Genomic DNA, 102,718 nt, shown 5'->3' with positions numbered 1-102,718 from the left:
TATTAAAGTTCTTTGGTGGTAAAATATTTGGAAATCAAATAGTTTTGTGGGAATGCAAAAAAAAAAATTACTGTGATAAATGTTATTACTCTGAGATATTCGTTAACTCCTGATGAATAATTTAAGTTTTAAGTGAAAATACAAATGTACATTTCTTAATTACTTATGAGTTCTCAAAGATGATAAAAATACAATTATAACTCGCTTAAAAATGAAAATAGTCTAAAGCTATTCAACAAGATACAAAGATGTTAAATCACACTAAGCAATCAAGACCACAAACAATAATATCAGTGAAAGAAGTTGTGCTCTTCACTTTTAATTGAATACAGTTAACCCTTTGTCTGTCTGCTCAACCAAGCAGCTGAGACGTGTTCACCACAGGATATCATTATTTTGTATGGGAAAATATGAATTCCTTATTTTTTCAACTTTGGCTCAGTGAAGTGTCAGCTGAAGGAGTCTGACGTTTTTTTTTCTGTCTAAATTCTATTTCCATGAGTGACAGTTAAAAGGTTCAGATTTTTTTAAAACTTAAATAAATGTCCAAGGAACACAGAGGAAACTGTCTAGGATGTGGGAGTAAGCAGCTTGCTCTATATTTAAAGCAATATTTTACTTTGCCCAGGAGAAACAGCCCCAACACATTGCACCCCACATTTTTCCTAGGTGCATGTCCACATACTATAGTTGCCCATGGTGATGTTTCTGTGCTCACCCCCCAACATGAAGACAAAATGCAAGGAAAAAATAATTGTAATGGGTGTTTATTTATCAGTGACATTATATAATGTGTTGTTGTATGCCTTTTGTATTTAAGAAATTTAATTGGAGCTCTGGGGAAACTCATCAGGTGTATAACAGTCACAATGATCAATACACATTGGTCTTTCTGGAATTGTTTATACAGCCCAGGGTTTCTGAAGTTGATGTGCACTGTTGATGTGCAACAAAGAGCATTTTATGGTTTTCTTACTAGGTCTGTATTTTAGTAATTTTTGTCTCACAAAACCGCTCATTTACTTCTTCAATCATTGGAATTGGTATTTCTGCATGTACAAAACATACAGTACATTTAGAATGAACAAGAGAAGATTACACATTGAATGGAATTCATGACTGTGAACATTAAGGTGGTGACATACCATTCAAACCCTTGGTTTTAAATCATTGTATGAAAACTGTACAAATGAGTGTCTGTTCTGTCTAGTTACAAATTACAAACCAAATACTCAGTACAGAGACTTCATCTACCCACAAAACAGAATGCTGCTATCACATAGACTCTTTAGCTTCTAGTTTTTGCAGGCAGCTTGATTTTATTCAGGCCCAAGTTTTAGAAAAAAAATCCCATAAACCTTTATATTATAGGCTAATATATGATCGCTAAATAAATCTTTTTTTTTACAGTTTGATGACTTTTCATATACCCTTTTAATTATTCCCCTAGAAACCAGAAATTTGAAATTGTTAAGACGTTCCTTGTGTGTACTGTATATAACTGATCCTACTGAAGGAAGAGAGAAAATTGTAAAAACAAATACACACAGTGTAGCCTCAGCTATAATCCCACATCGCTATCCACACACCAGATCTTCAGAGTTCCTAAAGCCAGACACTAAAGCTGATGGGAAGCAAATATTTAACTTTTTAAAGATTTTGCATTTGCCAGGTATAGACAAGATTAACAAAAAGAAAGAGATTTCAATTTAACAGTGTAAACTATGGGTGTACAAAGAGTAAAAAAGAACATTTGTCTTTGTACAAATTCTTAAAAACAAACAAAATCTTAAAACATCTGCTTAATGTGTAATGAATATCCATTACATTTTGTTAGATTGGTATTCATGCATCTAATTAATATTTTAATCTACAGTTGGGATATTTTGCAGAAACATTACTCACATTTATGATAGAATGCTAACAGAGATGCAATTAACAAGTAAATTAATGTCACAATCACATTTAAGGACTTGTAGATGTTAATTCAAGTTAACTAGGGAGCAGCTGGTCTCAGTAGAACAAAGATTTCATTAGAACATACAATGGAAATGAAATTTAAATATGGCTTTTTGCCTCCTTCCATTATTTTCTAGTAGAACATAGTGCAGAACAAAGTGTCACTGGATACTAGGGTCACTAGATACATTTCACAACCCACGCAAATTTTAAAGTACTATAATGAAACATTGGTTACGTTGAGTAAAACGCAAGGTACAGTATATATTACATACAGTATTTGACCACAAGTAAACAAACACATATTCTCCCTTCTAACGTTTTCCTTTATGAAAAAAGAAGAATATGATCACAAGAGATGGAAATATGGTTGTTACACTACTGTATGTCGCTTTATGTTGATGCCAAATACGGTTTTTAAGAAAATAGCTTATTCTGCTCCTTTATTCTTATTTATGTTGTAAATAATAATTTATATTTAGTTTATTTCACTAAATGCCTATATACGCGTTTCTATTCATACATACGTATGTAAGATTAATGAAAGTATACAGGCTTTCATGGACAAAATGCTCTATGATTGATTTCTTTTTAACTTAGTCACACAGAACAGTTTGCTCCAGGACACTCATTGCTCAGACATCAAAATGGAAGAAGTCTTTTGCCCATAACACTGCGGGTCAACAGATACCGCTAAAGTATGGAAAAAAATTGTATCGTTCTTAACAAACGCACCATACACAGATATGAATGGAAACCACTTGGTGCTGTTGTACAAACTTTTTGAAAATCTCGTCACTTTCCCAGCGTTGCGGAGTTTTCGTACAGGCTCAGTGGTGACTTGCGCCCCGCCCCTTTCCTCCGGGAATGCTGGGATGTTTACATTACTGGCACTGAGCAGGAATGGGGAGCAGCTGAGGCACAATCCCTCAACACAAATCACACTTTTCAACTAACTTTAGAAGTTCAGACGGTAAAATTTTAAATCCGAATGGTAGGCTGCCACGCAGAAGCGGCCCACGAACTCAACTGCAGACCTTGAAAAAAGTAATCGAAAAGGCAACCGCCATCAGAAGTCCCAGCAGTGAAAACACACCACTTCCTGGTAAGAAACCCCAAGAAACTGTAAATACGCTTCGCATGCTTGGCTTCTAAAATGTTTTCTAAGTGGCCTTTCAGTTTTCTGTGGCGGAAGAAAGTTCATTCCGTGCTAAAACGTCGATAAAGTGAAATACTATCCTTCCTTTTCACTCTGGATCACGTTTTCTTAATATCTAAAAGTTCATTTTTAGTTCACTGTCATGGATTCCCCACTGTAACTAAGAGAAACAGACCTACAGCTACCGTGGTTGACTTACAGACTAAACTAACTTTATAAATGAAGTCCCACCATTCGGTCTGCTGGGCTTTCGCAACGTTTTAAAAGTGCGAATCTTTATCTAGCCACATGTACACTCTTTTGCTCACACTGTGCTATTAACAACGATGGTATTTATAGGCCGTATAGATATAAGAGGTGGTGGATATTGTGGACAGCACAGTACGTTTGTCTGTGACTGTGAAAGTCAGTATTGACGCTCTATTTAACAATATATACACACATAGAACAAAACAATGATTCAAGCCTTTAAGAGAACAGTCTTGAACAGGTTCGACAATAGGGCCATCCCACCATGATTTCAGGATGACTCATGCATATATCAGCCTAATTAATTTTTTCTCCTATATTGATATAACTAGAGCCTTATTACTTTTTTTTCTCAACTGAATTTATTTTGTTTGAATTTATAAACTGTAGCTCTTGTACATGTATGAGAAAGCCACATGGAAGCAAGGCTTTTCCAACATTGCAAGAAAATAAATCTTGATTCTCCCGTGCTACATGAATAACATAAAATAAATAATAAAATAAAAAAGGAAATAAAATGTGCATAGTTAAAGCTGTGTGGGGCAGACATATGTCAGTCTTTCACCAATGGGAACAAAAACCATTTTGAGACAGTTCCTGCTATAAACATCTCTTGCACCAATGGGAACAAAAATCATTTTGTGACTGTTCCTGCCATAAAGGTCTTTTTCACTGATGGGAACAAAAATCATTTTGTGACTGTTTCTGCTATAAAGATCTCTGGGGAAATGTGTAACATTGCACATCGGTGTAGCTTATAAAATTGACATAAACTAGTGATAGTAGCCTTATTGACAGACGCTTGAGAGAGACAGCGTGGAGTGCGAGCAGTTGTACATTCTCAGTGAATCAGGTCATGTGTGACCCAGTTAAACAGCAGATTGTAGGAGAAACCCCCCCCCCCTTTCTTTCTGCCTTCTTCATACTTGGCCTTTGAACCAATGATTTAAAGCTTCACTGCCCGAGGTCATACACTGAAACATATGTTAGCACAAGACAGTTTTATGTTTTTAAGCGTTTTCAGTTGATCACGTCAGGTAATATCCATAAAACCTTGTGCGAATTCATGTTGTCTTCAGGAGAGTTGCAGTTGCAATGTGAAGCGATGGAGAGCAAAACTTGCTACTGACAAGAAGAAGAGGCCTCTCAGCCCGTACAGCCCATTTGCTAGTTAGCAACGAATTGGTCCATGGATCACCCCCCAGCCCTTTCTTGAAAGAAGCTTCAACAAATTTGATTCTCCTGATTCCCAACTGATTGGGTAGTTTGTTCCATACCCCCACAGTGCTTTGCGTAAAAAAGTGCCTCCTGTTTTCTTGTTTCAAATGCATTTCCATGTGTTTTCCACTTGTGTCCTCTGCTTTGTGGTAAAGGTTCCAAGTGTAAAACTACTAAAATGGTATTCAGAAATGTCAGCAATGGAACACTTAGGTTGTAAGTCAGCTGTTGTAACCATAATGTTTACAGTACTTTAAGAAATTATTCTTTGCAGTATAGACTTTAGTAAAGGTCTGATTTTTATGGGGGTAGCAGGCACCTTTTTTCAGCAGGTTTTGTCACTATTAAAAGCATAAACAAATATGTTTTCCTTTTTTTGTGCCCTCAGATTTTGAATAGGTGCAGTGGTACAGCATTAGTCTGGGAGAGACCGAGACACACACTAATGGTCTGTCTAATGCTGACCATCTCTTTCACTTGCATATTATTTCGTGTTGGTCTTAAAATCGACATAACGTACTAAGTGTTAAACCCCAGCTCTGAGGGTGTCTGGCCATCGCTAATTGCTCTGCTCATCCTGTGCGGTGCTATTACTGATGGTCCTCTCATGTTAGTTCCTAGCCATGATGAGCTATTTGCACCCAGTAGCCTGCATTTCAACCAGCAGCCTGTTAAGGGTCTGTGTCCCATGGGAAGCAGGGTGACCCACATTGTAGATCTCTCTGCTGCATTTTCTGTGACTAGGGTAGTCGAAAAGAGTAACGCAAAACAAGATGAAAATAACTCAGCCTGTTGATACCCTTTATCGTGGATCTGTGCCTTTAAGAACAATATAAAGCAGATATAAATAGATAATACTTTATTTAACAAGATACTGTAAGTCAGTTGACTAAATTGTCTTTTTCTGTACATTGATGATCTGGTGAAGAGGCTTGCACTTAGGTTCTCCAGAGAATATTTCGAATTGAATATGTTTGATTAAAAAACCTATTTAAAATAAAGTTCCGGGCAAGAGAGATGTTTGCTTTTCATTGGTAGCAAAGGTTGTTAGGCGCAGACCACTTCAACCACAGCTTGCAAAGTGGTCTGGTTGGAGGCCCCTGGACTGGGCTAGAAAAAGAATTTGCAACATTCTTTATTTTACAGAAATAAGTGGTTGACCAGTCAGATTTTATTCTCTGCTTTCTGACATTCTAAGAGTTATTGCTCAATCTTGAGCAATGTTTTTTTGTAATTGTTACCTGGCATCTCCAGCCATTATTGTTTGAGCAGTTATGTATTTTTTTAAAATGTCCTGTGTGTTCAAGCAATTGTTCTTCTAAAATACTTTCAATAACTACACTATTCTGTTAACTTCTTCAAAGCATTATTGCTCCATGGTAGTGTAAAGATCTCATACAAAGACAAGTCTAAACTTGTAAATGCAGAACAGTAGCACTGTATGATGCCCAAAAGCCTATTCACTGTCTCTTTTCTTTGGAATTATGGTAACGTGACAGAAATGTGATATTCAGTGAATATCAGCCAAAAGTTAATTCCTAGCATATTTGAGTGGCCCGTGTTGCAAGTCTCAAAAATCAACTGTCATCTAAAATGATTTTGTAGATAGCTGATGTGGGAATCAGAGGATATATGTCAGCAATTGTTTTGTAGACAGCCCTTGGCAACATGTCAGATTTTTTAGTTTTAAATGTGCTGTACTATAGGCTCTCTGCTTTTGCACAGATCTTTTGCTGTGTGATGTGTGTTGACCTCAAAATGTTTTGTACTTTATAAACCATACACAAGTAAACATTTTAGACAGATGACGATTTGTACCTGTTTGGAGGCTTGGAAGTGTCATTTATCTCTGACAATGTTACAATTCATTATAGTTGCATTTTCATTGTGCTTATATTAATATTCTGATAATGCATTACTGGGAGATTTACTGACATGCTAAACTATATTTCTTCGTTTACGAGATCAGCATAACACATTTTACAACAGCAGTGGTATGCAAATATGACCCTTAATTATTTTGATTTCTTATTATTCATTATCTTTGGAAGGTTTTTTAATTAACACTCAGTTTTTTGTAAGAAAGCACAATGTGATTAGAATAAGAGAATGTAGGAAGAGCAGTAAAACAGATGTGAAGATGTAAAGGTTTGCTACATATCAGTATACAGGTATGTAATGTTTTTCAGCTGTAAAGGTGGGTAGAAACGGGACTCTTAGAAATCTGGATCATTTCTATGAACATGTCTAAAATACATTAGTAAACTGCTACTTTACTGTCCCAGTGTGAAATTTAAGTCCTTCACTTTTGTCTTTTGTGGTTTGTTCTATCATCTCACTGTTGATGGTGTGACGGATTTCACACTGGGCTGAAATTGTCCGCTTCTAAAGAGAATTTAAAGGTTTTAACAAAAAACTTCCTATACAGGAAATACTTTACCTCAGAGACAGAGTTAGATTAAGAACTACGTTCAAATGAGTAATTTCCTGGTATCGTAGTTATTGAAATAAACACCTTGATTTTCACCCTTCACAAAACATAAAAGGCATTGTTTCTTTTTTCACGCATACTTACCTCTGCTCAGATACACTCTTATTAGGCAGCATGGAGAGCACTGTCGGGGGGTCAAAACCATACCTAAAGCCCCAGGTAAAGTTTAGTGGATGCTTGTATGTTAATATGTAAATTTCTAAGTTAAACCTGAATAGCATTTAAGGACTTCCAAAAGTGCCAAGCAAAATTAAATCTCAAATCTCGATACAGAAGTGAAATTTTATAAATGTTTTGGGTGTGGAATGGAAAACTATTGAGTGTACTGATGACTGCATCACAAAAAAAGTGCAGTAATACAAATTATATACATCAGCCCAGTGGTTGTTGGTGCACTGTTGCACTTGTTTATCATAGTTTTGTATATTGATAGCACTCAGTCATACTTTGCTATATGTTTTGGTCAAATTCAGGTCCTTGCCCAGTCTTCGACTGCTAGAATATCACTATGCATTTCTGGTCTAACCTACATTTTCTGCATCCTCTGTAGAATCCAGGTTAATCTCCACAGAAGGTTGGCTCATTTACTTTGTGCCGTTTTATTTTTGTTTCTCTTGTATTAATATGATTTCATTGTTAGCTTATGGCTTGTGTAATCATGCAGTATATTTGGACAGTTTCCATATAAATCAGAATGTAAATAACTTGCAGTGATTGATGGTACTTCATGGTGAATGTTGCTTAACCTCAAACCATCGTGGAAACACTTGGGAACAAACATGCCTCTGCTCCTTTTGCAGAGAAATTAAGGAATTTCCATGGAATTTCTCATCTACTGTTACAGTTTAGCTTGGGACCAAAAATATTACTTCACGCTTGTTCTGCAGGGTCAGTGCCAGTGGTCAAAATATGGTGTTGTGGGTGCATGTAAACTGCTTTTGGTTGTGTTTTGTTCTCTGTTTCAGGAACTTTAGTTTGTTCATACAGAGAAAAGAAGCCTCTTTGGTAATGGCATTTGAAAGTTTTTTGTGAAGCAGAAAGGGGTGTTGGTGTTTTTTTCCCCACTTAAGACTATGCCGATACGAATTTTGCTCTTCTCTACTGATTTTTTTTGCGTTCTTAATTATGAACTGTTTAGGTTTGTGTTCTTGCAATTTGGGAAATTGTACAAGGCTCCCATCTTCAGTCTGAACATGAGTTGTCATATTTGATCCAAGCAATGCTTTTTACTTGGCTTAGAGATTGTATTTAGCCCTTTTTTGCATTAACTTTGTCTTCATATAATTAGGTAAGGCCAAGCATAGTGAGAAGATGAGCTTGGCTATAATTAGGATGAAAAGAATAAAACACAATGACACTAAAAGACAGAATATAAGTGAAGAGCAGTGGGAAAGCCAGTTTTTTCATTACACCTCCAGCTTCTAATGGCTCTTTAACAGCACTATACTGATACAAATCATCACTTGAGGTGTACCCTTTTTGTTATTTATCTAATGTTACCTAGGATCTAAGTAGGTTGGTATCTTTTGAAATAAGTATAAATGTTTGAAATCCAGCATGCTCTTGGATATGTGTGAGCATTTAAAAAGGAAAGGTTATTATCTTGTATTTCTTCTTTTTGTAGGAAGAAATAGTTCTCATCCTTGAAGTTTGGAAAGAAAGAAAGCCTCTCCTTGAATATAATTTTGTTTTCTCTAGACATGTACGGGAGTCCCTTGAGATTAGAAACACAACAGCATGAAGTTGCCATAAAATGAAACCAAAGCGAAATTAATTTCCACCCTGTAAAACTGTGAGACTTTCTAAAGTATAAGCTGTTGGTGTTTATTTGTTCCCACAATGCATCGGATGAGTTTGAAAGTTTTACAGGACTTGAATGGCGAAATAAGAGAGCGATTGCTTTTGAAGTTTTTATTTTTTTGAAAAAAAAAGGTTAGAATGCAGTTGTTTGTAACATTTTCAAACCTCTTGCAGTCGCGTTAATGGCAGTTTCAGTCCGTTTGGCCTGTGGCCTGGCTGTGCTTGATGTGAACCACAAGAATCTTCTGGCATGGATGTCCCAGTTGGAGGCCCTTGGTATTCTTAATCACTGGGAAACAAACAGGCTGTTGGAAGCTGCAGGAAGCACCATGTTTTTTCAGAAGTCATGCCAAGTTGGACTCTGAGACCTTTGCCAGTGTGGTTGTGGGCAGTGTATAAAAATACTTTACAGATGTCGAAAGCTGGGCTGGGAAGCCAGCAGGATATTTTGTTGTTCTTTAAGGTTTTGACAAGGTTTGGTTTAGGTTTTCAGCGAGCAAGAGCAGGAAGACGCACGGGTGCCGAGCATCCTGGCATGCACGCCGGGTTAGGAGCCAGCTTCATTGACAGTTTAACAGTGAATATTTTACAACATGTGCTGTCCTGGAATGCTGCACATTGTAAACAGGGTGAGTACCGTAAACCCTATTTACTGCGTTTGTAAGCCTTGTAAAACTTGAATCTTAAAGCTGTGGACTAGGAAATGGTGGAATACGTGATGTCTATATCTCTATAAAAACACAGATGAAAGGGGGCCGTCTCCTTGGACAAGGATTGTAAGTCACATTAATCCCTTCTGGGACAATCTCTGTCTCCATGTCTTCTTGACATCCTGTAGATTGAAATGCCACTATTTACACATTGAAGGATCAAGAAAAACAGACATTCTAAATATACTAATAGTAACAACAGTGTTGTTATATTTTTAATTCTTCTGTCCAAGGTGGTATGATATTTTAATTTTGAAAAGGTATAGAAACCGATGGATGACTATGATGATAATTACTCATTTGCAAATATTTTCTTTTAGGATTTAAATTGTCAAGCGTGATCTAATGAATAGAGGTGAATCGAACATACTGAATTTGGAAATATGTAATCCTTCACATAACTGACCTTTCTGAACTCCAGTTGCATATCAAATGGCATGATGAGGAGTAAAAACAGCTCAAGTGGTGAAATTGGATTTCCAGTATTGGGAAAAAATATTGATTTGCTTCCTTGAACATTAGCTACCTTTATGTTTTGCTGATTTTTGCAGGAATGGGAGGAATCCTTTTGAAGTTTTCAGTCTGTGCCTATTTTTTCAGCCGTGTGTTTCGCCTCTGTTGTATTTTGTAAGTAAAGACCTAAACAATTTGTCATGGAGACAAACACTAATACCATTAACGTGTGTCCTAATTGTAGAGTGACACCTTGACTTTCGGTTTATGACGGTCGAGTTTGTTTGAAAGCTTTGTGTTCTGTGAATTTGAGTTGTAACAAGGGATTATAGGAGATATGACTCATGGCTGTGCTACTGAGTGCTGTGTGACCTTGAAGACACACCTACTTCTGCAGTGTCCAGCATTGGTATATCAGCTCTTTTGTTTTTGTGGGAAGTTTGGAATCTCAATAAAAAAAAAAGTTTGACTTGTTTGTTATAAACCAAACTTCTTGGGGTCATTTATTGTTTCTGTTTGGAATTTACACCAAGCAAATTAAATCACAATGTAACAATGTTGGGTTTTAGTTTTTGATTCCCACCTGCACCTTGTTCAGTTATTCTACATAATGCCAAATGTGCATTTCCCCAGAGCCTATTGTTTTAGCATCCTTAGTTTCAAATGATGATCTCTTTTGAGGTTTTGAAAGTGCATCACTAATGATTTCTTGGTTCAATAAACCCAAGGTTTTAATTTTCCTTTCAGTAAAGAGGATCATAGAAGTTCCATAGCTTATATGGCATCCTTTAAATTTAACATGAATTTGTGTTAAATTTATTAACCCTTTGAATACTGTATATAGTGATTAAAAGTGGTCTCTGGGAGCAGCAGTGTGGCGCACTGGCTTGGGTTCTGCACTCATACCTGGAAGGCTGTTGGTTGAAATCTCTGGTGACACACTGCTGTTGTTCACTTGAGCAAAGTACTTTACTCCAGTTGTTCCAGTAAGATAGCCAGCTGAATAAAGCATGAGCCAAATAAATTAGAAAGTGTGGCCCAAAAGTAAAGGAATACCATAATAATTTTTGCTTTTAGAAAGCTGCTTATTCCTGGTAAGGAAAGTCTAGGCACTATTGCAGGGTACATGGCCACATTGGGACCATTTAGATGAAACTGTTTAGTAGGAGGTGAGAAGATACCGGAACACCTGGAAAATGTGGCCCTAGACATGAGGAGAGCATGAAACCTCCACACAGAACGTGCCCTAGGCCTGAACTCCATCCAAGATCCAAGACCTGTAAAGTTAAAAAATATTATTATTGTTGACCAGAGACAAATGACATCTCAATACACAATATATAAGTGCGTTTGAAAATTATTTTGTATTATTATTTATGCAACAATGATTTCTAAACAATTGCAGTGTGAAAAATAAAAGCTGTACCTTAAGCATTGTAAACCTTTCTCTGCCCTGTTCCATATAAGTAGCTGTCCGTGAGACTGAATGTTTATTTTTGTGATAGGATGTGGAATATTTTTTAAAACAGTTTTGAAGCTAATTCCCTTAAGTCATGAAGGGGATAGATGGTCAATGCTATCTGATGATTATCGGCTATTTAGTCAAGTTAAGAGGAAGATAGTAAAGCATTATCTTTGAAATATCAAATTTCCAAATAAGATTTCTTTGGAATGTTTGTCATAAACTAGGAAAAGTAAAGATGTATCAGTTTCCACTAGTGTCCTCCGTGATCACCGCAGTTTAAACTGAACTAATTTCCATCAGTTTAAATGAGAATACTTTGTATTCCAGTTCAGAAAATGTGCAGATATAAGCATTAAAGTCTCTTAGAAAAATGTAAATGGACATTTTTGCCTTCACTGAGATTTTTAATGGGAGCTGGGTATGGTGTGCACTTGTGATAATTTATTGTACTATTATAAATCAGTGAGATGTTGAAGTAGGATCCTCAGACAGATTTTAAATGGGCTTCAGATTAAAAAAATGTGCCGTTTTGCAGACAGAAAAACGCACACTGTTAATTTGACTTCTGCAATCATGTTTGGTTCTTGAATTGCTGTTCCTCCGAGTTGATGAATTGTGTATCAACTACCATAGAAAGTTATTTTTATACAGAAAGGCTGCCTACTGAGGTAATCAAAATCAGATGATTTGGAAAACTCAATGGAACGAGGTGGATTGGATAGACTTCATGGTCTTTTTTTATGACATAACCTTTGTTATTGCTTTCATTTCTTTGTTGAAGGGGATCAAAAATCAGAAAAGTGTATGTCAGCAAAACATTCTCGAGATTTAGTAAAACCAAATCTGAACCAGCAGTTTGAAGTCATTGGCAAATGTTCTGGGGCTGTTTGTTGCAGTTCACTCCAAAATTGTTTTTCCAGTATTGTCCTGAGTGTGAGAAAAGTGCCATTGTGTTGGCCTTCAAACATATAGAAATAAGTAACCTTACCCAGATGTGTTGTCTTTTTCAGTTGTGATCAAAGCTGATGGAACAAACTAGCGGTCATTGGCATTACCAACAAACTGTATCTTCATTAGGTGGGAGGTAAATAATGTGTGACTGTAAGGAAGCAGGCCAGTGTGGCTGAGCTTCTGTCTAGACCTGTGGTTCTCAAACTGTGGTATGCGGCGCGCCCCCAGGTGGTATGGTGATGATGACCTTGGATATTTGTTGTGTGCACTGAAAAATTGGGACGGGTTTTCATATTTTCTGTTAGAATAAAACGAGTCAAATACGCAGCCTACATACTACGATGCAGCGTGCGCTAATACTTGAGAGGACTCAAGAGCTACTATATAATTCTATACCAGTGTATAGGAATGTGTGCTATGAACGTAAGTGGCCAATTGTATTTAAAAAAAGTTATCTCCAGCAAATAGGGAGGTTGGAGAATGTGCGTGGTTTTGGAACACTGGCAGTCTTGTGAGCACAGGAAAGCGTGATAGATAACAGAAAAATATTTAAGGACTGTTCTAGGTTAATTTCAGAAAAATACACCGAGCGTCTCTGTGTTTCGCTCCCATGAGCGTGAAATAAAAACTTCTTTTAACTTCTGAGACGGACTCCTGAAACAGGGAAAAATGCAAGCTTGCGGATTGCTTAAGCAGGTAAGCCCCACACTATTTGTGAAGAACTTTGTTTACCGTTGGCAAAAGAGCTGATGCGTATTATGTGTGGAGAAAAAGCTGCTAAACAGCTCGACCTGCTGCCCCCTTTGAAAGACACAGTCACTCATAGAATTATTGATATGGCAGATGATGTCAAAAGTACGCTGATAGAGTGCGTTAAGATGAGCAAATGCTTTTCACTGCAATTAAATGAGTCTGTAGATGCCGTTGATTTGGCCAATTTGCTCGTTTACGTTAGGAGTTTGAGGCCATGTCCCTTGAGGACTTTCTGTTCTGTAAGCCGCTACCAACAAGAACTAAAGGAGAGCACATATTTCAGCTTCTGAATGAATTTATCGAAGAGAATGGCATCGTCTGGGTAAAATGCGTTTGTACAGACTGTGCTAGAGCGATGACAAGCCGACACAGCGGTGTAGTTGCACGAATTAGAGAGGTTGCTCCAGATATGAACTGCAGCATCCACTGTGAGGCCTTGGCAGTCAAGAAAATGCCTGTCGATTTAAAATCTATTCGACTCTGTTGTGAATTGTATCAAGGCTCGACCAATAAATTCACATCTAAACAGGCTCACCCCTCTCACTGAAATGGTAAGTGCTTTTTTATTGTTTATTTTTAATTGTTGTTGTTCCTGTTGTCATTCTGTAAAGTGCTTTGAGAATCCACCTTTAAAGGTGCTATATTAAATAAAGTTTATTATGATATTTATTATATGTGTGAGTGTGTATGTCCGTGCGCTCATGTTGGTCATTGAGATTTTCTGGTTTTCCTATGAGAAGATGACTTGTAGGTGGTACTTGGATGCTTTGGTTTGATCAGGGGTGGTACTTGGTCCAAAAAGTTTGAGAACCACTGGTCTAGAACTTTGGTTACAACTGCATCCTGTTTGAACTGTAGGACACTGATGGGTGGGACTTTGAGATGGATGCTTTGGTTTAAAAAGAGATGTAACTGAAATAGTGTAGTAGAAAGCAAATCTAAAAATGAACAGCAATGCTAAAATGGCTAATTCTGTTTTGTATCATGGTATGAAATTGTACTAGGTGACATAGTTATTGTGAAAACTTCATTTTCCTTGCATGAAAGAAAACCACGTAGGTTGCGTACTGTATATACAGTGAATCTTCCGTTTTGAAATCTGGTGTAACTACATTCTTGTAAAACATGGAAACTTCAATGCTTTTCTTTTACTTCTAGGGTAGCTGCCAGTATGTTGAAAGCTTATTTTTTCACCTTGATTGCTCCATTCAGCTTAGACAAAGGCAACTCTTGCTTCATTTACTCTGTTTAAGATAATGGGATCATGGGTGTAATGTAGACTGGCTAATTTTAAGCATGTCCGGTCCTATACAGGGTAGGTGTGATTTGTTGTAGCAACTAAAAGTTGTCACTGCTTTGGAAAAAAGATCATTCTGTCCTTTCTTACAGAATGCTTCCTCTGTCTTGAGATGGTTTCTTTTATGCTTTATCGTTTAACCAATCAACCATTTTATACAAGAGATTCAAATTCAAAACATTTACCATATTGTATGTTGCTAGGGTGTTTGCGCCTCCTTAAAAAGAACTGTATTAATTTTAATACATGCTGAAATGATACAGTGATGTGTGGTTGTGAAGTGTTCCATTTTTATCGAATCTTGAAATGACAAAGTTTCCTTTTCTTGAGTTTCCTGCTTCATCTGAACTGTAGCGTTCTGATTCTTTCCAAGAAACCGAGCAGCTCTGCATGCTTGGAAGATATCATGACAGCACTGTGCAGCAGCTTCACAGTGCACTCCAGTGTACTCAATTTATTCTGCCACTTGATGTCTGCAATGGATAACAAATGCTATAATCCGTCAGCACAGTTAAAGCCCTTTCTTACAGCAGACCACTCAAACTATCACCCAACCAAAACAGCAAAAATGATTTATAGATACAGCTTCTCTTACCATGTACTTAATTCCTTGAAAACAGCAATACCAACAAAAAGTTGTTTACCAAGAAATTATGTGAGGGGGAGAATGTATTCTATTGCAGTATATATTTTATGATATAAATATGACCATATATAGTAATGGATGTGTTACTGTGTTTAACTGTAGCTCTACCTTAAATAAATTCATATGATATTTAAAAAAGCACTGAATAAATCTTCTAATGTTTGTTTAACACAGTGTGTGCCTAAATACATTTTTTTTTATTCTTCTTACATTGACTCAAATAGAATGTCTGTTGACACTTTTTAAATTGACCTTATTCCTCATTCAAAGAAGAATTTTCAGTTGAAAGACAGTGCTGTATATAATGGCCGTTATAAAATTACAGGCGATCGTGAAGGTTTTTTAATGGGTTTGTGATTCTGGTGATTTTCATTGCACAGGTATGTTTCCATGAATTCTGTTCTGTTAATCAAAATTGGACATTGCGTTATAAAAAAGTGACAGCGCTTGTTATGATGAGAATTCAAAGGAGGTTTGTGTCTTACTTGGATACCTACTTGGGGGAAAAAAAAGCCTTATGTATTTTAAATACTATTATGCAAGATGGTCTACTTCAAGATTAATCAACTGGTTTTGTTCGTGTTTTCACTGTAAAGCACCTGTAGAATTAACAGCAGCAAAACAAAGGCTTCTAACCTACATACTGTGGAGAAAAAAAGTGCAGAAGCTCTTTAAATGTTGCGCACTACAGATAATTTGATGGCCTTTTAACAGTGTGCCAAGTCTTCTAAGCAGACTCTTCTCAAAAGAGGAGATATGAAAAATAAAGTGACAGCTGCATGCACTTGAGTATTTGCTAAATAGTAGACATTTGTGTGGGATGCTTCAGTGAGAACGAAATAAGAACTGCAGCATAAGAGCAGGACACGTAAAAGAAGGGTACATTTACACCGTCCTTCTCAGATTCTAGCCAGCCTTTCAGATTAAGATAAGGGAAATTTATGAGGGATGCTCAAGAGGGGTTTAATATGTCCAGCTGAATGGTGTTGATTTGAAAAAAAAAAGTCTATTTGAAACACTAAGAGCAGATGCACGAAAGTAGCTCTTAAGATCAGGTACAGTACATTTTGTGAAGCTGAAAGTAATCATGTTGGCTTTGCAAGTTGCTAGGGTTTTCAAAGTATAAAAAACATTAAGAGACACGGAGGAAAAATGAGGCTCTAAAGAGGCACTTTCTATTTGGGTGTTTGATCTGGAATATGGATCACGGTCTGAGGCTCCTTGTAGTCTAGAACTATTTTTTTTTCCCATAAAATGCTAAAAATCTCTGCAAAATGCACTGGTTGAAACATTATTTATCTATCCTATGTATAGATGTTTCTCTGCAATCAAATCTGTTGAAAATGAATACACGACTTAATTCAACTATGTTTAAGCAAAAGCAGACCTGTTTCGTTTTGCTCTGTGATTGGGACATAATTTTAAGGAGTTGAGTTCCTGCTGAAGATTTTTACATCCCAGGAGCCAAATTCTGTTTTAGAGTTTTATGGCAGCATTTCCCATTTTATGTGGGTCCAAACTATTTTCTTCTCTGGTTTTTAATCAATCGGTTTGAGGTTAGTTTTAAAATGACTTTAAGGGTAGATGTCCTGAACAAACAGATGTTTTGTGTTCACTTTGTGACTGTAGCCTTTGTGCAAAGGAGTAAATAAAATTATTGGTAATTTCCAGAGTCATGAAAGAGGGGTAAGATGGTGTATTGGAGTTCTGAAAAGCTGAATTGAAGACTAAAGTGAATAAGTGAATTGTGTTATATTTTGCTGCAAATGTTTTGCTATACCTGTATTATTTTAAAGAAAGCAAGGAACGATATTTTGTCAGAAGTAAAATGTAGAGTTGTGGGGGTACACAATGGAATTTCCCAAAGTTAGCAATATTTTATGAAACCGCACAAAGATCTTTAATTCTTTTTTAGTTTATCTCAAACTTCTATTCAAGTTCAATTGAAATTCCTTTGTGGTTTCAGGGGCACATCAAAATACAGCAAAAGACTAATGATTTTCATCATAAACTGGAAATTTCCAAATGTGTGCTCCCTGTCCTCATTAGTATTTTGCAATTCAAAGATGAAGACGTTGAAATGATCAGATAGTTTTCTGTCTTTCATTTAAACTCAAAGATTGCTCAGTTTCTTGTAATCATGGACATGCAGCTATATTGTATATGGAAGCTCAAAGATGCTTTTGATTTGTGGAGTCTCATACCAAAGCCTGAATAGAGTTTTATTTTTACAACAAAATTAAAAGTTGTTGCATCTGTAGCCATGTTCAAGTATGCTTTACAGCTTATTTTCCAGAAATGATGATAATGTTTTCCAAATTGTCTTAAGAAAAGCAGGTATTAGATTAGTTCATTGTGAATAACCTTCTTAGATTCCAACTTTTCCCCCTTATTTATAAAATGAATAATGTAACACAGAAGAAACTGGAATTGAAGTAAAGTTAAAGCAGTCTCCTCATTTGGCCTCCTTGGAGACCCAGGCAGGGAGTTACATGGATTTGGACCATCGGTTAATTAGTGGCATGTTGTGTTAATGAATATTGCTCTAGGTGAGCGTTTTGTGGGTTGAATGACTGTTGGCTACTGTGAAAGTGGGATTTAACTACAGCTTTGCCTTGATGCAGTTACAGTCTGCACTTATAGAGCACCAAAGGCCAGTAAGAATATAATATCCATCTAAAATTTAAGATGAACTGACAAGTTTACGTAATTTTCAGAAAACCACTAATTAGTGGAGTATTGAGTAGTCTGATGTAATTTCTGACTGCTAAGGCACAAAGACATTGGATCACCAAGAAAAAAACCTCGGGGAATCACAGTACGTAAGAAATGTTTTCTGATTTAGAAGACGTGAATGGGTTATCTTCCCCCTCCAACTGACTGTACTTGTCAAGCTCAGCACTTGGCTCTGTATCGCAGCCTCACCTGTACAGCTGATTTCTATTTTAGGCTATTGATATTTCCTGCAGAATGAACAGAACAGAAGCTCATTGCTGCACAAAATAAAACCGCAGTGTGGCCTACTTGCGGGATACTGCGTGTACCAACTCAGAGTAAGTGTAAATAGCATTAATATATTAATATATTACATCTTCACTTTCACAGTACAGTACATAAGCTGGGTGCAGTAATTATTAATATAAACCATTGGTGACACCTCAGCAAAGAATTACTGCCAGCCTTCACCATTTTATTTGTGAGTAATTTGTGCCTATGAATAGTGCTGGATTCAGTAGGTGCTCCATCCTAAGAGCAGGCTACTTTATGGCCTAGGCAGCTTCAGGGGAAAGTACTAACTACATCTGTTTGAGGCCCAGCATCTATTCGCTTTCTGGGAACAATCTCATTGTAAAATGCAGTCAAGCTTTTTATTTTAAAAAAATTGTACTCGAGTTGAGTTTTAAGATCGTATGGTTTTTGGTGTGCTATACATGGAAGCATACACTAAGATTGTTCTTTCTCTGTTATTTTGCACACTATCAGTGATGAATTCTAGCATTCTTAATGCATTCTTAATTGATTCTATTAATGAGGGTGTAAAGAAACTTGAGTTTGAGTAGATGCAAATCAAACGCCCTGGAGTTATTCTGACACTGAGCTAGGTCAAGAAGCTGATGTTGCCAGCATTAATATTAAATGGTTGAAAATTAAGTGTAAATAAGTGTTAGTGAGGGCTTTCACCCCATGATACTGTGATCAGATACTATGTTGAGACTCTGAGATGTCTGTTTGAACAGATCTTTCAGACGTATGACTAGATTAGTGTTGATGCTCTTGTAGGAAACGCTTCTCAGAAACAAGACACTGCTGTTTGGTACATTTAGTTCAATATTTTTTAAATCCCATTATCTACTTGACTGCTGTAGCTAAATGTGGCTTTAGTCTCTTTTTGAAGTGGATTTGCTGATTCAAGGTAATACATTTGTCTTGACCCTTGTTGTCTCTGTAACTCATGAAAATCACGAAGAAGCCAAAATTTCCCTAGGAGTGTAAAGGGAGTCTGTTCCATACCGCATTTGTATCTCTAAACAGTTAATTTGTTCATTGTGTCTTTTGCAAGGTGTTCGTATTTGAAATGTGTGTTTAAGAAACATTTTAAATTTTAGGAAAACTCCGGATGTCTAATATACCCAGAGAGTGGTTACACTTTTTCAGGAAGCATGTTGGTCTTGTTGTCAGAGTATGTTCACAGGAGGAAGTAATTAGGGGAAAAAAAATAATTTAATGTCACTCCAGATCTTGTAGTTTCAATAGAAAATTTAGTTTAATTAGTGATATTAACCTTTAGTAAAATAATAAGTAGGATTGTTTTGCCATGGTGACAGCTCATAAGTGTCAACCACATTTCTGCTCTGTGGATTTTAATTAGCTTGGGAAATAGGCTACATTCTGTATGGGCAGTGCAGCTGAGACAGACAGCTGAGATTCATTTATAGAAGAACTATAAGTATGTAGTACTTTCTTGGATTGAGCTGGAATTTCTTATTCTTCAGAATGACATGGAGTACTGTATGGTTTAGTAGTCAATGCAGTATCACTGTGACAGCACGGATATAGCAACTGACAAGAGTCATTAAAATTCAGATGCCTGCATATGATATGTTGCTAGATGCAGAAAATGCATCATGCATTATGGTTTTTGTCATGATTTATTTAAATTTCACAATTTAGTTTCATTACCACTAGTAAAATATTATACACACAGATCTGGAGGTTCTGCTTTGATTTTTAAAATGAAGAGTCTGTGTTTTCATTCTGTATCACAAATTCTGTCGAACACATTTTTTCTTTAATTTACTTTAATCAAAATACTCATCATTGTACAACAAAAGCTTTGGCACCGGTGATACAGTCCACCAGATCAGTTTAGTCAGACAGTGCCCCATTAACACAATGGAAATCATTCAGGATCACGGTCAAAGTAATATAACACTGCTTTTCTGCTACCTACAGTCTTACTTTAGGTAGTGACACTGGACCCATATGTAAGTAGTTGATCTAACACATCGGTGAAATCCATATATGTCTGTAGAACAGCAGTAAGTAAAAGATATGATAATCATTTTCAGTGTTTAATTTTATTTGTGACTATTCAGACACGTAGCCATGAACATTTGCGGTTCATATAAATCTTTTGTTTAATTTTATTTTAACAGAGGTGAAAAGGACTCAACTCCTGTCACCATGGATGCACAACCACAAGGCCAGCAGGCTGCGGTTCCTCTATTTCAGCCACAGGTACAATGACAAGCTGGAAAAATGTAAAAAAAAAAAGTCCTTGGTACTAATAAAATGCCAAGCTTTACATTTTTCAGTCATGGGGACTATATGAGTTGGGACTAAAATTAGGATTGTGTTTTGATTCACTGCATTTTGGCTGATTTGATATTTCCCCATTCTCCTATTACCCCCACCTACACCTTCTCTGTTTCTCACCTTTCTGTGCAGTTGTGCAGTTTTTCACCTGGCTTATCCACTCATGCTTTGACATTTACTTTGTCTCTCTACCACTGGGACTATGTCTGCAGGCACAACTTAACTCTTCAACACTCTTCATCTTGGGAGATGTATACACTATACTGTGCACTGCCATCTCATTATATACCAATGGCAGGTGGATTCACAGTGGAAAGCTATATATATATTTATATATATATTCTCTGACTTTTTTTTCCAGGTGCAGAGCAAAAGGTGATAATTGGATTCACCTGACAGTATTGCTGTTCTTGTTGTTGTGGTGATCTAATATTCTCTGTTTAGATTCTGTTCACCTACAGTGCTTGGGAGGGAAAAAAAAACTCGCAGTGATGCCACTGTCAAATGTCAGACGAATTTGGGATTCACAGATATATTTTTGCTTTTGTCAAGTAATCTATTCAGAATTTATTCTTTGAGCGCCTTTCTTCACAGAGTAGCAGATTATCCTGAAGTATGCTTCTGTTATAATGGATTTAACAGCAGTGGATGTGAGCATGCCACACTGAACCTTGTCTATCTGAAAATACACATCTATTTCTGTTTGGTTTTCTTGGTTATATTTAACTTGGTTAAGATGCCAGTTAAGCATCTATTTAAGAGCGTTATGGTGAAGCTAAATGGGGAGGTTGTAATATCTTAAAAGTGTATATACTAAGAAGAATATTGAGTAATAAATAATTCAATCTAAGGTTACATCAGTTTTGTGATTTTTATGACTGGAGCTCTGTGTATCACACTGGTCTTGCTACATTGCAGTAAGGAGAATGCAATTACATTGCTATGCATTAGTTCCTTTTTTTAAAACTCTTTGTTGTTTACTGAGGGGAGAAAAAAGTAAATATTTCACGAAGGGGCTGTGTTAAAATACAGTATCATCACAGACCTCGCTACAAGAGGAGATCTTGGATCGATATGGAATTGTTTCTATGGATCGAGACTTTTGCAGCCTGGCCCCCTGCTGTGGTTCTGCGGTTCAATAAAATCCGTTCTGTTATGTGTGAATCTTGTCACTGCTGCATGTTCATAGCAGACAGCAACATCCAGATAAAGATTTTTTGCAGAGCAAGTTGACGAAATTAACTTTAAAAAAAATAATCCATATCTTTTGAAGACCAGTACATTGATTTGAATAATTTCATAAAAGACACCTGCTTGGTCTACATCATATCAAACACAACAATTTTAAATTATACATACCAGAAATTTTAAATAATCGAAAAGTTTTACGTGTCTTATTTGGAGACTTTGTTTTTTTCAGTTTAAATTAATTTTTTCATATTTGTATGTCATTTTAAAATGGAATTTGATTGTTTATTAGGAAGAGTACACAGTACAATTCTTAATCTTTAGGTTCTTTGTAAGACTCTTAAAAGCAATGTAATGATTAAGTGAGATTTTCATAATATTCGTTATTTTATTCTTTTAGATTCTCCTTTATTATTATTAAAATTATTTTAATTGATAATTAGATGGCCTTGTGCAGGGAAACTTACAATATAGAATATTCAAATACTGTAGAAAAAAAATACAGAACCAGCCGGCACTAATTCAGCAGTTTAATTCATGAAGTATACTACATATTGCACGTTTTGAATTGCCTCCTTTTCACTGTATTAAAACATACTCATTTTATTGCTTGCAAATAAGTGCATCTGTGCAAAACATGCAGACTGTAGAAAAAGAATTCAGATGTCAAAGACCACTAAAACAATGATTATACGGTAATTCATATTGTAGTATAAGGTATCAAGACAGCTGGCTTTTAAACAGCTGAGTGTACAGAAGAAATTTAATCTGACTGAATCATTGAGGAAATTTACAGTCCAATGGAATGGCTCTAATTTCTGTTTCAGCAGTTATGGTTTGGTAAACACGTTAGAGAACTGAAAATTGAACTGTTAAATTCTTGTATACTGTTTTATCTTAAGCATTCAAAGGCAAGAGTGGAACTGAAGGGCATTCTATACAAATACAGCTTGTGTAGTACATATATGTTATGTAATTTTAAGCATTACAATTTCTGGTAATAAAGATCCCACTGATTTCTTTGAGGTGAGGATTCCTTTAGTATGCATGAGGGGAAGCATTTTTAAGGACAAGAAAAAATATCTCTGAAAGTAACACTTCTTTATTGTATGGGCATTGTTGTATATATTTTTCTGCCATCGTTTGCTTTCTACAGTCCTGCATTCTGTAATCTTGAAATTTTCACCTCATATTTTTGCAATTTTTAAATACAACCAGTATTGCATGGTAGAGGAAAAGACGTGTTTTATGCGTGCTGATGAGGAAGGTAGAGACATGCTGTTATGACCCTTGGCTTTGTTCTTCAAACGCAATTGAAGTTTTCAACAGAAAATAAAATGCAAATCTGTATTTACTGTATGTGGAAGTACGCATATCTTGTTTGTTTAGTGGGTAAAAGATTAAAGAACATGTGATGAGCAGAAGTAAGCAATAGGCTGTTTGAAATCTGTAATACTCGTTTTACAGTGTTGAAAAATGTTTTACAATTCTTTTTTTTATCCTCAACCGCCCTACCATATGCAGTCATCAGTGCATTTCAATCGAGTGCTACCAATTGAAGCAAAACAGGTGAAGAGTGTCCCCTTAATACTTTAAAGGCTTGCAGTGTGACAAGTGTAACACGCAGCTGTCCGTACAGTTATATTAAAAGGACCAACGAACAATATGGAATGATTTCTTTTTAAGCAAGACTGAAAATTTTATTGTGAATTGTTGATTTGCATGCTAGTCATGCTGGAAAAAATGTCAGTTATTATTAGAACTCACAGAGCTTAATTCCTTTTTAGTTTTTAAGTTTCACTTAAAAAAAACATTATAGGTCTATGTCAAATGCCTTTTAAAAGTTTCCTCTGTGGGATATGGAAAATTATGCATCCTATATAGGCCTTAATATTTCTGATTTCATAACTGTATATGCGCAGCTCAGATGAACCTTGAATAAAGGAAAAGTGTAACATTTTAATGTTAATCTCTTGCTATTATTACCTTAAGTATAATGATTTTAAAATAGTTTGTGATACAGCCCCTTCATTGTTAAATGTAATAAAGGATTACTGTGGAAGATTAATGATAATAAGTTGCAGGTTTAGTATATATGAAAAGAGAATTATTTCTGTTTTAGTTAACAAAAAGTTAAAGTAGGTCTACAGTCTACCAGGTATTATAGGTACCATTTATAAAAACCTATGAAGACTTGGAACAGATGCAAGTTTTGATCAATTTGCCAAGTTCCGAAGGCCCTCAGGGCTCATGAGCCTTCAGGTTTTTGGTGAAGATGATCTCATAATTCAGTTCAACCAATTTGCCTTCTGCACTGTTCAGAATGAATCTGAGATGTTGCGTGCATTCAGAACAATTTTGGGCTGACCTATAAAACCAGCTGTGTTTAGACTGTCCGGCACCAGTCCTGGCCATCGCTGTGCCACTGAAGCTGAATTCCACATACAACCACTGTTTCCATTCGACATCATTTATTTTTTTTCAGTGTGCAATATCGGAGCACCAGCACATACTGCTCTTTGTCGGCTTTTCCTTCCGTGCCACTGGCAGTGTTGTGCTATCATATCGCACCTAATCCTCCATGCTGTAGTCAGTGTCTTTCCCTCTTGCCTCTTGTCTCTGTCATCATGCCCATGGTACTTGTATTTCCATTTATGGTCCTGTCACCGGTGGCTCGCCAGTCCTTCTGTGCATCTCTTTGCCTGACATGCTGTCCCTTCAAGTCATTCCCAGCATGCTTTGCATAAAATGAATTGCAACAAAAACAACAAACAGAAGCCGTTACATTTTAGAAGTGGGGATAAGACCCGGTCAGAAAGACGTGAACCATAACTTTTTGGCATTTCTTTCCATCACTGCATTGCTCACTTATTCCCCTTGGTTTGTAATATTTTCACAGATGGTTTTTTTACACTTAGAAACTGAAAAGAAAAGCTTGCTCAGAGGGAAACTATTTTAAACCTGCGATTTTGTTATTTCCTTTCCGCACCACACCTGTTTTCTCTTGGTAGTTGGTTTTGTTTTTAGGTCCTGCGGAGCAAAACGTGGGTAGTGTTTTCCACAAGCTGCAGTCTGTACAAATTGTGATGCTGGAGAGTGACCCAGTGGTAGTTTGGGATGTGCAGCAATGCTGCTCCTCACGTCGGCTCCCCGCTCGAAATTGTATGACAAGACAAAGCAGCGGATGAGACAAGCTGTCACTCAGCCATGCTGCCCTTTGAAGGGAGGCCATGGGGCGAAAAGGTGCCGCAAATGGGCTGTGAAGTTTACATACACTGCCCACTGTTAAACAGATTACCTCTAATGAAGTGTCTAATGCTCAGGCCACATCAGCCTAATCCTTGCTGGCAGCTCGTCCCTCGGCTGCCAAAAAAACCACCACCCTCTGGCCTTCTCTCGCCACTGAGGCCGCCAAGCGCAGGGAGGTGCCCGGCGTTAATAAAGCAAGACAGTGTGCGATCTGACATGCAAATGTAGGTCATTGCATATGTAAATGTGTGATTACAAACCTGCATGCCAGAACACATTAGTGAGACTTTGCTCTCAGCATGCGGTTGTCACACTGCTTTAGAGGCTCATGCTAACATTTGTCAACTTACCATGCAGTGAGTGAAAGTAATTCCCGGTCTTAATCCCAGAAACTGTATTTCTGTCCATTGCTGATCCACATACATCTTCCTGCTCCTGGTTCTCTATGAAATCCACTCTGCTAATTGGATAACACAGTTCTTGGGTTCATCATTTTTATCAGCTGTCAAGTTAAAAACAGAGAAATGCTTAAATTGGCTCCCCCCACCCCCACCACCCCACATCCCCTACCATCCCCGTTGAAAACTTAAATTATATTTATTGGCTACTGCCAATGATAACACTGTAGTCGTATGGTACACTGCAGGATTTAATTTGCATAAGGCTCACTGTCAATGTCTCTTGCTGACGCGGTGTGCCTCACTGTGCAATTTTCCTGATTTCTGGGGCTCTGTCATCTGAGAAAAAAAAAGTCAATAAAGCCAATTCATATCCCACATTTAAGCCAACTGATATCTTGAAACGGATCCTGAATTCTGTGCTGCAGTTTAGGACGGTTTTTTTATTATTATTATGGTAGTAAAAAAGACATGGATTTATGTATTGGAGAAGCAAGTGTAATGGTAGATGCTACTACTGTTCCCCCAGGACTTGTTTTCATGCTGCCTTAGTTTAGCCCTGAATATAATGGAACTGAATGGATCTAATGCTGTACTTGTGCTTTACAAGGACTTTTAAGAAAAGTTTTTTTTTCTGCCTTCAAGGTTATCCTATGGCGTTCTTGGCACTGTCACTTATGACATGTGGCTTTCTGATATCTGTCACCTTTTGTTTTCACGGTTTTATACAATTAAAGTTTACAAAAAAATCCTCTAAAGGTCAAAGTTTTGTTGTTTTTCAGATTATATCCAAAGGGCTAATTCTGAATATTGCTTAGCTTTTAATTTTAGATCTCGAGTGCCAGAGTGCCACACGATTCCTTTTGAAAGCACTCTGGGGGGTTTGTTACTAACTGGTCTAACATAAGTCACTTCAAAGATAGAGATGTCATGCTGTTTTGATATGCTGCAGCAGACAATAGAAATGAAAATGATACTAATATTATTGTATTTATGCACTGCTCATCATTTTTAATGCTCTCCCCTTTATATTTTGCTTGCCTTTTCACTTAATAGTATACTTAATTCACATTCTCTTAGTTCATATTCAAGAATTTGGTTCTAGTCTAGACTGAAAATGAGGCGAAAGGTTTTTTTCTTAAAACATGATGTAAATGTGGTGGTGAAAATGTTGAACGCGGTGCTAATGATTTTAGAAGTATTACCGATCAATATGTGGCGGATACACAAAATGTCTGATGGACGCTGTGCGATTTGTTTCTTACAGAACTCTTGCTTTGTTTTTGTTTTTTTTCCCCCATACAGAAGCCTTTGCAGCCAGATATGGGGCACAATTCACTAGCAAATTTTCAGATTGAGAAGAAGATCGGACGAGGACAGTTCAGCGAGGTTTATCGAGCAAGATATTTGCTAGACAATACATCAGTAGCTCTGAAAAAAGTGCAGGTAAGAGAAACTAAAAATGACTACTGTGTTGTTTTTCTGTAATTCCAATTGTATTAAATACAGTCATTCTGCGTAATACTAGGCAAAATGTAAGCGATACACTTCTAACAAGTCCCAAGTGCTCAGAGTGCAAATTAGTCATCAATTATGAATGTTTTTTCCTTTTCATTCTCCTGCTGTTCCGACATTGGTCTTTAAATTGAGGGTAACACAGTGTTTAGAAAAAATAAAATTGATGAAGACAACTTAAATTGGTTTAATTACTTTTCATTTTGCTTTATATTATCCACAATGTTTTGTTTTAAATATTCCCCCCCTCCTTACATTCTGCAATCTTGTTTCATTCATACTGTATATAGCATGGTATATTGCACTGCCTCTTTTGATGCTGTACAGCAACCATAAAAAAAAAACATTCAGTTTGGTTGCATTTGCAGTGTTGTCCGGGCAAGACAGAAGACTATAATATAACCTACAGCTTTTTCTACAAATCAAGCTAGAAGCCAACAAACAAGGAATTAAAACTACTGAGTGTAATCCTTACAGTATAAATACAGAATTTTTTAAAATGGCGAGTACAGATTCTAACCTAAGGGAATGTGGGAGTCATGACAATCTGCCGTATATGTACATAAACGCGTGCAGTATAACTGGAAAAGATTCTAAAAATATAATTTCATGTCGTTAGGCTTTTGTAGCTGGCGTTCGTACATGTGAAAAAGCTGAGAATACGCAAGGAAAAGAAATTGCTTTCAAATGACCATGCAATAAATGTCTTTAGATTTAATGTGAAATGTGTTAAAGTAATATACCACATGTGTGCTGGAAAGGATTAATGGAACAAATAAGTTAGATAAAAGACAGCCTTTCCATACATTATAAATGCATATGATGATGTGTAAAAAACTGCTGTAACTGCTGAGCTAGTCTTTGCTCCCGATTACTTTAGCTCAAGTCACACTATGTGGAAAGTGTAAGAGTGCTTGTTCTCTGTAGTTTCAGTATGATTCAGTGTTAGTGAGTGGATGTATTCTACGTGTGCATTGCACGATAACCTTACAAGGATGCTGTTTTCTTCCGTTATGAAAGGAAAAGACAAAAATATTCCTGTGAAACGTACATCATCCGTCAATACCTACATCCAATTTAAATCAGAATTATTTTTTCACAAGGTAAAAAAAACCCCATAATTCGTAACAGGAACCTAGTTAAGGTCAGCTGATACTATCTTATGATTTCATGAATATAAGGCCTTAAATAGTAAACTTACATTTGGCTGGTTAAATATTTTATTTTTTTTCTAATTTAACTATATACACAAAAATCGAGTTAAAATTGTTTATAGAGATGTTAAACAGGTCCATTTAGTTCCATTTAAATTTTGGATCACTAAAGGCTTGTAATTAATAATAGGTTGTTTTCCAGATTTTACAAATCCTTTATGATGTTAACTGTGACTTGATAATTGAGTCTCCCTCCAGAAGAAAATGCAAAATGTAATAGAAGGCCAATTACTATTTTTATTTTGCAGTGAGGAAGCTGTAATAGGCAGCTTGTTTGCCGCGCAGAATAAAACATTGAAAACGCTGCAGTCCCCGTACTGAATTTGAAGCATTGAATTTCTCGCATCTTAGATACCAGCATTCTTTTCCCTTGTAATGCATTCCTTTCTTTTTGAAAGATATTGGGATTCGTGGTAAGAATAAATAATAATCTAGTTTCCCATGGATTTGTAAACCACCGATGTATAAAAAAAATAATTGGCAACCAAAAGATTAAAATGCATAGTTACTGCTGCCTCCTTTAGCCATGCGGTGTGTACTATTTGCAACATAATCCTTTATTCAGTGCTCTAAGGGCCTGATGCTGTCATCGCTGGGGGTTCATTACTGTTAATGATGGCCCTGACATGAAGAAACTGTTTCCAGGTATACTCCACTAATGACATGCAGATAACAAGCATTTAACTATGCTAGGAGGTTTCCAACAATTTGAAGGCATTCCGTCTTTGACTGCAAGTTACAGTATGGATTTCATTATGCCATCTTAAAAAAAAAACTACACCCTGACATACAAAAGGCATTGACACTGCAGACATGGAATTGTTTAAATAAGCCACATCTAATACACACACCTCAGTCAACACAAGTGCAGTTCATCTGTGTCTATATGTGCAAAGTCAGATGTCCATAGTTTTATCATGCAAATCTGCATGTTAGAAAAAATTGACATTTTTAGTAGACCTAAGGCATATTAAGATCTAGAAATTGGCAATCACACAAAATGTTATTGTGTGATTTTTTTGCCAGTTAATTGTGCTTTTCCCTTAACTGCAGCTGTAAGTGGGTAACGCCACAATCCCAGTAATATTCTTACTTACTAGTTATAGTCTAGTGACCAAAATGCTTATTTTCTACTTACTGTGAATTATCATTCACGTGACCTTGTGTGTCAGGTTTATAAAAGATACCATGCTTGCCTCCAGGTATTAGTGTTTTAAGAAGGAGAGAGTAGAAGTAGAGAATCTGTAGTAAGTATACTTTTCATTTTGACATATAAGACTAGTATTAGTATATGCCAGTATTATGATTACTGAAAGTAACCATACTTTTGTGATCTGTAATACAAATGACCAACTCATATGATCTCCAATCGAAATGACACATGTACATTTTAAAATAAGAATAATCCAGAAATGTTCAATATTGAATTTTATCCTTCTTAATCATAATAATTTAAAATAAAATGGCTGTGATTATTATAGAATACATATCTGTCTGTTCTGTAGGACAGAGTTGTCTTTATTCAACAACTGAGTAAAATAAATGCACGACCATATTTACACAATCATTTTTGAAAATTGTAGGATGCAAATGCTAGTTGAAATGAGCGCTATTATTGATCAGTGTCATCTGTAAGCTGTGCTTGAGGGATCAAAGAGGCAAAACATTCAAGAGCCAAGGTGGTAAGTGAAAAGAGGCGTACCTTGTTTTGTAATTACGCATTTGTTTTAGTACTTTTAACGGAGAAACAGAAATAGCCAAAGGCAAGTTTAAAGAAATGCCACATGACAAAAAAAACATAAACACCAAAAACATAAAACGCCAAGAATTCCTTAATCAAGTCTCTGTGGGTACGTCCTCATGCAAGCAGGTGTGGAATCTTGGCTGGGCCTTCATATACAACTGGTTCCACTACCAGTACTACCAGATACACTTTGTCACAGAGCGTTTGCTCATTTCCAGCAACACATGCAGTTAAAACACTATATTCAGGTTATTAGTATCAGTGGTGTCTATTCAGACATGTCATTTCTTGAAACAAATAAAACTCAGTTTTCAAAATGTGTCATCTGTCTATGAATATAGTTCTGTTTAATGTTCTCAAACTATGCTGTTGTGAAATTCTACCTCATTCAGTTGACAGCAACATTCTTTATTAACACTGTTGTAATGAAAATAAATAAAAGCATACGAATTATGATTTCCTGTATGGCATTTAGCTTTTAATATTTTATTTTTTTTATTTTTTTAAAACTAACACTAACCTAGCAGGTGTGGAAACTTTGTCAATTGTCCTTCCCTTCCAAGATGGCTGCTAACATTGCAAACATTTATGATGTTTTTAAGGTTAAGGACAAGATGAAGTAATATTAAATGTGCCATTAAAAAGGAAAAAGCAGTTAAATTGGAGAAATAATGAATTTTCCTCTGAGGTCTTTTCTCTGAACCCCTTGGGAAACTGAACCTGTTAAAATAAAAAAAACAATGTAATTAACATCCATTTAGTTTTTTTTTTCTTTAGTCAGGCCTGATAGGATTAGTAAAAACACTGAATTATGATTATTTTTCTATAAAGAGGCAATTTCTTTTACATTCTAGTTCCTAATTATACCAATTCTGTGATATGAATGTGTACCTACACAGTCTAAAAATACAGTAGATACTATTAGACTATAGGAGAGCAAACTGCACACATAGGTTTATCTATTCTGTTTGAACACACACATACTGCACATGTGTGTGTTCACATATCCAGTATGTGAACACAATGTCTAATGTGTATAACAACAAAATTAAATTCCACAGGCAACATTAAGTAATGTGGTTGTTTTAAGTGTTCAGAATACATAGTTATATTTATGTTAATCTTACTATTAATGAGTATGTGTTTTTCTCATGTGTAAAATAATGTTGGCAGAACTGTAGTTACACTATACATCAGAATGTTACTGACATAAAAAAAGAAAACAGTATTGTAAACAGTAAAGCTTTAAAGAATTACCTTGAACTGCTTATTAACGTTCACTTCATTTAGTTTTTGCTCTTTTCTTAATGTGAAAGTACTTGCAAAAAGCAGCTATACACGCTGTGAATGACGTCTTCATTAAATGGCAGGGTGAGAAACTGCGCAATGAAAAATATATTTTTTAAAAAAGGATTTCAGCTCCAGGTTGAGTAAGATTAATTTGGAATATTATAAAGTAAAGGAGATGAAAACAAGCAGATGTGCTACCCTGTATAAATGCAGACCTTATCCAGGTGTGTATTGTCGTGCCTGTGTCTTTGTATGGCAATGCTTCTTATACGCCCGAGTATCCTGAAATGCCATAACACCACTTTCCTTTTGATCTTTTGATAGATATTCGACTTGATGGATGCCAAAGCTCGGCAAGATTGCATCAAAGAAATAGATCTCCTTAAGGTAAAAAACTAGAGGAGAGAAAAAGCGGCATCGTGTGTTGTATTATGTTTTCTAAAGGTGCCTCAGCAGAGACCTAATACTAGAGAAAAACAATTGATCTGTACCAGACATACAGTTTCTTGTGAGGCGAGTGCAGATCACTGGCTTCTATGTGTCATTCCTTGAGGCTGAGATTGACTCTTTTTTTAATGCCAAAAACTATAGTTTTTATCTGTCTCAGTAATATTTAGAAGGGGAGCACTGAGCATTGTAATGGAAATTTAGCAGACTCCCTTATGTATCTCTTCATGTTCTTTTTTCTTTTCTTTTTTTTTTTAAATCCAGCATTTTCATTTATCAAACCCCTGTAAGCAGGCTCACACAGGCATGCATACTAACTAATAAATTAATGACAAGCCCAATAAAGCAAAGGTTTCCATGATCAGAGGCTTCTTTTGAACCGTCCTGGTTAGGTGTTCTTAAATACAAAAATACCCATTTTATTGGCATGTTAATTACTCTGACCCAGATCACTGTCCATTTGTTCCTCAACACTTGATCGCTTTTGCGTGCAGCAGATAAAATTAGCTTTGAACTGTCACCGAGAGTTCTTGTCTGAGGGTGCTAATTAATTGGTCAGAGTTGCTTTTCATGCTACGTGGTGTACAGGTTTTTTGGTTGTGTGGGCCAGTGTCAAGGTGAGGAGTCAAATGCACTTGTTAAATCTATGTGAATGCCTTGTCACACTCCTTAGCAACACTTGACCGTTTAGTGTTTGGCGTGTCCCATGTTATTTCGGCAACTTTGTTTTTTGCTAGCAAAGGCTTCTAGCTGACTGGTAATTGGTCACCGCACCAGTCTTCTTCACACAATTGACAAGTTGTTGTGTGAAACGATAGGAAGTGTGTGCTACATCATCAGGCAAGACAAAAACCCAAATCAAAATAATAAGACCAACTAGCAAGATAACTTCAAATTGTGGTCCATGAGCCACTTCGTATTTTCATCTGGCTAGCAGTGTATAGTGTTGTGCTTTCTGTTTGCTCACATTGGTTTGCTGTGTGGCATGCCCTACCCAAAAGAACTTCAAATGTTCTGGGAGCAAATGCTAAGCATTTTTATGATGTTTCAATATTTAATGTGCTGGAAAATGTTACTCAAATTAAGCTGTTCGAAGCTGCAAACATTTTGTTTTCAGTTCTCGCAATGCTTTTTCTTTGAAGGAAAATATCTTATCTCACCTTGAGGCCCACCTTAGAAATTGGTGTCATTAAATATATTTCACTGAAAGAAAGTCCCATTATAGGTAAAAGCAGTGTACTTGAATCTACAGCTGTTAGTTCTGTTTTCAGTATTAAGAGAGTGTTATATAAGGGTTTGTTTTCACAGACATTTGTCACAGTGGCTTTCTTGCTGTGTAACCCTCAATAGTAGTGAAATATGTGGCTCACAACTTCCATTACCACTGGATCCCAAAATGGGGTCAGCGTATAGAGGGCCTTTAATTAAAGTAAATTGTTTATTTTGGGAAGCTTCTGCCTTCATTTTTAAGTGCCTCAGTGAAGGATAAAACGAAATGGTGAAGAAATACTTTTGACACGTTGCAATCATAATCCCAAAGTATATTTAATAAATTCATTGGAGTATAATATATGCATTCCATTCCTTTTCATATCAGTTTTGAGCATGAACATTTTTTTAATAATGCTTCCTACATGTCATGCCTGATGTAAAGTCTTGGCTTTTGCTTCCTGGCTTATGACATCTGACACTGAGTTTTTTTTTCCTCTGGTTTGTTTTCTATCGATGTCTGTTTTTTCTGTGTACTATGCTGTAAGTTGCAAATCACTGACCAGCCAACAGGAAAAAAAAAAACAAACAAACTAAGCCATAATGTACAACTGCCCTATTTACATTCGGCGATGGTTGTTTCTTGAAATGTCACTCATATCTGTTGTATAAAGTGTTAAAGCTCTCTTATTGGAGGTTTTATTTTTGAACAGCATTTGACATTTCCATCATATTCATCAACGTGGAAATTGCATTAAAGGTCTCTGTGCGTTGTAGCTAACCAACAGACATGCCAACGTTTTTGCAAATTACATTTATTAAGAAAGAATTTCTAATTTTGGTCTTTAAGGAACTTATCTTGCTGGAAGGTTGTTTTTTTTTGGCCAAAACCATATGCTATTCAAGCTCTTTTTGGGGGAAAAAAATAAACTGTCATAGTTTATATATATGCTTTGGCAGTTATTTTTCCACTCTTCACTTTTTGAAGGTTCTTCAGACCAACCAAGTCTGACATGTTAAATATTTAAACAGTCAGTGATACTTCCTCTATTGTTATTTGCAGCAATTGAACCATCCAAATGTAATTAAATATTATGCATCATTCATTGAAGACAATGAGCTAAATATAGTCCTGGAACTCGCAGATGCCGGAGACCTTTCACGAATGATAAAGGTAGGCAGCCCAGTTTTCTGTATTTGTAGTACAGTTTCTCACAGTGGGGGGAAGGATTCTTTTTATGTTTATTGGAAGTGAAATGAGTACTTTTCCAGGTATGCTGTGGTAATTTTTTAATTCCAAACAGAGATGTTATCGTGTACTCTAAGGCAAGTTGCAGACGCAGAGTGGAGGACGTTATTTTAATTGCCCTCATTGAGGTTTTGCTACTTTTGAAAATGTAACTTGTGAATGAGTGACTTCATCTTTTTTTAAAAAAAGAATTTGTGTAATTCATGTTACTTTAAACCAAACAAGTTTAATATACCATGTCTTCACCAGAGAAACCTGAGTGTAATAGACATGATTTGTGATAACTACAGTAATACAGTACTGTGAACATTACTCCTTGTCCATTCCTGACTGGGGGATGGGATTATTCACTGGGCCACCAGTGGGACTACAGTGATGTCAAACAAATTGAGCTCAATGGGCCAAATGTTCTCATCAATGGCCTTTCTGGGGAAAAAAAAACCAACCAAAAAACAATGTTAAAATTCTTTGGATAGGAAATGCACAGCTTCATTTAGTTGTACTCTTTTGGTTATTATTCTTAAGACATCCTTAAAGATCAGACTTCACATCGAAAAAGTAATGTGCTGTAAAAACTTTGTACATATGACCTTATAAAGTAAAATATTGCCAGTACAATTCTTCAGAAGTGATTACTTAGTCATTTATATCTGAGTATTGATTAAGAAAAGAAGAATAATCTGAAAGGGATTCTACCAATATAGACTTTTGAGAAATCATTTTTTTAAGCCCAATAGGTGTGTAGTATATCATAGCACAGTAGACAAAAGAGAATTCCTGACCTCTGACAAATATTAATCTGCCCTCCTGGGTGGACAAGTTACACTAAAGAGCTTAGGTGAACCTCACTTTTTTTTCCTTCTTAAATCTCAGAATCGTAAAGGTACAAATTAGGCTTTAGCTTTGCACTATAAAATTTATATGAGGCATATACTGTACCATATGTGAAGCGGCAGTGTTAATGCATGAATTTAAAATTTTTATTCTTTTTGATTTATGACCATTCCAGAATTCAAATTAAATCAAATGGTCCTTCATTTGCATGCACTTACAGAATATTGCATGTGCTGTGTTTGTTTTTAAATGCATAGAGGGCCGATATGCACCCCATTGACATCAAACAACCCTCTGATATGCAAATAGAGTGTTGGGAAGAATAGATCCACAGGCTTTGTTTGGATGCGGGCCAAGGTTCTTGTGCTGAATATTACATTCAGGATCGGTTGAATTATTTGCATGAAAGCGGGTTAAAATAAGAAAAGTAAAAAGAAACACAATGGAGTAATCAAGCGCAGTGAAATACTTACAGGTTGATTCCATTATCTACCAGTGCCTATATATCATTTTGTATAGACTAATAACTGTCAATAGAAAATGTAAATTAATTTAAGTACCTTAATCTTCTATGTATGATATATAATAGAATAATTTTATAAATAGGCAGGTAGTGCAACATAAGAAATCTAAGAAAATATTGTATCTGATCAAGATATTATGTATTGCATGATTTGAAATGATAGCTTATAATTAATTATAATTAAGACCCATTACCTGATGTTGTATATCCTTATCAAATATATTGCTGTCTCAGTTCTCTCAGTTTCTACAATGTGTCAAATTAATATCGGGCATTTTCTGGTTTGTAGGAATTGTTTAAGATACTGTCATTAGACTGTTTCAGTTTAGTAACAAAAAACATTTAAAAAATCAATTCAGCTTGTGCTGCTTATTTTTAAAATGTTCCTTTAAAACATGCCATTCATTTAATTTTTCCTGTTTTCCTCCAGTAGTAGCAATAGTAGAGCAATAAAGTTGTTATAGGGTGTACAGTATAGTATATTGTAATGTTACCCTTGACCATCAAAACCTGCTTGGACAAGGGCGTCTAGAGCAATATTGGCGCATGCACCATTCAGGGTTCAGTTTTGACCTAAGTCTTTTAAAAACAGACATGCTGTCTGTCTGGAAGATGAAAACAACAAAAGCATCCTCTAAAAGTGTAATAATAATTTTTACAATGAGGAAATATCTTTCTACACAATGAATTAATCCGCCATCTTATGCCAAAATGACTGTAGTTAACGCATAATTTGGACGCTTTTCTGGGGTGGGGGGTCCTGTGGAAGGGTGTAATGAGACACAGAGATAGACCCATCTGTGGTATGGATAATTGACATAATACAGTGAGATCATTTTTCTATAAACTCCATTATTTTGCATTCTTTTCACATTAGATTATATTATAGCATCCTGCTGAGTAAGTTCTGTTTTAGTGAAGCTTAAGTGGCCTCCTTTTTTTTTCTTTGAAGAGGCAAGAAAATATGCCAGACCCGAAAAGAATATTTTGCTACAACTAGACACAGTGGAAAAGTTTGAGAGTGTGGGTTATTTTATGCACCAAGGAGTTACACACCAGATGTGAGCATTTGAAAATAACCACAAAAATGGATTTTCAGAGAATTCATGTGCTTTCCATTGCAGCGTGTTCAAAATGAGAAGGTTTTTTAATAAAGGTCATGGAGTGAAAGTTCTGCCTTAAATTAAAGAAAAGAGACATTTTGGTGTTGGGGAGACAATTAAAAGATGTTTGCTTAGTACACAAGCAATAGCGGATTTTGGCTAAGTAATACAGCACTTATCATTAAACTTTACTGACGAGTGTACTGCAGATGAAAGTCTTGACAAGTTATTGGAATATGAAGTGGGAGTAAATAAGCTATAAGTATTTTTTATTAAAAAATTGCATTAAAAGTTATATTTTTGGTCATTTTTTGTACCTCTTGTTTTTGTTTTGAGCACTTGACATGCTGTCTTACATCTTAAAGCCTTCTGCTTCCTGTTAAAAAAGTAATATATTTTTCATATGCTATTAGCAGAGGTGCAGTGTAACTAATTAATAAAAATGTTGTCATAATGCCGTTTTTTTTTTACTTTGTTCTGTTGACACCTTAAGCTTTCACTATTTTCTTTCTTACAGCATTTCAAGAAACAGAAGAGGTTAATTCCAGAGAGGACAGTCTGGAAGTATTTTGTTCAACTTTGCAGTGCCTTGGAACACATGCATTCTCGGCGTGTCATGCACAGAGGTATTTCAGTCAAAGAAATATGCTGAAAAAACATTAAGACCTTAGGATACACTGTTTACATGTCGTGAAGTATACATCTCTTTCCTAGACCTCTAATATATATATAATACTAATAGCATTGTGAAGTTTTCTGGTACTGTTCTCCAAGTAATAGTTTACCAATAGTATATTTGCCTGTGGTGGTTTTGCAGTTGTCATAGGGGGCATGATTGTATCAATTTTAAAAAACACAGTGGGGCAAGTAAACAAATCATTTTGTTTTTAGTTCAATAATTTCCCCTAAACTGCTTGCACCAAGAATTGATTGAAATGTTTACATTTTTTTGCTGAGGTAGCAACCTTTAAATCCTTAGTTCTTGGGCAAGTCCATTTACAGCTGAGTCCACTGAGTTGAGCTAAAATTAAAAATTAATATTCTCTTCAGCAGCTGAGAAAAAAAGACTTGTTGCAGACTTGCAATTAATAAGCTGCAAACAAGTGGTAGGCTATAGTGAATATGAAATTAACTAATTGCTTGTTTGTTGCATTTTTTACATAACATTTTTAGTTCACTTCACTGATAAAAAAACTGAAACTTGGAACAGTATAGTCAAATGTATGAGCAACAGATAATTCTGAACAAAATGATATGCGCTTGTAAAACTCTTCATCTTATATATTTAAGTGTTATATATTTATCCTAATTAAATGATGACTCTGAAAGTACTTCAGAATCCAGGTAACAAATTAGATTGGATTTTTCATATATTTCAATATTCATAACATTTAAAAAAAATGAAATTTTCATCCCTTGCGTAAATTCATGTATATACAGTGTTAGGAGCTTTCAAACTTTATTTTAATAGCTGGAGCTTCTAAATCCACTGAAACTGTAAGCTCCCTTCTGCTTATTTCATCATCTGTCATGAGCTTTACCATTCCACCAGGTATAGACTGGGGCGCTTGGTGATCTTGTCACAGATGTCTTGTGTGACATTTGTGAGCTTCCAGAAAACCAGTCCGTGCCTTTCAGAGTGCTTGTCCTTTCCATGAGAATCCAGCTGTGCCAGCTATGGCTTCTGACTCTTGGAAAGAGATCATTTTAATTTACAATCAGGAATGTGGGACCCTACGTATTATTAATTGTGAAAGTCGGCATAGATCATTTTTATCAGAATCACTTTATGTCGTCTTGTGTTCAACAGCTGTAGAAAAATAAAACACTTTAACAAGGCGTGAAATATCAGCCCAGAAGCTACGTTTCTAAACGTCATGTTGCATTCCCAGCCAAGGTTATATGAAAATGTCCACTAACTGTATGGGATAATTTTTTTTTTTCCATGCAACTCCACCTTGACTCATCCAAGTACTAATCAAATTGTATTAAAGAAACTGTGCTTCTGGGTATATTTACCTCCTGAGATGTTAAACAGAAATAACAAAGGATGGGTGTCTCATTCAATGTGGCAATGTTATTTATTCCCCCAGTGTTCAATTCATGAGCCTCTGATGGTGAATGACTTCATTGGTCACTATTACTGGTCATTCAAACATGTCACAGGCTTGAAGAGTGAAATTCAGTATTTGAAATGGTGTAGAAGTAGCGTAACTGCCACATTGAATTTGAAGTCCTGTTTGGAAGAACAGCATGTGATGACAAAGTTGTAGTAAAGTAAGATTTTTCTCTAGTTTTTGGAATTAATCTTCCACCATGCCGTTAAAAAAATAAAGCTCACGTTTGTTTAATTTTAGTTTTAACAAAAGTAAAACTAGTATGTAAGGCTTTCATTATCTGTCATGTCACAAAGGGCTGATGGCTTCTTTTAAAATTGTATGCGGAATCTTTAAAATTTGTTGCTTTCACGTGGCAAATGCAATGATTTAACAGCTTATTTACACACAAAACAATGTGGTGTGCTTAATGCAGAAACACATGCTTCCAATCATAGAACCTCCAGTTTATTGCTAGAAGCGGGTGTCTATCACTTCCCCTCATAAGTTCGGTTCTTACATCCAGCAGATGTTCACACGTCTTATCGTGAAACAAATGGTCTCGAAAGTCCATTTTTTAGCTCTGTCAATATTAAGCAGCAGTACTTAACAGTGTATTATTTAAAGTGCATAATTTAGCCTTTGCTGTTGGCTTTGTCTTCTTTGTTTCTGGCTAGTTGTGTACTGTAACGGGCAAATATGGTGTTCAGTTTGCATACTCAATCATGCTTTTTTTTCTTCATTCTTTATAGATATAAAACCAGCTAATGTGTTCATTACTGCCACTGGGGTAGTAAAATTAGGAGACCTGGGACTTGGTAGGTTCTTCAGCTCCAAGACTACAGCAGCACATTCTTTAGGTAAGGAAGCATTTTAAAATGTTGCACGGAGTAGACGGATGATTTAATTACAAAAGCTGGATGTGTTTCATTATATCACTCAGACTAAAAACATGTGTGTTATAAAAACCTCCTGCAGCCCTAGGCAAACCTTACAAACCAGTGCTGGGTATATCCATTTCATTGAGCAGTTAAGGCTTTCCTGTTGCCTTGACCTCTGACCTATTCACAGATGATGTCTGGATGTAACAAGCCTGGCCTTGCTACTGCTGTACAATTTTGATTGCACAAGAGTGCAATAAAGCACCATGCAGACGATGATGAATGGCTACAAGCAGATCTCTTGCTGGGCTGACCTGTTGATCCTTCAAGGAATAAGAAACTGTTATGACATATGTTGATTTAGTTTTATACATTTAAAATATCTGATGGGTAATAAATATGGGATGGCATTGATATAATTATTCAATAAGTTTGATGAAACAATAAATGGGACATTGTGTCAAATTCTATAACTGTTTATATTTCAGATAACCTGTTGTTTAAAAAGAATTTAAGATTTTTACAGTTTGTTAACAACCTATTTTAGTTGCTTTATGACTGTGTGTATTAGAAAAAATTCACTTTGTGGGTTCCATTTATCTTACGGCCATCTCATCACGAAGTTTCTATCATTTCAAATGTGTTGTTTTTGTATAAAATGTGTAGAATTCACAAAAGTTCAAGATCTTGAAAGTTCTTACAAGTTCATGTATAGTGTATAGCATCTCCACACAATCTTTTCTTTTAAAAGCAAACTTTTGCCAATCTCGACATAAAATGAAATGTATTATTTAGTTAGTGTTCAAGTAAAATTTGGGTCCATTTTAATAGAACTTGTATGCAATTTCTTTGCCTTTGTTTACTGTACAATATCAAGAAACCAGTCTGACCTTTGTTTTTTAGCTCGCATGTGTGGAGAACATTTTATAAATTATGTAGATGTCTCTGTTTTTCACATATCATTTCCCTGTTTTCTATATGGGGAGAGTTAAACATTTGCAGATAACATAATATAGTCTTATTTGTGTCACTTTGTATTATCTTTTTCCAGGTGGACAACCTTTGCCTTTCGATAATTGAAAAGGCTGTTTGTTTTTAATTGTGGTCAGATCTCTGGGACAGTGTTTTTTTTGTCGTGTTAAAAAGATTAACTCCTGTTAATCTTGCAGAACATCATCCGATAAAAAAGAAACTAATTTGCTGGTGCAATAAAACTAGAGAACATAGCCCCCTCTTCTGGTAACCTTGGTAAATTTTTGTGCTCTGTTCCAAAAATGCATTTGTGTGATGCATAATGATTCAAAGCTCGGTAGTAGCTCATGAAGTCATTTTAATAGACTTGCTCGATTAATTTGCCTTTTAAAATGATTTGCCCCACAGTAACTGATCTGAGGTGGATGAACTTTTCATTTTCTTAAAGGACAACCTCTTTGTTAATTTATTACAAAAATGTATTATAGTGCCAGGTTCAAAAGATCGTGTGCATTTTAAAAATCATTTAGGCTACCGTGAATTCCAAACAAACTCTGCGTTTGAATTGTAGTGGTTTGAGTTTTGGCTTATAAATAAAATGTTACTGCTATTGTTAATATATAATATAATTAATATTTTAATGTATTGAAGATTTTTTTAATTGGTTTCTTAATTTGCCTATATGAGCTTTGGCTTTGACTTGCATCTCACCCCAAAAATATTAGATGTTATTAGCTTTGCAGATCCATACCTAACAAAATATTTTCTATTCTTTATTTATAGAAACCCTTTTAGTCGCTCTTTAATGTTCTAATCGCACCCCAGTCTCCACTCATATACACTTTATTAATACAAAACGCAGGCTGAATGGCCTTAAAAATGACTTTTAATCAGTTACATGCATCTTCCCTTTGTTGCTTTTGCCCTTCTTGAACAGTAATTTGATCAAAGGTAAATGTTTTAACGTGCACAAACACATTTGGCTGAAATGGAACATCTAATTTTTGTGTGTGTTTTTGTTTAAGATCCGATGGCTCTTATTGTAAGATGCAGTCTGTGCTAAGCTTTGCTGTGCAGGGGTATGAAATTCATGAGTTTCTACATGGCAGGTTAAATTCACCCAGGGGCATAGAGACCCTGTATCTGCCTTTCCCTTTGGGCGAGTAGACTAAAGCCTCTCTCTGCAGGGGGGCTGACAGTTTTAGCTGTAATGAGACAAACCTCCACTGTAGAACACTAGGGTGTGTAGTGTATGGGGGTCCAGGAAGCTGTGCTATGTGCCTGTCAATTCTCTGCTTTAGAAGCTGAGTCTTACCCTTTTAACTCTCTCTTTCAGTATCTCAGCCGCCTGCAGATACAAACTAAAAAATCTTACTTATCTTAGCATTTTGAGCCAGGGGCTTCTTCCCCTTTAAATTAAGGGAGGAGAAAAAAGGAACAAAAGAGAGCCGTTAGAAAAAAATATATTCGTGAAAAAGAAATGATTAAAAACAGAGTTGAAATCATTGGTAATCCAGGATCTATACATTTACATTTAACAACAGAAATTAGAAAAAAACCTACTAATTACCTTAAAGTATTATCACCGCACACATATTCCAGAGTTAGAATGCCATTGTGTTTGATTATCTTTTATTACTTTAATTGATGGTAGCTCCTTTCTTGGTCATAATAAGCGCTTAAAAGATGCTTTTTATTGATTGCAGTAATTTTGGTTTAGAAACAAATCCCACATCATCTACCAAGCCGAATTCATTGTATCACTTTTTTCATTAAATTAAAACTCTCCACAGAGTCATCGCTGTGACGCGTTGCTCTCATTTCCAGAAAATACATCATTGTCGTTATTAGTAATAAGAAGAATCAATCCCAACATGTATTTCAATTATTGGCATGAATAAATAATGTTTTAATTAGGTATGCATATAGAATGTGACTAGCTTCAGCTTTTTATACAATTATTTGCATAAAGAAAGAGTATTCTTTTTAATCATGTAATAATGAATGTTAAGGGACTTTGTTCAAGCAGTACCAGGAGACACTTAAATTTGCAAAAACTTTGCATAATGACCAATTTGAATAATGCTCTTCAACTTAATATGGTGTCGATGAGCAATTTTTTTTCTGTTAGATTATAGATAATATTTTAGCATTTAAAAAAAAACTTGTTTTCATTGGAAACAAGTGTTAGAGAAGAATTAAAAATATTGTACACATTTTTAGGTGCTTCATTGCAGTCATTAAAAGAAGCAGTTTGGTGATACTTGATAATTCCTTCAAACTCAATTCAGGAGCTGTAAATTGATTCTCTGTGTATTCTTTATCATAAGAGGTGTGAAGGGTTAATGTTGAATAATTCTGTTTCTCTGAACAATGGTGTTTATTTTTCTGTGCTGTGCTTTATATCTTAGTGTTGTTTGTCTTTGAATTTCTTTCACTTGATGGCCACGTGAGATTTTAGTCAGTATTGAATTTAAGGTGTTGTACAAGGGCTAAACTTTATAAACTGCAAGCGTTTATCTGTATTTTTCCTATCATCAATCTTTCACAGTCTTGTCCACCCCCCCTAATGTATCTGAAGGCTTCTTTTAGCTGCTGATAGGAATTTCTTTGCTTTCAGTAAACTAGGAACCTTCAAACTTCAGTGTTTTACCTGCCCCCTGTGGATTTCCTACAGCGGCCTGCCTGTACCTTCACCTCACTGCCAGTTATGTGTGTTTCAGTCTTTTTGTAATGAAATGGGTGTATCTTTAACTCAAGTCTCATCCTAAATGTTTTCCTATTTTAAAACCCAACACATTACAGATGTAAGGGATATTCTTAAGTGCCTTCCTTTTTCTCCTTTACTGATCCGGATGTTTTTTTCATTTGTAGAATTCTGTTTTGTATCAAGCATTATGTATTATAAAAAAAACCTGTCATTGGTAGATAATATTCTTTGTTTATATTTACTGTGGTATGTGTGTGTTTGTTGATTTGAAAAATGCCAAAGTGGTTGGTTATACTGTACCTTTCACAAAGAGTTAAATAAGTTAATTATTGATAGATTCTCTTCAAAAATATCTGTATTTCTGGCATTTCCCTTCCCAGTTCTTTTGTACATAGCATCAGAACTATGTTTTTATTTTATTAATGGCAACTACAAGCCATTAAATTGAGTTCAACTCTAAAAGTAACATTTTAGCCAAATGCTGTTCAGTTTGTGGTACAGGACTATGAGTGTTCAATCACAGTATTAAGAGTGCAATGCTCAATTGATTTAAAAAAGACAACACAGCAACAAATTACAGATCTCATAACATTTGTTCCACATATTAGGACTGAAAAAGTCAAGGCAAATGGTAAACATGCTTTAAACCTGTGGTTGGTTGTTTTGTGCATATCTAAATTTCTGTTTTCTAAATATTTTAACTCTGGTTGAAGCATGAAAATGTAAAAATGAAAATAAGGTCCAATCTAGGAAGCCCATTGCACCTTCTGGTGGTAGAAAGCTGCTACTGCATGCGCACCTGGATGCTGCACATTGTAACCTTCTGATTACCTTCATTAACCTTCTGATCTGAGCATCTCATCCAGCCAGTTGAAAGAAGCCAAATTTTATAAAATGACTGCATAGCATGTTCCTGCCTGGATTAACCTAGAAGAGTGGAAGTGATTTTCCCTCATACAAATGAGGATATTACAGAAATCAATAAAAATAAAAATCTGCCTTTTAAGGCATTATAATAAAAGTGCAAAGAAGTGCCAGAATGTGCCCTGATCTTGAATGACTAATAATTGATCATTTCTGTTTGTTGTGGAAATGTATCATGACCACATGATCTCAGAAAGCTTTCACATAGCAAAGGGTTTGATTATTTTTTAAAGCTAGATTGCTGATCTCAACTTTCCATTTCTTTCCATGGGATATCTGTGCATTTTCAGTGACTTATTTCACAGCATCTTAAAGTTTATTTTGGTTAACTACTTCCACAGTTTCTCAACATACTGCAGATGGAAATTTCTGAAGAAATTATGGCTGTGTTCTATCCCAATTTTCTTGGTTTAGCATGCTTGAGTATGGAATAGTAAGTACTACACATCTTAAGATCCTTGAAGGTGCCTGTTTTTAAATTCAGAGTTTTAAATTCATTTTTGGTTTCAATTTCAGGCATATAATAAGTACATAAAATGGCTTTCTGAACTATGAGTTCAATAACCTGACTTCTGTTTTTCCTTTTTTGTTTCAGTGGGTACCCCTTATTACATGTCTCCAGAGAGGATACATGAAAATGGATATAACTTCAAATCTGACATATGGTCACTAGGCTGCTTGCTCTATGAGGTAAACTAAAATACCACCAACTCAGATGTATGGAGGCTTGTACATTTTCTAAGATGCAGCGCTTCCCATAGAATGTTTTGGTATTTATCATTTAATTAAAGTATCACTTTTTCATGAGGTAAGCAATGTAAAGAGGAAACCTGTAGTATATTTGACTTTTGCAAGAAAATTAAATTGACATTTACATATGTTTCAGATAACAAATACAGTTTTGCTAAGAAATTATATACTGCGACTCCAGTTCTTTCTTTAGAAAATACATAGACAGTGTTTTAAAATTGTACAGAAAAGTAAAACCAGAAGCTGCAGAAAGGAAGAACTATGTTTTTCTTTTCCCCTCAACTATAGCTAGAAATACATTTGAAACTTTACTTGGCAAAGGTCAGTTGGCTCTTACGATTGTCTGTTTATCTCCATTTTGGCAAAGTATCTGCTTACTCCAATAGAGGATTGATGAAGCTGGTGTGTTTCGCTGGTAAACTTTGCATTTATTTAGTAAGCTAATGTTGCTAGTCTTTAAGTGTACGGTATCCTACAGATGTATTCATATTTCCAATGGAATAGGTACAAAAATCATTCTATAACTGAAACATGCATCGATTGGTTAATGTGTCCTGCTGAAACAATTCAAAGTGTGTTATATTGCAGTCTTGATTATTGCATGGAGCAAAGTCTTATCTGTTCAAAGTAATTTAAGTTCAAAAAGCATGAGTGAGTTTGATTGAGGTTTGGAGATTTAGATGACCAGTCAGGAACATTTGGTGTGCAATTTACCATTTCTGTGTTGATTTGGATGTATACTTTGGATCATAGTCATACGGGAATGTCCATTGTCTAGAATCTTGACCCTCCCTCCCCCGACCTGGAGATAATTCACAACCGGCATAAGTATTTTCTCAAAATCAACTTTGCCTTTTTTATGTCATTAATGACATTACATTGATGAGCAAGCCCCAGAACTCCTATTTTAGTTCCATCTGACCATATAACATTATTCCAATTGTCATTCAAATGTGACAAATTGCAGTTCAGATTTTATGGTTCTTCCACATAAGAGGCTTTTTCTATGCAGTACTGAATGTTGTTAAATTTCAGTTTTGGACACTTTGTATCCTGAAGGTACCAGGCTAACTTAGAAGTCCCCAACTGCTGCCACTTGTATCCTCTTCTTGGTGGAGTTGACTATACTATGAGTCTTAAGTTTCTTATTCCTGAACAATACAGTGTAAAGTAGTAGATTCTGCTTTTTGTGGATTCTTTTGTAACCATCCCTCAACTTCTGGTGGTCAATAACCATTTGCGTTTGGTGCAATGCTTGATGGTGCATGTTACTACTAAAGGTTTACCACCTTTTATACCCCAGTAAAACCTATATATGAGGCCTCGATCTAGTTCTGAAAGAGCAGAAGGCTATTGTAGAGTTGTTTAAACTGCATTTTATTTCAAATCATATGTAGTGTAAATGTCACTCTTATGTTTTCTGTAATTCAGTTACAAGACAAATGTCTTTGTGCTTTGCACGGGTATTACGATTACAGTATAACATTTTTAGATTTGCTTCAAGCAAGACACATGATCCACTCCCAATCTATTATGGTTTTTTTCTTCCTGTTTCATCAGGGTTATGAAAAAAACCCTGAAGGGTATTGTATATAGTTTCAATCTGGACTGCCAATCCAAGATAGATGACCCTTTAATTTAAGGCTATTCTTTTTCAGAAATACACACATGGAATGTAGTAATTGTTTATTTTTTATTTCTTGTCGTTCATATGTCTTGTAGTCAGGTGATTGAGAGTCACTGCAGTATGTAGAATGAGGTATCGTAAAAATCAAAGCACTAGCAGTGAAAAGCTAAGAAGGTAAAATTAGTAAAAATCAAATAGGCCTATAACACAAACCCAAAAATAATGTTAATACTTGATGTTGCACTTGAATTCTTCATCATTTTTTGTAATTACAACTCCCAGGGTTCCTCAGACTGAGAACAGTAATTCAGATTTACTGTTATACAGGGACTTCTCATTACTTATTGGTTTCTTATAATGTAATAATCTTGCATTGTGCTTTCTTAAAAGTTAACAGAGGTTAGACAAGTAAATGAACACAAATGGAGTTCTGGAATTTACCACAAACTGCACTGTTGTGGCAGTAGACCTGTTTTAACCTGAGAGAATCGGCTCTTGCCACAACACATGACTTGAAAGAAAATAACTACCAACTCATGTGAGATAGGGTTACAAACACATACAGCTCTTTTGTAGTTACAGTTGTATGCAAAACTTTGGGCACCCCTGGCCAAATTACATGTTTTGTTGATTTTGTAAGTGAAAAGAAATTAACACAACCTCTGCAGTGACTTAAACTTGACATATTTCTGCGAATTGAAATGCACGGTTACTATTTATGTGCTGAATTTAAAAGATTGAAAAAAAATAAAACGGTAAATGTGGCATGTGCAAAAGTTTGGGCATCCTATCAGTCAGTACTTAGTAACACCCCCTTTGGCAGAAATCACAGCCTCCAAATGTTTCTTGTAGCCAGCTAACAGTGTTTCTATTCTTGCTTTAGGAATTTTTTTCCCATTCTTTCTTTGCAGAATGCTTCTAGTTCTGAAATATTCTTAGGTCGTCTTGCATGCACTGCGTGTTTGAGATCTACCCACAGATTTTCAATAATATTCAAGTCTGGGGACTGTAAAGGCCATTCCAAAACCTTAATCTTTCGTTTCTTGAAGTAGTTCATGGTTGGTTTTGAGGTATGTTTTGGATCATTGTCTTGTTGTAATATCCAACCTCTTTCCAGCTTCAGTTTCTTCACTGACTGTGGGACATTAGCTTCCAGGATTTGTTGATAGTTGAATCCATTCTTCCCTCTACCCACACAATATTTCCTGTGCCACTGGCTGCCACACAACCCCAAAGCATAATAGTTCCACCCCCATGCTTAACAGTTGGCAAGGTATTATTTTCTTCAAATGCTTCTCCTTTTTTTCTCCAAACGTACCTTTGGTGATGGTAGCCAAAGAGTTCAATTTTTAATTCATCAGACCACAGCACGTGGTTCCAAAATGCCTCTAGCTTATCTAAGTGTTGTGATGCATACTTCAGACGTTGACTTTTGTGATGAGATCGCAGGTAAGGTTTCCTTCTGATGACTCTTCCATGCAGATCATGTTTGTGCATGTTTGACCGGCACCACTACTCCTGTGCCAGCAAAACCTTCCTGCAGGTCCTTTGCAGTGATTCCTGACCAGTCTACAAGCAGTTCTATTGGAGATTTTTCTTGGTTTTCCAGATCTTGTCTTGACTTCAAGAGTTCCCCTTCACTTCCATTTCTTAATGATATTTCGGACAGTGGAAATTGTAAGCAAGAAGCGTTTAGATATCTTTTTATAGCCTTCCCCTGCTTTTTAAGAGTCAATTATCTTTATTTTCTAATCCTCAGTCTACTGCTTAAAGGAGCCCATGTTTGTTAAGTGTAAGCTCAACACCTTGAGAGGTTCAAAGAGTCAGAGTTTTGTGAAGCTCTGGAATTGTCATCACCCGACAATTAGATTCAGGCCTAACGAGTCAATTAAGTTCTGAGACCGTACAAAAAAATAACACTAGTGGATCAACTGGAAGGGTGCCCAAACTCTTGCACATGCCACATTTACTGTTTTATTTTTTTCAATCTGTTAAATTTAGCAAATACATAGTAACTGTGCATTCATATTTGCAGAAACATGTCAAGTTTAAGTTTGTTCGCTGCAGAGGTTGCAATAACTTCTTTTCACTTGGAAAATCAACAAAACATGTAATTTGGCCAGGGGTGCCCAAACATTTGCATAAAGCTGTATGCTAGTTCACATGTATTTTTGAACTGAAATACACCATACACAGTCCACTTATACAATTAAGACTATTAATATGTATAGAGAATTATATCAACTTAATTGTTGATCAGTTTGTTTCCATGGGCGTATTTTATATTTTTCTAATTTACATATGGAATGTTTTCATTTACTTTGCCATGTCTTAATTGTGTGGAGGTCAGTTTTGCAAACGGTAACAAATGACATTTTTTCAGAATGACCCAAATAAAGGCCTAACTGTTTCATATTTCTAGCTAAGAAATATTGAAATGTATTTACTATTTCCTGCAATTGTAAATACAATTATTGTATAATTGTATAGTCATAATTATATCAATGTAATTATTGTCTTTAGTCATCATAAAGTGGTGTAATGCAGTTGTAATTGATTGTTTAAAAAATTACTTATTGCAGTAAAATGCCTAGTTTAAAAGGAAGAACTTCATTTAGCTTATAATTTATACATTCTTATGACAAGATTGATGCCTCTCCATTAAACTAAATTGCCTTGTGCAAACACAGCATCTTTTAGCTCACAACAGAAGTCTAAACATTTCAAAATATCCCTTCCAGCCTCCAGCCGGTATAATGTTCTGATAGTACACAGTACCTGGTTAGTTGGTTTTCTGTTAAATTGTGTTGTTGCTGTAAAATGTCTTTCTTTTGTTCTGCACAGGAATCCTGTTATTCTTTTATGTCTGTGTTGTTAACACTTTATCTAAACAACATGGAAGAAGATGGAACCATGTTTTCATACAGTGTCATAATCAGCAGTAATTGATGTTCATGGGTAAATGCTATATTACTTAGAAGCTGGCCTACTACAGTAAAGGGTTGAGGGAAACCCAAGTGCTTGAAGTTTAAACTCGGGTAATCCGTTGGCTTTAAACAACTTTTGAACCCTTAATAATCAAAATAATAAAATAAAGTACAGCAGGCTCTAAGGCAATAGGTTACTTATTCCGAGTCACTGATTTCTCGGGCGCTAATGGTTTCACTTTCCTTTCTCCCAGTTATATGCTACTAATAGGGTGCCTGATTAGTGATGTGGGGATTAGTGGGGGGGGGGGGGGAGTAAGCCACAAGTTAGAATAGGACCACATGATGTGGTTCCGTAAAGTTTAGCCATTATGTAGATAGCACTGTGTCAAATCATGTTTTGGATTTCACCCTTACAGTTTAAATGCTCCAGTCGGTTTACTATAGCTGTATTTGCTGTCGACATACCAGCCTGCTCTCTGTTTAGCTTAGTGTATCATTAGGCTTTCTATCATTTTAATGTCCTTTTTGTCAAGTAAGTTGAAGTAACATTTAATTTCAATGAGCACAGTTTCTGAATGCTTGTGTAAAACGAAACAAACCTTTTGAAGCCAAACAAATTTTGAATTCTCTAGTTTTGAATACATCTTCTATTAAATGTGACATGATTTTCCAAGGAGAGCCTCCCAATTTGCATTTTCACAAGAGAACACTGGAATGTATTACTGTAGGTAAGCAGATAGGCCTTTCTGAACTCATGCACAAAGGAATTTTCATCCCAGAAGTTTCGGTGTTGGTTTTATAATCCCAAGAAAAAGGTCATAATAAGCTAAACAGATGGTACTCAGCGTGATGTACGATTCACAAGAACTGTTTTCATGGCTTACTGTCTATAATATATATTAAAGACAGACAGTAGGCAAATTGATACATTTGCATTTATTTGGATTACGTGTCCTTTGAAGTCACTTTAAACTGTCTTAATAGTACTTGTTGAAATAGCTTGAGAGGAGTATCCTGGTACAACAGCTGTCTGTCAGACTGCTTCGGATTTATATGTACATAAACCATAAAATCCTGCTTACTTTTTTTACCCTAACATGAATCTATCTTCTCGTTATTTTTTTTACAATTAAAACTAAAATTGTTAGCTCTCTGTTTACAGCCACGTGTTTTGAATGCTGGTTTTCGTTGGAGATTTCATTGAAATCTGCGTGTTTGTTTAATTAGGAACCTAATTTAAAAGGGCTGGGGCTAGGAGTGCCTTTAAATGACCTGTTCAGATTGTGTGTTCTTTGTTTTACCATGTGTTTAATGTATTCCACTGACATTTGCCTCTAAAACACAGAAGTGATCAGAGAGATAGCTGCACCCCTCACAAATAATTTCAGTGTGCAGAATTGCATACTTAATCTGCATGCTCTGAGATTTTTATCTTTTAATCTGAATTCCTTAGTAGTTGTTAACCAATCAGTTGTTTAAATGAGGATGTGCAAGTAAAGGGATAACCTTGTTTTGTATATTCAAATGCTCAATGTATATTTGTAATTTAATTGCAGTATCTTCCAACAGTGATTCAGCAACAGCACTTTTCCGACCTGCATTTGCACGTTTGCTTTGCCAAATCCGATTCTCGTGTTCACAGTTGGGGCTCCTGATTTCAAAAAGTCTTCATTATTTTACAGAACAGATGCTAAACCAGAAGTACAATGGACTTGAAAGTTAGGAATGCTCCAGTATCTGAAAATGTGTCTGTTGTTTTTTTTAAAGACAAATGCTTCAGAGTTAGGAAAACAATTGGAGATGTTGAAAAACAGATCTCTGTTAATGCCTTATGACAATTTCAAATGTGAAAATAGTTGAGATGGAAGTGGTTATAGGTTCTTAGGAATTTCTTGCATTACGTAACATGGACCTCATAAAATCCCACCCCAGACAGTATGTATCTGCATTTCAGAACCATGACATGTATTAAGGAATATTAAAATATATTAATTTCAAGATGCTGTATAGGCAGGTGACAAGACATCTTAAACCCACTCTGCTTACCTGCTCTCCTCTTTCAGAGCAGATGCATTAAGTATTATGTTCTTAATTTCCATTGCTAGCTATGCTACTCTAGTCTGAGGTTTTATGATATTTTTTGAAGAATGAGTTACTCACATTTTCAAGGATAAATCTGATGCAGCTATCAATTAAAAACTGCTGCATTCATTTAAGCTATATTGTTATTTACAATACTGATACTGATATTGACTATCCATTGAAATGAAGAGGAAAGCTTTATAAATGTAGTTTTCATTAAAAAATGCCTTGGATTTTATAGTTCTGAAAGGCTTTGTGAAAGTTTATTATGAGAGAAAATATCTGCTTCTGGAATAAGGTGCTGTTCTGCGGTTAGATGTGTCATTATTGTGGAAATGTCTTTGGAATGTGGCTTATTAAAGAAACTATGTAATGGTAAAAAGTTGGGCATGTAACGTTGGTAAAATTCGATCCCATCAGAATTCATCTCTTGGTGGTTGATATCCTTTTGTTTGATTGTCTTGCCTTGCAGTTACAGCAGCCTTGCGAGTTTGCACTTTGTAGCATATAAGTAATTCAATTGTTCTTTTACACAAGTTGGTCTCTTTTTGTCAGTGGATATCCTCAAACGAAATCTTAAGTCTCGGAAATCACATGTATTTTTAATTACATCTTGCTGCACTTTGGGGGGGACGTTTCCTTGATAAATACATCATGAAAGCATAACATGAAGGCGTACAGGATAAAATAATGATGTTTTTTTTGCATTGTAAGTATTTGATTTTCCTTGCACTCTTTTGTGACCTTCACTCACTTGAGAGGCAAAAAAAAAAGCTTTAATTGGCATGTGAGGAAAGAACTAAAAAGGATCAATATTAATTAAGCTAATGGCAGAATAATTTCTCCTACACAGGACCTTTACATAGGGAAAGAAGATTTTACACATTTGCTTTGTTGTTCAGAGCAGCAGTTGCCTCCTCACGAGGTTGTAGGTTGGTAGGGTACAGTAAAGAAGAGAGTGTGCCACCACCAGCCCTGCAGACAGACAGCAGGCTCTTGTACCTCAAACAGCCCAGGAATACTAATCAGGAGGAGTCAGGCCCCGGAGGTCAGGGAGCAAGTCAATCATTTCAGCGATCGTCTCAGTGTGGAGGATCAAATTAGCCTGAAAAATTCAGCGGCTGGGAGTAGAGGGCGAGCAGCTGTCAGGGGCAGGAGCGAGATGCACTAATGAACCAGATGAATAGTGCAAAAACTCGAAAATAAAAACAGGACAGTTGACATTTTTCATCTGTCAAAGCAGAAGATGCATGAAAATACAATAGTCCTTGTTTAACCCTTTGTTGGATATGTTCAGCATCTTATCTGAAATCATTTGCCAACCCCCACCCAGCATCTCTGCACACACTCACAGAGACACACACCTTATGTAAACAGAGCTTTCCATTTCAGTACAGTTTACTTAGGAGTATATCTATTTTTTTCTCCAAAATAACAGTATGCAAGTCATCTTCCAGATGTTAAAAACAAAGCCGCAAAGTGCAAAGCAGTGGGTATACTTTATGGAAATCAGTGCATTTTACGTTTTTTAACAAGGGTGGTGAAATCTCTAGAAATGACCAATTCCATCTCGATTTCTGCCAAACTTTCCCAGTGAGCCTGCAGAGGAACTGTAATAAAAAAAAACCTGTATGCTGTCAAGTAAAAATGCCTTTAATTAGTTGTTGCACTTATTACTGTCATCCAAAGGCACATTGAAATAGTTTTTTAGGACTATAAAAATAGTTGAAATTTGCTAATGTGACAATCCAGATACATAACACATAATTGCATTAAGAGGCCACAATTTTTTTTCAATTTTTTTGGTTCCTTTGGTGTGTCAATGAAGTTATGAAAAAAAAAACCTGGTCATACCGGACCCACGCAAGACTTGGTAGAAACAAGAAAAAAACATTTCAGATTTGTTTTTCACCATGTTTCTCCGTTTGCTATCCCTATATTTCCAAAACACTAAACAGTATTTTAGTTCAGTGTTTGAGAAACTTTGAATGGCAGTAATATAGTTGTCTAGATATGCTATGCCTTTCCTTACAATTTACCAGTCGGTACAAACATGCATAATTTGGGCATTTTATAAATGAAAAGATTGCATATCTGTAAAATGGAAACATTTCTAGTGGCAACAAACACCCCAATTAACCTTACACCCGAAGAAGGCTCCACAGCTTAAACGTTGTTTCCTTTCTTCTCTTTTCAGCATGGAATAAACCTTTACTTGTTCCATTGCACCTTAATTAACTGTATTTAAAATAGCATTTTTGAATTAAATGGTGGGTAGGTAACCTTGGTCTTAATATGGAGACTGAATTTTTAATTTAATTCAGAAATTGTGTTTTATACCATGTGTACCCATTGGAATATACAGAAATGAAGGAACAGTTTTGTGGATTTTGGTTTTGCCAAATGAGGGCTGTCTGTACAAAATGTAAATTCCATCAATGTCTTTCCTTTCAGCTCTGCCAGGCTTAAGGCTTGTGTTGGTGGAGTAAGAGTTAACAGTGCATTTTCACCAGACAGATGAGAGCCATTTTCAGCCTGTCCTGTCCCTGTTGAAGCTCAGCGAGTAGCGCACGATGGGCTAGCGTGTTTCACATACGCTCTGCCTGTCTGGGGATTGTACACATTGTCCTTTCAAAATCAGAATTATTAGCACATGTAGAAAAGGGTGAGTGACTCTGGGGCAGTGGTGCTCTCCATGCAGTGTTCACATTGATGCGCTTGAGGGATTCAGTAGCTCTTAGACATAATTCCTGCGATGCGGCTGTTGCCGAGCCTAACATCAATACATCTCTAAAGTGAAGAGCCCACAGCTCTTTAAAAATGTTTTGAAGGCATTTCCTTTCTAGGTGAGTTTAGAGTATGCACAAATATTTGAAGGTGTGCCACCATAGGTTTCATAATGTGTTACAACACTTCTCAAGATCACTATCCTGATTCTCAACTGGTTTTTCCAAGGAGGATATTTCCAACTTTGTTTTACTTGGTATTGTGCCACGTTTAATAATTAATGTGCCAAATAAGATTTTTTTTTAAAACAGGTGCTCCGATAACTGCATTGGGTCTGCATTGCTTTTTATTAATACCTCAAATATATGTTTTGAATCTCCTGGATGGGTAACATCTATAATGTTTCCTGTCCTTTTTTGTTTGATCAGCAGAAGACTGTACAGTTCTAATAAGCATCTCTGGCAGATGCATACAGCTAATTAGGTTCCACGTAATATATTGTCCCCAAGAAGCACACTGTAAAGCTGCAATTAAAATAATGCATTTTTAGAATAAAGTTTGAGCCGAGCGGTACCTACACGTTTTAATGATGTTACTGAGCACCTTTTCCAGCTCTCCTTGTGTTGTGTGCAATGCATAGGTTCATCTACTGGGTGCTGCATCGCACAGTAGATTTATTGAGATAGTGGAATATTCCTTATCGGCGATTTGTGAAACTTTCAGCGAGAAATACCTTATTAAGAAATGGTTCATTTTAAAATGAAATGCCACAGATGAAGAGCAAGCACAACATATGGACTCGCGGGTGAGAAGAAAAAGGGGGCTAATGAAATACATTTTTAAGACAAGAGAAAGCACCTGATGATATTGACATAGTTTTTATAGGAGTAAAATCTAGCTGTGCTTCTGTTGTCTTTAACACTCACAAATGAAAAGGCAAGGTATAATATTTAAGATACAGCCAGGCCACCAAAGGTTTTGGATTAAGGTTGTCAAGAGAGACCATGAAAAAGTTTTTTTTTTCCTGAACACCCTTCTGTATATGATGTAACCAACAAAAATGACCTATCTAATCAAATATGCTTTAGTTTTATTCAGCACCTTGATTAATTTTAATTCTCATGGAAATTAGGGCAAATCTTAATACCAAAATAGATAAATCCTGAGGGCTGCAACTGAGTAAGAATAATGGGAACAAGAGGGGTTGTTCTAACAGTAGGGCGTAAGCATAAGGACTTATTTTACAACCAGAAAGCCTGCCAAAGTTCACCTTTGAGTATTTAAATTTGAAATATGGGTGTCTGAACTGGAAATATTACGTAGAAACAAAAAAGTATCATCAGAATATAGTTAAATATGATTGGAAAACTTGCAAAACCAGGCGATTAATGCTTCTAAAAAATACAAGCTGCTACTTTTAACTCCTGCACAGTTATATTATAACTACTATAACTTGAATATAACTCACCAGGTTCATCTGAAGCTACAGCTTGTTTAGGAGTTAGCTGAGGCACTTTCGGTGGGATTAAGAGTACTTTGAACTCTGCTAGCTTCAGAATGGTTGTGATGTGAATAAAAGTCATACATTATTATTGTCCTCCTTAGTTTCTAAAGAAGCTAATTTGGTTTTAGGCTTAGTATGTGCATACTTTTAGGGTGTTTAGCATGTTGGTAATAAAGCTGCAGTTGGTAGACCAACAATTCAAAACAACTGGACCTTCAATCCAAATTTATGACCAGACAAGATTTAAACTGGCTTATCTCATTCAACTACTCTCTCATCCTAGCTAGAGTATCTAGACTAGACTAGAGGATATCTTACATTGTCTGCTGATGATGGTCCCCAGAGTGGCACAGACAGCTTTAACATCAGAAAAAAGATTAGTCTTCATAGAGTCCCTGAGGCTGCCCACAATAAACCCCCCCCGTGCGTGGAGTTGTGCATCAGAGTGCCATTTTAGTTCCCCTGATGACTGTTTGCAGGAAAGAGTGATATCTGCAGTAATGGTCTGTGAGGTAAGAAGCTGTTACCTGGCTTTGTTAACCTTAGTGTTTAGGGTGCTCAGCTTTATTTTTGATGAACCACATTTCCTGAGGCTTGCATAACACAGTGTAGCTGTAAAAAACTGCCTTACACTCAATTATAACTTAATTTTAAAAAGCCAGTGGAAAGGTTTTGCTCCAACAAATAACTGTGTATCTTGGCCCCTTTATAACACCGTCACTGGGTAGTGACAGTTTCAATGTTTGTCACTGACTGGCTGAAAAATCGAAAGGAAATTCTTATTGATTATTCCTTATGACTATTTTGAGATATACAGTATATATTCCTCACCCCTAAGAAGAGCATTTAAAAGGCATCACATAATGAGTTCTTCTGCAACCTAGTTACATTAATGTTACCAGTACAAATATATACCTCAGTATATATATCATATAATCAGTAATTAAAATATTGTGATATGTACAGTATTTTTTGCTGTATAGTTTTCAGGCTTAGTTTTCTACTTTTACTATTCCATATATACTCACTTTGTGCCTTTGGAGTGACTTTGGAGAGTTTCAGTCTAATAGGCAGTTTTCCAAGAGGTATTACACGGTTTAAATTTGTGTATCTTCCTTCTTTTAGCATCTTAGAATTGCAAAAATGTCCTGTTTTGTTCCGATTAAGTCTTTTACATTTTTAGGGCACAATTTGCTGAAGCTGTCATTTATTTTACTTTTCAGTCTGCAATGAGGATAAACTTTTCTTGAAAAGTTTCAGTTCGGTTTTCTAAGTTTTACAATGTTTGATTCTTTTACTTAATATAGCAGAATGTGGCTTATAGGGCTTTTTTCTTTTTTGACTTTCTGATGTTTGTTTTTTTTAATGAAGTTTAAAGATTTTTTGTTTTACCTTTGAAGTTTTGGAAAACATTTCTCGGCTGCAGTTGAAAGCAGTCTGATGGTGCGTATTATGCTAGTTTAAGCTGGCTGAAGAACCTAATTTTATTGTGCATTTCATATTAATTAATGGAATTCTTGCTACAGTATTTTATATTCTGTCTGAAAATAACTTACTCATTTTTGTAATTCAGCATGGCAAAACATGTCTAGTAAGTGAACTGTGTTTCTCAATCTTGAAAGAAAATGTTTGGGTGAAGTCAGAGCATGTATGGGTGAAACCTGGGGTGTTTTCAAATGTTTTTAATGCTTTCATCTTGATGCAAAGAACAGTTTTGTGCTGTAGAGTTTAGTTTTGGTTCTAAGCTGTAAACTGCTAAGCGATAAAAACGCCTTGTTTATCAGCAGTAAAACTATACTGGTTAGACCTTGTGGTGTTTGCATCTTTAACAAAGTAGTGGCTGATTTCATTTACTGTGCAACTGTACACATACTGTACCATACGCATATTGCTGGATATCTGTTTAACCTAAAGTGTGGTAAGGTTTCAGCTGAGCATTGCACTTTAATATGTTAAACTTTACATGTAATTGTAAAAACAAATTGAAAAGTTAAATTCACTATTGAAAGAGTCTTTTGATTTCACTGTTCTGATTGTTTTTCTAAAGTTTTTATTTTAAACGTGCATCTTGACCATAAAACACAAACTGCTTTTCTACAGCTGACATTCTGCAGAATGGGTTGAGAATTATTATGGTGCCAGTGATACTGTATACTAACAATGACACCACAGCCTTTCTGCATTGGTTATAATGAAGATCAGATATCGCACAAGTAATTACAAGAGTGCATGGTAGTAGCTGTGGGTGAAACTGCAGTCGCAAAGTGACTTGCTCATTAAAATCTCATGGATTTCTTTTCTGTTAAGATAGGCAGTGACTGCTTGTGTAGGAGAACAGATATTTAGTACAAAGGTGAACTGAGTAGATAAAGTGTACTGTCAGCACCCTGATTTCAAAGGCTGTGAATTCTTGAAACCATTTATACAGTATATCCTGAGAAAATGAGTTTCATGAGTTGGGGGTAGGGTTCAAGAATGGAACAAACCACAAACATGAAAAACACAAAATATCTTAAATGTGTCTCAGACGTATTGCAGTAATAGAAATGTATAAGGGAAGCTTGGTCATAGTAGAATTAAACATAGTGAATGTCCCTGTTTGTTTTATTTTGAAGATAGCTTAATCAGATACAGGTGACTTGTTCTTCCAAAACTGTTCTCTCGTGAGTTTACATACTTGATTTGACAAACGTTTTTTAGAGTTACATTATCTTCCCATTTTTGATGTGCATAAAATATAAACTCATCTTCATATCCAATCATAATATTGCTCTTTCAATCACTCCTAAAATCTGTACTTGGCAATTGATATCTCTAACAACCTGGCTTTGTAAATAAATTCACAATTTGTGATTGATCAGACCATCAAATAACTTCAGCTGGTTGATTAAAAACTAGCAAATTGCAAAGATGTTGTGTGAAAGGAGAACATCTGGAATGAAATTGACACCAAGGTTAATTCTTTCCTCTGTAAATACATGTTTCAGTATCTTTATCTTAATTGGTTCATAAGACTGGTTGAGCTTTCCTTTGCATCCCAATGCTTTGACGCATTTGGTGTGAAAGCAACTTGATGCATGAACAAACATCAGCGTCCACACTTCTATGTGATGAATTTGATGTGAAAAGACCTTAACACTTGTACCAGGGAGTGTGATTTTTATTCCAATCTTAGTCCACACATTACAAACTTTTCTCCAAACAGATTTTTCCCAGTGTGCTTTTTGAGTATCTTTCATTATATATTTCTTCTATTTCTAGCCTTTCCTGATTTAATATGAAATTTAATTGATGGGGCCAATTTAGGAGTCAATTTAGGAGTAAATCACTTGTGCTGCTTTTTGGCAGTTCTTTTTGGAATATAAAGCACCAAACGGTGTGAGAGGAACTGTTTGAGTTGTTGCCTACTCAGAATCACTTGTTAAATGTTTGGTTTGTGAGAGAACACCTTTCTCTGCTTTAACAATCCTTAGAAAAAAGTCTAAAAAATGCATTGTAATAGCCAGGTAAATCTTGCCAACAGAAAATTATTCACAATTTAATTTGATTGCTTGAAACTACCTTTTATGTGCCTTGTTATTCTGCAAAACCTGCAAGTAAGATAAGTCATCAGGGAGATCAGGGAGAGAGCTGCTAGCTGGAGAAATAACAAATTAATTGACAAACAGTAGACTGTTGCGCTGCAACATGGATAAGATCACATTCCCTTTTCTCAGACATAACATTTGACAGAACAGTTACCTATGGCAAATCTTAGAAAGATTCTGATTTTGCATTTCTGTGTAGCATACTTTGTGTATGAACAGATCTGATATTGTCTTGATGTTGTTGTATCCTGTTATTGCTTTCAATTATTAATTCTTTTACAGTAGAGTCCCGATTATCCAACCTAAACAGGATGCAAAAATAGTATGTTGGATAATCGTGAATGTTGGATAATGCAGAAACTGAGTAGAAAAATCATAGATTAATGGAAGTACAGTATAAGTATGAAATCTGGTTTATTAATCTACTGTCATACTAAAATAATAGAGTATAGAACTATTGTTAGTTATTATTTTAAAAAATGAGTGATTGGAATACATTTGCCCCATATGTGCTTCTCTTCCTTGCGGCACGGTCTCGCTAGCATCTTAGTAACATGACATCAGTAGCAGTTGCCTCCTCTTGTTGATCAACGTAAACTAGTGCCGCTTCGAGAGCCTTGACCCCTTCGCTGTGACTGATTCTGATTGAAAGAACTACTTTCTTTCACGCACGCATACAGTATATAGCATGTTGAGTGGCTATGTAGGATAAAACGGAATGTCGGATAATTGAAGTAGTCGTGGCCGAGTGGTTAAGGCGATGGACTAGAAATCCATTGGGGTCTCCTCGCGCAGGTTTGTATCCTGCCAACTATGACATATGTTTCTGGCGGTGCAGTGGCTCTGTGGCTGGATCTGCGCCTGTGGCTGGAAGGTTGCCGGTTTGTATCCCGCGGCCGGCAGAGGAATCCTACTCCGTTGGGCCCCTGAGCAAGGCCCTTAACCCCAACTGCTCCAGGGGCGCCATATAAATGGCTGACCCTGCGCTCTGACCCCAAGCTTCTCTCCCTGTCTGTGTGTCTCACGGAGAGCAAGTTGGGGTATGTGAAAAGACAAATTCCTAATACAAGAAATTGTATATGGCCAATAAAGTGATGTTATCTTGAAGGTTGGATAATCGAGACTCTATTGTATTTTGGTTGAAGTCTTTCCTGTTGTGATTCATATCCGTTTTGTTTTTCAGATGGCTGCCCTGCAGAGCCCTTTTTACGGAGACAAGATGAATCTCTACTCTCTCTGCAAAAAGATTGAACAGTGCGATTATCCACCCCTCCCTTCCGATCACTACTCAGAAGAGGTACCATCTTTTCTTACTTGAAGGCCACAAGTTGAAAAGTCTCCACACTTCTCTAAGTTGAAGTCAAACAAAACGAGCCTGTTCCATCTTCTGAAGCACTTGTAAACATTATGGATTTATCATTCTTTAAAATTGAAATTGTAAACCGGGTATTGTTTGAAACAAATTGTATTTTGAGGTATTAATGGCCAATTAGGATAAACTAGCCAGTATCCCAAATGCTATTAACTTTTGAGTTTGTACAATGTGCTAAGTACCTCCAAGAGATAGTTCTATATATCAAGCTAATTTAGAAGACTTACAAGGTATTGTCAGCAGAATGGGCGGATTTTGCCAGGGTCCTTGACCCTCAGTGTTTCAAAATAGCATTTTGGTTTTTATTTGAATATATTAGAATGTAAGAAAGGATACAAACGAGAGGATACCATTTGACCTACATCGTTTTTTTGGCTGTTGGCTGTTGTTGTAGCTTAGAGATTTGAGGATCTTATCAAGCTTTTTCTTGAAAGAAGCCAAGGAATCTGCTTCTACAACTAGACTGGTAGCTTTTTGTCTCTCTCAGTCCTTTGTGTACAGACTGCACTTACTTTTTCAAGTGCACTTCCCTGTAGTTTTCACTTTTTTCATAGTTCTTGATTTTGAAGAAGTCCATTGGGTTGACCTTTTCAGATGCATCTGAAGATGTTGAATAATTGAATCCTAATCTCATAGAGTTCTCTGTTCAGTTCTCAAGATTCAGTTCTTTTATTCTTTTAGTACATGAACTGTATATATGTAACTGGTTGTTTTTCAGTGACTGATTCCAGAGCAGCAATCCATTTCCATAATGTGGTAACCAAAATTGTGCATGCTATTCTAAATAAGGAGTTATTTATGCATTGTACACATTTTAACATAATCCCTTGATTAAAATTCTATACTTTTAACTATTTTAGCTAGTATTTTTTACTTTTTAATTGCTTTCCCACATCGTGTAGAATATTTTAAATAATGTCAACATAAACACCTGAATCCTTTTCATAAGTTACTTATTCAAGCTCAGTTTCCCATCTTGCATCTTTAGTTTTTTTACTACCTGCATTCTGAGTCTCCATTAAATGTCATCTGCCAGATGTTTTCCTAGTTATCCACATGAATAAAAAGATTGAATTTCCTTTGCAGCTTCTGCAGTGTTTGCTAATGATGATATTGTCTGTGATTTTGACTAGTTTCATAACTATAGCAGAATTAAGATCTCTGATAGAAATTAGAAAGTATTGCAGATCCCTGTGGTACTCGCTTCACCCAAATTTGCATTCACCACCCATTTGTAATCTGATTTCTATCCATTAAAGAGTTCTCAGTATACATTCGTGCATTACCCTGAATCTCTACTGCCTGCAAATTAAGTTAGTCTTTGATGGGGAACTTAATCAGAAGCCTTCTAACTATCTAAATACTGTATTATATGCTGTATTTGTATCTTTGGTTGTTTAAAGAACTCCAGGCGTGACCTACCTTTTCTAAATTAATGTGAAATTATTATCTTAAATCTTTTATTTATGTTAGTTTTTCCACATTAGAACACTTGGGTAACTTGAACTTGAAAATTGAATGGAAAAAATTGAATCAGCCACTTAATTTTATCATTTTGTTTCTCATGGCCTCTGAGAGACCATACTTCAATGATTACGACTTTTGCTGTTGTAGTATTGGGGAAAAAAACATATTCCAGGCACCATTGCATTGTGCTCTATCTCTGTCCTGGCATTTATAATATCCTTATTGTACCTTTGCTTGCAGTTTATAGTATTCTTTTTCTTTAACTGCATAATATAAATAAAAGTGTTCATACTGGTACTATTTCAGGTTAATGAATGCTAATGTCCTCCTTCACCTAATGCAGTATACTTTTAAATGATACATGCTTGGTGTGGATATCATACATGTAAATCTGCCCTCCCCCTTCCCTCTCCAAAACAAAAACAATTTCATTCATACTTTTGTAAGTTGTATTCATTATTTCTCTATTTGACATTTTAAATTCTTCCCAGGACCACACTGTTTAGTATTATTATTATTAAAATAAAATACACATTTTTTTTTTTAGTATTCAATCTGATGTTTCCATACATTGCATGTTATCATACATCCCTTTCATAGTGTGCATTTGAGATGCTCGAAGTCACATTTGGGTCAGTTTGTCTCTTAATGTCTGAATTTTTCTTAGGCGCTACAGCTGTGTGCCCCTCTGCCTTCAAAACAGATGTAGACAAACAGAATTTAAAGATAATTTTAATGTATTAGCTTGTCAGAAAACATTCTTTAAAAGCTCCCACTAAAGTATTTACTAGATCTGTATGCATTCTGAATTGACTATGCCTACCACAAATACATTCACACACATATGGCAAAGGTTAAGATCTGTAACTTTCTGGGCAATTTTTTCTATTTTAATCCATTGAGGGCAGATAATGACTCTGATTCAATGGCCATAGCAATGTCAACCAACATGTACTGACAATAAAATGATTCTTAAAGACATTTAAGACATTCTTAAAGTATGCTTTGTGTGGCTTTCATGTTTACCACACACAATGTTTCTGTTATTGTGGATTAGTTACTCCACCTGTAGGAATAAAAATAAAACAGACCTGTAGTTTAATCTTGAAAAGGGTTTTAAAATTTGAGAGTTAAATGTTGGCGTGCAATAGTTCAGAAATATTGTAACTATATAGTTCCTGTAAAAAATGACCTGGGTAACAAAAAAACGGTACACTGAAACAGTTTTCTGTAGAGCCAAAGGGAAACGATTCAGTTTATTTGCTGTGCCATGTACTGGCCATTGTTAACTTCAGCTTTCTTCTTCTGTGCCAGATGAGGTTTTCTGTGGATCGCTTCCATTGCAGGGGCCTGCAAGTACTGTCGGGGTGTAAACAATGATTCAGAAAGATGGCAAAAAAATGTCAGTTGCCGTTCTTTGTTGTGTCATTTACACATCTCCCCCTCCCTCACACTTTTTTCTCTGCCATGAAGCACATGAATATTTCACATATCTGCATCTTCATCCCCTATTCTTCTTGACTAATTTTCAGACTGTCTGAATTTGCATTTCACATGCTAGCTGATTAGGAGATGCCGAGTGCAGCAGAGAAGCCTCAGCAGGCGGTTGCCATGGTGACCTTGCGCAGGATTTTAATGATGATGCCACTAGTAGTTCGTTGAAGTCAGCCTGCCTGCAGGCTTGCACCACTCAGATTCCTGCTGCATTTAAGTGTGAATTTTGGGGGTTGTGGGGAAACGGGAAGACGGGGTGGATGCAGAGAGAGAGAGAGAGAGGCAGGTGCAGATCTGCTTGTCTATGGGGCAGATCAGGAGTTACAAGCCAGATTTACGGCCCACAATTTTGTAAAGTTAGTGAATCACACTCCTAACTTGACTTTTTTACGCACCAGCTCAAAAATGAAACAGTAAATGTGGATGTTTTGTATTGTCAATGCGACGATGTGCTGTTTAAATTCTGAAATATAATTTTTTGTAACCTGGTTAAAAAGAACGTTATAACCTTTTTATGCATGTGTGTGTCTGGTGAACTTGTGGTTCTCTAGTAAAAAAAAAAATCACTTGCCTCATTTTGTCATCTTTTTTTTGTCTTTCAGCTGAGAAAGTTAGTAGATATGTGTATCAACCCCGATCCGGAGAAGCGACCTGATATAACCTACGTGTACGACATAGCAAAACGGATGCAGGCAATTACACTCGGCAGCTAAGTCATTCATCAAGAATGAAGAAAAAAGCAGAAAAGTTGATATTTTTCCGCATCCGACCTACTCCCCAAAGCGAGAACTGATGGAGACGTACCAAGTCCTTCAAATATATATTATCTCATTTCCATTGAGTACAACATTACTTTAATGAAGGCTGTAGAGGATAAGCAACCGGTGTTGCTCTTAGGCAGTTTTTCCTTTCAACCATTCAGACATTACTTAAATCGATCATAAGATCATTGAGAATATACATTTATTAGAGTTTGAATACCACACTTTTAATTTTCATAACCAGATTACCATACAGCCTGCATGTACTGACTTACTCATGTAAAGGATCTTAAATTCCTGTGCAGGTATGGAAAAGCTTTTTTATGTCTATTTATTGCTGAGTTTTTTTTTGTTCGTTTGACTTGTCGAGATCATCAGTTTTATTTAAATACCCTAATGAGAAATGCAAAGTCTACCTACCTTAGAGAAATCTGCAATAGCTGTGATTTAGTATTACACTGTCTACTTTTTAAAAAATAAATCTGGATCCTGATGTGGTGTGAAGCTACTTTTATCTGGTACTGCATTAATTCAATGGCGATGTTCTGCCAGTTAATATTTTTTTAAAACATGTTTTTCATTGGATCTTTGATCTGACCTGCTATCGATGAAGTCATCTGTACATGATAGATGTAAAATATTAAGAAAAGCAACAGATTCCTAATTTGGCTTTGTTTATGGACTTGTTTTAGGCATGAATTACAAACCTGAAATGCATCCAGCCTGGAATTAAAACATTTGCCAAGAGTGAAGTGATTAATTTAATTAAGTAGAGCACCTATTCTGATATTGCTGTTGTCTTAATCATTTTACATTGTTTTCCCATAGGCCTTTCTGTATTTTGAGCATATATAATTAATGATGAGTAAATAAAGAAATGCAAAATAAAAATACCTTAAAAGCATAGATTTTTTTTACTCCAATAATTGAAACAGTCTTGTTTTAAAGGCATATGGGCCTTTAGTTCCTTGGTGCCTTACAGTTATGTTACCTAAAAAGGGTAATTGTATAACATCATGATTTTACCTCCATGATTGTGTTTCTTAGTTTAAACTATTCATTTTTGCTAATTTTGTAATTCTGCCTATTGTGAAACTTGTTTCGTGTTACAAACTCCTGAAATTTAATGTATGAGTAGACAAACCTTAACATTTTCACCCTAAATTATTAAATAAAAGAGATTTACTTTTGCTACAGGTTTCTGATCCCTGAGGTTATAACCCTGTTAAAAAAGATGCTAGCTATCTATAAGCCTCTCACCTACTCAGTATTCGATTCCTTACAAAAGTCTATACAACACATTAGCCCTAGGTACATCTGGCTAACATTAAAATTCTGGAGGGCTCTCCTGTATGATTGTTTGTAGTCATATGATAATTTTTGCTAACAGTTACTTTCCTTTTGTTTTTGAATCCATAGCAAGGCAGTACTTGCTACAGACATATAACGCTGGTGTTTTAAAATAAGAAAAACTGCTCTAGATGTAGGTGCTGCAATAAGTCTTCCATCAGAAAACCTTAAATTAATGTACGATTGGGGATTTTAGAAACATCTGAAAGAACATTATCACAGCTCATTAAATTACCAGCAGCTGTAAAATGACTGATTACAAATTTAAATTAATAATGTCCCCTTCGATACTAATTAACTACGTAGAGATTGCTTTTCAACAAAAACATCCTATAATATTGTATTGGTTCTGCATCTTAAACCGAATAATCTTATAGTATATCCAAATTTTTGAGGGTTATTAAGCCTTAAAGATGTAGGCAGATACTACTACTTCCATTAGACTACAGCAGACTTCATTATATATTCAGTTCTTTAGTGTTTAGCACCTCCCGTTTGTTAATGACTTTTAAATTCTTTGCAGAAAAATGAAAAAATCCAGTCTTACATCTTCTAACAAAAAACAAGAAAGTAATGTAACATTTGATAGTATTTTCTGAAGTTCATATCATATTGTGATTGTTTTTTACGTTTATCACAGATCATTTATCTAATTTGGGTATAACAAAAACTAGTTTATCTGTCATTCAGATTCCTTTTAAAATTACAGTGTTAACTACATTGGATTACATTATTTAGGAAATCGAACTTGAAAGTAATATTAGATTTACAAAAAGGCTCCATGAAACACTAATATTTCAATGTACTTGTGCTATTTTTCAACCTTCTTCGTGGTTCTCCGTCTGCATAATGGCAATATTGCAATTATGCAATTTATTATCCTCACTCCGAATTCCCAGGTTTTGTAACTGAAATTGAACACATGCATGCTTATGTGAGTGTGTTCCATGAGATGTAATTCACAGGTTTAGTGTCATGTAAGAAGATGCATAATAATAATGCAAATCTCTTTTGTAGGAACTAAAGGTAGTTCTGCATTACAGATGTTCCAACACTCAGCACAGTAACAAGCCTTTGCACAGTTGGTTGGTAATAGGTATGAATAAAATAAAAATGAACATGAGAAAAATAACAATTTAGATCAGCGTAACATTAACATCTTCACATGTAACTTTCTTATTTAGTACTGTTTCTTTGCCATTATTTCCACGTGTAGTCTCAATGAGCGTAGCTCGTTATATTCATTTACATTCTGGGGCAAAGAATAGAAGGAAAGTAGGAATTATTAACATTGGAATTAAATATCGGACTACCTTTTATGTGGTTGATATTGCTCTCAACAGCAATCCATTAGCAAATTTACATTAGTCTTCATTTATTACTGGACAATACCGGTAGGTACTTTTCCTTTTTTTAATTGTTGCCTCTTAAAATGACACAGTTTCTATTTATTATAGCTTTTGTGGTTCTTAAAAAAATAAGAGGCCTGATTCATGTTATTGTATCTGGTACATCCCCATCCAAAGACATTCTGGCCTGTTGCCTTACTTTTCTAGCTGATACTGTATTGTCAGAACATGTATTAGACAGTTGTGGGTTCTAATACTAGACTGGGGTTAATGCTTGAAAGTAGCCCTTTAAAAAACATTATGTACTTGCATTCTAGCTAATATTTTGCTGATCAGCTACTGCAAAGCACCATTGTCTGCAAATTGTAGGTGTTGCTGTGATTATACCACATGTATCTTGGTATTTATTTTAACAACAACAATAGGTAAAAATGTTATAAATGTATTAAAATGTTTATTATTCTAATTGAATGTAATATGTTGTAACCAATGCATTATTTTCTGTTTTATTCTTGTTTTGGTAGTACTGTAACAGTGTTGATTCCTGTTAACCTGTTGCCTTGAAAAGTAATGTATTTTTGTTATGCTTAAATATAGACACTGAAACAAGTTATGTTAGTTTCATGTGCTGTTGTTATAAGTATATACATTTTCCAAAAGCAACCTCAAAATTCCAAGTTGACAGTGGAACCAAGGTACACATTTCCACATGCGTGAATTTTCCTGTGCATTTTACTGCACACCTGTACGTGTTTTGTTTAGTTACAAAATCAGAAAACAGTGACACCAAAGGATGTTATTTGGAAACTTAAGCCTAGTTTTTAGTTTTAGTTTCAGTGCTTTTTGTCTCAAAACCATTGTAGTTCCATTTTATTTTAGTTTCCTTTGTATTGCAAAATTGGTTTCATAATTAAACATGTCAAGATTAGTTGACATATACTGTATAATGACAGTATAGAAATAAAATCTTTCAATTTCTCTTGATTGCTTTCAGAGTTCTTTTATTAGGAAACTGCCTTTGTTTCTGAGGTTAACAGTGTGCGTCTTTACATTTAAAGAAGTATTGTGATCTGTAAATGCAGAAATTTATACATATGATCACGTTGACAAGCATATATATATGTAATCCTTGTACTATGGTTCTAATCTTATAGTAAGGAAGTAATGTGAAGCACCATTTCCAATGTGTTTTTAAACAATACATCATCTCATTTTTTTACTTAAGTTATTGCATAATCATTTTGTTTTTGCCTTATTTGATCAAATGAAAAATTGGTGATTATCGTATTGTGGGCAAGTTGTTTTACAGTAAGTCCATAGGAATTTTTAAGAATAAGTTTAGTATAGCTCTAGTAAGAACTTCTTCAAATGCTAGTCATTGTTGTACTTCAAAAGTGGAATTTTAACATTATGAATGTAAACCTTGTCATGTTTTTTTTTATTATCGAAGCAGGTCTGAATTGTTGTTAAAGCCCCTCAAACTTTTCCCATGTAGACATAGAGAAGCAATACTTTGTTTTTTTTTAAAGAATTTCTGAAACGATCTCAAACTATCGTTTCTTTTTGGACTATAATATTCCACCTTGTGTATAAATAGGTATGTTTAGACAGTTTATATTTTTTTCATTTGTTTATACCCTAGTATTAAAATGAAAAGATCTAAAGAACAAACCCTGAAACAGAATGAAACTACTTAAAATTAAATTTGACAAGTAAATTGTTCATTTCTGATTCTGAAACATATTTTGCAGATACACAAGTCCATCTAGTGGCAGTGTCATTGTACTACATTCACTTTGCCTAAAAACAGAGCAGGAAAGAGGCACATCTTCCAAACCATAAAAGACTGCATGTGTAATAGAATTTCAAAAAATCAAGTCTTTTCATTTGGACCAGTTCAGCTGTATGTTCTCTATTATTAACATACATTTCTTGTAGCTTTTTCATGTAATTAAAATAGTCATTTTCTGAAAGTAAATAGTATACATGTACTGTATAGCAGAAAAGGTGCTATTTATAGTTCTGCATTGTGGCGAGCTTTTTATGCAATCAAAGAAAATGGAAAATGTTTTTCAGTATGGGGAACACGGTAACAAAATAATCCTGTTACATTTCTTTGGAGTAAAATCTGAAAGGTTTGCTGCAGGGATTTGTAACAAAAATCTAGTTGCCAAAAACTGTCTAAAAACATTTGATTCAAGACTAAATTTATTTAATAAAGGAAAAAATAAAAGTAAAAAAATAGCAAGGGAATTTTTTCCTAAGAAAAATTCTCAAATATTCTTGTCATGAGCCTCAAGTCCACAGAAGAGGCAAAGCTTGTTGAAATGTGTTTGCTGCTCCAGGGATCCTCCGTTAAAAATGTAATGGGCGCAGTCTTTTAGGGGAAAGCAATATCCTTACTGAAATGTAGTCATTTCAATAAACCAAAAACTTAATTGTATAATATAAAAGGCTATGAAGTTTGAAGAATGTATGGCAGTCATTTTCAAAGATATTCGAAACATCAGAAGAGATTGCAGTGCAGATTTGCTAGTTACTGTAGAATTTGTTTTGTCTTTTTGTTGTGGATGTTCAGAAGCATATTGCTGGAGTTGCAGTGTTTCATGGAGTAGGTGAGCTGAGCTTATGAAAAGATAAAGATCTTTGTATTCTTCTTCACACACCTTTTTTTTTTCCCCAGTAGTAAAAACAATACATTTCTTTGTCTATTTAGGATGCTGGTCTGTTGAAACATTACATATCAATAACACGCTCATGTTACAATAGGTTGTGGAACATGTTTGGTAATCAAAGAGCGATTTGAAAAACAAATGTCTATGATTAAATAGCCAGCGTTTATCTCCCCTTATTTATAACTTCACAGATCCTTTACAGCATTTGAATTGAACTCTTCCATTATATTTTCATGATGTATAAACAAAGCCAGCTTATTACTTGAGATTGACCTTTTGTTCTCTTTGGAAAGAGACACGCGCCCTTATAATGATAGTGCAGGGCAGAGATTTGTAATGCTTTAATGGGTTGTTGTGCTTGCATACCTGGATTTGAGTAGATTTCTGTTATTTTCAAAATTAAATGAAGGCTATATCCCGTGTGGGTGAAAGAGCAAGAGTAGAAAGAGAGGAAGGTGTGCTGTGCTTTGTACTCCTTATTTCTAGTTCTAGTTATTAACTGTGTATTGTTCCTGTTGCAATAAAGCTCTGTACTGGAACCCAGCATCGTACGAGATTTGCTCACCTCAGTCGGTATATGCCTTGCAGTGCTGTTCAGCCAAACATCAAAGTCCTTTTGCTTCTGGCATTTACAAGCATCACTGACCCAGATCTTTGATATCTGTTTGCCAACACTATTTATTTTGATGACAATTAGATGATCTGAGGCTCGTCCATATCTTAAAAGTTTTACTAATGCATCATTACTGATGGCTACTCAGGCCTTTGTGTCTCAAAACTAATATTGTCTGCTGTCTCTCTACATAGCACCAGCTCTAAAGTCAATGTGGGATTTCTGGTGAACTGGAGAAAAAAAGTACGACTGATAACTGTTCTAGCATGAGCTGTATACTGTGCAGTATGATGTCTAGTTTGTTTCTTGTGTTAAAACACATGCTTGAACTTTGTCTACACGCTTTTCACTAAAATCTGCTATTAAAAGCAAATGCCATGTTAAATTTCAAAAGAAACTCGATCTACAGTGTGGCTTTACTAGTAGCATTCACATTGACATGGTATTTGCCTCTACAGCTGTTTTCACTTCATGGTTGAGTTTATGAATGCCACATCTCATCCTGTTGACCAGACTAAAGTCCCAATAAAAAAAAAATCAAGTATTTTGTCCGTTCTTTTAAAAGTTTTGTTTTTAATGTGGTTATGTAGATATGTTTTCCTTTGTGGGGTTAAAAGTACCTGGACTGTTGCCCCTGGGTGTCAGAGAAGTTTAGGAAGTGGCACATCAGGCACCGAACACCCACAGCTTAACGACTGGATTCAATATGATGTGATCAGTTTTCTTCAGGTATTTTTTCCATCATCTAGCATCATTTCTCCTCAAGTGCATCGAACATTGCCAAGAAAAACATTGTTATTCCGGACAGTTGTCACTGCTCGTCATATCCTAGGGAAAGTGACAGGTTAGGTAAGGAAAAGAACTCACTTGATACTCATTGGCAAGATCCTTCATTCTAACATCTGTGCTCATACAGTCTTGACCACTGTTGAAAGACTCGCCAATGATTATTGGCATATACTGTAGCTGGGCTTCTTCAGAGAAAAAAAGTTTCCATGTGTCACTGGGAATGAAAGTGATTTGCAATACCCCTTATTTGTTTCTTTCATTCTTAGTGTTAAATAAAGGTACTCAGTTTTGTGAGCATCGTGGACTGAAAAAAATAGTCCAGAGACTCTTGGGAAGGTGATGAGTCAGCACCAGTTTTGCAGTTACAATTACTATGAGTCTGAGGTATGCAAAAATATACTATACACTAAAGGGCAATGCACTTTTTAAATATTGCTTGGAGAAGCACATTCGGGTGTTCCAAGCGATATTTTCTCATATTTATAAAAAAATTCAGTCACCTCATAAACTTCTAGTTTCATTGGAAATCATGGCAGAAATAATTTGACTAGCACCATAGAGGAGATGCTTTTGCTCATTGTGATCTTAGACGCCATTAAAACAAGTGCTGTGGACACGGTCAGTTTCTCAGTGCAAGCCTCACTGAATGCATCTCCTCTGCCGTTTAAAATTAAAGTCCACTGAATACATTGTAAGTATCCTGGCATGCAGTTTCCAGCCCGTTAAGAAACAGGTAGTTTAGTTTTAAATAGCAGTTACAGAATGAAAATCCGTTCTTTTCACTTTGCTATTTAAAGTACCTGTTTTAGAGAAGAAATGAGTGATGCACACTTCTTGATTATAAGCCATCACAAGTGAAAATGAAGTGCAAATTATGTTAGTACTACTTGTGAATATAAACAAATTTATTTGAGGGAGATAAACAATGCACCTGTTCTTTTAGTAAAGTACTTTGTTTTGTTTTTTCACTAGTCTTGTTGCTATAGCCTGTAGTGTTCTGAGCCAAATATATACTTAAAAGTGTGGCTAAGTCACATTTAAATGAAAGTGAAAAGTCTCAGTTTTAATATTGAAAATACATTTTTCACCTTTCAAAAGATTAGGTTGTTTCTTTTCAAGACACATTTAAGTAACTTTTTTTTTTCAGGATAGGTGTCAATAGAATTAATTTTAAGTCTCTCAAAATGCCTTTTCTGTTGCTGGGATAGTTTTAACATTAGCAAAACAGCCTGCGTGTCTGGAAAACTTTTAGGCATGTGCTAGCTGTATATCTTGTATTTAGCTGATATAAAGTAAAATTTATTGTATTTTCTTTGTATTTAGTCCTTTATCAAATTAGTCAACTGAGAACCAATTGTGGTTTACAGTAATTAACTGAAAGACCCATTTGTAAAGCAAGACAAATTAAAGAAGCTACTGTATTTATAAAGTTATTTTATGCTTAATCATTTATTAATTTAAGTATATCTGGACTTTAACATTCATTCCAGTCCTGAATATTGCTGTAACAGTAGTTGGTCTTAGTATGCCTGAAAAATAACGAAATTAATCTAAGATTAATGTAAATTGTTCATTTTAAAAAAGTTCTACATTTATAGTTTGTGACAAATCACAAATAGTCATACATATCATTCTACTCTTTACTTTATGTACTAGGTACTGTATACAAACTTATATACCTGCTAGCCACAGCCAGAAATGACAGAAAACAAAAAGATCAAATCCAGCTGTATTTTCATTATTGAACTTCTGGATTAGACAGGCCAGTCTCCAGAGTACTATGACTTGCAACAGTACAACAGTATTCATATACTAAATATATTCATAATACAACAGAAAATATTTGGTATTAAGTTGCATGTAATCAAAGCAAATTTTATTTAAATGCAAATATACCTTAAAGTCTGTACTCCAGTTATTATCATTATTTCATTACTGTTCACTTTTCCCTGTAATTACAGTTACAAAATCTGACTGGTTTCCCTTTTATGTGGCTAAAGAAACTGACGATTATGCATATATAATAAAAAAATTCCATTTGAGAATCTAGAAAATATTCTGATACTGCACACTTTCAAGAGAGAATACCGGGGTATTATTTTATTAAATAGGTTAAACTTTTCTCAGAGAAATGAATAAATAAAGGGACTCCGTAGTATTTTCTGTAAGAATACAGTGAAATTAATCTTTGTTCCCTGAGCTTGCTATTGAAACTTCCTCGATTGTGCCATGAAAAGTAGGGTTGAAATTAAGATGCAATATTTCACTCCTGACATTTAATCCATAGAAATAAATGCCCTTGGAGACCTATTATTTCTTAAAAATATAATTTATGTACTGTCCATCGCTAGTGCTCCATTGGACCTATGGTGAGTAAGATTTGTGAGTTTTATTTTTTAATCCTTGCTATATTTCACACAAATACCACTCTTCTCAAAACATTTCCTATATTGTCATTTTCAACGCATGATTTATTCTGGTAAAATAGCTAATAAGTGGGCTGAGCATAAATGTGCTAATCAGCTACTCCAAAATAACTACTAAAATAACATCTATCACATTCATTATAGGCCCAGATTCATTTTCTAAGTGGAAAGCACCTTAGTTTAGTGAGGGACTACTGATGCCCATTGAATGTAGATTTTTCACAGCACAGCCACTGACCAACCAGTCAAATTAATTCTGGTTTCCATATTAGTTTATTCTTGGGGTTGCTGTGGCACATATGTAAGCTTAAATACTCTAGGATGGAATCAGGGTCATTATTGGAAGATGTATAGCAGACTAGTGAAATACAGTGGACTTAATTTACACATAATGCACCCTAGTGTGCAATGTTGTTATAGTAGGTTTGCTTAAGAGAATTGGTGCTTTTGTCTATTTGTCCAACATAACTTTACAATTATGTAAGGGGCATGATATTTTACATGAGTAGTGAGTAGTAGAGTAAACCTTGGTGCTTTTATTTAAAAAAAATAATTTTATGCAGGGCTGGTGATGGGGAAAAAAAATAAGGTGCACAATAAAGCTCATAATGTAACTCAGACCCTTCACAGTACACTCAAATTCCAATTACGATGTTAGTCTTGATTAAATTAAACACGTTTTGATATCGCAGAATGAAACAAAACAATGAACAGCCTTGTTGACTGGTGTCAGATTTATATATAGAAGGAAAAAGAAGAAAGAAACCATCTGTTGCTGGCAAATCCCCAGCCGCTACCAAATGAATCAACACTAGCCTCAGGAATTTAAATTAATTCATGACAAAGGCAAATCAAGAAAAAAAAAAAGACGCACACAAAAAAAGATTTTACAGAAAACCGTGAAGTACTAAAAGTTGTACTGTAAGAATGATTAATGCTCTACTTAAATGTTTTAAAAAGTACAAAGTGTCATGTGGTCCACATACCTGTACAATGTATTGTGAAATCACTTGAGACAACCAAAATAGACTCTTGTTTTTCTCCTGCAGTATTCATTTTGTAATATATATGTATTTAAACATTTATTTCTCCCAAAATAATTGAGAAGAATTTCAGTGAATTTCAATTTACAATGACGCTGGTCTTTGCAACATTATAATTAAAACATTAAAATTGATATTAACAATTAACAATATTAACCAGTGCTAATATCAGACAATAGCGATTTAGCAGCATACTTAAATCCATCCTCAGATACAAGATTACTTAGTAATTACTTAGTAAGAGCACTGCCGTAAGATTAGAAGGTTGTCTTGTGTGCAAAGAAGGCTAGTGGCAGTGTAAAGATCACTGATGACTTCAGTAAGAAGCACAAATGATTAATAATAATTGAATTTATATTTTGTAGCATTTTCATCCCAGAGTGCTTTACACTTAGGAGGACCCTGCTTCATCCACAACTGATTCCCCCATCACCTTCCAGAGTCAAGACTGGCAGCTGTTATGTCCCAACAGTCACTACACAGCAGATCAGGTGGAGAAGTGAGCAATTGCTTCATTGATTAAATTATGTAGGAAATTTAGGGAGTAAAATGTAGCCAGGATGCAAGGACTAACACCAGGACTCTTAATAGGAGTGCCATTGTATCTTTAATGACTGTGTTAATAGGACCTAAGTTTAATGTTTTGTAAGAGCCACACCTCCCAGTCAAAATACTGGGGAAGTGTTTTGGAAATACTGGTTGAATGAAAAGAGTGCCACTCACTGGTCCACCAACACCAGTTCAAACAGCAAGCTGGTTTTCCTGATAGGTCTCCCACTCGAGTACTGACAAGGCTCAGCCTTACATTAGCTTCTGCATTTTGACAAGATCAGGCTACAAGGTGGTAAATCTTTCCGCAGAATTATACACAACCTCAAGCTTTCCAAGCTCTAGAGGCCACTTTGTAAGAATCTTCCTAATTTAAAATGGAGACTTCAGACAACTAAACTAAAACATAAATACAGGAACTTACAACACACAATTTATTGCAGTAAAGGAGACCTTTTCTAGACTAAATTATTTTAGTCTTAATATTTAACGTACCACCCAGCCACGTAACATGTACAGTAACAATACTTGTTCTAAATTAATTTAGTAAAAAATAGATATTTAATTCTCATTACTAAGAGAGCAAACTGTTATTATTTAACATAAATTTAGTTTTTATTATGTTTAACAGAAAGCTCAATTTATAGATTCCCACTTTAATTATATGAAATGATGCAGGTCAGACATTGCTAGTAAAGTGGAACCATATAAAATAGTACCTTCTGCATAAAGATAAATATCAGTGTCGCCTGTTACAGTACCTGTACAATATTTGTAACGTGAAAAAGAATATGGATAAAGGTAGACATCTGTGAGACTCCCTTAGTAAGTAGACAAGTATTTGAAATTTAGATGTGTTTGATTTCATTCACTGTGTGTGGTTTTATCAATAATTTTGCCATAAAGAGAAAATCATTTAAGATTTCTAAGTTCCCTGTAATACAACCAAGCTCAAACATACTCTATCACACCCTGTAAAAAGAGGCCAAACAAGGCTTTTCTTCCAGTGCAGATTTTAAGTAATATTTTTTTCCCAAAAAGATTCGTGAAAACAATTGTGTCTATTGGATGTGATAGTATCAAGATTGCATACCTCATGTAGTACTTCTGATTCAGTTACAGGCTGCAAAAAATAGTGTTTGTAAAGAAAATATATTAAACATCAGTCTGGTGTTAATTAAATTATCATTAACATAATGAACCATTTGATTATTTTCTGTCATGTTTACTATGTTTATCATAAGCACCTAAAACATGTGAATGGGAGGAAAATGATTTGCTTTCCAAAGTTTTAATTGATTTCTTGAGATTTAAAATATTATAAAATTGATAGTTGTAAAAAGTGTTTTATTTTTTCTCTTTTCTCTGAAGAAAAGCCAATTATTTAATATTTATTTCTTAGTTTTAGAAAGCCAATCATCGTAGTCCTTAGCCGCTGTAGCCTTCTACCACACTAGATCCTTTTGCTCTGTTAAGAGCTGATAAATCAGTACTAAACCAAAGGCTATTACTTTTTTTTTTACTCTAAACATCCTAATGATGTACAGTAGGTGTATGCTGGAAAACTGGTATTTTAAAAAAACATCCAACAAAAGAGTATTGTTTCCAGTTCTCATTTTCTGCATTTTAATGCCTGTCTGTGTATATTCTTATGAGGTAATAGTAAAATGTTCAACCAAATCAAGAAGGTTCAAGCCTACTTTGTATAGTCCAGACTACGTATTGCAAAGAGTTTAAGCTTTCATTTATTATTCTAACCGAAGTTATATACTCCTCAACAAAACTATAAGCCTTCATTTAAACCATCCAGGTTTGCCTTAATATGCTCTAATGTGGTATTAAATTAACTCCTCCTGTATAAATGCTCTAAAGCTCCATGTATTACATGGTATCTACAAATCAAACCCTTAGCATATGTCAAAATCCATTAATTTACCTTCTTAACCACTATGTAAAATGCATTTTATATTAGAGCTATTTTATGAAGAGCAGTAAACCACAGAAATTCTATTTAAAATTGCTTCCCTTATAAAACATGGTAAATGAGAATACACTTTGCAGAATGTTCCCACAGTATCCACTGTATGGCATGCCAGCTGGACCTGCAATAGGACCACTGCACGACTTGGAATAGAGAGCCAAATGAAACAGAGACGGCTTAGCTAGTTCCTTGGTCAGACTTCACAAGAAAATCTCCTGCAGTAGCTGCAAACTGATTCTCTTTCAAATCAGTACACAATGCAAGAATAAACAGCTGCATGCAAGTGGTTTCTCCTTATCCAGGCTGACTGTGAGAGTCTTCCGATCAGCAGAATAAAAAACCAGCTCGGGGGGGTGGTTTTTTCCTACTGCTAGAAAATTCCAAATTGTACTCTTACACGGTCTGGAAAAAAAACAGCACAGCCTAGATGCATTTCTTTCTGGGTTAATAAAAAACAAACGGTGATTTAAAATTTCAGGTGAAATACTGTTTCTTGCTGTTCAGTCTTCTAGAGACAGCCACCTAAATTTCTTTGGATCACAGGCAGAGTTAATATTTAAGTTATTTTATCCTAATGAAAATAATTATCCTTGTAGTGTGTTCTCATTAGGAATGGCTTTTTATGTCATTTCAAGGTAATCCAAGTGATCCTGTGATAATGAGATACCAGATCTCAAGTTATTTGAGATGCTGAGTCTCTCACGTTTACTTCTGTTAAAGGCTATCCATGACCCACTAACAGCTATCAGGTATTTTATTTAAAAATGAAGTCATATTTATGCTGTCCTAACCTGGTTTGACAAGAAGACTATAACAAAGCAACATGACCCCTGAATCTGTAAAAATTAGAGTATTCTGAGTCAGCATAGTGCAAAGGCATTCGGTCTGGTCTTATTTTAGTAAGCTACCCCTAGTCTGGTAAAGTGATCCAACAAAAGGAGATTTGGGAAAGGGGCTGACAAAGAGCTTCAGTCTGTCAGCTTTGTCCCCATTACTACCACTCACTTTTTTGTTTAACAGAATTCAGAAAGGACATCCTTACTTTAAAATGTTCCAGCAGAAGGTCTGTAGGTCTAAAATTAAAGTCTTCTCTGTCAAGCACAGTATTTGCACATTTTCACTCTTTCTTCCTATCGCACACCTGTTCTTCTTTACCCGGCATTCCAATTTACACCTTTAGCACAACACTCTCCATGTGGCAGTCACCTTGTGTTTGCATTTAGCTGTACAAAATTGTTCTTGCCCTTCCAATCTACCCATTCCTCTTTGGTATTTCATTATCTTTGCATTTCATGATGTCACATTTAAGGGCACACCATTTCAAATCGTACCTGAAAAACAGGAAAATCTTTGAAACAAACTGTATTAATAATGAATAGCTCTTGCTGTGTGTATTCTAAACACACAACTTCCTTTAAATGTAACATGAAACATGCAGAAATCATTTTAATGAAGTGTGATCTGTCCATTGTGTTTTACAGTTTTAAGTATTATTGTTTTTTTTAAATTACAAATTTTGTTTGTAGATGCAGTTGTGGGGCACCTGCTTTCTTTAGGGAAGTGCTTCGTGTTCATCGTAATGTCACTGGGTTACAGATTTATTTTTCTAATGAATGTAATAGTACCTTACATTCTACTGGGGGTTACAGCATATCTATAAATATGGGGACAAGGGCTACCTTTTTGTACTCCTTGTGGTTTTGACCTCCCCTTTCTGCTCATAAAACTGGAACTAGAATCATCTTGCATTTTTAAGAGTCTCAGAAGACAAATACTCTACATCATACAATTTTCAGCACTAGAGCTGTAGAATTTTATTAAGTGAATAAAACATTTCTGGGAAACATTATTGAATGTCCCTTGTATATGGGATGATAGAATAACAAAAAAGACCATACTTTATATTGAAACATTCTAGTAAAGAGAATGAATGTTTGTGTCATCTAGTTTATTAACAGCATTACACATACTGTCCAGATTAATGGAAACACATTTACTATCAGTCCTTAAATAGTATAATCTACTAATTTTACAAATATTCAAAATATCAACATATCTGTATTGATAAGTTCTCTTTTACCATACACATTCATGGTGACTTTTTTCTAAAGTGATGTGGTGTCTTCAAATCATTGAATGAGCATCTTATTTGCTGCCTTTTGTTAATCTAGCTTCATGGTCCTCCTTACCTGTTTTTTATGGAGCAACAGAGGCTTTCCATTCTGCTTCTCTTTGTTAGGTTTCCAGAGTTAACAACTAATCTCCAAAGGCAGGTAGCTATACTGGAACTTATTGATGCAGTCACTTGCCCATTTTTTCCTTTTTTTCCCAGCCTCTGCATTTTAAGGCTTTGTAACAATGACACTTCTATATCCATTTTAGAACAACACAGGTTTTGCAACTGAGAAAATACAGCTTTATTTACCCCATTGAAAATTACAAGATAGTTTTAATTTAAAAAGTAACTCGTATGTATTTTATCATGACCAAAAAGTTATTTTCTAATACAACAATCTCTTAAACTCAGCAAAATGAGCAAGGTGATAAAGACATTGAGATCTAAAAGTCTCTCCTTGTTTATCAGCCTGAGTTTAGACACCATATTAGCTCTGTGACCCTGAGGCGTCAGTCACTTGATCTCTTCGCATCTCAACCCACACCTGTAAAACTAGGTACAAACTGGATCCCACTGGAAATTAGCTGTGCTAGCTCCTTTAGGCTATCCTGAGGTGCATTTACCAATTTAATATAAACATGCACAGAGCCCTGCATTATAATGAAGAGCTAGAAGCCCCACAAAGATGACAAGCACAATGAGAACTTGTGAGAAACCAATGACCTGTAGTTAAGAAAATGTGCCAAACACATTGGGAATAGTCTGTTAGTCCACTGATCACAAAGACAGCCAAAGGATGTTATTTTGAAGGCAGAGTAAACTAACTATTATTAGAGGCTATTGTGGCTCATTTGAAAATATAATTATTGCACATCTCTGTGTTTTTTTTGCTTTGTTTTTGCATATCCATGGAGACAGAGTATTTGAATTCTATGTGGAAAAGATGCTTATAATTATCTTTAGTCCTGTCACTGCTGAAGATGTTTGAAACTATACTTCTGTACAAAACTTCCATAAAATGTTCTTATCAAAAGTTTTTCTTAAATTTATTTGCTCTACCAACTACTCAATAGACTAGGTTTCATAATAGATCAGAATTCCACAGTGTAACTTGTTCACCCTAGAAAACTTGCAAAACAACATTCTGTTCCACTGTATCATAAAGTATGGTACTTTGAAACAATAGTCCATAAAGATATTGTTCAACTAAAAATAAAAGTTAATCTGTAAATATTGTTAGAAAATTACTTTATTTTTCTCTGTAAAGAAGGTTCATAATTCATTTCATAAATAGAATAAATATCCCACAATGCACACATCCGACCATATTGGTCCTACTGTACTTCCTATTATTTCAACTACAGAAAGTGAAAAGAATATAAAATGTTAAGTGCTTCCTTGACTACTCGAAGTAAACTTTCTGAAGTACAATGTTATCAATTCAATGGCCCGCTACTTTAGTTTTTGAAAAAGTGAGCAGACAAAGTCTACGGAGTGTTGTGTTTTATTAAATGGATGAAGGTTTATTGCGTGGATTGGTGTGCAGTGGGTTGCAGCCAGTAGCTAAAAGATGGGTAACCAAAAGCATTGCTTGTAGCACAGAGAATCATCTCCCAGTCATCCCAGCCCTATTAATATCTGAGTGTGGCATAGCGCTTCATTCATTATTCATAGCCACGCAGGCAGAGGCCACTCCGAGACCTGATAAATTCTCGCTTAAATGACAATGAGTGACAGAGCCTAGGGTTTTATAGTCTTTCCTTCTCTATAACTGCAGTGCAGTGGGCAAAGGTCCGGACTGATCCTCCACTAATGACCAGCATGATGTATGTGCAGCTGCAGATCTTCTGACATGCGGTCTACATGGCGTCGCTCCCAGCCTGCTAGCAGAAGCAGATCTGAGGCAAGAAGTGGATGAATGCTTGACAGCCTGTGAGGCTGGGGAAGATGCCCGTGAAATTCATCATTAGCTGGGACACAGAGGGTTAACCCTGGAGGGGAGCTTGGGGTTGAAATCGGGTGCTTGTGGTGGCCAGTGCTTTACCTGCAGATTCCTAATCAATGTTAAATTAAAACAGAGCAAGGCAACTTCAGGTTTGACAGCTCTGTTTGGCCTCTTTCGGAAACCAAAAGATGCACTGTTTGTTCTGCTATTTTCTTCCCGTTTAATCACTTTGGAAAACCGCTGCTCTGTTTTGTTCGTGATGAAGTTTCGCGTGTCATTGCTTGGCTGTCATAGACACTGCAAGACATGCAAAATGGAAAAAAAAACACTAAGAAAAAATGCACTGTTTTGTTTTATCTCACTGCACAATCCTCATTTATTCATCCATTTTCTAACTGCTTTTCCAATTCAGGGTTGCAGGAGACCTGGAGCCTATCCTGGCAAGCAACAGGCACAGGCGGGATACATCCTGGATGTGACCCCAAGTCCATCGGAGATACACAAACAGAACGGAGACATGCACACACTCACACCTGAGGCACTTTTCCCAGAAGGCAGTTAACCTACCAGTATGCTTTCGGACTGTGAGAGGAAACAGGAGCACCAGAAGGAAACCCATCCAAGCACAGGGAGAACACGCAAACTCCACACAGATAGCACCCCATGACCAGATTTGAACCCAGGGCCCCAGCAATGCTAATCACTGTGCCACCATGCTACCTGCATGTCACATCACTAACTTTTCACTAACAGAACATCTGCTTTTGTCTTGATGGCATTTTGCAATGAAACTACAATAATATTTAATTTCACTTCTGTCCTTTGTAATAATCTGAAAAGGTCTGTGTGTGCTAATTCAATTAATTTAAAACAATGCTGTCTCCTTATTTTGAGAGACTTGCCATTTAATTTTCTTCTTCATCATTAATGTGACTGATGCTTTTATTGAAAGTGACTTAGATATGTACAGCTACAGTACCAGTTTGTACTGTAGGTATAGCAGTTAATACTGCTATGTATTTTTACGGAAGTATTGTGATTTAAGTATCTTTCTCAAGGTACAACTGCAGTGCTTCAACCCAGTATTTGGGCTTCCACCTTTCTGGTGACAAGTATTGACTCATGACCACTATTCCACACTACTGCCACTACTTCTACTAATGATACCAACTGTATACCTACAGTACATCATCCCGAGTCCCTGGGACTGGGATTGTCTGGACATGCCTTGAGCCAAGCAGAGTAGAAACAGTGGAGTATATGGACACGAGACCTTGAAAAGAACCTTTTCTGTTGACTCACTTTCTTACTGAATCAAGGCCTACAGTAAGGTCGTGCTTAAAATGAGACATTGTGCAGCGGCAGCTGAAGGACATCAAAAACCTTATGGGCATATTATGAAGACAAGAGCAGATTACACTGTAAGTATCTAAAATTAGGACTGCCTCAGACCTTTGTCACAATTTCTCAATTCTGTAATAAAGGTTAAGCAAAAGCAGATGAAGGTCAAGAAAATGTACACAGATGAGACTGAGAAAGATGAAAGAATTATGATAGTAATTGAATTATCTATCTATGATAGGAATTGTTTGTGTAAGGTCGGCAATTTCACAATCTTTATACAGTATAAGAACAGTTTAGTTTGGGAATTTGTATTCAGCCAGTTTAAATACAGTACCTCAACTTTCTAAAATATACTGTACGCTTGTTTAGTTTATACCATTAGAATTATTGATTAAAACCTTAAGCTTTTCATAACATAAATAATTGAAAATGATTCACACTGAGTTCTACACAAGAGCCAAAATGTCAACTGTAAGAAAAAAAACAGTATAAAGCAGAACAAACATACAATATGGGACTTATATTTAAAATAATACACTTTAATACCCAGTTTTTCATTACCTGTTGTTTTTACATCTTAGCTCACAGCAATGACCCCAATACATGCATAGAAAATGGGAAAGAGCAGACTGGCTCCTCCAACCCAACGACATATCATTTGACATGTTACAAACTCTGCTTCTATATACAGGAGTTTCAACAGTGATTGGATTAAAGGTAAGTCACTCACTGATGTCATCACTATCTGTAGCTTCCCAGAACATTGCAAGAGTTACTGTTTTGCCTAGAGCTAATGTACGAGTCCAAACTAGCTAATCCTAACTCTATCCACAGCGGCACAGAGCCTATTAACCACCACTATCTGGGGACATGAGTTAGCTGTGATCTCATGTTAAGAAAGTGTACAATAAAATCGAACTGGTTTTTCATTCTACGAAGAACTGAACTGAACAGAACTGCAAGATTTCTCTGCTAGGTTTGCAAATAAAAGTGATTAACTTCAAAAGCTTTAGGATGAAAGTCAGTTTCCAGTTTAAAAGAAAACTAGTCCTATTCTTCAGTGGGATGGCTGTGATACTGAACTTTTTTCCAATTGAAAGGAATGTTTGGTTTATGCCTCTTTGCTAGTGCTCAACATACAGTACTATACATTAACTCAAACTCGATGAAATGTCACAACAGTTTAATCAACTTGGCTTAAGAAAACTGTAAAATTGTACTGTCCTCATTAGGATATAATGGAACGCTTAGAATTTAGCTATGGGACATCTACTTTCAGATTTGGTCAGCAATGTTCAGAAAATTTTACTGGACAGACAGGAAACACAGTCGCTTCAAATTACCTATCCTATTAATCGCTCAGTTTGTATTCAGCTACCAGCTCATGGTGTCCCATCTACATGTCCTTGCATCTAATTGATAGGCAAAAACCCTTGTTGTTCACTAAATGACATAAGCTATAATTCTTAATACTTTCTTTTCCACAATCTGATAAAATCCAAGTGCACATATTTTGTATTTCAAACAAGGCAGTGAAAAACATGGAATAACAAACTTGCACAGTGGTCATTCTGAGAACGGGGAGCAAGCTAGTGGCTGCAGGATATAAGGTATTGTTGGATTTCCCTGTTAGTAATAGGTCAATGAACTGCCTTCCAGATTTTTAAATGAGCACTCAAATCACATTTGTAAGATTTGAACTGTATTAGTCAGCACTTTGACATCTTTATTGTTATACTTTCATTTGATTGTTTTACAGAGTTTGTACTTTAGGATCTTGCAAAAGGTTTCCCTTTACTTCTCTGAAACATTGTTTTCCCACTGTTTTTCCTTCCTAAATGAATGCTTGCATTTCCATCCAGAGTTGTGTAACTATTTAACACTGATGTTATATAATATTTCTGGGGAACAATTATTTTCATCTGGAGTATTTAAAAGTGATAGATGTGAAAATCAGAAAAGAGTGTCTAAAAAAGAAGTGATAAAAGATTGTGTTCTGAAGTTGCATCTTCTTTGAAATTCAGATGAATATTGTTACTTCTATTTTCCTTTGTATTAAATAGAATGCTCTTATCATTCTTATCTTTCATTGATATTAGTTATATGTGTTATTTTATTTCATTCTAAGGGGATAACGATAACGTAGTTCATTTACTTAATAAAATTTCAATCAATGTGCATTGAGTAAACAAGTGTGTTTGTATGTCCAAATGTATTCTGGTTCCCTTTTATTATTTTTTTTAGAAATAAATTAGCTAGTAAATCTTAAAGCCTTAGAACACATAGTTACCCAATCCTTGTATCCAGTGCCATGGAATCTTAATTGTGACTGTGTGTAGGTTAAGCACTGGAAATAAATAAAAGAAGGAAGGCAAACTGGTTTTTCGTTGTTTAGTCCTTATGTGGGCTTATTGTATGGTATCATCATTAGATGCCTCACAATAAAAGATCTCAATAATTGTTTCTTTGTGACTAGGATTCTTACACCTGTGGTAGCACCATATCAATTATCAATACAACACATCACAGGCCCCGTTTCCACGTGTTACTCTTAAAAGCTTGTGCCAATTGAGGAAATAATTAAAATTCTCAGCCGCCAGATATGACATATTGTCCTTTTTCCTGTTGTTGAATGAAGATGTCTGGTTCCTAGTGTGCGTGTCTTAGCAACACTTCTGCTGCAGAGCCTTTCCTAAAAGAAACAGTACTTTCTAGAAGGATTTTGAGTAAGGTTTTTTATGGTATTTTTTTTTTTTTTCCCTGCTACAGGCTTTATGAAAGTATTATTGTATAAGGAATAATACATGTATGAATAAATACAACCTACCAAAACAGAGACCTCACAAGGACAGTGTTAGCGCTGGGCATCAAGTAATTGTTCCTCATTTAATCATTACATTGCCTCCATAAACTGTTTACCATGTTTATAGTTCTGGCACTAAAAAACTCTTTTTTGAAGCTATGAAGTTGTTAAACCCAAGTTTTCAATTCAAATGCTCATTTCAGCTTTCTACTAATGTCAACTAATAACACCTTACAGTAGCACCAACACGGTACATGTTATAGTTTGGGATTTTATAAAAAAAAGAATAAAGACCACAATTTCTTTTAAATGTTAACCCCAAAACATCACAAGTATATTCTTCAGATAATCTATGTTGATACGATTATATTACTCCTCTAATCTCACAAATTATAGACAGTTTGTGTTATGTGCTATGCGTCAAATAAAAAAAAATTAGCACTTCAACTTGCACTTGGATTTTGCACTTACTGTAATGGATAACGATTTCCTTCTCTTCCCCATGATTGTGCTTGTTAATGTTGATACCTCATGTATATAAATATGTCATTATATTAAATGTGCTAGAATTTGGTCTTAATAAAAATGTTTTCAAAATGTTTATGGAACAATTCTCCAGACAATTCAAGTCTAGGCACAAAAATCCAAATTAAAAGCCAAGCAGAAGGAAAGCTGTCTTTTGACTGGAAAACTCATTAACTGCCTGTCAGCTGTGTATTATAGCCTCCAGACTACGACTGCTGAGGCAGTGCTGAGGGAAAGGGGAGGGAATGGCTGAAGACTGAATTGCTTCTACTGGACCTGAGCTCACGCGAATGGAACTCACTACTGTTCAGAGACAGTATCATTGAGGCTTGGACTCATTTCACGCAACACTTAGTGTTTTTCTTGAATGGTGCTTAAATACTCTTAAATAACCACAAATATAGTAAAGAATGTCAGTAGCCACCCCCTTTGCATGCCAAGTCAGGTTCATGCGTTTATGAGGACAGAGTGTTAGGTGTGGTTCAGGGTCAGTCTGGCAATCTGGCAGTGCCAGTTCCAGTAAGGTCTGGGATTAGCCAGTGAAAATGGGGAAAAATAAAGATTTTGTATGGAACATTCATTTGATGACCATTATTACTGAACTTCCACATATGTTAGAAAATGATTTAATTAATGATATGGACAAATCATACTTTGTGTTGTCTCTGAAGCTTAAAATCCATAATTTGGTGATCGAATAAGGTTGCACCTACAATATCTATAGTATATTTGTAAATAAGACTCTTATTCACAGTTACAGTTCTAGTAAGACATTAAAGGTAAAATACTTAAATACTACGTGTACTGGTAATCTGTATCTTCTTTTATTGGCATAGGAATATCTGAACAAAAAACATTATTTTACCTCCATAGAAAAATGTTATTTATTTTTTCAAATGCACATTTTGACAAAAACTATAAATGCATTATGTCCAAAATACAGATATTTTTTATGTTAGGCATATACAGATTCCCTATTAGGCCAATACATACAATGTATGCTGTCTATATGCAGTCCTGTAAGTCATGAATCTCAGACTCTTGTGAAAAATAACATAATAGCAATTAAAATGCTATTAAAATTTAAAGAGATCTGACAACTACTGTATGAATAATTTAATACTTTTTTTAACAAGCAGGTACTTTAAATGAATTGTTGCAACAATACTACTGAATTATCAAATAAAACAATAGAGTTATGATGGAATTGGCTGTAAAACATATATATGTATATATAACTACTATTTTTGTTTTTAAAGTCACTGAACTTTTATTTTCCACTGTTTTAACTTTAATGTATAGGAAACACAATGCTTTCACTGATAAGTTTTGTAATTTAAAGTAATATTCATACATAATGTTTACATATTCCTGAACAATATAACCCAGATGATTCTTTTATTACAAATCAACGAACTAACGTTCATAGTAGGGGCTTTCTAGGATGGTGAAACCATATTTTTTAATGGAAGAATACTGCCATCTGGTGTGCATTTGCAGCACTTACTTTTGCATTACATTTTATGTAATGGGACTTCAACAACTTTCTTGGGTTTGATCAAAAGTTTAAGTTTATCCACTGATAAAATAATGGACTGAAAGAATTAGTATTGATGAAAATTGTCGGGTGGGTTAAAGTTTGGATTTAGATCACACGTTTATTACTGTTTGTAAATTTAAAAATAAATGTTGTCACATTATTGAATCCAGAGAAATGCAATCTTGCTACCAAATCCAATCATCATTATGGTTGGTCTGCAAGAAAGATGAGCATTTCTTTTATATCACATGTACTCATTGTTTACTATGTTCTTCACACATCAGAGGACACAAATGGGAACTATGTGGATGGTACATGGTTCTTTGTAGAAGTAAAAATTATTTAAAACTAAGGCCAATATCCCTCTGACCACTCAATACATGCTTTGCCAGAACACCTTTGACACCGCCCGAAAGTCATGCTCTTTAGCGTCTCCAAGCTCTTCCTGAGCCCAGAAAATCTATGTAACAACTTTGTGAAATCTGTGATGAACAGCATGCGTTCCAGCAGTACAATGAGGACAGTCACATTCCAGAGTCTCTCTATGGATAAATTAACCATGATCCTAATCAATATCAAGTAAGGAATGGCAGCAGTCTATGGTAACATCTTATTGGAATTCCTCAAAGAGCTTTGCCCAGGAGCATCATTATGGCTGTTCCAGTTTTACATACATATTATTAGGGAGAAGAGGCTGCCTCACAGCTGGTCAGAATCAAAGATTACTGCCATTTCCAAGTCAGGTAATGACCTACAGTATATATAATAGCAAGCTATTAGTCAATATCACAGCTATTAGCCTGTTACATGGTTTCAGAGCATATGATTTTGAAGAGTTAGAACATGCAGTTCTAGGTCTGATTAAGTCCTGATTTCACATTTTGTGCACTTAATTAGTTCAGTCATTAAGGCCTCAGATGGAATCCAATACAAAAACAGTATTCCTGTACAAGGGTTACTGATGCCTGCTCTATAGCATTATCTCATACCTGGAAATCATTTAATTATATGTAGGGTTTCTGAAAGGATGCAATACCAGTGACCAAGTGTATTCTTCGAGTGTTTCCATCTGAAATGGATTCCAATGGAGCCTAAAAATAGGAGTGTTCTTTGGAGGGACAGCCTTACCTAGACAGCAATGTTTGTGCTTGACACAGAACAACACCAGAAGTCTCTAAGCACCATGGAGTGAATAAAAAGACATTTATTAATATGTGAAGCACTGAAATTCTTATGTTTTCCATGGAAGACTCAACACTATCCCCCAGCAACCAACTGAACATGAACTCGCTTGTTGCTACTTAAACCCAAACAAAGCAGAGGTCAGTAATGCTGACAACAAAGACTAACAACATGTCTTCTGGGAAAATCGGCCCTAGTGTGAGTTTGTGCGTGTGTGTTCTGCTGTGGATTGGTGTGACATCCAGGTTATATTGTGTCTTGTACCTGTTGCATGCTGAGATAGCCTCTGGCTCCCCCGCAGCCCTATCTGTATTTGATAAAGCAATTAGAAAATGGAAATATGAAAGTTACAATATTACAGTTATTTACTTTGGAGCTAGGGTTGATGTACAGTATGTATGTTTTAATTGTATTTACAATTATTTTGTTCCTCCTTATTCCACATGCCTAGTATCCAAACCATCACCTGGTGATGAGATGAAATTTGGTATTCGGGTGAGTATGCTTTGTGCTTGTTGGTCTTGTTTGTAATATATGAATGATTCCATCATCGCAGTCTGAGTGGTATGATCGTCCATTTCTGACTTAATGTCTGACTTCACTGTGCTCAAACAAGTTAGATAAGATGTATACCCTTTTCCTGATGTGTGTGTCTTTATACAACTTTATCTGTGCTTTTCTGAAAAGACCTTGGTCTTCATAGTTGAATCTTTGCTTTTCGTGCTTGAAGTTCACTAGCCTACTGAGGGACCAAAAACAAACAGAACTATTTATTCTGAAATTATGCTGTCATTGACTTAACTCAATCCAGCGAAATTTAAACAGTTGTAGCAGTGATGGGTTTGCTGCTAAGATCCATGAGCTGTGAAGCAGCAGAGATAACCACCTCACCACTGTTTTAACCTTTCTAAGACTCTCCTAAACTAACAATACGTAGCCAAATGTTAACCAGGCTGTAGGAAACTAGCTTTTATGGTGTGAGCAGGTGAATGCAGATGAAAAACTCAAGCTATGCATCCTGGTTTGCAGTACCGGTTCTGCTTGCAGAAGCTATGATATTTTTCTACTTACAAAAAGACTACAGGAAGTACCTCACTTCCTCAAGATTGCTGTGTAGAGTTGTGGTTTGGCCTCTGGACTCTAGACTGGAAGGTTGTGGGCTCAAATCATGAGTAGAATGCTGTTTTTGTATCTTTGAGCAAGGTGTTTCACTCAGATTTCCCACAATAAAAGCCCTGATGTAGAAATTGATCTCTAGGTCATCATTGTACATAAGACTTTGTGAACTGGTAAAGAAAAGGAATACAAAAAGACTATCAAAGCCAAAAAAAGATCAACAAACTACTGATTGATAGGATTGAACAAATCTGAACTGTGTGTTTAGAAGTACAAGGTTGTTTCAATGAAGAAGATATGTGCTCTCATGGTAATGCATTTATATGCACATAGCTACAGGTATAATCAATAACAAGGTCATGGTGCACATCAGTTTTCCACATAGTCTCTGAACCTTTTTAGGCATGTGCTCCACCAGGACACCAATACATAAAATCCAGAGTGTTAAAATCTGAGTCTAGCTCCTAAAGCCAAGACTTACGGCATCTGGCTGATGCACTTTGCTATCTGTTGAAAATCGTCTGCTCGACGGGTGATAGTAGAGAAATATAAAAACAAATAAAGTAAAAAAAATCAAACTTATTTAAAATTACACAAAAACTGTATAGGATAATAAATGGGTATAAATACCCATAATACATGCTAGAATTCCAACTCAAGTTAAGATTAACTGCATGAAAGTACAGTCATGTGACTATATAACACAGTACAATTTGACAGGCTTTAATGTAAGCAGAGACCTGCATAAGGACAAAAAGCATAAATATTACTGGCTTTACAGCAAGTAAAAGTTAACTGCTTATTCTGTCTCTCTCTTCAGGGTGTAAAATCAACTCACCATAGAATTGTTCTAATGATTGTTTTTATAAAGTGACTTAGTATCTCAGTCAAAAAAACTGAATGAAATCTAATTAAAAACTGTCACAAATAAAATAATTCGTTTTTGGGTGATTCACAAACAAAACTGCAGCCCGCAACGTCCGATCCTCTTTTAATAAATTATGTTTGCAGTCGATTCCTTCGATAAAAAAAATAAAATAAAAAAGGTAGAATTCGCAGCCCCACTAAGAGTGTGTTCTAATCAGGTAAAACTGTAACTGAATAGATTCGCTGGTGATCAGATTAATTTTCATTAATCTTTAATTTCATTAAAAAAGGGCTCCACATAGGCTATAACACGTGTCACTAGAACACACTTTTCATCGCCTTCACCGTCGTGCCAGTCATGCGTCTGAGCGCAAAGACTAGCCCGCTCATGGCAGGGTTGCCTAGCCTAGTAGCCTGCTAGTTCGTATAAAAAAAGAAAGAAAAAAAATTTGGGATTGGATTTTGGAAAATGTAAGTTTGTTGTTAAAGGAGTGAAAAACGACATGGGCCAGAGGAAGAAAATGTCAATGAAACAAATACAGACAATGAAACGTGCATACAGAACAAATGTCAGAGCATCAGCAATGAGGGTAGGAAAGTACTGGAAGAATGGAGAAGTAAATTTGCCTTGATGGATAGAGATGGGCAGCCTTTCCGTTTGCTTTGTAGTAAAATTACTGGTGCTTGCAAAACGTACGATGTAAAAAGACATTTTGATACTACTCAAGAATTTTGACAAAAATAAAAAAAACATACAATTTTGGTTACCTGCTCTTCAGAACAGAATTCTGTTGAATTTCAATATGGCCTGATCAAAAGAGATTTCAAAGGACCTCAGAAGAAGAGTTGTTGAAGCTCATAAGACTGGAAAGGGTTACAAAAGGATTTCTAAAGACTTGGGCCTCCATCAGTCCACAGTCAGGCAGACAGTTTACTGAGGACATTCAGCACCATTGCTACTCTCCCCAGAAGTGGAATTCCTACAAAGATCAGCGTAAGGGCACGCTGTACAATCCTCAAACAGGTGACAAAGAACCCTTTGGTGACAGTGATATTAGTATAATGAAATATTCTTATTCCATCTCTAAAATTTAAACATGCATTGCTAATGTAAATAGCAGCAATTTGCGAATAAGATTATACTTGGATTCATTTCAAATTTTCTCCATTTAATACTATTGAAAGAACACATACTGTATCACTTAAAACAGAAAATGTCCTAATTTTTATAATGTTAGTATTTGTTGAATCTCGAATTTTCAACTCACGCAAATTTCTACTAATATTGTGTCTTTTATACAGTATAGTCTCATGTTAATGCTCATCATAATGAAAATTAAAACATGTAAATAACAGAAAGTGCATTTCATTTGACCATAGGAAAAGGATTAAATCTTATTTTACACTTAAATCTTAAATCAACATATTCTTAACAGTAAAAATAAGAAAGACCAGTCATTTCTTAATGTTTTAAATTTTTGGATAACCTGTCTTTGGTTATCAGAGTACAAAATTGAAAAAAATCAGTACTTTAAAGAAAAATACAACTTCACCACTGAAGTTACTGATTACTTGAAGTATGGATGAAGTACTGATTTGTTCAAAAGTTCATGCTGATTTTAATTTTCATTTACTCACAAATTGGGTTTTAAAATCTTTTGGGGTTGGAAAGTGTTGTGTGTGATGAAGGATGGGTATATGAAAATTTTTCTCTTTTTGTAAATATGTATTCTTATTAATGTGTTGTGAGATTTTGAAATATTAATGTCAAGATGTCATTGTTGAATGGAATTGGTTATTTTAACAATGAAATATGGAAAAGTGGACAAGATGTAAACTTTCAAATTCAAAATCTCTATTTTCCATTTGGTTATTAACACATTAAGGAACAAGGTGAATTGAATCATTGATACATTACAGTACATTAGATTGGAAGGTTTAAGTAAAGAACTATGTCATTTAAACATTGTATCATCTCACATATCCAATAAACTTTATAATATTCAGCAATCTTCCAGAATGGAAAGACACAGAAAGTTACTTTGAAGTGAGACACATTTAATAACACATTCTTTAGATATCTTGTCACAGATTTATTTTTGCAAGTTCCCAGTATACCGTGTATAATAATATCGTCAGTACAGTGAACAAATGAAGTTCCAGACAGCAGCTGAACATTAACCATACTATAACCCAATTAAGTCATTATTTCTTTTTTCTCAAGTTTTCAAAGACTGGTAAAGAAACTTACAGTACATGACCAATTACGATGTTATCAGAATTATTCTGCATTTTTGTTGCAACTTTTATTTTGTTACTATTCAGTTAGCAGTGTCTGTTGGCTAAAAACCCATTGAATTCACAGCTCCTCCTCATATGAAAGTGCAAAAACCATAACAAAAAATACACTATTTATCAAAAAAGAGCAATATCTCAGACACAGGATGTTCATTTGCAAGAATGACACATAAAGCACAAAAGATTGCACACAAAATTCAGCTTTAAATTTAAATATTTTATATTGCTGAGGAACATTTGGTCTTAAAGAAAAAGTACATTGAAAGAGTCTGTAAAATACTGTACTGTATATAAACCTACATTTTGTCCTTTTGAGTTCAGTAGAAAAGTTTATTGAGAATGAAGCTTTTAGTCTATAAAAAACAGCTGGAACTTGGACATATGGTCAGACCCTGACAGTGTTGCAAGCAAGCTATTCCTAAGTAAAATTTGAATTTAGGCATACATACAATTTGTGCCTTTTTGTATGGAGTACCAAATGAGTGTCTGTATATTCTTTAGTGAAAGTTGAATAATAAAGTGAGGGGATTACTCAAATGTCAGGGGTGGGGAATGAGCTATTTCCTCCTGTGTTTCCTTTGTCTAAACCACACTGAAAATGCCTCAAACAGAGCTAAAACACATTTTGGTGAAACATGGATTCTTAAAATAAATTGTATAAGTGTATAAAATAAATTAATCTTTATACACAACCTATAAAAGCGATATAGAAATAATTGAGGGAAAATCGGTAATTCAGTGAAACAGAAACATTTTACTGACTGGACAGGATGCTAATGGTACTGTAAAGCGGAAGAGAGAAGTTTCTGTGGGGCTTCTCTGAATTTACGCGAGAACCATTGAAAAGTGTCGTGACTGACATCGAAAAGACTGTTGGACAGCCATGAGTTTTTTTTTGTGCTAGTGAACACAGACATCAACAATGCAGTAACCAGCAGCACACAAGCACACATTTAGGTAAACACAAATGCCCACATCTGGGTTGTCACTTTAAGCTCTGCAGACCTTTCTTATTATTCATTTTAAATTCTGAAAGGTTGTTTACAAACAATATAAAATTACCTCCACAAAATGAGGGCTAGACGCAGTTTATAACAGAAGTTCGGCAGGTAGATAAGATCTTGATCTCAGCCACTTGCGCTTACCAACATATATGTTGTAAATCTCGCACCCAGGACCTCCCTTCACGGATCTCTCTTGCACCCCTCCTGCCACCCCATCTACACTCATGCTGCAACTCCCTAGCTCACCCACTGTGATAGTTAGGAGGAGTTTGGGCAGCCTCATCCTCACTGCTAGGCTGCTATCCCTCACATACTGTACTTCGCCACTCTGTCACATACAGTAGTTAGGATCTAAGCGTACTAACGAAATACACAAAATGGTAGCTGATAACGAAGGTTTGAGAAATAAGAAATAACTTTTTAAGCCACCCAGCTAATTATACACTACAGGTGACAAGCACATGTTTTTCCCTACAATCGTCAATTTTGCCCCCCCCCCTCCACGGGTGGAGGAAGCAAGAGCTTTTTAGCTCATTTCACTAGTTAGTTTCACTAATTTCACTAGTAACAATGCCTTGTTCTTACGGTCATGCAGTCATGCACTCTACTGCTCCACACTTGGGTTATGTGAAAACTCTGGAAATATTTATTTTTGTAAAATATCAGTTGATCGATGAGAAAGGTTAAATATTTGAAAATAATATGGTGGCTAAGAAACTATTTATTTTATTTAGGTTTCATTTAATTTAAAAATAGTTTTTAAATTAAATGAAACCTAAATAAAATAAATAGTTTCTTTAATAATAATAATATAAAAACAGTATATCACCCTGCAGCTCTCAACTGGCTACCCACTGAAGCTAAGCAGGGTTGAGCCTGGTCAGTACCTCGATGAGAGACCTCCTGGGAAGCTATGGTTGCTGCTGGAAGTCGTGTTAGTATGGGTCCTAATGCCCCAGTATAGTGGTGGGGACACTATACTGCAGTGGGCGCTGTCTTTCTGATGCGACGTTAAACTGAGGTCCTGACTCTCAGTGGTCATTAAAGATCCCCGGGCATTTCTCGATAAGAGTAGGGAGTTACCCCGGTGTCCGGGCCAAATTCCCCCCCTCGGCCTTTAACGTGGCCTCCAGATTGTCCCCATGTATGATTGGCTTGCACTTGCCCTGCGATGGACTGGCACCCCGTCCAGGGTGTACCCTGCTTTACGCTTGTTGCTTTCCAGGTAGGCTCCGGCTTCCCGCGACACCGTATGGTATAAAGCGGTTTGACAAATGACATGACATGACTATCAACCCACTTAAATGAAGGTTCAATATGTTTCCTTCAGAATACATGACCTTTTATCAAATGTAATGTAACAGCTTACTCTCTGTATAAACTATCTGAACTGGGAAAAGGATAATAGATTTCTGGAGGAAGTACTAGATATTGACTGCCTGTAAAGAACAGAGATGTGTTGATGTGAATATACTGTATACTGTGTGGGAATTTTATGGATTAGTGCAGAACGTCACCTATTCATATTATACCTACAGTATATTTCATAAATCAAATTGTTCTAAAATTACCTGACTCCATCCATTCATTTTCTAACTGCATCATCCGACACAGGGTAGCAGGGGAGCTGGTGCATATCCCAGCAAGCAATTGGCACAAGGCAGGGTACTCCTGGACAGGACTCCAGGCCATTGCAGGGCACACACAGATACTCACACACTCCATGCAGATACAGTAATCTGGAATTGAGCTCAAGACCCCAGCTCTACAGAACAGCAATGTTAGCCACTACACCACTAAACCACCCATTTACCTGAACTCAAATGTTTAATTATGATTTTTTTTCTGGGTTTTATGTACCTTTACGTTTTTTGCATTCTAACCTGACTTCTTCTTGCTGGTTGCACCTGTATCCATCAATAATCAATGATATCTTTTTGTATTTTTCTGCAATTATTTGTATTACATACCCACACAGACTAAATTGTCCAAGTGTGTCTTTAAGTCTTAATAATGATAATTAAAATCTCTGTACCCTCTACCCAAATGTGGAGTGTGAGGAAGTGCAGACAGACTCTTAACCATCATTTTTTATGTATATATTGCAAGCTCTTCCATGATATACAAGAGCAGTATCAATTGGGGGACACAAATTTGAACTTGCCCAGGAAGTTGCAGGGGTCACTGTTGTGCTTTGAGACCTGAAAGAGACATCAAAGACTACATTAGTTTACAATGTGTTCATTAGTTTCCCAGCAGATTTTCAAACGTACTCTTTTATAGGACACTCACAAAAATGTGCAGGTATGTAATGTATTCCCCCCATGAGTGACCAAGAGCTTCGGGAGCAATCTTCATCAGGAACTATGTGTCGTGTACAAAAGTAAAGTGATTATTGATGGAATTGTAAGTTTAATAAAGGTTGCAAAGTACAGTATGCTTAACATTATTTTTGTACAGCTTTCATTAGGGTTGCTCTGAAATTTTCTTTCATTACTCTAAAAAAACACATCCTAGGCTAAACATATAGATATTTTTTCAAAGTAACATATAACATAAACATTTTTCCTCTTAATAAAAAGAAAACCAAGAGAGCTGAATATTTGAGTCTGTTTTTTAAAAAAATCTGTAATAGTCACCAAGCTCAAAACCTACTCATGCACATTCTAGTTCCTTTCATCTTATTAAAGCTTGTTCTGCTTCTTACATTTCCTCTTTTGTCAAGATTAGCTAATTCATTTCTTAAAAAACCCTCTTTAAAAACCTTTCAAGATACGCAAAATACATGGTTATCATGTGCAAAGGTGGTGTATTATTTTCAGCAACTGGAGTTAGACATCAACAGTTAGAAAAAAACCAAAGCAATAAAATGGTGAACACATAAATTTTACAGCCAGCCATGACTTCAAAGTGTCTCCCAGTAAAAGGGTTACATTGTAAATGTACACTTAACTGGGGCACTGCTTTCATTTGGGCCATCTTATCGTCATAGATGTAAAAAAAATTAAAGAAAATGCATAGAAACAAAACACATAGAAAGATCTATAAGAAAAATGTTGGATTAGAAATCTTACTTTATCAGCTACCAATCCACAGGAGGCAGCAGCTGGTTTGTGCAAAATCTGTTATTTGTAAGGTACAATTAGTGTTTTTACATGGTGAATGTAACAAACAGTGACATTTCTAACCCACCCAATCAGTTTCACGAGTCAAACATGCGTACAGTATGTGACTGTATGTCTAAAAAAGAATTAATTTGTTTATCTGTGTCTCCATTTTGTCAAACCAGGAATCCTTAAATGTCACTGCCTGAAGCAGTACAAGGCAAGGTACGCCTGCTGAAGGGCACTTCCTCTGCAACACCCCCAGATATGTTTCAGACTTAGGCTGGGCAACTCCAGTCAGTTCGAAACCGATAAAGAATTAAGGAAACAAATGACTTAATTGTTTAATTAATAAAAGTGAATCTGCATTGGAATGGAAATCTCAGGATGCATTTGTTCTGAGTAGTAGGCCTTGGGGTCTGTAATCCTGAAGGTTTTCTACTCCCTACTCCCCTGTAAGTTAAAATGAGTTTAACTCATGGGAAAAGACCTAAAAACGTCCGATAAAGGACTATTTAAACCAATTTACTTCTGCTCCAGAGGTTGTAAGTTGGTAACAATGTGAAGACTCTCAACAGGCTGGTTTGTAAACTTTGTTTACTGGATTTGGGAATCGTTGTTTCATAAGGCATTACTTTAAAGTCAAGGTACCTTTTATATATAGATTTTTTTTGTCTTCATCTCTAATCTGTGCATTGTTTTCATCATCAGTTACAGATAATAAGGAATAATCACCAGAAAACCGGAAATATATACTGATAACTTAACCAAACATTTTAAGATTTCCAGTTGATGATCTGCAGTTTATATGCTGGTTATCGATCAGGGTATGTGTGTTTCATATAAACACATACTGGAATGAAACAGTTACAGTATGTTTTTCAGACAACGATGCCTAGTTGAGCCTTCTAGTTCTAGATGCAGTGTGTAGAAAAGAGTACAAAAATGTACATAAGCCTGGACATGTGTCAAGGGGACACCTCTTCTCTATAGATCTCATTAGAAAGTTTGCAAAAGATGAATTGCTGAGACTGAGACAAATGTAGATCAGAAATTTTGGAACAGATGTTAACAGAAATATATTCCTTAAAATTGTGACTGGAATAGAGACATAAGATTCTGTCTGTAGGGAAACAATCTGTGGCAGCTCAGTGGCATGATGGTAAGCACAGGTACTCTGCGGCTCTGGGGTCAATTCTGGACTCAATTCTGTTTTAAGATGTTTGTGTTTGTCTATGTGAGTCTACATGTTTTTATTTTTTTTTCATGTGGGTTCTCCACAGAGGCTTCAACCTCCCAAAGACAAGCTGGTAAGGTTTCGTTTTTGCCAAATTGCTCTTCATTTTGCAAATAATCACAAAACCTGATTGTATTCTTATGTCATGAAGTGCTTATGCACAAGGTTTGCCCCCTCCATCTTTAGCATGTTAAAAAAAGAAGTTATACTGCAGTGGAATTCTCTATCAGGGCTTTTTACTGTTACTCAAATTCAATTTTCACTACTGAAAACTGAAAACTGACCAGTGGTAGGGAGCGTTCCAGCGAAACTGTCAAAGAAATGTTGTTTATTCTATTATATAAACCATTAATCAAAAGATATACTCGTGAATGGGTTAATTTGGGATATAATAAAGGAATTCTTAGGGCCTATTATAGTAGTGTTAAGGAAACAACGACCACAACTTGTTCAATTAGCTGATTTTTGTGTTAATCTACATTGTCTAAGCAGTGATTCAGTGAACGTCTCAGTGACTGGAAGTCCCAGTAAAAACATTCGCTTTTCAAGCTCTTTATGCAGGGTTGGATGCATTCCAGCGATGTTGACAGTGTTTACAAAACCATAAACATAAAGCAGGATCCAGATTAGGATGTACTAGACATTGTACTATTAGAGAAATAAAGATTGTGATGCTTTATTTCAAAAAACACAGTACAGGATGATGGCAATCTTTGTAACACACATGATTTAAAAAAAAATTGAAGTTATGTTGCGGTCGCAAACTTTTTTAACCAACTCCATCAACATAATTTCACATCATCTTTCAGAGTCAAAGATCTAAGTTTGCTGTGCAAATTGATAACCTTAATTTCTGAATTTCAACCCCTGTCACTGATGATACACCAAACGGTGTGGAGTCACAGAGCAGCATAACTTCCTTTTTTGAGCTTGCTAAAAATGGAGGGTGCAAACTTTGTGCATAAGCACTTAAATCCACCCCTAAGCAGCATTCATACGTTGGAGTGGTACTGCCATCTGTGAATTCCCTCAATGTAGATGCTCTCAGTTATCAATGTACCACAAAATGCGTAACTGATGTTTAAGCAGATTCACAACTAACATACATCATGACTGTTTAATATGAAGTAATCACTTACAGTTATACGTGGTCTAAAATTAAAATGAAATAAATTGCTTAATATACAGTAGGCGATGTTACATTATTTGTTAACTACACACAGAATGGAATAGAATCACTACAAACTGATTAGTCTTTGAGGACTAATTTTCTACTATTCATTTTATAAAGTAGTTCCTTTCATAAGAAATGTTTATTTTTTAAAAGTAAATTTCCCCAATATAATCCCCAATATAATAAAACTTAATGCAAATGTAAACACCCAGATTCAGATACTATAATCTAATACCAACCAACTAATACTGTAGTTGGACATCTAAAAATCAAGTTTGGACCAAGATTTTATTTGAAAAGACTAAAGGGCTGTAATGCAACTAAAAATGAACTGATCATTGTATGATCTGAACAAGTTAAAAATAAGAAGAGTTTCATGGGAATGCAGGGAACAAATATAATAATCCACAGTCATTGTGCATCATACAATATACAGTACCAGACAATTTACCATTAACACTTACACTGCTTCACTGATATGATTTACACCTTTCAAATCAGTCTGTTGGTCCTTTGTCAGCTCAGGTTTTTATACACAAAGGCACAGGATGTGGCTCCTTTAATCCACGCTTCAGTTATTACTCCTTGCAACATTTCTGCAATTGTCTTGCCTAGAACTGTTTTTCAATTCTCATATGATGCAATAAAAAAATGAAACAGAAAAAAATGACAGTTTTTGATTAAAATTACAATTCTAATTTTTCTCAAAATGCCTGTGAAATTGGAATTGGCTCTGGCTTATCGACAGTGTCCCCATTCACAAAGTATAGGGATGAAAAATATTTTGTTGAAATTTTTGAAAGAAGTTAGTGTAGCTTACCACTAAAAGATAACAGAAAATCGTCTTTTTGTAATCAGGGAAATCTTGAGATTAATCCCTTTAATCTTGGGTGCATTTGAACCCAAACCAAAACTAAACTAACCAAAACTCAACCTTCATCCTATTAAATCCCATGTTCGTTCCTCCCAATGTTCACTCCTTATATAATGATGTTTCTTTGCATTTATACACTAAAGTGTTTTACATATAACACAAAAGAGCAGAACTTACTGGGGTGTCATTCAGGAGTCATGTGCCAGCAGTCTTACTACATGACAGTTCAAGCAAAGTTGTGAGAAACTTCCTCACCAAAAAGAAAAAGGATTAGAACTTTAGGAAGGCCAGATTGTGCAAGCCAAGAACGGAATTTCACCAGAACATCAGAGCTAAAACCCCTTTATTTTTAAAAAATGCAGTGAGATCATTCATGACCAATTAATCAGGACCATAGTTTAATTTTTTAGGCAGAAGACAGCACATCCTATGGTATACCTGTGTCCTCAGGTTTGGAGGGTCTGGTCCAGAGAGAAGAATGGCGCCTACTGGTTCACCAACACTGCTGCCAATATCTTTTGTTCTACATCTGTTTGGACCTCATAAAATCCACACCAAATCTGAGCAATAGTTTTACTCCCTACCACATATTCAATGGCTTTACTTCTCTGTGCAGTATAGTTCTCAGCAATGAAAGATTATGCAAATCCTGCACATAGTCTAATGCTAGACTTTCTCATAGAGCAGCTTCCTGGCAATTTCCCATTGGCCTTTACCAGTCATGGCCTCCTAATAATCACCATCTAGGAATTGTCTTCATCCCTCTGTTCTCCTCCCCACTGATAGCTGATGTGTGGGGAGCATTCTGGCGCACTATGGCTGCTGTCACATCATCCCCGTGGGTGCTGCACATTGGTGGTGGTGGAGAGTCCCCGTTACCTGTAAAGTGCTTTGAATGGAGTGTCCAGAAATCACCATGTACAGTAAGTGTAAGAAATTATTCATTATTATTATTATTATTATTGTAATGACCGCTGGGTTTCAGTATGGAATGAAGCAGGCATACAGCTCTGACGTGGGTTGGCAGAACATTTATTAATGCTGCTGAAGAGGGTTACACACACAGGGAATACAGCACAACACCTACACTATACACGAAAGGGAAGAGAGCGTCTCACAGCCCCCATCCAACTATATATGGTAGTCCCGCCCCTCAGGCACTGTTCCCAGCCCGTCTTGCGTGCACATGGCTATAGGCGGCGGTGCAGCCACTACAGCGTCCCACGTGGGTGCTACACTGCCCCCACCTGAAGAATCAGGCATCCCACTGACTCCAAACTGTCCCTCCAGGCTGCACATGCAAGGCAGGCTGCTCCGCGGGCTCTGCTGCTCCTCCTGCCCGGGGCTCTCGCTGAAGCTCTCTCCGTGCACTGGGCCTCTCTCTGCATGCCAAGCCTCTCACCACGCCGCTTCTACTGTGTCTAGCTGGGCGTCTCCGCGCACCAGGCCTCTCTCCGCGCACCGGGCCTCTCTCTGCGGGCTCCCGCTGCCTCTCGCTGGAGCTCTCCGCGCACCAGGCCTCTCTCCGCGCGCCAGGGCTCTCATTGCGCCGCTCCATTCTGTCCCGCTCCAAACACCAATGTAATGACCGCTGGGTTTTGGTACGGAATGATGCAGGCATACAGCTCTGACGTGTGTTGGCAGCACATTTAGTACACACACATGGACACAGGGAATACAGTACAATACCTACACTATACACAGACACGAAAGGGAGACGTCTCACAGCCCCCGTCCCACTATATACAGTCCGGTAGTCCCGCCCCTCAGGCGCCGTTCCCAGTATGCATTGCATGCACATGGCTACAGGGGGCGGTGCAGCCGCTACAGCGTCACACGTCATTATTATTATCACAAAGGACTTTGTAAGACATGTTAAAATGAATGAAAGTAGAAAAGTCCCACTGGTAGCTGGTGTGTGGTGAGTGTACTGGCATACTTTGGCTGCCATCACATCATCCAGATGGGGCTACACAGGTGGCGGTAGAGGGGAGTCCCCATTATCTGTAAAGCACTTTGAGTAGAGTGTACAGAACAGCACTTTGCTGTGTAAGTGTGAGAATTATTTTTCAAAAAAATAGAATGAAAGACTTGTATAGTACGTGATAGAAAATAAGAAGATTAAACAAAAAGTAAGCTTAATTTCAAAACACATCTTTACAGTATAACTGCTGGTAGAAACAGCTCCAATAATTTACCATCAAGGTGGCTGCTCACTACATCTAGCATAGTCTGAAACTTTGTGTTGCTTTAAAATTATTAATTTAAAAGTTTAAGTTTAAACAAGGAGGAATGAAGCTGTCTTTAAAAAATGACTATACAAAAAAGTGCTGGGTGTAAAAAAAATCCAAATCTGCTAAACTGTTCCACTGTTTGGAAGTAACAAAAATAATAATTTATGTTAAGGCCTATTAGGGAAGCCTGAATCCCATTTATTGCACCGAATAGACACACTGAGAACCATTATTCTGGCAAAATATCAGAAATCCTTTCAAAAATG

The 102,718-nt window shown here is 35.8% G+C and overlaps 1 protein-coding gene across 2 annotated transcripts; it reads left to right on the top strand.

The window, feature by feature from the left end:
• The first annotated feature begins 2,822 nt into the window (after positions 1-2,822).
• nek7 (NIMA-related kinase 7) lies at positions 2,823-67,997 on the top strand. Of its 2 annotated transcripts, XM_088927772.1 has the most exons (10): positions 2,823-3,064; positions 20,308-20,389; positions 26,608-26,748; positions 31,390-31,452; positions 33,785-33,895; positions 36,948-37,056; positions 39,279-39,386; positions 44,609-44,703; positions 60,404-60,517; positions 64,156-67,997. In XM_088927772.1, the coding sequence occupies exons 2-10, from the start codon at positions 20,336-20,338 to the stop codon at positions 64,264-64,266; spliced, it is 906 nt and encodes a 301-aa protein (XP_088783898.1). In that variant the 5' UTR covers positions 2,823-3,064; positions 20,308-20,335; the 3' UTR covers positions 64,267-67,997. The 2 variants fall into 2 exon arrangements, with proteins under 2 accessions (XP_088783898.1, XP_088783899.1); XM_088927773.1 differs by lacking the exon at positions 20,308-20,389 and having other exon boundaries at positions 2,846-3,064; positions 64,156-67,624.
• Positions 67,998-102,718: the final 34,721 nt, after the last annotated feature.

Source organism: Atractosteus spatula, chromosome 11 (genome assembly GCF_055471065.1).
Source record: "Atractosteus spatula isolate fAtrSpa1 chromosome 11, fAtrSpa1.hap1, whole genome shotgun sequence".
NCBI lineage: Eukaryota > Metazoa > Chordata > Actinopteri > Semionotiformes > Lepisosteidae > Atractosteus > Atractosteus spatula.
The sequence above is the reverse complement of the archived record's forward strand: the minus strand, read 5'-3'. Positions and strand labels throughout refer to the sequence as shown.

Coding starts and splice junctions, on each gene's coding strand:
- nek7 (XM_088927772.1), top strand. CDS start 20,336: ATGGATGCACAACCACAAGGCCAGCAGGCTGCGGTTCCTCTATTTCAG. Junction 31,453..33,784: donor AAGAAATAGATCTCCTTAAG/GTAAAAAACTAG, acceptor TGTTATTTGCAG/CAATTGAACCATCCAAATGT. Junction 39,387..44,608: donor TACAGCAGCACATTCTTTAG/GTAAGGAAGCAT, acceptor TTTTTGTTTCAG/TGGGTACCCCTTATTACATG.